Source organism: Schistocerca gregaria, chromosome 3, assembly GCF_023897955.1.
Source record: "Schistocerca gregaria isolate iqSchGreg1 chromosome 3, iqSchGreg1.2, whole genome shotgun sequence".
Taxonomy (NCBI): Eukaryota; Metazoa; Arthropoda; class Insecta; order Orthoptera; family Acrididae; genus Schistocerca; species Schistocerca gregaria.
The window spans coordinates 104,333,980-104,478,158 of record NC_064922.1 but is presented as its reverse complement, the minus strand read 5'-3'; the positions used below and the strand labels follow the sequence as shown (position 1 = coordinate 104,478,158).

Below are 144,179 nucleotides of genomic sequence, written 5' to 3'. Positions count from 1 at the left end.
CAATTATGAGAATTCTCTTGATGCGTTCCTCGAAATCATTTCATACACCCAACATCTTTCTGTCACGCATCTTTGGACGATAGATAGATCGGCTCATAAGGAAAGAATTTTTTTGTCAGCCCCAGTGAAAATGCACACTGTTAACAAGTTTATGAAAGGGAGTAACCGCGTAAGCTTTATGCAGTCGTCAAGGATAGCAGCACTTCCTATTTGGTTTAAAACCGTTTTCGATATTTCGTTGTTGGATGAAGAGGAGGGTTAAAAACAGCACTCTAAAGATTTCTGCTGCAGAACTATTTTCATCTGCTTAAGGCTCAAAATCTAGCTCTTATGGTAAAGATAATAATGACAGTAATTCCAGTGATCCCAATGAAACCCACTCAAAAGAAGTTAGACCAGTTAATGCTTCTACATTCACTACTGGCCATTAAAATTGCTACACCACGATGATGACGTGCTACAGAAGCAAAATTTAACCTAAGGAAGAAGATGCTGTGATATGCAAATGATTAGCTTTTGAGAGCATTCACACAAGGTTGGCGCCGGTGGCGACACCTATCATGTGCTGACATGAGGAAAGTTTGCAACCGATTTCTCATACACAAACAGCAGTTGACCGGCATTGCCTGGTGAAACGTTGTTGTGATGCCGCGTAAGGAAGACAAATGCGCACCATCACGTTTCCGACTGTGATAAAGGTCGGATTGTAGCCTATAGCGATTGCTGTTTATCGTATCGCGACATTGCTGTTCGCGGTGGTCGAGATCCGATGACTGTTAGCGGAATATGGAATCGGTGGGTTCAGGAGGGTAATAAGGAACGCCGTGCTGGATCCCAACGGCCTCGTATCAGTAGCAGTCGAGGTGACAGGCATCTTATCCGCATGGCTGTAACGGATCGTGCAGCCACGTCTCGATCCCTGAGTCAACAAATGGGGACGTTTGCAAGACAACAACCATCTGTACGAACAGTTCGAAGACGTTTGCAGCAGAATGGACTGTCAGCTCGGACACCACGGCTGAAGTTACCCTTGACGCTGCATCACAGACAGGAGCGAGTGCGATCGTGTACTCAACGACGAACCTGGGTGCACGAATGGCAAAACATCATTTTTTCGGATGAATCCAGGTTCTGTTTACAGCACCATTATGGTCGCATCCGTGTTTGGCGACATCGCGGTGAACGCTCATTGGAAGCGTGTATTCGTCATCGCCATACTGGCGTATCACCCTGCTTGATGGTATGGGGTGCCAATGGTTACAGGTCTCGGTCACCTCTTGTTCGCATTGACAGCACTTTGAACAGTGGACGTTACATTTCAGATGTGTTATGACCCGTGGCTGTACCCTTCATTCGATCCCTGCGAAACTCTACATTTCAGCAGGATAATGCACGACCGCATGTTGCAGGTCCTGTACGGCCTTTCTGGATACAGAAAATGTTCGACTGCTGCCCTGGCCAGCACTTTCTCCAGATCTCTTACCAACTGAAAACGTCTGGTCAATGGTTGCCGAGCAAGTGGCTCGTCACAATACGCCAGTGAATCCTCTTGATGAACTGTGGTATCGTGTTGAAGCTGCATGAGCAGCTGTACCTATACACGCCATCCAAGCTCTGTTTGACTCAATGCCCAGCTGTATCAAGACCGTTATTACTGCCAGAGGTGTTTGCTTTGGGTACTGATTTGTCAGGATCTATGAACTCAAATTGTGTCACAGTGTAATCACATGTCAATTCTAGTACAATATCTTTGGCTAATGAATACCCGTTTATCATCTTCATTTCTTCTTGGTGTAGCAATTTTAATGGCCAGTAGCAACGTAAATTAGTTACTAACAAACTTAGGAAATATTTGTCTATGAATACTATATATCTTTAGGATTCTTGAACAATAATGGTAACTCCCAGTGCGTTATATACAGTGAAACTCCCTAATAGCTTTATGGCTTCAGCTAAAATATTCGTCATTTTGGATATGTTCACAGGAAGCTCATGTTGAATTCTTCATTTGAAAGCTGGACAAACTCTAAACATTAAATACGGTTATGGTTAAACGACAAAAATGTGAATTAAAGAGCAACCTAGTTTTCTTAGATTTGTAAAGCGTTAGAAGCCTAATTATTTGTGGGATACTTTATTAAACCGTCTGTGATGGAGATGGTAAAATATGCCCTGGGTGAAAAATCAGCAAAAGATTTAGCTAAGATCCCACTTGCGAATGAGACTTTTGCTCAGCCCATCACAGCTTTAGCAACCATTGTAAATAATAAACTTGCTATTCTTCTGCGTATCATGGTCTCGTGGTGGCGTTCTCGCTTCCTGAGCACGGGGTCGTGGGTTAGATTCCCAGCGGGATCAGGGATTTTCATCCACCTCGTGATGACTGGGTGTTGTTGTGTCGTCTTCATCATCATCATTCATCCCTATTATGGTCGAAGGAAGGCAATGGCAAACCACCTCCACCAGGACCTTGCCTAGGATGGTGGTGTGGGTCTCCCGCATCGTTCCCCTCCACTCTGTCATGAAGTATGGGACTTCATCATCATCATGCAAGTTTTCATTACAAATTAATGAATCTCTCGAGCTCGTAGTATTCAAATAGTTAGAAAACATATTGCTGGAGTATCTTTCCTTATGTAAATCACTTTAAACACCTACTACTCGGGTTCATACATTCAGTCTGTTAATTACACTCCTGGAAATTGAAATAAGAACACCGTGAATTCATTGTCCCAGGAAGGGGAAACTTTATTGACACATTCCTGGGGTCAGATACATCACATGATCACACTGACAGAACCACAGGCACATAGACACAGGCAACAGAGCATGCACAATGTCGGCACTAGTGCAGTGTATATCCACCTTTCGCAGCAATGCAGGCTGCTATTCACCCATGGAGACGGTTGTAGAGATGCTGGATGTAGTCCTGTGGAACGGCTTGCCATGCCATTTCCACCTGGCGCCTCAGTTGGACCAGCGTTCGTGCTGGACGTGCACACTGCGTGAGACGACGCTTCATCCAGTCCCAAACATGCTCAATGGGGGACAGATCCGGAGATCTTGCTGGCCAGGGTAGTTGACCTACACCTTCTAGAGCACGTTGGGTGGCACGGGATTCATGCGGACGTGCATTGTCCTGTTGGAACAGCAAGTTCCCTTGCCGGTCTAGGAATAGTAGAACGATGAGTTCGATGACGGTTTGGGTGTACCGTGCACTATTCAGTGTCCCCTCGACGATCACCAGAGGTGTACGACCAGTGTAGGAGATCGCTCCCCACACCATGATGCCGGGTGTTGGCCCTGTGTGCCTCGGTCGGATGCAGTCCTGATTGTGGCGCTCACCTGCACGGCGCCAAACACGCATACGACCATCATTGGCACCAAGGCAGAAGCGACTCTCATCGCTGAAGACGACACGTCTACATTCGTCCCTCCATTCACGCCTGTCGCGACACCACTGGAGGCGGGCTGCACGATGTTGGGGCGTGAGCGGAAGACGGCCTAACGGTGTGCGGGATCGTAGCCCAGCTTCATGGAGACGGTTGCGAATGGTCCTCGCCGATACCCCAGGAGCAACAGTGTCCCTAATTTGCTGGGAAGTGGCGGTGCGGTCCCCTACGGCACTGCGTAGGATCCTACGGTCTTGGCGTGCATCCGTGCGTCGCTACGGTCCGGTCCCAGGTCGACTGGCACGTGCACCTTCCGCCGACCACTGGCGACAAGATCGATGTACTGTGGAGACCTCACGCCCCACGTGTTGAGCAATTCGGCGGTACTTCCACCCGGCCTCCCGCATGCCCACTATACGCCCTCGCTCAAAGTCCGTCAGCTGCACATACGGTTCACGTGCACGCTGTCGCGGCATGCTACCAGTGTTAAAGACTGCGATGGAGCTCCGTATGCCACGGCAAACTGGCTGACACTGACGGCGGCGGTGCACAAATGCTGCGCAGCTAGCGCCATTCGACGGCCAACACAGCGGTTCCTGGTGTGTCCGCTGTGCCGTGCGTGTGATCATTGCTTGTACAGCCCTCTCGCAGTGTCCGGAGCAAGTATGGTGGGTCTGACACACCGGTGTCAATGTGTTCTTTTTTCCATTTCCAGGAGTGTATTTTTCTTGAAGAGAAAAAAGTACCATGGGACAACTGCATTGATATCTGTATCGATGGAGCAAAGGCAATGAGTGACACAACTAGGGGCTGTACTGTTTATTAAAAATATTTGCCGGGATATGTTCTAGTAGCCAGTGCATGAGCCATAGGCAGACACTTGACCCAGAAAAATTATCAATCAGTCATTAGAATTCTCTTGATGAGATTGTGTAAATCATTTTTTACATAATCGCAGCCATTAAAATCTTGTTTATTCAAAATCTTCTGTGAGGACATGAGAGGTGTACATATACCTGCTCTTTTACATGTTGAGGTGAGATGGTTGTCAGGGGGAAAGATAATAACCAGTATTTTTGAACTTGGGGCTTAGGAGTGTCTTTTCTTTATAGAACAAGTTTTCTGATTGAAACGACGACATATGATGGAAACAGGCTGCTTCAAATTGCCTCTTAAAGCTACAGTTTTACAAATAAACTTAATTTAACTCTTAAGGTCAAACAAGTAAAGGCATTTACTATTCACAAAGTTTCAAGAAAAAACTTGTACACTTTCTTTGGGGTCCATTGCGTTTGGTTCCTTTCTGATGATAAAAGGCGTTTTGGAAGAGTTACATGTTGAATTAGGAGTAACATTCATTAAAGAAGTCATTCACACCTATGAAGTTTAAATGAAGCTTTCAATCAGTATTTTTCAAGTGGACAGCAGATTAAACATAAAAATGAACTTTAGATGAAAAACGCGTTTATCGTTAAGACACCTGTTTCGTCGGTGGAAGAAAAATTCAAATTAATGCTGTTAGCGGAATTCTGCTGCACTTCAAAAGGAGTCGTGAATGCATTTGCCACTCGTAACTACACACAAAATTGGGAAGGAGGGCTCTCAAGTTAAGCGTCGACAAAAAATACCCAAAATGACTTGATCCTGAACCTGTGATAAAAATTCAGCTTTCATCCTTAAAGCCTAATATTAAGTGTTTCTGCGAAAATAAGAGCCACTACCACTCATCTAATTAATATTTGAATTTCAAAATCCGGTTTCATTATATTGAATAAATTCAAGTTCATTTAAGAAGTTTTTTGTTAATTTTGAAATAGCTTTTTGAACGAAATAAGTGTTATTTGAAATAATTGTCGTTTTTACTACAAAGAATCTGTTTACAGAATATTGTACAAAAACATTTTAAGGAGAAAACAGGTTTTTCACAGTAAAAGTGAACAGCAGAAAGGATTCGCCGAATCGAAAAAATGAAGAAACAGGTCTAGACTGTTGTTTAGAGTGTGTCATCTTCATTCCTGTCACGTGCATTCTTTTTAGTTGCGGACAGTACTGGGCTCACTGAAACAGTTTCGTAGGAACATTTTCCGAAAACAGCGAACTACTCTGCCCTGCACGCCATTTTGACGTTTGCTTCATGCCGCCTCCATGTTTTTGCAGTTTTTATGCCAGCAGTGTACTTAATATTTCAATAGCCGTTCGATGGCCGAAGGTGGAGTGAGTTTCGTGCGCCACTGTTACACCTAGATTGAAATAACTTTGTGATTGACGTATCGGCGAGACAGGCGGCACGGGCCAGATGTCAGCCAAACCGCTGTTCTTTCTACGGCTCCACGTGCTCGCTGTGTTTCCTGTTTTGTTATGCGAGACAGGCTACACGGCGTGAAGGGGGTGCTACAGCCGGCAACGCCGCCCCCGTCTCATACATCTGCCAATCACGAAGTTATTTTATTGGAGGTGTTTCTCAGAAGGGATGGGGGAATCGGGCAACCCACCAGCGGGGAGCTGGATGGGCAACGCGCTGCCACGAATCCACTGAGCAGTAAAATGTGGTCCGTGTTAGCTGCCAAGTCACCTCCCCCCTCAATTTTGCTGCCACGCGGGAGAGCGTTTATAAATTATGTGCATACTTTTCTTCCCGCATTTCCACCAGCTGTCCGTCATTTTGGCATAAACTCCCCGAAGTCATGTACTCTACATTTGCAGAATTCCTCTTTCTCGCAGTAATGTCAAATATCTCTCGTTTTTCCTCTTTCTTTTACAAACATAAAAATGGTACAGAGAGAGACAAGTTTAAGTGACTGCGACATTTTTTAACGAGACAAGCACCGGACGTCTCTCTGTGGCCTGTACGCATCTGCTGTCTTTTTCAGGCTTTCACGTTTTTGCTTTATAATAAATTAGTCTTGTGAATATGGACAAGGGTTTAACTTCCTCTGTGAGTTCCAAAGTTTAGTATGGTATCAGAATACGCGAAGTTGTCTGAAAAATATTATAGGTTTGCTCGAAAAAGGAAATTCTATCATTATGAAAATTGTTTCGGAATTACAGGGTTCCTTACACAATGCATATTATATTTTGGGATATTTCCTAATGTACGTCGCTTCTGAGGTAACGCAAAGTATTTGTTTCTTCATGTCTTCGTAATACTAGATGATCACTTCCAACACAGATAAATATATTCTCGCAATGACAAAATTCATCGATCAAACAGGACGCCTCTCATCGGAAGGCAAACAACGAAAATTGCATGTGATAAGTTAATATTCTCCGTAATGAACAAGATATTCACTAATATGATCACCAACATAATGGAAAAGTACATTTAACTTTAATCAGGCAAAAGGTCAAATTGACTTTAGATGTGGATGTAACACAATGGATCATTTGAAAGTCAATAATGAAAGAACAGAAACGGGAAATGATAATCACCAATTTCCCTGGATTTCACATATCTTAGAAAAGCTTATCATACAGCTACAACGAAATGTACACTATGTGATCAAAAGTATTCGAACACCTGGCGGAAAATGACCCCATCGGTAATGCTGGAATTCATTATGGTGTTGGCCCAGCCTTAGACTTGATGACAGCTTCCACTCTCGCAGGCATACGTTCAACCAGGTGCTGCAAGGTTACTTGGGGAATAGCAGCCTATTCTGTTCGGAATACTGGACTGAGGAGAGGTATCGACGTCGGTTGGTGAGGATTGGCACGAAATCAGTGTTCCAAAACATCCCAAAGGTGTTATGTAGGATCCAGCTCAGGACTCTGTGCAGGTCAGTCCATTACAAGGATGTTACTGTCGTGTAACCACTCCTCCACAGGGCGTGCATTACGAACTGGTGGTCGATCGTGTTGAAAGATCCAGTCGCCATCCCCGAATTGCTCTTCAACAGTGGGAAGCAAGAAGGTGCTTAAAACATCAATGTAGGCCTGTGCTGTGATAGTGCCACGCAAAAAGAAAAGGAATGCAAGCCCCCTCCATGAAAAACACTACCACATCATAACACCACCGCCTCCGAATTTTACTGTTGGCACTACACACGCTGCCAGATGACGTTCATAGGGCATTCGCCATACCCACACCCTATCATCGGATCACCATTCTGTGTACCGTGATTCGTCACTCCACATAAGTTTTTCCACTGTTCAATCGTCCAATATTTACGCGACTTTCACCAGGCGGGGCATTTAACGGCGTGATGTGTGGCTTATGAGTAGCCGCTCGACCATGAAATCTAAATATTGTCACCTCCCGCCTAAATATAAAACTTGCAGTGGATCCTGACACAGTTTGGAGTTCATGTGTGATGGTCTGGACAGATGTCTGCGTATTGCACATTACGACCCTCCTCAGCTGTCGGCGATCTCTGTCAGTCAACAGACAATGTCGGCCTGTATGCTTTTGTGTTGCACGTGTCCCTTCACGTTTCCACTTCACTATCACATCGTAAACAGTGGACCTAGGGATGTTTAGGAATGTGGAAATCTGGCGTACAGATATGACACAAGTGACACCCAGTCACCTGACCACGTTCGTGGTGCACGAGTTCCGCGGAGCACCCCATTCTGCTCTCTCACGATGTATAATGACTGCTGAGGTCGCTGATATGGACTACCTGGCAATAGGGGACAGCACAATGCACCTAACATGCAAAATGTATGTTTTTGGGAGTTTCCGAATACTTTTGGTCCCATAGTGCATATTAAGAGCCCTTGAAACAGAAGACAACAGCCGGCCGGAGTGGCCGTGCGGTTCTGGGCGCTACTGTCTGGAACCGCGCTGCTGCTACGGTCGCAGGTTCAAATCCTGCCTCGGGCATCGATGTGTGTGATGTCTTTAGGTTGGTTAGGTTTAATTAGTTCTAAGTGCTAGGCGACCGATGGCCTCAGAAGTTAAGTCGCATAGTGCCCAGAGCCAACCAGAAGACAACAGATCAACGTACAAATCTGATCAAAAATACCTGGACACCGGTGGGCGATACGGAAGGCGGAACCGCCAGTGCAAAGTGGGGCAGGGAGCCGTGTATTGTCAGTATAGAAGAGGTAATAGCTGAATGCGTCAGTCAATAGAGTTCAGTGACTGCTAATGTGCGCTAACCATGAGATGTCAGCTGAGTAACAAATCCACCAAACGCATTTTAACTTTTATGAAGCTGCCCAAGCAACTGTTGGTGAAGTGATAGCGGAATGGCAACGTGAAGGAACACCAAGCAGAACTCACGTTCTGAAGGATAGAGCACGTCGAGCATTGCGGCAGATGGTTTAAGAAATCGCAGGAAACAGTCAGCAGGAATTGTGTGTTCCAACGCGCCACCAAGAGTTCAGCTAGAACAATGACTGCGCATAGGGAGCTAAAAAGTATTTGATACAACGGTCGAGCGACTCCTCGTAAGCGATACATTTTTGTAGTCACTGTATTCGACATATTCTTCTCGTGAGAATCAGCAGTATTCAAGGTAATTCCAATGTATTGTTCCGTCTCAGTTGCACATTTATAATTACGTTACATGTTTCGGTCACTCAGGAGCATCTTCAGATCTAAGTAGTTGCATGAGCAACCTGTCTTGTCTGTTCAGAACCTCATATCAGAGTAGTGACGCAGCTTCTTACATCTGAAGGTGACCCTGAGTGACTGAAACATGTAATCAAATTAAAAATGTGCAGCTGAGACGGAACAATAAATGAAAATTATCTTGGATTCATGTAGTCACCGCAAAGCAACGCTCGGGCTGCCACGAAGAGCGTTACCACTAGCTAGCGGATGACAGGAAACAAATTATTTGGAGTGATGAATCATTTTCTGCCGTGCATCAGTCCGATGGATACGTTTGGGTTTCACTGAAAGTCTGCAGAGCATTATTGTGTGGTGGCAACAGTGATGTCCAAAGAAGTTGATCTTAGGTTATGGGGGTGTGGCCTCGTTATCGTACTTAAGAAAATTTTAAATATGAAAGGATATGAATACATTTGTGCCACGTACTTCGGAGAAACGGTTAGGGAACGATGATTGTTTGTAGCAGCACGACATTGCACATTGCCGTAAAGCAGCATTTGTGAGGCCATGGCTCGTGGACAATAACATTCCTGGATTACAGACCCATATCACTGACCTCAATTTGCAGTAGGATTTTGGAGCATATACTGTACTCGAGCATTATGAATCACCTTGAAGAAAATGACTTATTGGTACATAACCAACACGGATTCAGAAAATATCGTTCTTGTTCCCATATCATCAGTGTAGCAAAGCTGCTTAAATCACTTAATAAGCGCAAGGCCTCCAGTCCAGTTTGTATACCACTCAGGTTTCTTTCAGAGTATGCTGATACAATAACTTCATATTTAGCAATTATATACAACGGCTCGCTCACAGAAAGTTCGGTACCTAATGATTGGAAAATTGCTCAACTCGCACAAATACCCAAAAAGGGAAGTAGGAGCAATCCGCTTAATTAAAGGCCATATCCCTAACGTCGATCTGAATTGTAGAAAAAAAAAAGCGAAATATATACAGTTCCCTTGCCGGTCTAGGAATGGTAGAACGATGGGTTCGATGACGGTTTGGATGTACCGTGCACTATTCAGTGTCCCCTCGACGATCACCAGAGGTGTACGGCTAGTGTAGGAGATCGCTCCCCACACCATGATGCCGGGTGTTGGCCCTGTGTGCCTCGGTCGGATGCAGTCCTGATTGTGGCGCTCACCTGCACGGCGCCAAACACGCATACGACCATCATTGGCACCGAGGCAGAAGCGACTCTCATCGCTGAAGACGACACGTCTCCATTCGTCCCTCCATTCACGCCTGTCGCGACACCACTGGAGGCGGGCTGCACGATGTTGGGGCGTGAGCGGAAGACGGCCTAACGGTGTGCGGGACCGTAGCCCAGCTTCATGGAGACGGTTGCGAATGGTCCTCGCCGATACCCCAGGAGCAACAGTGTCCCTAATTTGCTGGGAAGTGGTGGTGCGGTCCCCTACGGCACTGCGTAGGATCCTACGGTCTTGGCGTGCATCCGTGCGTCGCTGCGGTCCGGTCCCAGGTCGACGGGCACGTGCACCTTCCGCCGACCGCTGGCGACAACATCGATGTACTGTGGAGACCTCACGCCCCACGTGTTGAGCAATTCGGCGGTACGTCCACCCGGCCTCCCGCATGCCCACTATACGCCCTCGCTCAAAGTCCGTCAACTGCACATACGGTTCACGTCCACGCTGTCGCGGCATGCTACCAGTGTTAAAGACTGCGATGGAGCTCCGTATGCCACGGCAAACTGGCTGACACTGACGGCGGCGGTGCACAAATGCTGCGCAGCTAGCGCCATTCGACGGCCAACACCGCGGTTCCTGGTGTGTCCGCTGTGCCGTGCGTGTGATCATTGCTTGTACAGCCCTCTCGCAGTGTCCGGAGCAAGTATGGTGGGTCTGACACACCGGTGTCAATGTGTTCTTTTTTTCCATTTCCAGGAGTGTATATACGAGCGCAACGCAATCCCGTGACTTTTGACACCTCAGTGTAAGTAGAGTGTTTCTAACACTACACATACTTTCACTTATTTCGCAAATACGTTGAAGTAATGTATAAGTAAGAAAACTGAACGATGGTTATTTAGTTATGTCTTTTCAATTTCTTCTATCACGAGGTTTCAACACTGTCACCCTTTAATCTGATTTTTCTCCTGCTGGGCAAACTTCCATAGTGCCAGTTCTCGTGAAACTAGGTACAGCCGGTAGCTTCCGACAACTTTCCGGAAGCCTTGGAGCTGCCGTTAAGCTGGATAAACAGCTTCCCGCTCCCCGGTCCTAATCCGAGATAAGTTGTTTGGAGCCCTCCCTGAGGAGTGACAGCTGCGGGGGGACTTGCGCGTCCTGCTCACCATTGTAGAGACACAGTACCCACCTCCGAATCCATCCTCACACTAGGAGTGAATGCAAATATTGACGTGGTTCTAGCGTTGGCGACTCCTCACGATGGAAACTCCCCAACGCACCCACATCAGATTTAGAGGTGGGGAGGCCCAGTGGATCGCCCGTCAAAAACTGGACACAGATCAAGCATGAAAACAGGAAGAAGATGTACTGAATTGTAGAAAAAAAAAAGCGAAATATATACAGTGAAAGGTCCAAGCTCAAGATGTGCAACATCGAGAAAACCGTTGTAGACACCACGTCGTGGTTATGTGGTCATGGTTTTGGACTGCGAGGGAGGAGATCCGGTTCAAATCCCACTCGTGCCTCATATATTTATTTTTCACAAATTTGACGTGCTCGCTGTATTCAAATTTGTACCTCTGTCGTGGAGTAACGTGCTTTTGCTACACCGAAGAGTATGTGTGTGTGTGTGTGTGTGTGTGTGTGTGTGTGTGTGTGTGTGTGTGTGTGAGTGTGTGTGTGTGAATTCCTAAGGGACCAAACTGCTGAAGTAGTCAAAAATGTTCAAATGTGTGGGAATTCCTAAGGGGACAAACTGCTGAGGTCATTGGTCCCTAGACTTACACACTACTATGAAAAAAATAAGCAAAATATTCAAACTGAGTAGTCCATGCGCAAGATACGCAACATCAAGGAGAGTGTGAGCTTAGGAGCGCCGTGGTCCCGTGGTTAGCGTGAGCAGATGTGGAACGAGAGGGATTTGGTTAAGTCTTCCCTCGAGTGAAAAGTTTAATTTATTTTATTTTATTTATGATTATCACATCCACAAGAAAATCTAAATCGGGCAAGGTAGAAGAATCTTTTTACCCATTCGCCTAGTGTACAAGTTAGGTGGGTCGACAAGATATTCCTGTCATGTGACGCACATGCAATCACCAATGTCGTATAGAATATATCAGACGTATATTCCTGTGGAGGAATCGGTTGACCTATGACCTTGCGATCAAATGTTTTCGGTTCCCATTGGAGAGGCACGTCCTTTCGTCTACTAACCGCACGGTTTTGCGGTGCGGTCGCAAAACACATACACTAAATTTATTACACTGAACAGAGACGTCTATGAACGAATGGGCAGATCATCACTTTGCGAAAATAAAGAAAGTACACTTTTCACTCGAGGGAAGACTTGAACCAAGGTCCTCCCATTCCAAGGCTGCTGACGCTAACCACGGGATCAGGACGCTCCTGAGCTTACACTCTCCTTGATGTTGCCTATCTTGCGCATGGACTACTCAGTTTGTATATTTTGCTTATTTTTTTCATAGTTCCACACAACTTCTTCCTTTTTTCTCGATTGATCTGTGTTGAGTTTTTCAAGGCGTATCCACTGTGCCAACTTACAACTAAATCTGAGGGTGGTGCGATGGGGAGGTTCCCTTGTTAGAATAAGACACACACACACACACACACACACACACACATGCCCCAGGGATGACTAGAAACTCAGGTGGGAGGGGCCGCGCAATCCGTGACATGGCGCCCCCTTAGACCGCGCGCCTGACGGCGCGGCAGAGAAGAGTAAGGACGGGACCTCCAAATGTACATACATCTTGTTTGTTCTACAGGAGTACCACATATTATGACTCTTGAGATCCGATTTGGAAGTTTTGACTCTTGAATTACTTTCTTATAACATAGTTCACACCCGCTTATTTGTCATTTTCATTCCTGTGAGAGGTCTATGTGGAATCTCGCACACTCTCACTATTCATCACATTTACTTGCGACGGTAATATATTCTTGCCACACGCCTCGTACTCTATAACCAATGTAGACTATTACAGTAGCAGAGGCTATAGAAGGGCAACAGCTGCCTGAATGAGCGCACCGAAAGTTTATAAGTTTGTGAATAAAAAAAACGTGGCACGAGGAAGGTTTGAACACGGATCTCCCGCTGTGCACTGCAACACCGTGACCACACAACCACGACTCCGTAGTTTTGCCAGTTTACTCAGTGTTACGCGTCTTGAGCTTGGACGGTTCACTGTTTCTATTTTGCCTATTTTTTCACAATTCACGGCACGTTCTGCTTCTTTTTATGCTTGATCTGTGTTCAACTTTTGACGGGCGATGCGGAGTTTCCCTTTTCAGAAACCGTCACATGCTGTGTGACAGAACAAGTGACCTATGACACTGTAAGTAGGCTGTTTAGGTTTTTTTATTGGTAACGCCACATAGCGTTCTGTATGAAAAATCACTGGCTGTGCTGTGTGCAGTCAGTGGCTGGTTGGCATTATTGTAATACTCGCCATTGTAGTGTTGGGCAGCGGCAGCTGGCTGTTAGCGGCGCGTAGCGTTGCGCAGTTGGAGGTGAGCCGCCAGCAGTGGTGGACGTGGGAAGAGAGATGGCGGAGTTTTGAAATTTGTAAGAATTGGTGTCATGAACTGATATATATATATTATGACTATAAAGGTAAATACATTGTTTGTTCTCTATTAAAATCTTTCATTTGCTAACTGTGCCTATCAGTAGTTAGTGACTTCCGTAGTTTGAATCTTTTATTTAGCTGGCAGTAGTGGCGCTCGCTGTATTGCAGTAGGTTGAGTAACGAAGATTTTTTGTGAGGTAAGTGATTTGTGAAACGTATAGGTTAGTGATAGTCAGGGCTATTCTTTTGTAGGGATTTTTGACAGTCAGATTGCGTTGCGCTAAAAACTATTGTGTGTCAGTTTAAGCACAGTCGTGTATAAATTTTTCTAAGGGGACGTTTCATATGTCGACCCTTAGTCGAGGATACCTCACTGGAATCTTCTGATTTTTTCCTTGTAGTTTGTGTAATTAGTGTAGCTTTTGTTTATTGCTAGCGCGTAATCATAGAGAGAATTTCCTTTGTAGTTGTAGTCTTTCATTGTTGTACAGTAAAATAGTTGTGGCATGCATGTAGTTTTGCACGAAGTATTTCGCAGCTGCGCTTGCAATTAACTAGATATTATTTTCAGTGCTATGTTAATGTGTTCTCTTATTTTTGTTCTTCAAATTGTGTTTTTCTGTGTTGTCGTGTGAAAAATTGTGACAATAATGGCGTGTGAAAAACGTAACACTAATCTCCAAAGTAAACTGAGAAATGACAGTGAAGACGAAAGCAGTGTGTTAGCGTCACCATGTAATGAATTCACTAACGTTCAAAGTAGTAATTTGGTAATAGCGCATAGGGAAACGGAGCGGACTGCAAATAATGGTGTAGGCAGTGAAACAATTAGTGAACAGGGAAGCATTATCGATCGATCGGTCGGCAACAGCTCGCCTCAGGATTCCAAAATGACAGAACACAATCTTGCAAATACTGTAGATTCAGGTTTTGCGTCCTCACCGTTTTCTCAAATAAGTCAAGACACATTTTCTGTTTTTCAAACTGCGAATATTGCCGGTTCAAATGCATTGCCGAATAGCACTAAGGAACATGTTTCAGACACCAGTGCACTGTTATTACAGTTAATGCAGCAAATGGGACAAAGGCTACAAAAGTTAGACACAACGCTTGAACAAAATCAGAAACAAATGGGACAAAATCTTCTAAAGTTAGACACAATGGAACAAAATCTTCAAAAGTTAGACACAATGGAACAAAATCAGAGACAAACACAGCAAAAGTTAGACGCAATGGAGCAAAAGCATCAAAAGTTAGACTCAGTGGAACATACGCTTGAACAAACACGTGAATATTTAACTACTGAATTACATAAAATCGAATCGAAATGTCAAAAAGTCTGTAACGACGTAAAAACACAAATTTATGAGCATTTCCAACCTATTTTTTCGCGGCATGAAAATGCATTACAGAATCACGAAGCAGCCATAAAAGAACTGCAAACAATTGTTCATGAAAATCATGAGACCTTGCAAGCTAAAATTGACTCAGTTGCATCTACCGATTCGGTCACGCAACTTGCAAAAACTCAAGAAAAGTTCAAGGATACAGTAGATACTCTGAAAATTAGTTCAGAAAGACACATGGAGGACATTAGTTCATTATCAGAGAAAGTAGTTGAACTTTCGGATCAGCTAAATAATTTATCTACGAAGGTAGATGATAATCTGAATGACACAAAACCGGTAGTCTTTAATGACACAGAAGAGTTCGAACAAATTAGGAAATTCAAACAAAGTCTGAATCAAATTAGTACGCAACACCAAAGAGAAATCAGGGAAGTACAAGATCAGCTGACACAGGTAATACAAGAATTACGTATTTCAGAGGACACTCGCATTCCAATACGGGAAGAGGGACATAAAAATACGGAACTGCCCCAAAATAACAACACAGGGCACTTTGGAGGTTATGAAAGAAATTGGCAAAGTACACCGAATTTTGAGATGGAACAGCCGAAACGACGTAACAATGACCGATATGCGACCCGCCGACACGATGATTTTGACTATAAGCTGTTCATTACTACACGTAAATTCAAAACATTTAAGAATTCTGGCAACGACATTCATCCACAAGCGTGGCTCCATCAATTCTCTCATTGTTTTCCTCCCAACTGGTCACTAGAGCACAGATTAGAATTTATGTGTGGCTATTTAGAGAATGAACCAGCTGTAAGAATGCGATCGGTCATTCACGACTGTCACAGTGAAGGAGAATTTTATCATGCCTTCCTCTCAGCATATTGGTCTCAAGCTACACAAGACCGAGTAAAACATAGCATCATGATGATGAAACACTTTGAAGGATCTGAATTTTCCAGTCTTGTCAAATATTTTGAAGACATGTTACATAAGAATCAGTATCTTTCAAACCCATACACCCGTCAGAACTCATCCGCATTTGCTTAATCAAATTGCCTGAACATTTACGACACGTTATTTTGGTAGGACGTTGCAAAAAGGACACTGAAGCTTTTCAGCGACTCTTACAAGAACTGGAAATTGACACTGACAATCGCGGAAAGCAAAAACAGAAGCACAACAATTACAGGTCATATCCGTCGCAATTCCGCGATGAAAGAAATAACAACTGGACACGACAAGGCTATTCTCACAACACAAATCGTGACCAAAACAGACACCACCCGTATGACAACCACTGGCAGAGTAATAGTTACAGAGAAAGATAGTATTTCCGTAGTAATGAACATGACAGAGACAATCATAGAAACAGACAATATGGCAACCAGAACTATTATTATCATCATCACGGGAGACAGAATAACTTCAGATGCAAGGGTCCACCGCGCAGTGATAATTCAGGGAGTAATTCTCCACCACATGACCGACAAACAAGAAATTACAGGAACTACCGACATGACGACAGACGATATAATCATAATGACAGACCGGAAATCCATCAGAAATGGCGAGCTTCAAACAGGGTAGGGCCCTCTCGGCAAGGTGAATTTGTAGAAGTTAGGTCTCCTAATCCCAATAACGGCGCGCGCCAACAAAGAGGCAGACAATGACTCGCACCGCAGGCACCCACGTGCGCCAGCTGGCTCAGAGAAAAATAACATAGGCGCTAACTTTGAGAAAAGTTCCAGTATTCTTTACCGACGTATACCGCATGATAATTGCGTGCAAGTTAACTCTGAGCACTAGGAAGAGTAAAGGCTTACACCACATTTCACATGTAAAACCATTTATTGAAAGATAATCTGCTTTTTAACTTTGTGTTTGCCATAAAGCTGTTCACATCACGTCACTAGTATACTTTGTCACACTAAGAATCTGTTAACATGCAACAATGTTTTGAAGTTAACTGTCCAGTCTAGAACTTAGAGAACTTATTTAGACAGTATTTACGAGTGCATTGTTATAGTGAACAGACGTCACAATGTTATTGTGTGTGTACATTCTTGCTTGTTAGTTGCACGATTACGTAACGACTATAAGGCTTACATACTTAGAACATTTACCAGTACTGCTAATGAGATTTTAATCCAACATTTTGGTTTACTTGAAAACACATTCTTTATTTGAAGTTTATTCGGTGAGATTAAAGATGACTTAGCATTTGGTTTCTCTATTATCTACACGATTATATCACGACGCTACTAATATGTGACACGATTTACATTGTTGCTTTTGCGGTGTATCTGTTTTATATCTGCACAGTTTTTCTGTATTATTCTGGAAAGTAAAACATGTTTTAGTAGTAACTTTTGTGGTATAGCTACAATGAGACAGCCTTTATCGTAGCACAACAATACGTTACATGATAGTACTTTCTTGATCACGGTAAGGTACGTAATAACTACAATATCTATACGGAAAGCATTTCACCTTCGTTTATGATGAGGTAAGTACATTGACTTCAGCAGAACTTTGCTTACAGAGGACGATAACTATGACAGTTCCACAGAATTATCTTACAGCAAAACGCACATTTAGCACTACAGGGCATGTATTTGAGTGATTAATTTGGTACTTAAACCATTTATTTATTAATATTGTTGAATTAAAAAGAAAGTTTTTTGTGATACATTTCATTCCGTTGCTGTAATCTGTAACACCTGAGGGTATATTTACATTAATCCTCATGGGGGTACACTCCTACTTTGTGTACCATGTGTGTGGCAAGCACAAGGAGCCCTAGCTAATATGGTATTTGCTTATAAAACTTTACACATCGGCACCATATTTCTCTAACACATAAATTACACAGCTATCTGATCATTTAACTGAGAGAAACAAACATTTATTATACTACATCAGTGACAGATGTTTACGTATTTACACCATTGGATAACTTCACACTTATGAAATTGTATTTTGTCTGTACTTTGTGAAATGTTCTTATTTTTCGGAACCATTGTGATACTATGAGAGCTTTGAATGATGTATTTGGTATGGGATCATGATTTTTAAAGTACGTTTGAAACAGATGACACTTTTGAAATGAGCAGAGAATTTTTTTAGGTTTTGAAATTATTGGAGGAAGCTACGACGATTTTGAGAATTTGACTGGGGTGTTATGATGTTATTATTACGATGACTATGTGTATTATGCTGTTGCGGTATGTTTATGATCAATAAGCTGATGTTATATAAGGAATTTGATTATGCTACATATTTATTATGATGAAATATTGAAGAAGTGTCTATGAATATGATATATGTGTAATTAAGCAAGGAATTATGAGTAGTGGTTAGGGACTCTGGTTTGTGAAAAAGGTTGTTGTAAACCTAGAATTGTACTTTAAGAGTTATGAAATGTATGTAAATGCGTGAATGTATTACAGTGCCGACGAAAATTTTTTGGACACTGTTATATTAATAGGATTTTGTTTCTACAGATGAATAACGCAAATTCTTGACCTGTGAAATTTTTATATGTGACTGTCACTGTAGCGGAAACTGATGTCGTAAATTTTTCAGTTAGAAAGGTAAGTGACCACCTGCACGTAATGCATCGTGGGCACCCAGCTGCGCGGCAGGCGCCTGGAAAAAAAGCCATTAGTGTGTGCCTGTCAGAGGCACAGGTGGAGAAAAAAAAAGAGGCCATTATCCTCGCTATTGACATTCCTTTGTAGAAAGCATCGTAAATACGACACGCTCAAACTTGAAAACATGATTACACTGTAGAGTTCTTAATTTATGATATTTACTGAAATGAAATGATGAGAAATGTTTCATGTCTATTGTCTTGCTAGCTGGAAGATTGTTTACTGCATTATGAAATGCCTTATGGCTAGCGAATGACGTTTCACGCCTTGCTTTGCCTATTTTGTTTAATATCTAGTTTCTTGTTGCAACGCAGCATTGTTTAAATTAAAATTTAATAGATGTACTGATATCACTATTTTCTGTCTACAGACCCAGTAAAGAATCATTTTATGATGTACTTTTTTGGAAAAGTGAGCACAAATAGACATTTCCCTTCACAGGAATTGCAAAAATAATTTTCTTATGTTTTGGTCACTTATCTGCTAGCGTATGTTCTAGTGATGCATCACTCTAGTGTTAAGATGTGACATAGGTATTACACATTTTTACTGTAATGCTTTTCCTGCTTGAGCTTTGTTATGTTTAGGTATAAGTTATAGCATTTGCTGCGGCTGTTTGCCATTCATATTGCTACTGAATGTCACTTTGTATTACTAGGTTAAGCCAATTTTATTACTGGTTTATTTTTCTTGTTTGCTGCGCATTGCCTTATATTAGTTGTAATATTGCTGCCTTTTTTGCCAATTTCCATTTTTTTATCATTGTTGTTTGTGTAAATTGTTTTGTGCTGCTGCATTGTCTCGTCCCTTAGTTAATCATCTGAGCTCAGTAGGTTTAAGTTAGCTTAAGAGGGGGTAGCCTATATAAGAGAATGAGTTGCGATGGATTTGAAGAAATGCACTGAGAGGTTATATGAGAAAAGTACAGAAAGCAGGTATAGATAGGACTTTTTGGAAATAATGAAGAATGAAGGGAGATCTCCTAGAAGTAAAGAAAGTTTTGTTTGCAAAATACTGCAGTAAAACAAACCGTGCCCTTTCCTCTTGTGTTATCCCACTATGCGTTTGTGTACCGTTGTGTATTTGTTTTCTTCCTGTCTCTGTGTACTGTTCACAGAATTTTTTCTCTTATAATACTAAGCTACATTCACTATGATGAGGAATACTGTTATCCTCAAATATAATTTGCATTAATAACATGTTATTTACTTTGTAAAGATGTTTACACATTATTTATTCTGTTTTGTTCTAATGCTCGTGTGTGAAGTTGATGTTTCAAAAGTTATTCTGATCTTTTATGTATGTACTTATGTCGTAATTTTTGTAACACTGATGTATTTGCTATTTCGATTCTTTTATAAAGCCTGTACTACTACAAATGTTATCTGTATTGTTACGTTCTTTAATGATATATTTTGTACCTTTGTTATTGTATTCTTATGTTATAAAATTGTAATTGACACCAGTTCATCAAATTAAGTAACTTGTAAATTACATTTCACTGCACACGTGTCTGTTGGGCATAGTATATGGACAATATGTGAGAAGTAGGGACAGTTAGTGTTTGCACGTGTGTTAATAATTCAGTAAGGGACTGGATAACAGCATTGCTGGTTGTAAGGACATTTCAAAAACAATTTTTGTGAGTGCACAAGTGGTGGTTATTGACTTGCTATATTATCCGCAAGACTCTTCAATGGTGACTGTGCGCCTGCACAGTCAAACAGATGGCTGCTGGCCATCTCTACAAGGACTACAGTGGGTCTACACCTTTGATGACCCCCCAATATCATTATTTCTACAAGGTCTACAGTGGGTCTGCATCTCTGGTGGTCCACCAATACCGTAATCTCTACCATGACTACAAGGGGTCTACTCTGTGTTGACCTACCTACCAATATTCTTCAAAACTTCGACTGACTCTGCTGTGGGTTTGCTCTGTTGTGGCCCATTACCTGTCTGCATGTCAAGAGTCAGCACTGTCTTTCCGTTGGAAGGACAACACTACTTCTTCAAGATGGCATGGAAATCCACTACTTCCGTGTGCATTTTCTTTTATTGCTCAGTCTTTGAGAAAAACGCTACTATTTTACTGTGATGAATGATCAGGACTGTCTATATGGACTGTGAGAAAATTTTAGCTTTTGACCAACATTGTATCGATAAGTGTGTATATTTCATTTCTTTGTTATTGTAATTATGAAAAACTTTTTCAAATCTGTATTGGCCACTGCCCAAAACAATCTGTAAATTTTTTTGTGGGGAGCATGGGGGCTATGTAAGTAGGCTGTTTAGGTTTTTTTATTGGTAACGCCACATAGCGTTCTGTATGAAAAATCACTGGTTGTGCTGTGTGCAGTCAGTAGCTGGTTGGCATTGTTGTAATACTCGCCATTGTAGTGTTGGGCAGCGGCAGCTGGCTGTTAGCGGCGCGTAGCGTTGCGCAGTTGGAGGTGAGCCGCCAGCAGTGGTGGACGTGGGGAGAGAGATGGCGGAGTTTTGAAATTTGTAAGAATTGGTGTCATGAACTGATATATATATTATGACTATAAAGGTAAATACATTGTTTGTTCTCTATTAAAATCTTTCATTTGCTAACTGTGCCTATCAGTAGTTAGTGACTTCCGTAGTTTGAATCTTTTATTTAGCTGGCAGTAGTGGCGCTCGCTGTACTGCAGTAGGTTGAGTAACGAAGATTTTTGTGAAGTAAGTGATTTGTGAAACGTATAGGTTAGTGATAGTCAGGGCTATTCTTTTGTAGGGATTTTTGACAGTCAGATTGCGTTGCGCTAAAAACTATTGTGTGTCAGTTTAAGCACAGTCGTGTATAAATTTTTCTAAGGGGACGTTTCAACACCAGCGCCCTCCATCGGCAGTTGTGGGCAACATCGGACGTGCCAAACACAGAGGTCGTTTCCGCAAATGGACACTTGTGAATTGGCAGTGTTGACTGTACTGACAGTCAAAGATTGGTGGAGAATATTTGGAAGGCCGTTGTGGAAATAGACTACAACCTGGATCTTCCGACAACTTTCCCAAAGCCTTACAGTACAGAGTAAGTGGATTAAGGGCTGGTTAGCGTCACGCTGGTTTCATAAGAAAATACGGAAACTGTTGAGGAAGCAGAGACTGTTGCACTCGAGGTTCGAGAAAGAATGCACAAATGACGATAGACCAAAGTTAGTTGAAATTCGTGCGTAAGTGAAAATATCGCTGCGGGAAGTATCTTAGCTAAAGGCCTTGCCAAGAAACCGAGAAAATTCTGGTCCTTCGTAAATTCGATAAGCAGGTTGAAGGCTTCTATCTAGTCACTCGTTGAACAATGTGCTCTGGCAACAGAAGACAGTAAAAGGAAAATTAAGTTTTAAATTTTACTTTTAAGAAATAATCCACGCAGGGAGATCGTACAAACTGTCGCCCAGTGCCGCGTGGAGGACATATTAACAGAAATTGGCATCCCAGGCGCTGAGAAGCAACGGAAAGAGTTGTAAACAAGTAAGTCCTTAGGTCCGGATGGACTCTCATTTCGGTTTTACACAGAGTACTCTCCGGCAATAGCCCCTTACTTACCCTGCAAACATCGCGAACCTCACTCCCAGCGCAAAGTCTCAACCTACTAGAGAAAAGCGAAGGTGACTCCTGTATATAATATGGGTAAAACAACGCACCCCCAAAATTATGACAAATATCCTTAAGATGGCTTGTTGCAGAATCCTTGAACATATCCTGAGTTCGAATAAAATCAATTGCCTTGAGACGGAAAAGCTTCTGTCACAAACCAGCACAGATTTTAGATAGCATCCATCGTGCGAAACTCAGCTTGTTCCTTTGTTCGTTGTATCACATGATACACTGCGAACTATGGGCGAAGAGCAAGAGGTAGAGTCTATATTCCTAGATTTCAAGAAAGCATTTGACACGGTCCTCCACTGCAGACTGGTAACGAATGTCTGAGCATGCGGAATAGGTTCCCAAAGATGTGACTGGCGCGCTTCTTAAATAATAGAAACTATTACTTTGTTAACTAACTAACAACCTCAGCTGCCAACAGGTCTTGTTGATATACCTTGATGTGGACAGGTGAAAATGTGTGCCCCGACCGGGACTCGAACCCGCGATCTCCTGCTTACATGACAGACGCTCCATCCATCTGATCCACTGAGGATACAGATGAATAGCGCGACTGCAGGGACTTATTCCTTACAGGCTTTCGAGAACAAGTTACTGTCTTTGTATATATTACGTTGTTCTCGACTACCAGTATTCATCAGCGACAAGGGTATTGCCAAGAGTTCCTTGCGGGAAATAGACACTATGTGATCAAAGTATCCGGGCATCTGCCTGAAAATGTCTTACAAGTTCGTGGCGCCCTTCTTCGATAATGCTGGACTTCAGTACGTTGTTGGCCGACCCTTAGCCTTGATGACAGCTTCCACTCTCACAGGCATACATTCAGTCAGGTGCTGCAAGGTTTCTTGGGGAATGGCAGCCCATTCTTCATGGAGTGCTGCACTGAGGACAGGAATCGATGTCGGTGGGTGAGGCCTGGCACAAAGTCGGCGTTCCAAAACATCCCAAAGGTGTTTTATAGGATTCAGGTCAGGACTCTGTGCAGGCTAGTCCATTACTGGAATGTTATTGTCGTGTAACCATTCCGCCACAGGCCGTGCATTACGAATAGGAGCTCGATCGTGTTGAAAGATGCAATCGTCATCCACGAATTGCTCTTCAACAGTGAAAAGCAAGAAGGTGCTTAAAACATCAATGTAGGCCTGTGCTGTGATAGTTACAAGCAAAACAAAAAGGGGTGCAAGCCCCCTCCATCAAAAACACGACCACATCATAACACCACCACCTCCGAATCTTACTGTTGGCACTACACACGCTGGTAGATGACGTTCGCCGTCCGCTGTGGCCGAGCGGTTCTAGGCGCTTCAGTCTGGAACCGCGCTGCTACTACGGTCGCAGGTTCGAATCCCGCCTCGGGCATGGATGTGTGTGATGTCCTTAGGTTAGTTAGGTTTAAGTAATTCTAAGTCTAGGGGACTGATGACCTCAGATGTTAAGTCCCACAGTACTTAGAGTCATTTGAACCATTTGATGACGTTCACCGGGCATTCGCCATACGCACACCCTGTCATCGGATCGCCACCATTGTGTACCGTGGTTCATCACTCCACACAACGTTTTCGCAATGTTCAGTCGCCCAATGTTTACGCTCCTTGCACCAAGCGAGGCGTCGTTTGGCATTTATCGGTGATGTGTGGCTTATGAGCAGCCGCTCGACCATAAAGTCCAAGTTTTCTCTCCTCCCACCTAACTGTGTGGATCCTGATGCAATTTGGAATTCCATTGTGATGGTCTGGATGGATGTCTGCCTGTTATACATTACGACCCTCTTCAACTGTCGGCGGTCTCTGTCAGTCAACAGGCGAGGTCGGCCTGTACGCTTCTGCGCTGTACATGTCCCTTCAAGTTTCCACTTCACTATCACATCGGAGACAGTGGCCCTAGGGATGTTTAGGAGTGTGAAAATCTCGCGTACAGACGTATGACACTAGCAACACCCAATCGCCTGACCACGTTCGAAGTGTGTGAGTTCCGCGGAGTGCCCCACTCTGCTCTCCCACTGACTACTGAGGTCGCTGATATGGAGTACCTGGCAGTAGGTGGCAGCACAACGCACCTAATACGAGAAAAGTACGTTTTTGGGGGTGCCCGGATACTTTTGGTCACATAGTGTATGTAGATGTAGATGTGGATTTAGACCAGAGCGTACAAAGGAGCGAGTTGAAATAAAGTGTTGCTGTTATGGTCTGCAGTCGTTAGACTCGTCGTTCTAGTGCAATGGCATATAGTAAAGTAGACATAGGGCATCCTTGACGTACAGAGCGGCGTATAGGAATTGGTCCTACAAGCCTCCCATTGACTTGTACCATCGAGACCGCGGGAAGTAGTAACCGGCGAATAGCATCGACAAAAAGTAATGGGAACCCCATACGTGTCGCCACCATGAGGAGGAATGGGTGTCGAACACGATCAAAGGCACTCGTGAAATCGACGGATACCAGTGCTGCACGAAGGCGACAAACCGACGCCAGTGCGATGAGGTCACGGCATTCTCCTAGGGCTGTTTGTAAGGTGGGCCCACAACCACGTGCAGTCTGCTCAGGTGAAAGGCCCGTAGGTAAGACGGTGCGTTGCGCGCTGCTAAGAGGCGAGCATAGATTTTATAGTCTGCATTCAGTAGTGTAAGGGGGCGATATGCAGAGACATGAGACCCTCCCTTCGGTTTAGGCACAAGTAAAATGCCAGTGACAAATTCAGGTGGAATTGTGAAGGACGGAGTAAAGAGTTCCTGAATCATTTCCGTCCAGTGAGGAAGCATTAACGTGGTGAACGCCCGGTAAAACTCCACTGGGAGACCATCTGGTTCGGGTGATTTGTTCTTGGCCCCTTTGTTGATCGCATCTACCACCTCTTCTGCAGTGATTGCAGACATCATGGACGTTGACTCCGCTGCGGTGAGGGTCCGATCAGGGGAAGGACGGAGATCATCAGGAATGGGCGTCGCCATCTGTTCATCATCTTAAAATTGGCGATAATGTTCAGCAAAGGCAGACACCACCGCCGCCTGTGTTGTGTGGTGAACACCATCGGAGGTCATGATGTTGGGGACGAAAAGTCGACGTCGACGACTATGGTCGGATGCGGCATGGATTGTGGATGGGGTTTCGTCATGGAGGAGGTCTTGTCGTCGGGAACGCACCACGACACCCTGCAGTCGTGCACGTTGAAGAGAGAGGAGACGAGCTTTAGTACGTTGTCGTTCCCTATGGGTGTCAGGTGATGGAGGGAGCGCATCGAGCTCACGGAGGACGGCGTAGTGAAAATTTGTGGTGTCTCGATGCCATGCTGCTGCTTCCTTGCCACATTGTATGAAGGCCTTTCTGATTGCAGGTTTGGCACATTTGAGCCACCAATGGAACGTGGATGTGTACTGCGGAATGCGTCTTTCGCAAGACGCCCATGTAGTGACAATACTTTGTCGGCAGTGTGGATCATTAAGGAGGGAGGTATTAAGCTTCCAGTAACCTCTGCTGTGCCACACTGACTGAGGTGGCAGAGCCAGGGAGCAAATGACGGCGCAGTGGTCCGAAAATGCAAGGGGCCATCGTTCAGCTTGGGCGACGTCATTGCCAACGTGGGCAGAGACATAAAAGCGGTCCAGTCTGCTCGCAGAATGTGCTGTATAATGGGTAAAACCGGGGGTATTGCCATGAATTTTCTCCCAAACGTCCACTAGATGAAAATCTTCGATTAAGATGAGAAGCGCCAGACATGGCGAATAACCAGGCATTTGGTCCTGCGGATGGAGGACACAGTTGAAATCGCCTCCCATGATAAGGCGATCATAGCGTCCAGAAAACAGGGGCGCCACGTCATGTCCGAAGAAAATGAACCGCTGCCGACGGTTCGTGGAGCCAGACGGAGCGTAGATATTGATGACGCGCGTGTCGAAGATGGTAACAGCCATGCCTCTTCCACAGGGAAAGATTGTCGTGTCCTTGAGTGGAATTCCTTCGCGTATGTAGAAAGCCACTCCACGCCCTGATTGATCACATGTGGACGTGTATGAGTCGTAGCCGTAGACTTGTGGTAGTGTGGCAACGCGTACTTCCTGAAGAAGGGCGACGTCGACATCAGAGGCTCGAAGCATGTCACATAGGAGTTGCAGCTTGGGTGCAGTGCCGGTCCTGTTGATGTTCAGTGTGGCAAACCGGTACGTTTGTTTCAGTGGTGGTGGACGCGCATCTACCATCACCAAGGGAAGTAAGAGAAGGGCACCGACAGGAAGTCCCGTCCCATCAGCTGCAGTGCCTTGCTTTTGATGTTAACAGGCAGCCTTGTCCTGTGGAGGCAACTCATCCGGAGGAGGGGGCGTATCTTCCTCAATCTCGTCGAACCATGCTCCTGTGCCGTGGGTCCGTCCAATGTACATGGGAATTGCGTCGTGGTGAGAGAGATCTTGAGTTGTCGGCGGGGAGACGGCGTCTCAACCGGCGCACCGATCGTTACATTGTGCGTGGCGACCTCCATAGTGGTCCCGTCCTGCGAAACGTCTTGTTCATCGTGAAAGTTGTCCGCCGACCTCTGCATGGAAATGTCGGCTGGTTGGGTGTCGTCTTCGTCGTCGCGAGTGGCGACGCTTTGAGAGCGCGTGGGTGAACGGTAACGGCGTTTGCTCCTACGTGGCGAGCGTTGTTTGCGCACGTGTTCCTCAGTGTCGGACGACGGCAAGGAAGAGCGTCGACCTGGTTGGAAGGCGTCGGTGGGTACAGTGAAATTGTGTCAAACAGGTGTTGTAAAGAAGTACTGTTCTCCTCAGCGTCCGGTGCGGGAGCCTGTTCGGCGGCAAGGTCGTCAGGTGGGACGTCCGCACCGTCCACAGGTGACTGGGACGGTGGGACATGCCGATCGGAAGGACCTGGCAACGTACTGGACGAAACTGTAGACGTGGCAAGAGCCGCTGCGTAAGTGACCGGTAGGGCGGTCATCGTGGGAGTGACGGACGGTTCCGACAACGGGAGCTGCGCGACACGTCGTTGAATGCATTCAGACCGTAGGTGACCTTCTTTCCCGCAACCGGAACAGGTTCGAGGTTGGCCGTCGTACATTATAATGGCACGGCACCCTCCGATACGTAGATAGGAAGGCACGTGTTTCTGCAACTCGATGCGGACCTGTCTAACACCGTTTAAAACGGGATAGATCTGAAATTGTACCCATCGTTCGGCAACATGTTCCAGAACGTTGCCATAGGGCCGGAGCGCCTCGATGACGACGTGTGCAGGTAGTTCGAACGGCAGTTCGAAGATCCTTATCGTCCGTGTGCCGAGACCTGCGTGATCGACGGTAACGGGTCCGCCGTTGCCGTCGGAATGACAGAAGCGCAGTCCACGTTTTGCCTCTTGAAGCACCTGCATCGTTGATCATTTTGACGTAGACGGTACTGCTAGCTATCGACAAGTGGATACCAATTAGATCCGTTGGTGGTATTTTAACTTCATCGCGAATAAATCGTTCTACCTCCAGGGCCTTGGGTCGGGCGAAGTCGGAACAAAAGTTGAAATGTAATGTCTTCTTCCGATAGTTGTGCGCCATGGTGGTCTAGAAGGGAAAACGGCACTTACAGCGGCCGAAGTAAACACAAACACACCGTTCGCGCCTCGCCCGCAGCGCTCTGGCGCGTGGCCGCCTCGCACCACTGCCGGCGGCAGACTGTCCACTGAGCTACCGAAGCACGACTCACGCCCGGTCCTCACAGCATCCTTTCTTTCAGGAGTGTGAGTCCTGCAAGGTTCGCAGGAGAGCTTCTGTAAAGTTTGGAAGGTAGGAGACGAGATACTGGCAGAGCTAAAGCTGTGAGGTCGGGGCATGAGTCGTGCTTCGGTAGCTCAGTGGTAGAGCACTTGCCCGCGAAACGCAAAGGTCCCGATTTCGAGTCTCTGTCGGGCACACAGTTTTAATCTGCCAGGAAGTTTCGACCTAACAGCGTTCAGAAAAGATATATTAAATATATTTTATGGTGGAGTATTATTGCTGTCAAAAATAGTTTAATTGTAGTGAAATTGAAGTAGGTAGCTCCTGCTAAATAGTAGGGGTAGAGGTTGTACTTGAGAATCGGACTAAACTATTAATCGGATCGTTTTACCGACCCCCCCCCCCCCCCCCCCCGACTCGGAAGACATAGCTGCTGAACAGTTCAAAGAAAACTTGAGTCTCATTTCAAACAGGTACCCCACTCATACAATATAGTCGGTGGTGACTTCAATCTACCCTCGATATGCTGGAAAAGCTGGCGGCAGGCATAAAACGTCCTCCGAAATTGTACTGGACGCTTTCTCACAAAATTATTTCTAACAATTAGTTCATGAGGCCACTCGAAGCGTAAAAGGTTGCGAAAGCATATTTGACCTCTTGGCAACAAATAATCCTGGACAAATAGGGAGTATTGCGACGAATACAGGGATTAGCGACCACAAGACAGTTCCTGTTAGACTGAATACCGTAACACGTACAACCAACAAAAAGAAACGGAAAGTAAATGTATTTTAAAAAAAAAAGCTCATAAAATGCGATTAACGCCTTTTTGAGAGACGGTCTCCACTTCTTCCGATCTGATCACATAAGCGTAGAAAAGATGTGGAATGATTTCAAAGAGATAGTATCGACGGAAATTGAGAGATATAAACCACATAAATTAATAAGGGTGATGGTACTGATCCCCCATGGTACACAAAACGGGCCATATCATTGTTGCCAAAGCAACAAAAAAAGCATGCCAAATTTAAAAGAAGGCAAAATCCCGAAGACTGGCGAAGTTTTGCAGAAGTTCGAAATATAGAACGTACTTCAATGCGAGATGCTTTTAATAATTTTCACAACGAAACTCTGTCTCGGAATCTGGCAGAAAACCCAAAGAGATAAAGCACACAAGTGGCAAGAAGGAATCAATACCTTCACTGCGCGACAACAACGGTGAAGTCACTGATGACAGTGCCACTAAAGCAGAGTTATTAAACACGGCTTTCCGAAACTCCTCCACCAAAGAAGACGAAGTATATATTCCTGAATTACAATCAAGAACAACTGTAAAGATGAGAAACATAGAAGCAGATATCCTCGGTGTAGCAAAGCTGCTTAAATCACTTAATAAAGGCAAGGCCTCCAGTCCAGATTGTATACCACTCAGGTTTCTTTCAGAGTATGCAGATAAAATAGCTCCATATTTAGCAATTATATACAACCGCTCGCTCACAGAAAGTTCGGTACCTAAGGATTGGAAAATTGCTCAACTCGCACAAATACCCAAAAAGGGAATTAGGCGTAATCCGCTTAATTACAGGCCCATATCACTAACGTCGATCTGCAGTAGGGTTTTGGAACATATACTGTGTTCGAATATTTTGAATTATCTCGAAGGAAACGATTTATTGACATATAGTCAGCACGGATTCAGAAAACTTCATTCTTGTGAAACACAACTAGCTCTTTATACTCATGAAGTAATGAGCGCTATCGAGAGGGGATGTCAAATTGATTCCATATTTTTAGATTTCCAGAAGGTTTTCGACACCGTTCCTCACAAGCGTCTTCTAACCAGACTGCGTGCCTATAAAATATCGCCTCAGATGTGCGACTGGATTCGTGATTTCTTGTCAGAAAGGTCACAGTTCGTAGTAATAGACGGAAAGTAATCGATTAAAACATAAGTAATATCCGGCGTTCCCCAAGGAAGCGTTACAGGCTCTCTTTTGTTCCTGATCTATATTAACGACTTAGGAGACAATCTGAGTAGCCGTATTAGATTGTTTGCAGATGATGCTGTTATTTACTGTCTTGTAAAGTCATCAGATGACCAAAGCGAATTGCAAAATGATTTAGGTCAGATATCTGTATGGTGTGAAAAGTGTCAATTGACCCTAAATAAAGAAAAGTGTTAAGTTATTCACATGAGTACTAAAAGAAATTCGCAAAATTACGATTACGCGATAAGTCACACAAATCTTAAGGCTGTAAATTCAATTAAATACTTAGAGATTACAATTACAAATAACCTAAATTGGAATGATCACGTAGATAATGTTGTACGTAGAGCAAACCAAAGACTGCGATTCACTGGCAGGGCACTTAGAAGATGCAACAGGTATACTAAAGAGACTGCTTACACTACGCTTTTCCGCCCTATTCTGGAGTATCGCTGCGCGGTGTGGGATCCGCATTAGCTGGGACTGACACATGACATCGAAAAAGTTCTAAGAAGGGTGGTTCGTTTTGTACTATCGCGACACAGGGGAGATAGTGCGAAAGACGTGATACGTGAATTGGAGTGGCAATCATTAAAATAAAGTCGTTTTTCATTTTGACGGGATCTTCTCATGAAATTTCAATCAAGGGAGAAATGATCATCACGATAAAATAAGAGAAATCAGGGCTCGCACAGAAAAATTTAAGTGCTCGTTCTTCCCGCGCGCCGTTCGAGAGTGGAACGGTAGAAAAGGCAACTTGAAGGTGGTTCATTGAACCCTTTGCCAGGCACTTTATTGTGAATAGCAGAGTAATCACATATATATTGATGTACGCTTTCATGGAAATTCAATTTCTCATCTATGTATACTCCAAGACGGCGTGTAAGAGGTGCTCGTTTGATGTTTGTGTCCCCTATTTTAACTGAAGTATTCCTCTGGAATGATCCTTTCAGTAATGTGTTGTTGTTTTGTTTTCGGCTCTCTTTTAGCTGGGCTCTATTGTTTGCTGTGAGTACAAATAATAGGTCATCTGCATAGGGGACAGTTCCATCTTAGTTGTCATCCCCACCTAGAATTTGTAGGAGGTGTTTGATTGTTATGTCCCAGAAGATGGGGCTTCAGATAGATCCTTGAGGACAACCTTTGGAAATTCTTTTAATTACTTTTTAGCTGTCCACCTGCCATTCGACTATTCAAACTGGACTAAGAAACTGTTGTACAGTGACTGTCCTTACTTGTGAAACACTCCGCACCACCGGAGGTTATCGAATGCCCCGACAATGTCAATCATTATTGCCATGGCGTATTTCTGTGCTGCAGCGTTAACTATGTGCAGGGCGTGATTGATTGCATCATCTATGGGTTTACTGGTTCAGAAGCCGAACTGGTGGCCCATACATAAGGCATCGTTCAGTAACGTTGACATGATCTGCGGTGGTAGTTTTTTCAGTATTTCCGAGTGGGTACCATATGGTCCAGGTGTTTTTTTGTTTGAGCTCTGAGATTGCTAGCGCAACCTCTTCCTGCGCAAAAGGACAGGTGACAGTTGCAGTGTTGTACGGTGTGTGAAGGTGGTCTTCTTTTGATATTGTATGATATTGTGTGTGTGTATCGATGACGTCGTCAGAGAGCAGTTTACACAACAAAAACTCCTCTGTATTCCTCCATTCCCTCGCCATCGCGCCGTCATCCTGCCTTAGCGTTCTCAGATCTAGCGGGATTTTTATCTTCAGTGACAGTATTTGGTATGGTTTGCCCCATATATTTTGCTCCGTTATAATAAATCGTTTCCAACATTGTTTACGTGTTTTGTATAGGGTGCGCATGCCTATACGCCTCAAGCAAGTCTTATGTTTGTGTCTATCTGGTATCGCCCTTTTATATAATTTTCGTTAGCGTCTGGCATCTTGTTTGAGTCTCGTGAAATCGTTCGTTCCTGGTATTGGTGAGCGTTTTGCGTTCTTTCCCATCGGTACTGGTGTGTTTTGTGCATGTTCTATTACCTTTGTTAGTGTGTGTGCTCTATAATCGATACCTCCAGTGATGTTTTCTAGATCGTGTTGTTGGATATTTCTGTTAATTTGTTCCAATCTGCTTTGCGGTGAATAAGTTTCTGGTGCGTGTTTTGGTAGCTGTGTTCTAAGTGTGTGTTAGTATGTATGTTACAACACTGTGGTCACTGTTGGTGATGCCATCGTGTATGGTCCAGTTTGTTACATATGACATTGTTGCATTATTTGCTACCATAAAGTCGATATTATTGCTCATACCATCGAATCCTGTGAATGTTGGTACAGGTTCCTCTGTGTTCATTATATGTAACTGTGTTTCTTGTATTAAGTTGATTATAATGCATCTTCTGCCATCTGTTCTGTTCCAGTTCCAGAGGGTGGATGTTGACAAAACAGACGTAATCAAATCGAGAAACCACACCAGTCTCTTCGTATGAACAGTTTTTCCAGTATTAGACAACGACATTTTGATTTTTCATGTAGCACAACGTTCGACGAACTTTTGTGAGGTAAAAAATTCCTTCGCAGAAACGAAAGCACACTGTGGTAAAGCTGTAGCAAGATTAGAGAGAAAAATCCTGAGGCCTCAGGGTTGAAGAAATATGTACCGTCTTGCTTGTCTCTTGTCTTCACTGGTTTTACGCTTCCTATATTTAATTTTATGTCACACAAAAGAGAGGTATTAGCTAATAGGCAATAAAGAGTGCAAATTTTCGTTCTGATTCATCCAGTCACAAATAATTCCACCCAGTATTAACTGTATTTTTTTAAAGGGGGTTAGGATGTCAAACCAGCCGACTGGGAGCAGGAGAGGCACCACAGGGCATTTTAATTTCCACTGTTCTGAATTTAGGGTCGACGGCTTCCATTACAAAATATACGCGTTTGAATTCCACAGAGTGAAATAAAGGGACGTGGGATAAAAGAATGCTGTGTGAAAAGGCGTGGCATTGCACTTTGGCACATGTAAGACCGAATAACATGTCTTACATATGCTTTTTTTTTTAATTTTTGACGTCCTGTCTCAAACGTCCGAGGAGGGGGGCGCCACTGTCAAGATTTTGCCCCGGTTCGGTAATGTCGTAGAACCGGTGCCGTCAACGTAGCAGATGACAGTTCCAATACTGAAATATATTCCTCGTATTCAGATATGGAAGGAGCTGAGAGATTGCCAGACGACTGTTGGTAATACTTTCCGTGGCTTCATTATCTGACTACATGGAGAAATCCGTAACCTGTGACTTTACATCACACATACGTCACGCAGAAAAATTACGTTGTGTTTAAGTTAGTATCGCAACTAAAAATAAGAGTGATGACAATTCCTGTGTTAGCTAAGAACGAGAGCGTGTTATGATTTCCGTCAGTTATCCTAACAAGTATATTGACGGAGTTTTGCCGTATATTATTCGTCTCTTTAGGTTTTAACTGCATCTGATCACATCACCGCAAGCTAGTTGGACCAGCTGGCTGACCATTGTTGACCACGTCAAATGCGCCGGTGAAGCTGGTGCCCCCTATTGTCGCTGAGTCGATGCGAGAATAACACACAGCACAAAACGTATCCTTCTTCTCGTACGTGACTGTGCTCCATGTGAAAGGAAACCCAATGAGATTCTAGCGAATGAGGGGGAATACGTGGTGTAATGTTTACATCATGTGTGCGATGTCTGCTAGAAAAGTATCCGATCTTTGGCCGGGAAAAAAGAAGTGGCTTACTTGGAACGTTTGACACCTAATCACCCTCAAAGTAGTTCCCTGGGGCCTCCACATTAATCTCCTAGCGGTGCCGCCATTGTTGGAGTGGAGTTTAGCACGGCTGTCATTGCTGCCATAATCTTCTGTCATGCCTGAGAGCACATTCCTTTCAAAGGCCTCTTGAGTATGGGGAACAGCCAGAAGTCGCAGGGGGGTGGGGAGGCGAGGAGGGGGGTGGGCTTATAGGGAGAGTAAGGAGCCTGGTGAAGCACAGGAATCTGGTTTTTGGCCAAAAGAGGAATGTGCTGAAGCAATGTCATGATGGAAGTCCAATATCCTGTTGACTGCAAGTCTGGTATTTTGCGCCACACAGCATTATGTAGATGGCGAAAGACATTGCTATAGTAATCTTTGGTGATAGTTTGACTCTGTGGTGTGTACTCACTATGTACCATACTGCGCGAAACAGAGAAAGCATTCTTGATGTTGCTGCGCACTTGGCAGGCCTTCTTTGGTCTTGGTGATGAGGAATGCTTCCACTGCGACAACTGGGTTTTGGTTTACCGGATGTACCCGTACAACCACGACTTGTCGCCAGTGATTATCGTGTTCATGAAGTGGAGGCCACTGTGGAGCCCAGCATGTCTTGTGAGACTTCAACAATAAGTTACTCTTGTTCTGCCATCAGCAGCTTGGCACGAATTTCGCCAACATCCTCTTCAGGGCCAAATCTTTGGTCACAATAGAATGTGTCAAAAAACTGCTGATGTACACCTCTTCTGGAGTTTCTCTGATAGTCGCACAATGGTCCCGCATCACCACAAGCATTCACTTTCGCAATGATCTGGTAATTTTGGTATGTAATGGCTGACTGAAGTGTGGCCCATTCTCTTCCAATGTACAGCCATATTAAAGCCGGTTGCACCACTCCTTAATCTGTGTGATGCCCATAGCATCATCACTGAAAGCCATCTGAATCTTCCAAACGGTTTCTATCTGACTGTCACCCAGTTGCTGGCAAAATTTAATGCAGCAAGACAGCTCCAGTCATTCTGTCATTTCCCTTACAATGAAAAACTGAAGTGAGCACTACACACTACCTCACTCAACTGCTGTTTGCCAGCAAGTGACGTTATCAACACGTGGAAAAAACCATGCACACGCACAAAGGTTCAAGAGCGGGTCATTGATGTGCGCTACATTCAAATCCATCAGGTGGTGACAAAAAAAAATTTGATACTTTTCTAACAGTTCTCATATTCTTATAACGAACACAGTGTATAGAGTCCATATTCACTGTGTGAAAAATTAGTGTAGCTAAACACAGGAAAACATACCACTTCCATGATGAGTCGGAAGAATGACATTTTGTTACAATGCCTACAGGCAGGTGTATATGATTGATACGTAATGCTTCTTTAGCCATACCTTTAGCAATTTATAGTAACAGCAGTCGATTTTTGTAGGTTGTGTGCAAAAAAACCTTTCATAAAACATAGGCATTATTCCATGTATCTGAAGTACTGATAAAACATACAAAACCATTTGATGATGGCACAGTAGTTAAGGAGTGCTTTCCCACATAGTGAGTTCTTGTCCATATTTAGAAACAAGTCACGTTTTATTAGCCATCAAAGCCATGCCCTTGTCAAGAGCTACCCAAGAAAAGTGCAATTAATGGCAGAAAATATAAAAGGTCAACTGTGAATAGATTTGCAATCCTGCTTGTGATTCTCACTGTAGTTAAACTAATGAGTACATGTAGTCAATTCATCTCAAGTTATGATTTTTGTAAGACTGAAATTTTCTGATTCCAGTGTAAAAGAAGACTTACTTACAGTTTTGACATTGAGAATATTTTTACAGTGCACTCAAATCCTTCAGTTTCAAACATGATTCGCCAGTTTAGAAACTTGTGCCTATAACTACTGATGAGGTGCCTTGCATGGTAGGAAAATACAAAGGATTTGTTACCTTCTATGTGAATGATGAATTTTTACTGCCTTTCTTTAAATGTCATTTTATAGCCTATCAGCATGTGCTTTATGGACATACTTTGAAAATGCCACATGTTAAAGAGAATTGTCACAAAAATTGTGAAGTCAGTTGACTCACAATCACTACAGACAAGAAACTTCAGAGTGCTATTAGAAGAATTGGATAGCCACTATGGAGAACTGATGTTCAAGGGCTGAATAAATGTATGGTTCTAAACAGATTCAGGGAACTTCTGCCACCAATAAAATCTTTTGTGTCTGAAAGAGAGAAAGATTACTCAAAACTGTACAGTTTGAGCTGGTTGTTGGATTTTGAATTTGTAACAAACGCGACAGTTAAACTAAATGAGTTAATCAAAGAAATTCAATGAAAAATCAGACTGTCATAATTGTTATGTCTTCTATAAAGTGTTTCAACCAAAAACTTGATCTTTTGGTAGCACACATCCCTCAAATACAGTCAGAACTGTCAGTTCAACAAATGTCATTGGACCAAGAAGCTATAAAAAAGTAAATGGCCAATGTGACAACACTGAAGACAGAGTTTGAAAACCGATTTCCAGGTTTCAAGGCAGTGCAACCTTTTCTAACTTTTGCAGTTCAACATTACCAGAAAGTGAGTGAGACTTTACCTGAAGAGAAATACTTCAGTTTGAAAATTACATTTCCTTAAAGTCAGAATACAATGAAGAGTACTTTGAAATCAGCGAGAGCAAAAAAGTAAAAGTGGCATCATATGTTTTATTGGTTTCTGGATGAAGTTACCTATGTCAGGCAGCTTTTTCAATGACAGCCACAGTGAAATCTAAGTGTAGACATATACTGACTGGTCCTGATCTCAGACTGTGTAAGGATTGGACTGACAAATTACTCACCTAAATGCAATAAATTGCAATGGTGTGCACAGCCCAGTATTCCACTACATGTTTATCAATATATACGAGGGTCAGTCAAAAAGTAATGCCTCCTATTTTTTTTTTCTACGTTTAATTGTCAGGAAATTTAAATGCAATTACATAGGTTGAAAACCACAACATTGAGGATCATTTTGTCATTTTTCAATGTAATCTCCGCCCATCTCTACAGTTTTGGTCCATCTTTGAACAAGGGCATGTATCCCAGCACGGTAAAAATCACAGCTCTGCTTCCTAAGCCATTGACGCACGGATGTTTTGACGGCCTCCTCATCTTCAAAATGAATCCCACGATGAGCTTCTTTTAGTGGCCCGAACAGATGGAAGTCTGATGGTGCCAGGTCAGGGCTGTATGGGGGATGAGGCAAAACTTCCCATCCAATTTTGACAATCTCGTCAGAGGTGTGACGACTGGTGTGTGGTCTTGCATTGTCATGCAAAAGAAGAACATCTGCCATTGATTTTGTTGGGCGAACTCGCTGAAGACGTGCTTTAAGTTTTTTGAGGGTTGTGACGTATTGAACAGAATTTATTGTGCATCCCTGCTCCAAAAAATCAACCAGAATCACACCCTCTGTATCCCAGACAACTGTTGCCATAACTTTCCCTGCCGATCGCACAGTTTTGAATTTTTTCTTCCTCGGCGAGCTTGTGTGACGCCACTCCATTGACTGCCTCTTTGATTCGGGTTCAAAAAAATGCACCCATGTTTCGTACCCGGTCACAATTTTTTTCAGAAACTCATCTCCCTCCAAACGGAAGCGCTGCAAGTGTTGGGAGGCTATTGTTTTCCTTGCCTCTTTATTCTGATCGGTTAACATTCTTGGAACCCACCGTGCACAAACTTTTGAGTACCCCAATTGTTTAATAATCGTGATCACACTGCCTTTACTAAGAGAAATAATGCGACACACTTCATCTGCAGTCACCCGACGGTCACCACGAATGATGTCATCAACTTGCTGAATGTTGTGTGGAGTCATGCACTCACCGGCCTGCCGCTCCGCTTTTCGTCAGTCAACAGTGTTTGCCCTTCAGCTTCCTTACAACGACGAACCCATCGTCTAACAGTGCTGACATCCACTGTCACAACACCATACACCTTCTTCAGTCTTTCATGAATGCGTATGGGCGTTTCACCTTCTGCATTCAAGAATTCAATCACACAACGCTGTCTCAAACGAACATCGATGTCGGCCATCTTACAAACTTCTGCTGTGCTGCCACCTGTTGACACAGAAAGTTACTACTGCAGTGGATTGCAGAAGAAGGTTTGAGGAATGGCGCCAAATTCAAATTTTTCACTTAACTTAATTTTTTTAAGTAGAAAAAAAAATGGGAGGCATTACTTTTTGACCGACCCTCGTATGTTGATAAAGAGCCTATATTTTTTTCCATGTGTGTAATATCTGGAAAACTGAGTAGTTGGCTACATCTTTTCATGGAGAGAACATGACCTTTTAAAAACTCACTATCAGAAAAGCCCTAGGACAGGTTTTTTTTTATTTCTGTGTTTGCAATGCTAAAAAAGTACAAATGTTGTTTTTATGTTGCCTGCTATGTGTGCGTCCTTGAAATGACCTTGTTCATGTTTCTGTACAAACTCACTAGGTGGCAGGACAATCCTTAGTCACATACTGTTTGTGTTCTTGACACATTAGTTATGGTGACACAATGGATTGTAATTGTAAGCAAAGAGTGGACAATAAGTTCTGCGTTAAGCTTCGGAAAACCTCTTGTGATACATGGACAGTGTTAAGTAAGCATAAGCAGGCAAGGCACTTTCATGAAGTAATGTTTACGAGTGGCACAAAAGGTTTATGAAGGCATGGATTCACTGCAAGATGATCCCAGAGATGGTCACTTGTCTACAGCATATACCGATGCAAATGTGGAGCATGGAAGACAGTTTTTGCAAGAAGACTATCATGTAACTGTGCACATGATAGCAAAATAACTTAATTTGAATCATAATGTGTGTCATAAGATTTTATGCGAAGATTTAGGGAAATGGAAATTTGTCCCTCACATGCTAACAAATGAACAGAAAGAGGAAAAATAAAGAATGTCTGCTGAACTAGTGGACAGAGCCAGAAGTGATCCCACATTACTGTGGATGAAAGTTGGTACTACCACTATGACCATCACATAATGCCTCAAAGTGCTGAATGGTGGAGTCCTGGATTACGAGTTTCAAAAAAAGTAAAATGACAACCTTCAATAACAAAGGCAATATTGATCACATTCTTTGATAGTAAAGGATTAGTTTACCATAAATATGTCCCTCCGGGTCAAACAGTGAACCAAACTTTTTACGTCGAAGTCTTGAATTGTTGGCAACTACCAATTCGACATCACTGCCTGGATTCGTGGCATTCTCAGGACTGGTTCTCACTGCATGACAATACAAAGCCGCATTCTGCTTTATCTCATTCTGAGTATCTGGCCGGACATTTCGCTATTGTCATTCCACATCTGCCATATTCACCCAACCCCTTGCCTTGGAATATTTTCTTGTTTCTGTGAGTGAAAAGGCAACTTTAGGAAAGCTTCTTCAAGTTATTGCAGACATCCAACAGCCTGTGACAAATGAGCTTATAAGGATCACAGTTGAAAATTTCCTTGCTTGCCCCCAAGACTTCCAGAAACATTGGCAATTGTTTATAGATATACAGGGACTATGACAGAAGCTAGGATCATTACGCAGTAAGTGAAATTTTCTACTTTTAAAGAAAAACCTGTCCTGCAACTTTTCTGGCAAAGGGAGTATGATGATGTCACACATTAATACAAAGAAAAAGATATAAAACATGAACTAATTCAATAAATGAAACATATACAGCAGCTAGTGACATACCATCATTTAGTACCTTGTTTGGCACGGTCACATGAAGTGTTCAATTGTTATTAAGTTTTAATAATTTTTAAAAGAGTATACATTTGCCCTTACAGCATAACTTCTGTAGTATTTGTTATTTACATGATGTTAGTGTCTCAAAACATACACCTCATTGTCATGGTTACTTTAATAAAGTAATTGGTTTTGCTGTACACTGAAGTTATGAATTAGTGTTTAATTTTTTAATTTCAAGTAGCACCAACCTGCCATATTGTGACCTCTGCGATCTTTAGAGCCAGCTGCTTCATCCATGTTCTGTCCAAGCAGCTAACCTCATTCCCCTAACTTGGGGAAAACCAGCTACTTCCTGCTGCTTGCTGGCTGGTGGCAGCAGGACTACCATGGCTGGCTCAGCTGCTTACTCCTGCCTAAGCCTCTTAGTCATACCAATAATTAAGCACGAAGCTTTCAGTAACTTTGGCATGCCAGCATATACATTATTTCACAACCTCCACAATGCTGGATCTGAATCTCTATCATTTCAGTAACCACCGCTGCCATTTGCCTTGATACCTCTGCTATGACAAAAAACACCCTGCATTCCAAATCTTTATTTATTTTATTTGTCCTCTGCCGCCACACACCGTCAGGTAGCTTGTGGACTATGGATGTAGATGTAGATGTAGACCTTGTTGGTACACAGAATATACATAAGATGTTGGACATCATTTATACAATACTGTTTCTATCTTTTTGGTATCGCTGATCTCTTATGGTTACTCTGCTTATTATTGGTACATTATTTGTGTTTACAATATTATGGTGCCTGTGTTTTTCTGATGATGATGCACTGTGACAACCACAGCCGGTATGAAACACATCACATGAATTTGCAATTGCGAATACTAACTACCATCAGCAGTAGAATGGAATGATTACATTGAAAATTTGTGCTCGACCTGGACTCGAAGCTGGATTTCCCACTTATCACGAGTGGTCACCTTACCAAATGGCTATCCGTGCACGACTCGCGGCCAGACGTATGGTTGACGACATATGGAACTTTGGGTCTGGCCGTGAGTCGTGCACAGATTGCCAAATGATAAGGCGACTGCTCACAATAAGCGGTAAATCCAGGTTCAAGTCCCAGTCCGGCACACATTGTCATTGACATCATTCCACTCTACAGCTGATGGTAGTCATTATTTGCAATTGTGAATTGATGTAATGTGTTATTTGTATTTCTTCAGTGCTTACAATGTCACTATGGCTTCAGTGGATAAGACTGGTACATTATTACTCATACTGCCACATTATTATTTATCAAAACACTCTTTCAGACTGTAGAAGCAGTGATCAATCAGACACACCTTTACTGCAGCTTTGAACCCTACTATGTTGTTTACTGATTGTATGTCACTTGGTAGTTTTCTAAATATCTTTTTTTCAAGGTGTAGAACTCCATTTTGGCAGCGCTTAATTCTAATAGCTCGACAGTATTTGGAGAAGCTCCCTAGCAAATGACTCTATACTTCAGCATTAAATGGACACTTGTATAGTACACACTTTTTAGTCAGTCTTTACTATAGCAGCTTTCAAGGATCCTCGTCACATAGCACGATGTGTTCAATTTTTTGGTGACACTGCCAATATGAATTTCCCACCTGACATTATCCTGGATCCGCAGCCCAAGAAACTTTGTCAGGTCAACTCTATTTACAGTTTTGTTTGACAACTGGATATTTATAGTTTGTGTAATCTTTTTGTTGAAATTATGGAAGTTGATTCCTAAAGTTTTCCCTTAATTTACGATTAACTTAATGTATGTAAACCATTCTGCTATGCTATCCATTGTCTTTGTTATGTTTTCTTGTTGTAGTTTTTCTGATTCTGCAGTAATGAGAAAGCTTGTGTCATCAGCAAACTGGTAAGCATTTTGACACTGTATGTTTATTTGTAGGTCATTTACATATAGTTTCTACCACTATTACCATTCTCATTGTGATCAAGTCCTTCATCCTCATGCCTCCACGTACTAATACCACATCTATCACATTGTAACATTACAGGACATATTGGGACATATTGAAGTATTCGATACTGTAGACTTTTAGGGGATGTCGATACAGATATGCAAAATGTAAAGGGAAACTTTGGTGATGTTTAAATATTGTACTGTGTCAATATTAGGGCATTTTGCACAGAAAGAACAAAAATAGAATTAATGTAAATATATATTAGTGTTAGTAACCTATTTTCATTCAATTTTGTAATTATATTTAATTTTGTAAAAGAACGACTCACTGTTTGCTGTAGTTCTGATTAATTGTATAAATTATCAGTTTTGAGCTAAATTATTTCGTATAATATGGACAAGATACTTTTAAAAACTCACCAGCTAAAGAGAAAGTCTGTAAATGAACGGTTAATGCACACTTCTGGAACTTTCTATGGAGAAATTCTATAATATGATCGCAAAAACACGAAAACTTGTGAAAACTGTTTCATAACCTAATTTCGAAAGACGATTTGTATCAAGAAATATTGCTAAAAAGATTTATTTACGTTTTGAAACACGATTTAAATCATTTTACATATAAATAGTTGTTCTAAATCACTCAAGAAATATCCAGAATCAAATGTCAAGATATTTCTGGAAACATCGATACAAATCTGGTGAAGGTTATCCAGAAGCTGGTAGAAAAATATTATAAAATCTATTTGGAAATTATGCTTGTAAGAATTTATATGTACTGATCCTTTTGCTTACTTTAATCTGTACTAAAATTCTGTAATGTCTAATTTAGTTTTAAGTCGTGAATTGCTATCGTATTGTAAACAAAACATTGTCAAAGACTCTCATTGTTTGGAAAGATATTAATACACCTAGGAGTTGTCAGTTGCCAGCTCGGATATGCAGTGCGGTTAGCTCTGAGAGTCAGTTGTTGAGTCTGTGAAGTCTGTCAGTTCTGTTTGTAAATAAACATCTGTAATGAAGAATCACTTGTTGTCGTCAATATGAACTCAAGACCTTTTGCACGAAGCAGACACCTCCTAATGCAACGTTTTAATTTGGTTGAGGAAGCTGGGATCGCTATAAGTGCAAACAAATTGAAGTGGAACGTTTTAATTTGGTGTTGAGGAGCTGAAATGTTATAATTTGGTGGAGGAGCAGGGATGTTATAATTTGGTGGAGGAGCTGGGATGTTTTAATTTGGTGGAGGAGCTGGGATGTTATAACATCATGAACCATATCACCAACAATCATAATTCTTAATTCTCTGCGGGCTTGGATCGGAATACACAACTCATTACTATTCCTATCATGATCATTTTCATCACTACTGTCACGCTCCAACTTCCATTATAAACTTTGAAAATCTTCTATATCATCTTTCACTCAACCAGCAAGAATAATTTGATGTAAATGGGAAGGAAATTTCATAAGACAAATGCAAATTAATTCAGCACATCTGTAAAGATGGTATACAAATTGACTTTTTAGCAACATATGTTCAAAGAATTGGGCAGAGCTGCTAAACACAGAGTTGGTAAAATCATCAAAAGGAATCCTTTGAACATGAAGTTTCAAAAGGCCAATGATGTTAACAGCATTTGATACCCCACTTATTGCCCACCATGCGACCACAATATTGGCTGCTAATGGCAACAGGGTGCAGGACTAGAGATATCCAATGGTGAGCACAGCATGAGACTACACAGCATAGCAGAACTGCTTAGTTGATGAGCAACTCATAACAGTGGTAAAGTGCTAGTGACGTTGATACAAAGCAGATAAATGACAGAGTAAACAAAGCTAACATTGAGTACTATCTAGAACAACTGTTGCTGAAGTTGACATTTTGCCAGAAAGGAACCCAAGGAATTTTGCAGAGTTGGAAAGAAGTGGCAGATGAAATATTAGCATTTCTGCAAGATTAGTCAGACAGTGGAATATGTGGTATCATATATAGTCGACTATGCGGACAAAGTACATAAGGAGTACAATGATGACGATATGCACTGAACAAATGAAAGTGATACTGAAACAGGTGTGGAGCCATGTAGTTCATCATTCTTGTTGGACAGGTGAAACATAGTAAAGGATTATCATGGTCCAAGGAGCGGATACTAAAACATAATTACATATATGGAAGATCATCCACAGCATAGTAAAAACATAATTATGAACAGATTTTGAATAAGTCTACAGCAATATGACCATGTAGTGCATAATAAAAACTATGAATACTCAAGGAAGGACAAGGTTCACCTGTTACAAAAGCTGGTGTTTGCGTGTTTCAAGGATGCTCAGCACAAGTTACATGATGTGCATGACAGTAACCTACTATGTTAAGCACATCAAATTGCAATGCAACATAGATTGCAGTGATTTCAAGGTAAGCAATGGGTGGTTTCACAACTTCAAACAGTGCTACAGAATTGGAAGATGTAAGATAACGAAGTTTCAAGCTAAGCATCAGCTTGACGATGCACAGCAAACTGAATAATCAGCCCAAAAATTTGTAAATGAGATAAACAAACTTATCCCATCATTCAGCAAGGTATTTGTTTTAAACTCCAACCAACTGGGATTTGAAGAGGAAATGCACATGAAAGGAACCCTGGAAATTAGAGCTACCAAGAACGTTGTATCAACTAACATCAATGCCTGAACACATTTGTATATTTATTATGCCAAGTGTTAAACTGCATGGTTATGGAAAGTTGTTTATTGTGCTGTGAGGAGTTGGAGGTGCTCTGCCCTTGCCAATGATTCTTTCTCATATGCATGATCTTGCAACAGCAGTGGGAAATTCTTGCATCGCAGCTAGCAAGAGTGGGGAAATGGGCATAAGAGCACTATAACCATGGTATGAGCACTGCTTTTGGCCAATAGCTGGTAAAAATAACTTGCTTTTGCTTCATTCCTGCTATGCGTAAAAAAAAAATCACACTCCTTTAGAGCAAACTATACCTCCTGAAACCCTGTGTGGGGTTTTCTAGTCCCCCATCGGGCACCTCCCCAGGTGGATAGGGGAATGCTCTCTAGATATAGAGGGTACCAGGGAAATAAGATATCTGGGGTGGACCAAAGCTAGCATGGGCAGGAGAGGCTCACTCAGCCACAGTGAAGGCAACCCTCCCAGCGGTAGAGTGCCCCAAAATCAAGACTCCTGGTTCTCCAGGTTGAGGGTTGTGTAGAGGGCTACCAAACACACTCATGTAAAAATATGAAACGCTCAGGATACTCAACGCCAGTCTTGGAAACAGGACATGATTTACTGGGACAAAAACTAGCAATGCTACAAGGAATTCTCTTTTGGATCATGGAATTTTAGAAGCTTGTACCACCCTGGAACTGCCCAAATACTAGCAAATGAATTAAGAAAATCTAGAGTGCAACTGGTAGCTCTCCAAGATGTAAGATGGCAGGTAACAGGTTCACTGAAAATAGCAAATAGTACAATAATATATGGAGGCTGTGGTCAGTGCCATGAATTTGGAACCGGTTTCTACATTCATAAATCAATAGATGATTCAATAAGGGAGCTCAAACATGTTAATAACCATATATCATACATAACCATTCAGATGCAGTGGTTAGACAATACATTTCTAAATGCACACACACCCACAGAAGATAAGGTTGACAATATGAAGGAAGAATTCTACAGCCAACTGGAACAAATTTACAACTCATTAAGTAGACACAATGTGAAAATGGTGTTAGGAGATTTTTAATGCCAAAGTAGGAAAGGAAGAAATTTACAAGCCAACCATCAGCAATTTTAGCTTACACGAGGAAAGTTCAGATAATGGGGTTTGACTTGTAAACTTTGGAATGACAAATGGCCTCACGATAAGCAGCACAAAATTTCAACATAAACGCATTCATTTAGGAACGTGGATATCACCAGATGAAAAGGTAGTCAATCAAATAGATTATGTAGCTATTCATAAACGATTCCAAAACAGTGTTAAAGATGACAGAATCTTTAGGGGAGCGGATTGTGACACAGATCACATGTTAATCATATCAAAAATTAAAGTGAAACTCAAAAGGAAAGTAAATAGAAATAGAGAAGAAATTACAAGATATAACATACGAAACCTGGTGAAAGTAAATATAAAAGAAAATTTTACAAAATAAATTGAGAGCAATCCAAAAAAACAAGACAGACCAATGCAGAACCACAGGATGTCAAAAGGAGATGGAGACACCTGAAGGGCTGTATTCAAGAAGCAGCTTCCACAATCATACATAGAAGAATATGACCTAATAAAATTTGGTTTAAAACCAAGTGTCATGAAAAAGTGCTGGAAAGAAGAAATGTGAGGAATGTGTGGATTAAAAAAAGGGACAATATGACGTTAAAGGAAAGATACTATAAACTCCGCCAAGAAACGCAAAGAACCCTAACACAAGAGAAAAGGGAATATTATAACAATATGATCAGAGAAGCAGAATTTCCAAAGGACAAGGCAGATGAATCAAAATATTAAAAAAATCCTTTGGTAAATTCAATAAAAGGGAACAGTTTATAAAGGATCAGTATGGGAAAATATTGACCAACATAAGTGACATACAAAAATGATGGAAAACATACTTTTCTCAACTTCTCAACTGCAATGACCCACACTCTTACTTTAAATTGGAAGAATCTGATACAATTGATACAGTTACTACCCCATCAGTAAATGAAATACAGCAAGCAATAAAAAAATTAAAGAATAACAAAGCTTGTGGTGTCCGCAGCTTGTGGTCGTGCGGTAGTGTTCTCACTTCCCACGCCCGGGTTCCCGGCGGGGTCAGGGATTTTCTCTGCCTCGTGATGACTGGGTGTTGTGTGATGTCCTTAGGTTAGTTAGGTTTAAGTAGTTCTAAGTTCTAGGGGACTGATGACCATAGATGTTAAGTCCCATAGTGCTCAGAACCATTTGAACCAAAGCTTGTGGCAAAGGTCAGATATACGCTGAGTTATTAAAGAATGGAGGCCCACAACTGGAATTATAAATAGAGGGGTTAATTTGGAAGACACCAACCATTCATGCAGATTGGAAAACTGCAATTGTGTGCCCCATATATAAGAAGAATGATCCACTTGTTTGTGATAACTACAGAGGAATTGCCTTACTGGATGTCACCTACAAAATATTATCAAGTGCTTTCAAATAGGCCGATTCCAATAACAGAAGAACTGATTGGGGACTACCAATGCGGTTTCTGCAGAAACAGATCCACATTAGATCACTTATACATCCTAAGACAAGTAACTGAGAAGGCATGGGAATTCATGTAGATGCCCACATATTATTCGTAGATTTTAAAAAGGCTTATGATATCATACACCGACAGACACTCCTAAATATACTGAAGGAATTTAAAATACCATCTAAATTAGTCAAATTAGTTAAAATGTGTATATATGGAACTTTATGCCCCATAAAGACACTGGTAGAAGAAACTGAAGATTTTAAGGTGTACACTGGACTGAGACAAGGGGATGCCATTTCATCGATTTTATTTAGCCTTGTCCTAGAGAAGACCGACAGAGAATTTTCTAAAACCAGTCCACAAAGGATCCAGCTACAGGATGTGAACATTACAAGACTTGCCTATGCAGATGATGTAGCACTAATAAGTAGTTCCAAAACAGAATTAATCAGAATGATGCCAAGTTACTACAAAATTGCTGAGAAAACAAGATTACATGTTAATGCAGAAAAAATGGAATACATGTCCATAAACAAGAAAACCAGAAAAGATACCACCTTTGCTGTAGATGGATTCAATTTCAAGACTGTTGACCACTTCAGGCACCTAGGAAGTCTTTTTAGTAATAACAACAGAACAGATCTAGAAATAGATGCTCGTTTAGCAACAGCAAACAAGACACTTTTTAGTTTCATCAAAATTCTAAAAAAAAGATCACTTAGCAGTAACTTCAAAATCCACTCATATCAATCGACCATTATACCTGTGATGTTATATGAATGTGAAACATTAACATAAAACTGTTAATATTCAAAAGGAAAGTACTAAGGAAAATTTTTGTGCCTGTATATGACGAAAATAACATGGAATGGAGAATAAGAAGAAATGAACAATTAAGAGGGCTGTATAAAGTGTTCAAGAGGAGAAGGTTGAATTGGGCAGGCCATATGGCAAGAACGACAGAGAATAGACTACCTAGAATGGCATTCAGCTGAACAATAGATGGAACGAGAGGAAGAGGGAGACCCAAAATCAGATGGCGGGATAACATTCGGAAGGACACAACTAGGATGAACAGCAACAGCAACTGGACAAACAGTGCATTGGACAAACTGAAGTGGAAGAGGCTCGTAGAGCAGGCATATGGTCGATAAGGCCCTTGACACATGTAAAGTAATACCTCCTGAAAAGTGTGTCACATTGCAATTCATACCACGTGGAATCACCGAACAAATTCAGCCTCTGGATATTTGTTTTTTCCATGCCTGTAAAATATATTATCACACTATCTGCAGCTGTGCCTTAAAGGATAGCCAGTTTCAGGATAGGCTCCATGTTTTGCATTCGGCTGTATGCCATCACAATCCATCACTTCTCATCACCCCTTACACCAGTTTGATCCTGTATACATTCTTTAAAGTGACTACCTAGTTGAATGTCCTGCACGGTTTCTAAGTCCCAAGCAGTTCACTTTCAATCTTGGTGGTGCAAACCTTGTGATCACTGTGGTGTGCCATTTTCCATTCAGAGTTCATGGTGCAAGTTAATGCATTCTTTTGAACATTTCTTGAATGTCGATGATGTCCATTTTGTGAAGTGTAATACATACATCCCATAGAAGGTTGATCTCTGCACTTCCCATACACTCATTTTCTGATGCACATGGTGAGTCATTAGTAGCTAATATTTTTCCTGTCATAATTGTTAACACTACAGTATCAAACGAGCCTTTTGAAAGGCTGAACTTGCAACCTTGTGCTCAAGGGGTTCCTTGTCAGACCTACATGCAGATAGGAACAAGCACCTAAACTCGTTATGAGATTCACAATTTCTAATCAGTCTATGCACGGTAACTGCAGATTCACCTTCCATGTAACCACATACAAATGCAATGTTGTGACTAGGAGGCTAAGCTGGTAGAAGTGAAAAATCAGATGCTCCAAACAAGCACAAGGATGAATACTATTTGTCGTATTTCTAAGTACTTGAAACTTCAAGACAGGTATGAAATGATTATAATCAAAAACAGACATCCCTTCACAACATACATTCTCTGACCGAAATTCCTAAAACTATGATAGGGCATCATCCTCTGAGATACAGGTTATGGGTCATCTTCATGAAGTGAATTTACATTGTCATGACTCCTACTATAGCAGTGATCTTCACCAACACATCACTTAAATTCCCTTCAGTCTTTGATAATCTCTCATTTAATAGCTATCTTAACTCCCTTCCCTAACAATCACTCTGCCTCTCTTTAAATCTTCACAATGGTCTTACTTCTTACACTAACAGGTACTTTACCACTAGAGCCTCTGCTCAGGATTAACCACTAACTGTGCAACAGAGGTTCCCAATTCATGTACTTTTTTCCCTACATTCTGCTATTTCCTTTTCTGAACTAATCTTCAACTCCTCAACATTCTCCTGTTCCTAAATCTGAATAATACGTTCCTGACTAGGATTGCCTTAAGTCTATCTAGTAAATCTGTTTTATTCTTCTAACAACAGAAGATCCATAATGTAATAATGACAATATCGTGAAAAGTATAGACTCTAGTCACCATATAAAGGAGACTGAGTTGATTGCAGACAGGCACCACTATGCATTTGAGCTTTTGGTCAAAAGGATGTCTTCTAAAGTAGAAAACACACACAAATTTGCATCTGATCACTATCTGTGTCTCCAACAGCGGTCATTCGTGTTTGACTTGAGGTTGTGTGCTTTCTACTTTAGAACAAGGCCTTTAAGCTGAAAGATCAAATGTATAGTTGTGTCTGTCTGCAACTTAACATTTCCCGTAGATGGTGAGTAGCAGTCTATCCTTCCCAAATTCTTTTCACATTCCTTCCCGAAATTTTGAAAATCATTCTGTAGTTGTTTCCTTCATTCACTAATAACCTTTTGAAATTTAATTTGATCTTGCTCAGTAGTAGCAAGATTACCTTCAACATCTGAAATCCTCTCATTAAACTGTGTGCAATTCTTCCCTTAACTTGTATGCAGGATATTTAAATTTCTTGTAACGTCTTCACTAACAAATACATAATTTGTTCTAAACTATGGATTTGTCCTTGTAAAGTAGCAACAGTAGCCTCTATTTTCCCAGTTATTTTTCTTGTACTATGTCTATACTATCCCCTGACTTCTCACCAAAATCCTTCACACTATTTTCTATTTTCTCATTAAGTCCTCACATATCAGTCTCAAGTTCTGTTATATTAGATTACTATTTCTCACTAAGTACCTGTACACTAATCCTGCTATCCTCCCTCAGCTATTCAAACTGTACTCTGTTATTAGCTTCTATTTTTTTCAAATTGTGCTCTTCAGTTCTTGACTTTGCTGTCTATTGCTATCTTCCAATCCATTTTCTAATCTCTCACCTAAGGATGCCACCAATTCATTTAGAAAACCTTGGTCAAAAGTAAATGCAGAAACTGAACAGCTATTCCGTTCTTAAATCAGAACATGACAAGCTAGAGAAGCAGAAGAAGGATGTGCTAGCACACAAACATAACCACACATGTGTCTGAACTACCTCAAGTACGACCTCTCTCTCATTCATAACAACAGTGCATGTTTACTGAATTTCAGTCTTAACATTACTGGGTGCAGCACACACTACTTGGTTAGTAGCCTTAATAACAGAACCACTATTAATTGCATTGTCACTCCCCTCAGTAGCAGCAGTGACAAGAACTCTGAATCAGAATATTCCACAACACTTAATTTCTCTCTTCTTTCCTTACTTTTCAAAAATGTGCTGTCCTGGTCTCTCTCTGACTGACTGTAGGTTTCTCCATAATGCATTGATTAGTAGCACCACCAAAATCCAACCAACAGTCTCAAAATAGTCTCACACAACACCAAGTTGACCAAAACACCTCACATGTCCAGAACAACTTAAAAATGAATTATCCACAAAACCTCTTACTAAACATCAATAAAGCACTTACGTAATTATCAAGACAATAAAGACTGGAACTCAAAATCTCTTTTCAGTAACATCTAGAATCAGCAAAAATGGAAATGCCCAAGAAAATATGTATCATAGAAAAATATATAAAAAACAGCCAAAATATCACAATGTAATTTAGAGATCTAAAAATTAAATAATGGAAAATTCAGGGTGAAATGTAACAATATTAGGAAAAGGTAGCTGATGAGTCACAGATAGGCACAACAGAAAGACTGTTTCAAACACTAACTTTTGATTACCCAAATAAAATTACATTTCAAATTACTCCCTAATACTATCAGTGTATGTAGTGAGCTCATCAACTGCAGATACGATCTCCTCAATACATCCAATTGGAAGTTGAAAAAATACACAACAATTCCTAACACTTCTTCAGTCATCAAGATACATGAATGTTGCACCCATAAAAAGCATGGAAATATAGATCCCAGATGACACAGAAAATATGAAACAAATAAAATCAGTATTTCAGAAGAATTCTGACCTTATAAGAGCAAATTAATGTTTCTCCAATACACGACATAAAATTATCATTACTGAGAAAAATCCAAAGAAAATTCATCAGTTCACATCCACAAAACTTGTGTACTAAATGGGGCTTATAGACTACACTTCAGAAGTTAGTGTTATGCCGATTTTGTAGTTATCAAACTGGGTGGGAAAATGAAAATAATGCGAAGAGGCACCTCAAATCAGAGAAACAAGCTGCTTCTCAAGAGAAACCATCATTTCCTAAAAGCTTAAATAGAATCAAAACGAAAAAATAAGCAAAGACTGTCAGATAAAACTGTAAGTTTTTGCAGAAGCAAATATTCCGTTAAAAATGTTCTTATTAAAGAGAATAAAATCTCTCTCTTCTCTTTATTATTATTATTATTATTATTATATTTTTATTGCTGTTGTTATTTTATTTCCTATAACTGTTTTTCTAATTAATTTCATTTTCAGTTATGTGTGTGACAAACTTTAAAATTTATACATTTTTCTAAAAATATTATCCCTGTACACCAAAAATAGATACTTGCTCAAAACAGATGCTTGCACTCTAAATACTATTTTGAAAGTGTATGGATTTTGTAATTAACTTTTTATCTGTGCCTTTGCATATTGTTGTTTTAATTGTAACTCTATAATTATCTTTGTACTAGTGCCTTCACATATTATCCTTATCTGCCCTATTGCTTAATTTTATTTACTGTTAACACTAACTATTTTCCTGCAAAATTCTCTACCTTGTGTGCAATAGTAACACTCTAATTATTACTCTTTCCTTGGTTACATTACTTACTCATCTTCTTGGTTTAAACTGCCAAGAACAAAATTGCACTTGGTGCTGTTTTAGTAATGTCCAATTTAATTGTTAGCTTTTTGCATTAATCTTGTAGTTATTAAACCTATTTTTCTCTGCTGGCATTGGCCTTATAAATCATCTGCTTCTCTCTTTTCACTTTGAACTGCACAGTACATTTGGGAGGACGATGGTTCAATCCCACGTCCGGCCATCCTGATTTATGTTTTCCGTGATTTCCCTAAATCGCTCCAGGCAAATGCCAGGATGGTTCCTTTGACAGGGCACGGGTGACTTCCTTTCCCGTCTTTCCCTAATCCGATGAGACCGATGACCTTGCTGTCTGGTCTCCTCCCCCAAAAACAACACAACCCAACAGCACAGTACACTAACCACTTTTCATCCTTTAATAAAGAGGGTAATTTTTTTCTGAAATTGTCACTATTCTCAGTCATATTCCCTCATAATAAATACTCTCTGCTTCCTACTCCGCTTTGTGTCATTTACTGCACTTAGTACTAGGGAAATGTGACTGATCTTGGAACTCCATGCTTCCTTCAGTGCCCTTACCTGCTTATGGGACCCTCTTCCTCCCTCAATTCCCCCCATATACTGCAAGTCACTAGCTATGCCAGAGTCCAGGGCAACCGCTGTCCCTACTTGCTCATTACAGTGGAAGTGATTTGCAATGGTTGTATGCTACAAATCCTGCATGCAAATGTGCAGCCTTCCACAGCCCACTTGACTGAGTTCAGATGAATATTTCAGGTCAGCTTTAATGTCATACTCCTGTTGGAGACAAAGCTAAAGCCGAGTAACACTTCCATTTCTGTAAGCCTCAATGGCTATGTTCTTCTGAGACTTGACAGGTATATTGGATGAGGTGGCAGCATATATACATGCAAACTTACTCCCCAGTGTCATATTCACATCCAAAAGTGAGGACAATCATCGTGAATACATGTTCATTGAAATTAAGCATCCCAACAGAAAGAATCTTATCTGTGTGATATAAAATCCACTCAAAACTGGATAGCTCTCTAGCTTTGAATGCACACTCCCATGTCTTGAATCTTAGTACGAATACATAATTGTAGCTGAACAAAAATTTTCTACACAACAGTTCTTCAGTTTCAAAATTCAAGCATATACTTTCCTGCTCAAATATTACACTGCTTCTACTTGAGACAATTCATCATACAGCAGACACTCATATCTCCATAGATATTTTCACAATCAAGGCTCCAAACGGAGTAATTCACGTTGATCGAATCTCTGCACCTGGGTATCTGCTCATGATGCAATGTTCATGACTTACTCATTGTGATGTCCAAAGAACAAAACACAAGTAGCCACTTTTAGAGATCTTAAGCACTGGAAGATGTCTGAGTTTAAAGCTGATGCCTGTGGTATCTCTTGGCAGGGAATGACAAGAAGTAACTTTGACATAAATTTTAAAGTGTCTAATTGCACTGAGAGACTCAGTAATTTATATGCTAAACATGCTCTGATAAAAACTATGAGTCATAAGAAAATCTGCACCATGGTTTACCTATCAAATCAAACACCTTATTGAGCATCAGAGATGCATCACACAGGAAATGCAAATGGCACCCCACCTCTTGGATATCATCGGTCCTACACGCAACTATGCAAATGAGTTAGTCAGTCAGTGTGAAATACAAAACTCAGGTACAACCACTCATTAACTGAAGACTTTCAATGACCATCTGTCTTGTGCAAAAATCGACAAGGTCTAGGAATAGGCATACCTCAATCTGCAGATGAACCTCTTAGTTCCACTGAGGATCTAAATGAGTATTTCACCATGCCTACATCTCTACTTGACCTAATGTCACCTGTTCACAACTGTCTGATTGAATGCACATCTGTTTTCATACCTGTTAGTTCCAGCTACCACCATAGCTACTGCATTGATGTCATTTATACGCCAGGAATAAAATCAGTCTTGGAACCTTTTAGAAGAACAGTGTTTAAGGAAATGGAAGATTAGTGTTTAACATCAGACCAACACTGATGTCCTGGGACACAGCATACAAGTTCAAATTGGATTACGCTGAGACAGGAATAAGACATAGCCTTTTCAGATAGGATTTCCTGATATTTCCTATAAGCAGTTTAGTGAAACTACAGAAAACCTTAAACTAGATGACTGGATAGGAGTCTGAACTGCTCTCCCGTGAGCTCAGTGTCTTAACCATTGCACCACCTCTCTCAGCCTCACAAATATGAGATCTAGTAGACAGATGTGAAAAACTCTGGGTCAAGGATCAGGGTAAAATATAAAAGAACCTTCCCTCCAGTAAAAAGAAATGAAGTGATCCTATGGCATTTAATGGCCGGGATATCCCCTTTCGGGGTTCGGCCACCGTATTGCAAGTCATTTTAGTTGACGCCACTTCGGCAACTTGCATATCGGTGATGATCAAAATTATGATGAAGGACACACAACACCCAGTCCCCTGCCGGCAATCAAACCTGGCCCCCTTGCGTGGTAGGTGGTAACACTACCGCTGCGCTACAGAGGCACACTTCCCTCCACTGACAGATTTGTAAGAAAGAATGAAAGGTAGCCCACAATAAGTTTGTTGTCTGCATAACTACATTTTGTGGATTCCAAGAAGCGAGAGGAGGTGCCACTTGCATGATGTGCAATGTATAATTATAAAATTTCTTGTGTATGAATGTGTTGGGCATAATGATCAAGAAGCTTCCACAGTGGTTAAAATACTGGAACTTTATTCAGGAGTTGTGAGTTATGATCCTTGTCCAGCCATCCCATTACAGGTTTTCCATGATTTCCATAATTTGGTTAAGATGAATGCTAGAATGATTTCTTTGGAAATAACATGGCTGAATTTTTCCCTTAACCTTATCTGATTCAAATTTTTGTTAATCTGTAGAGACCTTGTCACCTGTCACCCTGAAGTTCACCAACACATTTTTGAGGAGGGGTCAGTGAGAAATTTGGTGGTGACCACATAGATAGTTGACAAATCAAATGCTACTGAGGCTTTCAGTCAAATTTTGGCCCAATTTGAATTGCCCATTGTGCAAATATAGATGCTAATGTTAAATATTCAGGAAACAGAATGAGATTTTCACTCTGTAGCGGAGTGTGCGCTGATATGAAACTTCCTGGCAGATTAAAACTGTGTGCCCGACCGAGACTCGAACTCGGGACCTTTGCCTTTTGCGGGCAAGTGCTCTACCATCTGAGCTACCGAAGCACGACTGACACCCGGTACTCACAGCTTTGCAGGAGAGCTTCTGTAAAGTTTGGAAGGTAGGAGATGAGATATTGGCAGAAGTAAAGCTGTGAGTACAGGGCGTGAGTTGTGCTTCGGTAGCTCAGATGGTAGAGCACTTGCCTGCGAAAGGCAAGGGTCCCGAGTTCGAGTCTCGGTCGGGCACACAGTTTTAATCTGCCAGGAAGTTTCATTCAGGAAACAGTTTATAATTATATTAAACAAAAATTTACATGCAACTTTTTTAACAGTCTATCTAATTTGCTGTAATGCAGATGTGCCATAGTGGAAGTTGATTTATGTTCAGGCCAAGGATTGTGGAGACAGTAAGTGCAGTCAACAATTTTTAAGTGGAGAACCATTCTGAAGCAAGTTATTCACACAGGAGGTATATGGCAGATTTACAGTGAACACCAGGTGCTGTTTCTTTGTATCTGCTGCTACAATCTCTTCTCTCTTGTTTTAGGAAATGTGCTTATATTTCACAAATAAGGACTTGAACAGAAAGAATTATCTTTCTGAAATGGTTTATAAGAAAAGTCTACAGAAACAGCCAACAGGGAGCAAAACGTGGTAAAGGTACTAATTCTAAGAGAAGTACACCAAAGAGTTCACAAATATGTAGTTGGTTAATCCTCTGTTGCACTGTGTATATTTAAATATACATATTTTCAGAACTCATGTAACGTAACTGTGCTACTGACGTGCAGTGTATACGCAGGTATACATCTGTGTTTTTTGCTTATCATGTCAGAGGACAGCATCTGCTTACGGTAGTTGAGTAAAAGTTCGCAGAACTGTTGGTATGTCTAGAAGGCTGTGGGCCTCCAGGCATGCGATTGTTGGAATTTATTTATTCATGAGTGATGTGTCTTTTGAGCTTTTCTTTCACCATGTTTCTATTGGAAGAATCTACAAAAGCTATAAACGTATTGTTTCTTTCGAAATAATTGTTTCTTTGCTTTTTATACAAACTTTTGTGCGTGTGTATTTGAATGAACAGTGTGCAATAAAGGAAAATGTGGACAATATGTGAAGGGAACATGGATACCAGTTTATTTTACAGAAAAAGACAAGGGGGAAGCTATATTCCTCCATAAAGCAGTGACAAGGACTGTTTTGACAGTGATCTGCATAAAACCTACATTCCTGAACGGCTTACAGGTGAGTTAGAAATTCACTAGCAATTTTCATTAAAAAATCATGTAAACAGTTACTTCAATATGAGAACTTGATTGGATTTTCGCTAGAGTGGCAACATTTACTGCTCTAATATATAACTCTTTACTGTTCTTTTCATGTGTGTTCTTTTTCTCGTGACAATATATCATTGTTGATGTCTCAAATGTGTTCCATGCTTTTTATCTAAAAAATTGTGTCTGTGACTTAGGCCAGCATTGTAGCCTGGTCAGCTTTATATAGTTTCCCAGCACCACCCCTTGTCCAGTTTCTGATGACAAGTAATTCACACTCTACTTTTCAGGCTCACAATCATGTGACAGTAGAAGCAGTAAAGAAAACTGATGAGCCAGATGAAGTGGGAGTGCCTTGTCTTTCAATCACAGAGCAGACAGTTGAACCTGAAGTTGGTGATAATCTTCCTCAGGCAGAATCTCCATCTCGTTGTAATGTGCCGAAATTGAACCTTCTTTGGAAGAGTAATACTGTAAAATCTGTATTTCCTTCTCCTGTTTGGACTGGAGAAATTCCACCATCTACAGAAGTATTTTCACCACTAAAGTACTTCAAAAAGATTTTTGACTCAAGTATCATTGACTACATATGTCATCAAACCAATCTGTATTCGAAGCAGTGTGATGTGGCCAACACCTTCAGTGTTACCGTAGACTGAAATTGAACAATTTATTGGTATTGCATCCTACATGTCATTGATTGCTATACCTGGGAACAGAAGATACTGGAACAAGAAATGTGGTGTGAAACAAGTGTCTGATGTAATGATGCTACGCAGATGGGAACAAATAAAGAGATATTTAGATTTTGCTGACAATACTCAGCAATATTCTGCACCTGACAGACTGTTCAAGGTTAGAACGGTAAGCGAGATGCTGCGAAAAAATTTATCAAAAATACCAATTGAAGAACACCTTGCAGTGGACGAACAAATTGTGCCGTTCAAAGGTCACAATAGCTTGAAACAGTATAATCCAAGAAACCAAAGAAGTGGAGCTACAAAACATATTGCGTAGCAGGTGCCAGTGGTATTATTTAAGATTTTGAAGTCTATTCTGGACCCGTCAATCAACCCAGTCATCTCCCTAATGTTAACACCAATGGAAATGTAGTGCTTAGATTGGCTGAAAGAATACCAAAGTACAAAAATCATAAACTGTTCTATGATAACTAGTTCTGCAGTCCAGAGCTTCAAGTTGAGTTGGTAAAATGTGGTATTCACAGTCCGGGAACAGTCAGTTGAATAGAGTGAGAAACAATAAGATGCCATCTGATGCTGAAATGAAAAAGCAGGGAAGAAGCACATATGTCGAATCCACTGCATCAGTTTCTGGATATGACCTGATTCTTGTGAAATGGCAAGACAACATGTGTGTCAGCCTTCTGGGCACCTTTTCAGGTACATAACCAGAAAGCCAGGTTGCAAGATATGACAAAAAAAACAAAGCAACATATCCAAATACAATGCCCAAAGACTGTGAAGGAGTACAACAAGATTATGGGAGGTGTTGACACTATTGACTCCTTATTACAGCTCTACAGAATGAAAATCAGGTCAAAGAAATATTACATGAGACTGTTCTTCCATTTACTGGACATGAGTTGTGTTGTTGCTTGGCTACTTTACAAGAGAGCCTGTCATGAAAGTAGTATTGAAGAGAAAACCCAGATGGCTTTGTTTGATTTCAAGCTTGATATTGCTGAATCCTTATGCTGGTCAGGAAAACCATCCAAGAGACAATCGCTGGATAGCTCACCAGGCAGTGGCACCAAAAAGAGAAGGTAGACAAATACAGCAAATGCTGACTACTGTGAAAAATCTGCCAGATGTAAATATAACAAATGTCAAAAAATAACAAAAGTAATGCGTACCAAATGTGACACCTATTTGTGTTTTGTACCAGATAGAAATTGTTTCTACAATTTTCACAATGTATACATTCTGGAAATATGTAATTGCAAGGTAGTGAACTGATGTATACCCAACTTTTATAATGTTTTTTATTTTCATTTTTTAAATAAATAAAATTTCCTTTAAAGTCTTAATTTGTTCATGTACCATAAATTTTGAACACTGTTCTCCAAAAATTTTGTACCTTATACGAACTAATATGTACGTACTCATTACATCCGTATTTGAGCAGTGTATATTTGAACATACAAAGTGATATTTTCCAAAATATATATACTAGAAAGTTTATTATCACCTAGTTTTCATTCATGGGCACTATGAAGTGTAATTCCAAAGTTGTTACTGGAAAATTCTTAGTTTTACTGTTCTTGTGCAATTGTAGTAACACGATTCAACTTTCCGTCACACTTCACCTAGTGTAGACCGGGAACTGTCTGCTAGGAATGCCTGATGTAAACTCACTAGGCTTGGCCTGTGCTGCCTGAGTTGTTGTTGTTCCGCCGGCAGAGGGTGCGGCCGATTTCTCGCATGCCCTCTCGTGAATGTGACTTTACTTGCAGCAACTACTGTCCGTGACGCGCCATGCCAATGTGTGCCTCCCGCGGTCTTTCTGGTGGCTACTGCACTCCTCCTCCTTCAGGGGGTGAAGCCTCTGTGATCCACTGCATCAGAAGGTGGAGCGTCGTGCAGTAGCAATGACCTCCATGTCCATTGGTAGGCTGGAGTCGGGGGGATCTGCTAACCCTAGAGCCGGAACCTTCGAATACGGTTGGAAGTGACCCACATGAAGAGGCCCCCGTCGTCCCACCACCAGAGCCTGGGACAGAACGGGCAACAAGCCGTCGAACTCCAGATCCCGGTCCACCTCGGGAGGGGGCAAGACCCAGTGGTGGGGATGATGGGGAAGGGACGACCACAGGTGAACCAGCCTCCTGAGAAACTGGGCCTGCGAGGGGGGCTGGCTCTTGCCGAGGCATCTCTAACAATGGCGATGCTGGTGCTGGAGCTACTGGAGGCCGACAAGGCTGAGCACCATCGCAGTGTGGCGGAGTCACAGGGGAAAGGCGCGGTAGTGTCCCCTGAGAAAACAAAACGGGTGCCGGCAATGGGGAAGCCGGAGCTCAAGGGGCCGGAGGGTGGGTGCCCAAACGTGGACGTAGCTCATTTTGGTGATGACATACCTCCCGGTCCCCCACCTACAAGGTATAGAGCCAGCGGCCCTTGCGGCGCAGGACCACCACTGGTATCCAACGTGGATTGCGACCAAACCCACGTGCCCAGACCGACACACCCAGTGGAAAGCCGGGTACCCCATTTTGCGAAGACTGTCAAGGACCAGGCCGGAGGAGGTGCAGCAGAGTCCTACGTTGGAGGTGCAGCAGAGTCCTAGGTTGGCGCCCTTAGAGGAGCTCTGCGGGGCTGCGTTCTCCCATCGGTGTGGTCCAGTATGCCGTTAGGAAAAACTTCAACGCCTCCTCCACAGGAAATTGGTGCACATACTTTTTGATCTGCATCTTAAATGTGCGCACCATGCACTCGGCTTCCCCATTCGAAAGTGGATGAAAGGGGGGAGAGCAAATGTGCCGAATACCGAAGCGCCTACAAAAATCCTGGAAGGTCTGCGAAATAAACTGAGGTCCATTGTCCAATACCGGGGTGACTGGCAGACCTTCCACAGAAAAGATTTTTGCTAGTGCCTGAATTGCAACTTCTGAAGTGATTGAGGAACAGTGAACTACATACGGGAATCGGGAATAAGCATCAATGACAATGAGCTAAAAGCCATTGAGAAACGGGCCTGCAAAATCTATGTGAACACGTTCCCATGCCTGGGTTGCAGGCGGCCATGAAGCGAATGCTGACCTGGGAGATGCCTGTTGGCTCGCACACTGAGAACCAAGTGCTCAATTTCTCTGTCAATACTGCGCCAGTACACATGTCTGCGAGCCAAGGTTTTAGTACGGGAAACACCCCAGTGCCCCTCATGTAATAACGTGAGGACCTCCTTTCTCAAGCTTGCAGGAACAACCACATGAGGAACTGTACCATCGGTAGACAGAAGAACGCCTTCCAAGACTGAGAGGTGGTCTCGTACAACAAAATAATTACGAGAGGGTCAGAGGACCGACCTGGAGGTTGGGACGACCACCCCTGCTGAACGAGGCGAACTACTTGCCAGAGAACCGGGTCAGCTGCCGTTTCCCTGGCGACTCTAGAAATAGTGATTGGGAAGCCATCAACCGCTTGGCGGGATGCCACATCCAAATGAAAACACATAATCTCCTCACGATTGAACTTAGGATCCGGGCCCACCAGAAGACGGGAAAGAGCATCTGCATTGGCATGCTGTCCGGTAGGGCGAAAATGAATGTCATAATGGTACTTAGAGAGGAACAAGGCCCAGCGCTGTAGTCTGTGGGCCGCCCTATCCAGAATCTGAGAGGTGGGGCCAAATAATGATATTAAGGCTTATGGTCAGTGATTAACTGAAACTTTGTGCCATACAAGAAAGGGTGAAACTTGGTAACAGGGTAGGCAATGGCTAAAGCCTCGTTTTCCATCTGGGAGTAATGGGCCTGTGTGGGACAGAGTTTTAGACGCAAATGCCAGTGGCTGCTCGGAGCCATCCGCATTGCGATGGGCCAGGACCACCCCCACCCCAAACTGCAAAGCACCTGTAGCCAGGACCAACGGCTTATTGGCGTCAAAAGTAGCCAAACAAGGACATAAGGAGGCCCTTCAACGAGGTGAACGCTCGCTCGCATGCAGGCAACCAATCAAAAGGCAGTACAGGGGGTGGGCTATGGTGTAAGACCTGGAAATGAACTGGTGGTAAGAGGCAACCTTGCCTAAAAAAGCTTGTAACTCCTTCAGCGAAGCAGGATGCGGAAGGTCGACAATACCTTGGATCAAACTTCCTAGCTGCTGGACGCCATGCCGAGAGATAGTGTAGCCCACATACTCAATGGAAGGTTGGAAGAAGTTCGACTTACACAGGTTGCAATGCAGGCCCATGGACCTGAATTTGAGAAAGAGGGTTCGAAGGTTGTGCAAGTGTTCCTTCGTGCTGCAGCCTGTGACAATTATGTCGTCCAGGTAATTAATACAAGGAGGGATTGTTGACTTGACGTGCTCAAGATAACGCTGAAATATCGCCGGGGCACTGCATATTCCAAAGGCCAACCGGGGTGTTGACGACCGCCAGCCATTTGGAGTCCTCATCAAGTGGTATCTGATGATAAGACTCCGAAAGATCGATTTTCGAAGAATATTGGCCTCCCACCACGGTGGAGAACAATTCATCAGAACGAGGCAATGGATAGGTGTCCACCACCAATTGAGAATTAATGGTGGCCTTGAAATCGCCACAAAGACGTAATTTTCCCAAGGTTTTCTGGACAATAATGAGGGGTGTAGCCCACTCACTAGAAGAAATGGGAAGAACTACCCTGAGGGCTGTCAGCTGGTCTAGCTCTGCTCTTACCTGAGGGCAGAGAGCCAAGGGGATCTGCCTCGCGCATAGAAAACGGGGGCGAGCCGAAGCCTTCAATGTCAAGTGAGGTTCAAAGTCTGAAACACTCCCCAAGTCCTCCTCAAAGATATCCTTAAAGTCAGAGATCAAAGATTCCAATGATTGATAGGGAACGTCTTTGGAGACCAGCTGTATGGTGTCTGCAATAGAAAAACCGAAAGCTTGAAAGGCATCCAACCCAAAAAGGTTAGCGGAGCTCGCATCACTGACAACAATAAAAGTAAGAGGCCAAGTGACTGATTTGTAAGTCACATCAGTAGTGAATTGACCCAGTAGGGGAATGAACTGTTTACCATAACCGTGTAGACGCCGGTAAACTGGCGCCAATGGGGCCGACCCAAGGTCGGAGTAAGTTTGTGCATTTAACAAGGAGACTGCTGCACCCATATCTACTTGCAGTTGTAATCGGCGCGACTGAACCGACACCTCAATAAAGAGTTTGTGTGCTGATGCATCGTGAGCCTGGCCCGATGAAACTTCCTGAATGTCAATGTCCATGTCCTCTGTACCTGCTTCCTTCGATTCTTTTGAGGCTGAGTGGCAAACTTTAGCAATGTGTCCTTTTTTATTGCATTTGTGACAAACGGCCCAACACTGGGGGCACTCTGACCGATCGTGATGTATGTAGCACGACACACAGGACGGTAACAGGGGCCGGCGGCCGGAACTCTGTTTACGTTCTGTGCGGGAGCGGCACGTCGTACACCCCGGACGCAGTGGACACGGCCGCACCGCCCTGAACTGCCGCGACGTCGCACCACGCTTCTAGCTGTTGACCTGCGACGTGAGAGACTTCATGCGTTTGAGCAATGGACAGGACTTCCTCAAGGGAAGGGTTTTCTAACTGCAGGGCACGTTGCTGGACCTCCCTATCAGGGGCCGAATGAACAATGACGTCGCACACGAAATGAACAATGACGTCGCGCACCATAATGTGGGCATATGACTCTCGCAACTGCCCCGTGACAAAATGACACTTGTGACAAAGACCATGCAGGGTAGCGGCCCACGCCCGCTAAGACTGATGGGGCTGTTTCTTGCATAGGTAGAACTCGACCCTAGCCGCCACAACATGCGTGCAGCGGCGATAATATGAAGACAGCAATGAACACAATGCATCAAAAGACAAGGACGAGGGTTCTGCAACAGCACTAGCTGCCACAAAACTTTATACAGTGAGGGAGATATCCAAGACAAGAAAAGAGCATGACATACATGCATCGGCAACATGAAACACCTGGAAATGCTGCTGAAGGCCATCCTCCGCCGTCTCGTCATACGGGGGAAAGGGAGAAGGGAACGGCGCCAGAGCAGACTGCGCGGAGAGCAATGCCGGAAGCCCTTGTTTCATGGTTGCAATGAGCTCCGTCTGCTGCTCAACCAAAACCCGCACTAAATCCTCCATGCCGTGGATAAGCTGCGAAACCAGAACAACGGCGCAACACGCGAAAGAACGACCCTGCTCGTCGCCAATTGTGTAGTAACACGATTCACGTTTCTGTCACACTTCACCTAGTGTAGACCGGGAACTGTCAGCTAGGCATGCCTGATGTAAACTCACTGGGCATGGCCTGTGCTGCCTGAGTTGTTTCGCCGGCGAGGGCGCACCCAAATTCTTGCGTGCCCTCTGGTGAACAGGACTTTACTTGCAGCAACTACTGTCCGTGACGCGCCATGCCGATGTGCGCCTCCTGCGATCTTTCTGGTGGCTACTGCATTAATAAAGGGTTAAGGAAAGTTTTGATAAAAATTATGTCTTCCACAAATTTACCAAATCAAGAGGATGAATGGGAGTAAAATGACAAAGAGAGAAAAAAATAGTAAATACTGCAAAGCTGCTGATTAACAAGTGCTGGGCTTCTCTACTTTTTTTCCCTATTTTCTGCATGGTCTCAGAAGGGAACAGTTGCAAGACCCCCTTCAAGTGTTTGTTTACTCATTTTCTTTTCCAAACCAGGTGCATGTATGTTAAACGCCACTCTACTTCCCTTAAGTTAAATGGCTAACAAAATTAGACAACAGATACTGCATAATGCAAGAAATAAGGTAGCCCTGTGACATTCAACCCAAGGTTGGGAATCTTGGCAAATAAATAATCTCTTTCTACAAAAATTATGCATCTGACCAAAATACTTGTGCAAAATTCAGTTGGTGACTCTCAAACCACTAAGAATCATGTACTTACATTTTGAACAAACAAAAAAAGCACACTGAACATGTTTCAGCAACACTGCTGACTGAGTGGTGAACATAAACAAGAGTTTTTTTGTGTTTTTAATGCAAGGGAAAAGGAATGGAGTGACTTAACAGGTTTCCTACTTCTCATTCAAGAATGAATACGCGTTTTCTAACCAGCAATGAATGTGCATTATAAAATTAAAGTTGGCATGTAAGTCTAAAGATAATTGAATCAAAAGCAGAGCTGAGTAAGGAGTCGACATCGAGAATCCCTACACTGCCAGAGCTGAGCGATACTTTACCATATCGAGCATGTGTGCTGTGTCATCATGGTTCTGACTGCTGGTGTGATGGCAAAGCTCATGTCTTGAGACACAGGTCTGTTTGTACAGACATGTTTGGTCTTTGGTGCCCTGCACTAAAATAAGTCCTGAGAACTCTCTCTTCAAATTAATGTTAATGAGGACGTCAACCACAATTGTAGGTAAATGAACAGGGAAGCTACTTGGTGGTGTGCAATAACTTGAGGATTTGAATCAGATGGAGAGTGTGCTTGGATAGCCAAGGTGATTGTGGAAGCAAAAACTGAAACAGTTGACAACTTGGAGTTTCTGGAGGCACAATGTATCATGTTCTGAAAATCCACTTGAGGAGCTTTGCTAACTAATGGTCCCAACAAAGACACAACTTAACAGACCCCATTGTGGAAGCGGAGACTTCCAAACACACAATGTTTTTCTTGCACACTACAAGTAGAGCAGACAAGTTTCTGCAATACATTGCCACTTATGAAAATAAATGAATAGCAGAAATGAAAGAGCCAGTGTGGAGTAATGAAAAAACAGAAAAGAGAAGCTTTTGCCTTCATTGGACACTGCTTGTTTGTCAGCAGACAAAATACTGGAAACAATTTTCTGGATCTTTATAGATATTTGTTAATGCTACCTACAACTGCAGACTTATGTAAATAGTCTGGCCAGACTGTTGATTCAAAAGTGAAGAGCCCCTGTTGCATCTGCATACAAGCACTAGCTCCATATTGCAGTGAAGACATGGTAGAGATTGATGTAAGTGCACTGGACTGTCTGCAAACCTACAGTCCTTATTTTGCATCATTTAATTTCCTATTACGGGATGCCTAGAAAGACACCCATTCTAAATCAAATAGCAGATGGAGCAGCTTTTTGGTAACCGTTTATGTTCATTTTACAATAATTTCGACAGCTCGCCAAATGAAAAACTTCCCATATACTGGAAAAAGTGTAGAAAATTACAGAAACTGTTGAAAAGTAGAGGAGATTTTTTTCATTTTGTTTTGTGACATCATATTCCAATTACGGGAATTGAACAAAGATCAGTACACATTTGATACATTTCAGACAGCTCATTTGCTCAGCATTAAACACAGTGACAATAGTGTTTCAGGGATCTTGCGAATTATAGAACGGTCTGTAAGAAGAAGCCAAGCTATCACAGGACAAAGGGAGGAATTGTCAGCGGGCAGGACCGGCCAGCATACCAGTAGTTTTGTTTTTGATGTTGACTGGGCTTCATGAAAGACTGGAGTGGAACAAAAATCAGCTGGAGTATAGTCAAAGATGAGCACAACAAACATGGCAGACTTTACAACTTGTAGGATAAATGGCTATAGCCAATAATTCATAAATTAAGTAGTAAGTAATAGGAATGTCTTATCATAAATCTAAATACAGAAAGGTGATCACAACTGTAATGCGGATGTAATGCCACTTGAATGATGATAATTATACAACACAAATCACAGAAGTTGTGTCAGCACAATTATAAGAAAATTATCAGATAACTCTTCCAAAATTAATAATTAGTAAACACAATGAGAGATAATTATAGTCAAGGTGTCAGACAACACCTACGGAACTCAGCTATAGCCACTGATTGTCTCGCATCGCTATATAATACATAGCCTAAATTACAGCAATTTTAATTACAGCCAATTCTGCAAATATGCGACACATTAAATTCTCCAAAAGTATACTCCTCATGAATGCAGTATGTTGTATCTATAACTGTGGCCTATTTTTTCACATGTCATACATATAGTTCTTAGTTTGATATCTTACTTAATTTACTAAATATTCATTTGGCCATAAATAAAGATGCAAGTCATTCATAACTGGTGTAACCTACGCATTTTCTGAAATTACCATTGAAAAGAGCATATTGAATGGCCCATGTTAACTTGTATTCATGTAGTTAAATATGTTTTCCTTGTAATAAGTGTTAAGAGTATGTGCACAGGATGTCCAATTCCATTGTTCATAAATGAACTAGTAGGCTTCAGTTATTCTCTGAGGCTGGAAAGTGACTGCCGAAGACAGGAGCTACTCTCATCATGTATTTATAGCATATAAATCACTACAGTGGACCATTTTGTGAAAGTTATTGAAGCTTTTGTAGTTTGGTTTGGTTATGTGGGATAAAAGATCACAAGCAAATGCACTAAGGACACACTCTTCTGAGACGGCGATATAGTAATGTGTATTTGTGTGTGTGATTTGTGGTATTCAAGTGACTAGTACCAAAGCAGTCACTCGATACTTTAACTTTTGTGGTGCTTACAGAATCGCTAGGAGTGTGAACTTAGACTCTGGCAGTCAGTTGGAACTCTTTACATTATACGAGTGTCAGACTGCGCAGCTTGGAGATTTTGATTTAATGAGTTACTAACTGTATGTATTTGTTAACAGTTTATGAATAGTTAGTGGACAATGAGACTTTATATTACAGGCATTTACAATAAATAGTTGATGGAGGGAATCTGCCAGCACTTGAATCACATATACACAAACTTTAATGTGAATTATCGGACTGGTAGGTGTGACTGATGACTAAGCAGCTGCACAAGTTTGGTAGATACACAACTGAAACAATGTGGACTGTTACAATAATCTTCTCAGCAAATATAAGAAAATCTGCAACAACCAGCAGCTGTCAATTGATGAGGACATACCTAGTATCCGAATCAACTGACTCCACTTCAGAAATCTCCCACTCAGAACACATAGCACCTGGCGGACAATAACTTCAATCTGCATGAAACTTGGGAGGTGAGAATGGTATAAAAATACACCACCAGAGCTCCAGAGTTTTCTCCATGCCAACAGCAAACCATGGGAACTTGATCTGCCTCACAGGACCTGGAGTACATTTAACAGGATCAAGAACCATGGGAGATGCAGTGACCTACCATACAGATGGGGAAAGATTATCACTTGAGAGAGCACCAGTGGGTTTCCGAGACACGCTGTCACACACATGGTGGAAGAACGCCCTCAAAACTCATACAATGGAAACCCTTGGATTTCTTGGGTCTTTCTTGGGCAGATGTGACAAATAATATAAATAATACATCTGTAAATTTTTTAATTACATACATATTGTGTTATATTGTATTTGTATTTCTCAAGTAATATATACTTGCCATGCGATTATACTAATGAATTTATTTGATGCTATGTTTGCTTTCTTTTTGTGAGGCTACCATTCCACTTCTTGTTTTTTTCACTGATGAATAAATAATCAGTTCATCAAAACTTAAATATCACTCTTGTCTACCATTATAAATCAGTTTTGCTTACATTTAATTTGCAAACTTCCCACATTTAGAATTTCAACTGTAAAATCACTAGTGTAACCTATTTATATTCAGCTAGCACAGCTGTGGGGCACAATGAGGTGGTGTGTGATCCACACCTATGACAGATAACAAGCCAGCAGTAGTAAGGATTATACATTTGCCCAATCTCCACAAGCTGGTAATCAGTCCCTTTTGTTGGTTGAGAAGTTTAAGTAGAATGAATTGAACATTCTTGTATTTTGTGTCAGAATGATATAGATCACACATCAATACTTCCATTACTCAATTTAGTAGCTGGAAGGTCATGTTTGTCCTCGCCCCCACTATCTAAACACATTTTGGGCACAATATTCAGCAGGTTGAGAAGTGTCAATAATCAACAAATAGAGCAGTTCATATGCAGGGGGACAGCCAAATATGTCAATCTACTTTACATCGCCACTGCACCTTTAAAAAAAAAACACTTCCATTTCACTATCAGGCACATGTGGGGAAAGATGGGAACTAAATGTATAGAAATGCAATCTGAAGACATGATGAGAAAAGAGAGGATTCAGTTTCATATCAGTTGACCAGGTTGTTACAACACCTTTTATAAGATGAGATCAACAGTATAAAAGAGTTACAGCAATAAAATCTCAATGTGAGTTAAAGTCATTTATGGCAGCAACTAATGGACCAAATTTTGAAACAGAAATGTATATTTATTATTGACCTAGACACATTTGTTTGCATATTACTTCTTGCCACTAACACACGTTGCAACTATCCAAAGGGCTATCACAAGGATTGCTGTTCATGATGTAATTAACACATTAAAAAAAAAAGAAAATTTTATGTGCCGCATAACTGTACTCTTACTCAAACATATGTGGTCAATCAGAGCCAAAATATTATTTTAATTTACTTTTTTAAAAATAATTTTCCAGATAGAAATTTTACTAATTTCAGGTGAGAGACCAGTAATACATTCCTTGAAACATACAAATTCTGCCTGCAGTATCTACACTATTACAATTTACAAATATAGTCTAGTATCAAGACAGCACATACACAAACTAATTACATTTTAAATGAGTAATCAACACGTGTCCCCTTACACACACACACACACACACACACACACACACACACACACACACACACCAGTACCATGAAAGATGAAAATATTGAGCAACAGGAAATCATCATACGGTAATTATAGGCCGGTATCAACACGACATTTACTTTACATATATGTACAAATTTACTATTATACATTAAATTAATGTTTACTTTTCTTATGCTTTTTTGATTTATGTTTCTTATGTTTTGAAGCTTTTTTATGTTCCTTCCTATGTTTCTCTTTGCGTGAAGTTTTATTTTTCTTCTCAACCCAAATGAAAGATGACAGTTCATCTGTCAGATTAGACTCTGATATTAGCTTTGTATTTTTAGTTATATGGGGAACAGGTGTACTTGGTAGAGAGGGTCCATACATTGCACTTTCCATGGTTGCACTGTCATCATCTACTGGTGCCTGTGCAGGTTTGCTACCTCCGGTGGTTGTTTTTGCTCCTGATATTGCGTCAGCACTAACAGTGTCTTCAGAGGATCGTACTGGGTCAGAATCTGTTCTGTTTAGTCCAATATTAAAATCAGAAGATTTTCCCTGCATTCTTTCCTTAATTTGAGTATTAATTGCATCAAGGTCTAGATTGGAAAAAATTCCTCGAGGTGGTGATGTATTCCTCAAAATATTGAGTGCACTTGCTGGTGTCTGCTTCAATGGTTCTGTTGCTGCAAAAGATGACCTTCCAAATAATGAAGTACCAGGTATTTCTTCAGCTGCTCTTGTGGTGCCTGGCTCCAATTTAATGTGTTGAGTAATTGCAGACTGACTAGGTGACTTATCTGTATTAGTATGTTCATCTTCAGATGCTGATTCATCTTCACTACTGCTAAGGAACACAGCTTTGTACAGGTCCATTTTTGAGGGTGGATCAGCAAAGTCCATCACCTAAACAGCAAAGAAGAGAGTGAAGTATCTAAAAGTTTGAGTGAGGCAATATCTATTATTAACAATACTTTAAGCACCACTTTCAAGTAAGTCTATGCCCAAGACAATTTTGGGATGACTAATCAGAATTAATAAATTAGCTTCAACTTATCTAGTAACTTAATCAGAACTACTTCTCAATTTTGTCAGATGTCAAACAACTGATGGAAATGCAACTACAAGCATTAAATGATTTGTTTCAAAAATTTTCATGTTCTTCTGACTCTCGATACTCTCCCTTCCCCCATCCCTCATCTCATAACAAATATATGGTTTTATGATTATGAACAATGGACAATACGTGTGCAGAACTGCAAACTCTTTACACAGAGGGCTAACCATACATTCACTTTCTTTGTTTATGTAATTAGCTGATAATGTCTTTTACAGTGCACTATCTAAGCAGAACAATGAATGAATGCTGAAGAAAATGTAACACACAAACATTGACAGTGGTCTTTATGGTCTAACAAGATACCTACATTAAACAAATTCAATGTGTATGGGTACTTTATTTTACTAGAAAAACTTAAACTGTATGAAACAGATTTGAATAAATCGGTAAGGACAATAGGACAAACAATTAACTATTTCAAAGTGTTACAAATCACTGCATCATCATTAGAAAAACAAATGGAGTGACAATGCATTAATAGAAAAATGAATGGTGAGTATTATTACAGAAATGGTTGTTCCACAGCAAAAACTCCCTGGGTCATAAGACACTGCTGAAAAAGGTAAAGCTGTCATCAATCTGAAGACTGATTTGAACAACACAGTTGTTTTTTTCTAGGTGAAGGTGGTATGTCCTTACCTTCCTCCAACATCTGAACTGACTGATTCAACCAGTTATAGGCGGACCTATAATTTAAGACAGTATCTGACTACAGTGCAACTCTGCATCTTTCACACTAAGAAACATTGTCAAACGTAAAACAAGTGATAATTTACATATAGAAATAGTGTGATTGACTGCAGAGTGAACCAAAGATGTTTGGATATATAGCCTTACACTTCACTACTGAGCCACCAAACCACCCTATGGAAAGGTAAATGTCACTACAGAAGAGAGGTAAGAGCAAGTGAGCAAAGGACATCATACAAACATGAGACAGAATGTAGAAGGAATAAAGAAACTAACTGAAATAAAGACAAAAAAGTGTCACATTCTTAATTGTTCTCCATTTGCAGCTATAGAACAGAAACAGTCAGAATGTATTTAAAAGCCAATACGCTTTGAAGTGTCCAGCCAGGCTGATGACTCCATTTATTCACCGGACATCTGAAACATACTGTCTGTCAATCAGGGCAGGAAAATTTTAGATGTTATATGTGGTGTCCTACACTAGTGACACCACGTTAGCCACTCTACATCCAGAAGTTGGCAGCAGCACATGTGACAGCCCTGACAATTCGCAGCTGGTTCGTAGACACACCCTCTGTTGCACATGTGGGTACTGCCACCACTGACCTTGCTTAAGAAGATGCCACACTGACATCAGCCATACGATCATGGAATTCACTTGGAGCCTTTGCATCATTACTAAATTGCCTCCCTGTTACTGCAATTGTATATGACAAATGTGCCTGTGTTACAGACTAGTGTGGAATACTTTTTGGATTTGCAGAATAAAGTTAAGTAAACAATGTTACATACATATTACATGTGCTTATAATTATTTCTCTCTCTGTCTCAGAACCCACCTATTTCTCAGTATCCACAACCAGACCAAACCAAGAAGTGGTGCCAAGACTGTACTCACAAGTATTTCAACCTTTGGTCTGCACTTGCCCATGTTTTTTTCCCTCTCTCTTTTCTGTGTGTCTAATCAATTTTTTTCAGTGACCATGCACACTTTTCATTGTAATTTTTCTCTCTTCATTGTAGCCAGACCTCCATGAGAATTGTGTGGTTGTTCAGTTTCAGTCACAGTACAAGCGGAAAATGATGGAAATCATGACACAGCATAACTGGCCATAGCTCCTGCAGCACAGTCACAGCCAGCAATACCTGTTTCCGTACCACCATTCCATGCTTTTAGCTAACGCATGAGGAACAGTTAAAGTATTGGGCACAGCCTGACAGACACATCATGGCACATTTCACTGAAGGTAGGGACAAGCAACCGTATTTCATTGCAACAGTTGGTGTTCCTCTGTCCTGGCTTGCCTGCTAACTTTTCCCCACCCTGAATGTGTTCCTTATGAAGAATTAACTGCTGTGGAAGGCAAGTAGTTTCATGAACATATTAATGTGGCAACTGCACATTACAAATTCTTTTGTTTACAGAGGCAACCTAATCAGACACATGAGCAGTGAGTAGCAGACTTACAATGCCTTACATGCCATTCCTTAAGTGTGAGTGTAGAAGTTATGACAGTTAGGCCATGATCAGGAACACCATTGCTCAAAATGTGTCAAATCCTCACATACACAAACAGATTCTTAAATATCATTATCCTAGTTTGCAACAGCTTTTGGAATTAGTGGAGCATCAGGATTTGTATTACAGTGCAGCGGTTGACATTGATTCCACTCCTATTTGTCATGAAGACTAGTAGAAAACAGCTTGTGCCAGTAGATCATGCAAAGTCTCAGCCAGAGAAGCAATGTAAACAGATTCAGTGTGCTAAGCAGCTCTGTTAAATCTCGTCCTCTGTGTTTCACAATGCACAAGCACCAGGTATGCCAGTGTCATGACACTAAGTGTTATTGGTGGGCTGAGTGTGCGATCACATTCAAGTTGTCTGTTTGCAAAAATGCAAGTCCAACACACACTTTGCATGTTCTCCTAAGTCATAACCAATGAATGTCAAAGCAATTTTTTCAAAGCCAAGTAGTAACTCTAGAGTAACGAGGTGCAAATCAAGTGCCACAATGAAGAAGTCACACATTTCTTCTACTCAGGGTCATGCAAATAAAATGTTTGACATTCTACAGACTGCCAATTCACAAAATATACATGCAGTTGGATACTGGTGCATCAGTGACTTTGCTGAACTGAAGGCCTTACGAACTGTCAGGCAAGCACAAACTTCATAAGCCACAGGCAACTCTTTCTGATTATAGTGGATATGACATTCTTGTATTAGGTATTTGCAACCAACCTGTCACTTTTTGTAATGTTAGCAAGACAGTAACTTTCACGGCTTTGTGCTCAGGTGACAGTGGAAACAATTTCTGTATCAATTCTTTAGATTTGTTAGGTTTGTGCATTCAACAAAATGTTCTCTTTGTGAAATATTTTGTGTCTACAGAAAGGGTAGATAAACTGTGTGACGAATTTAGCGACTTTTTCAAGATCGCCTAGGGAAAGCTACTAATTTTGAGGGATATATTACCATGAACGACAATGCATAACCACAGTTTTGCCGAGCATGACTCATCCCTCAAGCTATCTGGGATTAGATGGCACAAGAACTCTTTATCTAGGCAGGAAAATGGTGTGATTTCCCCTGCAGCAGGCAGTCAGTAGGCATCACCTTTCATGATAATTAAGGAAACTTCAGTGCCACAAGTGCAGATTTCAAGGCAACAGTACATCCACAGACAGTGACAGCTTTCCTTTTCCAAGGCCTGAGGAACTCATGGACAATCTTGGTGCATGTCACTTCTTTTCTAAGACTTATCTTCACAATGCTTATTTGTGACTTCCCTTGGATGAACAGTTGCAACAGGTTTTTGTGATCAGCGCCCTCATGGGTTCAGCATTATTTGACACAGCTGACTGCTACAGTTCATTCTTGTTAAAATTATTTGGATGACACAGTTGTTTCAGGTTGTAGTCCCGATGAAAATCTTTTGAAACTCGGGAAATTGTTTCAAGTGTTCTCAGATGCTGGGCTAAAGTGTAGTAAAGGCAAGTGACTCTTCTTCCAGAATGAGACTGAATGGTTAGAACATGTAATCAACAGGAAGGGTACCCATCGAATGTCAGTGAACTCTAAGCTGTGTAGGTAAATTTACTTGTTACATTCAGCTCATTCCAAACACTGCACAGATTGAAACACCTCTGCATCATCTTTGATGAAAGAATGTTCTGTTTGAGTGGACCAAAGAGTGACAAGTTGCATTTGAGGAACTGAAAGATGTTTTCGTGATTGATTCTTGTCTGGTGCACTGTTCTCTCACACAAGAATGGATTGTTTGACAGGCCAACTGCCTTTGCACTGAAACACCTTACAAAACCACAGTGCAACTATTCACAGATTGAAAAGGAAGCTCTTGCAACAATGTATATGATGACCAAATTCTACTGATACTTATATGGCAGAAAATTTTACTTGGAGATGGGTCACAAGCCTCTCACCTCGTTGTTCAGCACTTCCAAACCAGTCCCTCCATGCACGGCACAAAAACTGCAGTGCTGGTCTCAGCTCTTCTCAAATTATCAGTAAGAAATTGTTCATAGGTCAACTGCTACACATTCACACACAGACACACTCTCTCACATCCCAGACGGTGCTCATTCAGATTTGACACTTCTGAAGTGTCATGTTTCCACACTGATGATCAGGACGATAAAACTCTTGATGGTTTTCCCATCAACCACTGACAGATTGCTCACACAATGGGTGCAGACTCCAATCTCAAGATTTTGTTGCAGTACCTCCACATCAGTTGGCCACATTGAATTAAGCATACTAGGGATTTAATAATATGCCTTTATTTTGCTTCATGGCACAACTTATGTCCAGCAGGGTGTTATCACACACAGACAATAACCAATTCTGAGTGGTGTGCCCCATGTGCTTCAGAAGGGCATTCTTCACCTTCTCCATAAGCAGTTCACCCGACGCCAATGCACATCGGTTGGCATGGACACTCAAACTGAGCAACTGACTTCATAATGTCCAGTGTGTGTGGAACACCAGGCTGCTCCATCACAGAAACGTTTTGATTGGGTCACGCCCAGTGCCCAATGGCAGTGTCTGCATATTGACTTTGTGGGTCTCTACAGAAATTCTCATTGGTTTATTGTGGTAGAAGCTTTCAGCAAGTTTCCGTTTGTAGTGCCAATGCAATCCACCACAACAGCTACTACTATCATGACTCTGATGTCGATTTTATGCACTGAAGGTTTACCAGAAGTGCTGGTTTTGGATAATGGACCCAGTCCACACCAACAGAATCCACCACTTCAACTACTACCAACACAACTTTGATGTCAATTTTTTGCATTGAAAGTTTACCAGAAGTCCTCTTCAACAGAATTTCAGCAGTTTTATGACATGAACGCCACTGAGCATTTGACGAGAGCACCATTCCACCCTCAATCTAATGTTGAAGTGGGATGTTTCATCCAAACATTCAAACAACGGATAAAAAGTTGTGTGCTTCCCATACTAAGGGTGCTTCCCATATGTGGGAGCAAGTGTTAGTGATCTTCCTCTCATCATACTGTTCCTAGCCACGCAACGAGTCAACAGCGGAACTTTAGCATGGGTGTCGGGATAGTACACTACTGCAGTTACTGCATCCTATGCAGTGGTCAGTCCATCCTCCACAGTGCTCTAAGTTTAATGTTAATGATGTCATCTTTTTCAGAGTTTTCAGAAGAGACAGGCATTGGGAGCAAGGCATTATCAAGAAAGTCCTGGGCCATTCTTTATATTTATTACAGCGTCCTGCTGGGCTGCAGAAGCACCGTCAGAATCAGCTTCACTTGTGTGGGCTGCTTGATAGTGCTGTTGGTTTTCAATTGCAGTTTTGGAGCCCAGGACGACCATGCAGCTTCAGCCACCTTCACCTCTCTCATGTCCTGCACTGCTGACACCAGACAGGGAGCCAACGGCTACTGATGCTGTGATGTCACCATCATCACAATGCCTGAATCCCCATTCACAAGAGATGGGCCCCTTTACCCTGCAACCTTCCAGTGGCTCAAAGTGTACCCATTGGTCACTGTTGCACCGTCATCAATAGAAAAAAATGCTGTGTCCCTAGGTGTAGTTGTGCACCCTATGGCTCGTTTCACAGCTGAAGTTTCCAGCCATTTGCAAGACAGATGTTGGGGTGTGGACAGGAGCTTGTCATCGGCTCGAGTTTTGGCTTCTGTCTTCTCAGTGGCACTTGCTGTCATTTGCAGCAGTACCAATACAGTTTTTGCGGGGGAGAGGTATCATAAACTATCAACACCACACCAGGCATTCTACATCATGAGTTTAGCAGTAACACATGTGACTGTCCTGTTACTCTACAGCCGGCTCATACACCCACTCTCGGCTGCATACACACGTAGCACCACAAGTGAGCTGACTTAAAAGGAAGCTGCACCGATGACGGCCAGTCTAACTGTGGAGCTCGCCTACAGCCTTTGCAGCATTACTAACTTATGCATTTGTTTATGATGAATATACCTGTGTAACGGACTGGTGTGGCATACAATTTGGACTTTCAGAAGAACATTAAGTAAACAAAGTTACACATTACATCTGCTTATAATTAGTTTGCTCTCTGTCTCTGTGCACACTGATTCCTCGGTAACCACCCCTGGACCAACCCAACGTATGTTTCTACTTTGCTTTCTCTTGCCCATTTTTCTATTCTTTTATCTCTCAGCTAGTTTTATTTCTTTTTTGTTCCTTTTATGACCCCTAATAATAGTCTTTTTATTTCATTGTCAGTAATCACTGAAGAATATGTTGGAGACTACTTTTACCAATTCTATTTCTTACTGTTTCCACCACATCTTTTGTTTTTTGCATCCAGCTCTTTCACACTCCCTACACTCAACATCTATAGCAACCTACTCTTACCACCTACTATAGTGCCCTTTCCTTCTTGGTTTTTCGGTAACCATGACATCAAACAATGCTGCACAGAGCTAAAGATGTTGGTCTCACATCTGAGGACACTAGGATTCAAATCCCTACCCAACCACCCAAATTTAGGATTTCTGTGGTTTTCTGAGATTGCTTAAGTCAAATGATGGGACAGTTTCTTTGGGAAATAAAAGCATAACAAGTTTCCTTCCCTAATTGAAGCTTGCTTTGCACCTCTAAAGAAACCATAATCAAATCACATTTTCTTCCTTAACTTTCTCTATCACTGTTGTTCTTCCCTCTTCATTATATTTTTTTCCATTTTCACTTATCCTTCTGGCACTACCCTTATACCTTTGATATCTTGTTATTCTGCCTTTATCTCCTGTTAATGTGGTCATTCCCTGTCCTATTACATGAGATATCTTTTTTGAAAACCTCTGTTAATCTGTTCCCCCACCTATTTATAATGTATTACATTCAACCCCATCAACATTGTTCAAATCTCAAGTAGCTGTTTTTGCTTCACTCTCTTTCTACATCTTTCATGGCCAGTTTATTTTAATTCTAAAATACTTAAGATTCCATTTGTACTTTTAGATATTTCTGTGAGCCAGCCATGTATTTTGGCAACAATCAGTATGGCTTTCTTTCTATAATTTGATACTTGTACATTTAAAGCTTCACTATTTTTTCTACACACAAGGTCTTTCAAAACTGCTTCTCACTTCAGTTGCACTCACAGTTGGTCCTTAGTGTCCAGAGACAACAGTGTGTGTGTGTGTGTGTGTGTGTGTGTGTGTGTGTGTGTGTGTGTGTGTGTGTGTGTGTGTGTGTGCGTGCGTGCATGCATCTGTAAACAATATCTGCAACTCAATGCCTCTACTATGTGGTGAACAGCAATTTGTCCTTTTCATATTGTTGTTAATTAAAAAAACTGATAGATCGGTCATTAAATAACAAAGATGCAAAACCAATTTCCTGCCAATTTTGTCTCTTTTATATTTCTTGTTTAGTTTGCCCTTCCCATACGTCTTGACTTGCAACTGACCCACCATCTTTAGCCTCTCCATTTTCAAACTTCATTTGTTACTTGGATTTCGTTACTAGTTTTCCCATTTCATCTTGTGTTGTTATGTCATTCTGGATATGTGTTTCTGAGTGACTTTAACCATTCAATCAGTGTTACATTTTACTTTCTATATTCGTGCCATCACATCTGCTACATGAAGAGATTTGTGGTTCCAAAAGTCTTGTGACTGTCTGTGTGTGTTTCCTACTCATAAACTAAAGATTTATGGTTTACCCCTGGATAAGCAGCTAAGAGTAAGGTTAATGAATTGTTTAAAGGGAGTATAATTTGTTTGTGAACATCTTACAAATGTGAAGAGCAGTTTTTATAAGTTTTTTGAAATTTGGGTCAGCGAACAGCACAAGTTGTGTACTTGAAAGACAAAATAAGCAAGATGTAGGTTTAATGACTCGATGATGAAAGGCACACAATGGGAACATTCGAGTGAAGGAATAGAAACTAGCTATCATACTGCTTGAGAATAGAATGCATGATGGATATTGGAGAGAGCATCAGAAAATAAAAGGAGATTTCCCATGTGAAAACTGATTGTGGTGCCAATGTTGGAGTTTACTGGCAACAATTACACAGTACTCTATCAAAACATACAGTCACAAGTGGCATAACATGGTTTATATATTAACATATTCACTTCCAACAGTCAAATAGCAATTATTGTTCATAGCTTACCCGATCATCATTTGTCTGTTCTGTCAGATCCTTATCTGCAACTGTTGATGATGTTGTAGGTTGTGTTTGAGGAACAGTTTCTTTTTTCTGAACAGGGGACACTGCCGAAGTTTTGGCGGTTTCAGCTTCATCAGTTACTTGAGCCTCAGTCAGTTTGATATTATGATTTGCTGCGTCTAGGAAATCAAATACTGAGAATTTGCTCACTCCTTTCTTTCTCACTAGAGATGCAGATGGTTGGCTAATACTGTAAAAGAGAAATGAATTAAAAAATACTGGAAAAACTATCATATTTATTCAGTTACAAGTACATCACAGCCTGCATACACAAGAGCTCAGCAACAAATATGGGCACTTAATAAGTTGGATGCATGTCTCCATGACACTTTTGCCCTTACTAAATGAACCAATGATGAATCAGGCTGCTCTTCATCTTGGGATCTTCTCTTTTTTTCTCTATCAACCTTACATGGTGAGAGTCCCAGTATGAGCAGTAATATGCAGATATACGTTGATCAAGAGTTCTGTAAGCTACCTCCTCGATAGGTGCATGGCACTTGTTACAGATTCTTCCAATGAATCTCAGTATGACATATTTCTTTCCTATAATTAGTATTGATTTTTAGTTCCAGTTTTATAGTTCAATGTGCATACACTCAGATATTTAGTGGATGTGGCTGTTTCCAGTGACTGTGTAACAATCATGTACATAAACAGTGACATATCTTTCCCTATTTATGCACAATGTGATAGACACTGCCAATGCCTCCACCAAGTGTTGATACTTCGCAAATTTTTGTGCATTTCACAACAATTTTATAGGACTGTAACTTCTGTTCAAACAACAGAATCCTTTTTTCCCCCAAAGGGAAGTCTTTCCGCTCCCGGGATTGGAATGACTCCTTACCCTCTCCCTTAAAACCCACATCCTTTCGTCTTTCCCTCTCCTTCCCTCTTTCCTGAATAAGCATCCATCGGTTGCGAAATCTAGTAATTCTGTGTGTGTGTTTGTGTGTTTTGTTCATTGTGCCTGTCTGCCGGCGCTTTCCCGCTTGGTAAGTCTTGGAATCTTTGTTTATATATATATATATATATATATATATATATATATATATATATATATAAAACAAAGATTCTAAGACTTACCAAGCGGGAAAGTGCCGGCAGACAGGCACATGAACAAAACACACAAACACACACACATGGTGTATGTGCGGATGGATATGTGTGTGTGTGTGTGTGTGTGTGTGCGCGCGAGTGTACACCTGTCCTTTTTTTCCCTAAGGGAAGTCTTTCCGCTCCCGGGATTGGAATGACTCCTTACCCTCTCCCTTAAAACCCACATCCTTTCATTTTTCCCTCTCCTTCCTTCCTTCCTGACGAAGCAACTGCCAGTTGCGAAAGCAGACAGGCACATGAACAAAACACACAAACACACACACAGAATTACGAGCTTTCGCAACTGGCAGTTGCTTCGTCAGGAAGGAAGGAAGGAGAGGGAAAAATGAAAGGATGTGGGTTTTAAGGGAGAGGGTAAGGAGTCATTCCAATCCCGGGAGCGGAAAGACTTCCCTTAGGGGAAAAAAAGGACAGGTGTACACTCGCACACACACACACACACACACATATCCATCCGCACTCTTTGCCTTTAAATATGTCTGCTTGTGTCTGTGTATGTGCGGATGGATGTGTGTGTGTGTGTGTGTGTGTGTGTGTGTGTGTGTGTGTGTGTGTGTGTGTGTGTGCGCGGGTGTACACCTGTCCTTTTTTTCCCCTAAGGGAAGTCTTTCCGCTCCCGGGTTGGAATGACTCCTTACCCTCTCCCTTAAAACCCACATCCTTTCATTTTTCCCTCTCCTTCCTTCCTTCCTGACGAAGCAACTGCCAGTTGCGAAAGCTCGTAATTCTGTGTATGTGTTTGTGTGTTTTGTTTTGTTCATGTGCCTGTCTGCCGGCGCTTTCCCGCTTGGTAAGTCTTGGAATCTTTGTTTTTAATATATTTTTCCCATGTGGAAGTTTCTTTCTGTTTTATATATATATATATATATATATATATATATATATTAAAAACAAAGATGTATGTGTATGTAGGTGTATGTGCGGATGGATATGTGTGTGTGTGTGTGTGCGAGTGTACACCTGTCCTTTTTTTCCCCTAAGGGAAGTCTTTCCGCTCCCGGGATTGGAATGACTCCTTACCCTCTCCCTTAAAACCCACATCCTTTCATTTTTCCCTCTCCTTCCCTCTTTCCTGACGAAGCAACTGCCAGTTGCGAAAGCTCGTAATTCTGTGTGTGTGTTTGTGTGTTTTGTTCATGTGCCTGTCTGCCGGCGCTTTCCCGCTTGGTAAGTCTTGGAATCTTTGTTTTTAATATATTTTTCCCATGTGGAAGTTTCTTTCTGTTTTATAAAACAAAGATTCCAAGACTTACCAAGCGGGAAAACGCCGGCAGACAGGCACAAGAACAAAACACACAAACACACACACAGAATTACTGGCTTTCACAACCGATGGTTGCTGCTTCAGGAAGGAGAGGGAAAGACGAAAGGATGCCTGTCCGCCGGCGTTTTCCCACTTGGTATATATAGTGAACAATAATGGTTCTACAACACTTCCCTGGAGTGGTTCCGTATCAGTTCTCTCCAAGGCACCATAAATTATGTGGCAGAAGGTCGGGAATGAGTTTATTCCATTCACAGATAATGTGATGGAACAGTAACTGACAATATTTTCCTAATTTTATCATCAATATCATTACAGCAGACATTTATGAGAAGAAATAATTTTTTTAAGTTCATTACACAAATACACTCTCAGAATCTTATAAATACACACAATACACATTTCTTGCCAGAACCTCTTCTCACTGTAGATTGGTGGGCATTTAAGGGACATTCTCATGCGAACAAAACAAGGCTGTTGATAACATAGCGCTCCCCTCAGAATTTTTTCTATACTTTCTTTCAACCCAAGAAATACAGAAATCGCATCCAAGACAAAATTTCCATACTTCAAACTGCAGAAAGTGTGTAATATCGAAGTTCTAGTTCCATTTAAACTTTAAGTAACAATGGCAATTAAAGTAGTAGGATTCATATATTATTGTGCCTTGCGGCCAGCCTAGAACTAATATGACACCAATGCAACATCAAATGTTACAATAATATTATTCGTTTTAATGGAATGGAGTTTTTGATACACCACTGCTGTGAAACTCTTGCTTCAGTGAGGGCTAAAACTGATTCTGAAAAGAGTATAACGCAGTCAAGAGGAAGAGATATGCCACGATAAGGGACTCTGACTCGCCAAAATGTTGCCATCCTTAAGCTAACTAGTAACCCCATACAATGCACACAGTTCAATTATTTGAGTTTCTGTTCATTCGAACTGGCTATGGTGCAAGCTTAGTGGTGATACCAAAGCCAATGATTTGAAATCGTGGGTGAATTTTGCTGACGGATGACTTTTCATTTAGGTGGTTCAGTGAAGAAATAAAATGTTGATTGGTAGTCCTATCCAAAAGCACACTCAATGCATGTGTATTCCATCCAAACATCACATTATTGGCTTCAGTGATGTAATGTTTTTTGAGACCATAGTTTTGTGGGAAGGCAGTCAAATTGACATCTGTGCACTACACAATGATATCACAGAACTTTCTTGCTGAAGAACTACATCTTTATGAAACTGATATTCAGAAATAAAATGGTTTCAGTAACATGGGGTGGGCAGCAACAACTCCATGTCACCTAATAATCTGAACCACAGCAAAGGATCTCCACAGGAGGGGACTTTCGGTGGCCTGCAGATTCTCCTTATATCACAAGGGAAACTCCCAGTTGCACTCCACTCAGATTTAGTGGGAAGATGTCCCAATGGATAACTCATCAAAAACTGAACAAAGACCAAGCATGAAAACAGGAATAAGGTGTAATTAACTGTGAAAAAAGAAGTGAAATAGAAACCACGAATGGTCCAAGGTCAAGATTTGCAACATCAAGCGAGTTTAAATACTTAAGGTGTTGTGGTTCTGTGGTCATGGTGTTGCACTGCGAAGGAGGAGATCCATGTTCAAATCTCCCTCGCACCCCATATCCCCCCCCCCCTTCCTCCTCCAAATTATGAACTGTCTGTCCAGTCATTGACATGTCTGTTCACTGTATTCAAATTTGTGTCTGTGTCGTGTGTCACAGCGAGTTGTAAGGAAGGGACCTAAAGACATAACAATCTCCTATGTGTTCTACACAGGTAACACATGACATGACTCTTTTGTTTTAAGGTTGGAATAACCTCCTCTGCTTACATTGGTTGACTTACTAAGTACAACTTTCTGCATTCTTTTCAATGGATATGGCATTATGCACTGGTTATCTATACCATCAGTCCCAGAAGACCTCAGTTTATCCAGAAGAATATTATGATTCTAAAATGTGCCGTAAACAGGTCACAGTAAATACCAACTGGTGCTATCTTGTTATTCAATGCTTGTAAAATCTGGTGAGTAAATGTGTAAACAGAATTCTCAGTTGAGCTACTCTTGTGAAATACAAACTGTAATTTGCTGAAGATATTACAGTTGCTAAGGTGGGATACTATTCTAGAAAACATGTCCTTCTCAAAAATTTTGGAGAATGATGTCAGTAATGGAATGGGTAAGAAGTTATTGACATCTCTCCTATCACCTCTCTTACAGAGGGGTTTAACTATGGCACATTTCAGTCTCTCTGGAAAAATACCATGAGTCATTACACATGTCAGAAAAGATGATGATTATTATATGGGAACAGACATTTAGTATTGTATTAGAAACACCATCAACTCCACATGAGCTTTTACTTTTGACAGAATATATAATTTTCTTAATTTCAGAAGAAGAAGTTGGTGAGACATCCATATGATTGAATTTTATGTAAGTTGCTTGTGGATGATGCTGTTGTATACAGAGAAGTAACAAGATCACTAATTGCAGCATATCAAAGGTACTGGGAGGAGTTTGTGTCCAGTGTTATTTATAGTATAATGACCACATAAAACTAATTGCTGGAAAGACAGAAGCTACACTGAGATTCACAAGTGGCTCCTAAAGAAATGACATGCACACACAAAAAAAGGAAGCGTACATAGGCCTATTTCACTCAGTAAGAACTTTGAAATCTCCCTTTTCTCGTGTATGCATTTTATTTCTTTAGGAGCCACTTGTGAATCTCAGTCTGGCTTCTGAAATTCTTACTACGTAAAATTAATAGAGGCAACATATCGTATCCAAATAGGAGAAGTGAGTTTCATTGTGTGTTCATTTGGTGAGCATGACAGCATCAAAATTCCAGTGGCAGACAATGTAACAGAGGAACTGTGAATTATGAAAAGATTTACTGTTCACAGTAGAAGAATGTGTGCCCCAAGGAAAGTCATATAACATGTTCCATTCTCCCACCAACACCTCACTGCATAATTATGGTGATAAAACCAGAGAAATTTGAAGCTAATACAGAATTTTACCACAGGAATAAGAAATCTTTGTCACACACAGTACAGATAATCTGAGATAGAGATGTAGATGATTCTTTAAAAATTGTCCTGAATAGTAAAAAATATCTTTGTATAAGTTATGCTCCCTGTTCTATTAAGGAATGTTGCACACTCGTTAAAACAGTGGATCTGTATTTGTAAATATATGATTCCAAACCCCCATTCAGCAAATCTGATTTATGTTCTATGGATTCCCCAAACCATTTCATGTATATGTCGATTGAGCACAATGTAGGAAGACAGAGGGGTGTGTGTGTGTGTGTGTGTGTGTGTGTGTGTGTGTGTGTGCGGATATGTGCATGTTCATTTTGTTCCTACAAGCTTGAACAAGGAAATTCATTCCGAAAGCTAGCAAAGCTCTGTTGTTTGTGTACCTATTGACAACGCAGCGTTTCTGCCTTTTGGTGAGTCATCTCCTTTATTCCTCAATAATTCATAATTCTAAACCAGAACTTACCATACTTTATTAATTCATCTACTAATCTTTCAAAAACATAAGTAGGAAGCAAACTAACATAGCTAAATAACACAATCAGTGCAACACACTATTTACCCAGCCTGTGGCTCAGGAACATTGAAGCGCTTGCAGAGCAAACTCGTTGGTTTCCAGACACAGCGCTCTCTGGTGAGCTTGCCAAACATCTTTGCCTTCGCTGCAGATACACATGCTGGGATTTCTTCTTGCAAAACATCAGCACCAGGAACAGAGGCTGGGACAAATCGGTCATTCATGGCTGCCTCCAGTTTGGCCACACGCTCAAATTCTGCCACTTCTTGCTCCCGCTGCCACTCTGTCATATCCAATGGCTGGCATTTTGCAAAATCAGCTGAAAATAAATCATAGTCTATATCTTTTGAAATGATCAAGAATGTTAAATCGGTGGAATTCAACAAAGATGTTCAAAGCTATGTTCAATTGCTTTTCTTGTTTAGTTTTGGACTAACTCACCACTCAAATAACATCACTATGTACCATTACTCTGTACAGGATGTACACAGGGTGGATTAGAAGACGGAAGGGTTCATCATCTTCATATTGAAGATGCCATACCATTATTCTATTGGAATGAACTAAAAAAATTACAAGAAACCTAAATGGGGCAGAACAGAAAGTATGGTTCATCCAGGTTTAAATCCAATGTCCTACCTGTAGTTTCATTTAAATGATTAATTATTCATCACACTTTCAAAGTCAAGTCTTCATACTTACATACAGGCATGTGTCCACCAGCAACTAACTTCTGCAAGCATTTGCTAAGGCATCTACATTACAGCAAATGTTTACTCCTGAAAGTCCCTTCACCACATGTTAATTTCAGGAACTTGTTGCATGTACTTGAAGTTAAGTTAGTATTAAGAAAACAGTCTTAAGCACATTGACGGTTTTCTTAATACTAAGTTAATTTATATTAATCGCTGTCACTCCACAACCATGTTGTCCAAACTTCTACTTGAATAAGTGTTTCCATTACAGCAGAATCACGAGGCGGCCAAGTGGAAGTTTATCGTGTCATGGTTAAAAACAGAGTAGCCGCTACCATTACTGCATTATTATTATTATTATTATTATTATTATTATTATTATTATTATTGAAGAAAAATAGTTACTAAAATCCAGATTAGGAAAAAACAAAATGTTTGGTTGAAGTAATGGATATAGAGGGTATGGAGGCATACATATTTAAGTTATCAAGAATCACTACTGAATGAAATAAAATCGGGGGGCTTCACTCAGACTGAAGAGTTTCTGAGAATGTTGTACGTTAGTTTCGAATCTCTCTCATCTATTGTTCAATAAAAGATTCAAAAACAGGATACAAAAATGCAGCAAGCTTTACCACCAAGAGATGGCCTTTTCATTACTCTTTGATTTTTGCAAACAGTATTTATTACTAATATAATATATTTATGTTTAGTCTGACCTTAAACAATCCAGTAAAATTTAAAGACATCTCTATTGCCATTCTACTTCCTCACCTGGTGAAACTTGGTTGTGGTGGGCGATTATGTTTGTTTCGTGATTCTAATGCACTGACATTTTCATACTGATAGTCAACACAAAAATTTCTGTGAGTTTGAGAAAAACTTCCAGCAAATGGTAAGTTCTTGCAGCAAGATGCAAGAAACTGTTTCCACTAACTTGCGGAAGCTACTTCTGTGAGTTGATAAATCACACGGACGTTGACTTGCTAGGAGTTTTTCCACATCAAACAATTTGCAGAAGTAGATTCTGCAAGCAATGTGCAGAAGTTTATTACCTAGTGGACATGCACTTAAGCAGTAAAAAATTATGGTGAAAGAAAAATTCACCATAAAGAATCAACCAAAAAGAAACAACCTTTTTATATATTAGTGCAAATTACTAACAAATAGCACCCTAAAAATAAATACGGGAAATAAGAAATGTGATTGGTCTTACACTAGTAATGACAATGAAATTGCAATGAAATGAATACCCCTAGTTGCATACAGGCGTTGATATTAATCAACGGGGACAGTTGAAAATGTGTGCCCCGACTGGAACTCGAACCCAGGATCTCCTGCTTACATGGCAGACATTCTATCCATCTGAGTCACCAAGGACAGAGAGGATAGTGCAACTGCAGGGACTTAGCTCTGGCAAGACTCCTGTGAGACCCACATTCTCAACTTATTGTCCCGCACTATATTAATAGTGCCCCTGCCTATTATACTCATTACTCGCGGCTTTTTGCCAATTCCTGTAAGAGTTCGGACACTGTTTGTGTATCTGCACAGAAGAAAATAGTCAAATGGCTGGTGAGCCTTAACTATATATGAAGATGGTAACTGTTCTTTTGGACATGTCCTGTATGCAGCTAGGGGCATTCATTTCATTGTAATTTCACTCTAACGAGCTGCATGGTCACCGATGTTATTTGTTCTTTCGGACATGTCAGAAAGAACAGATACCATCTTATATAAAAGTAGTATTTGTGATGCTAACATTTAAATTCTGAAAAAGTGACACACAAACGTTGAAACTCTGTTCTGAGGTAATGAGAATATGATATCCATATAGACAAGATATGTTTTTGAGTATTTTCATGTGCTTGAAAACATGTATTTCTTACAATTTTTGTAAGTTATGAGTGTTGTGGATAACTTGTTTTGTAGTAAACCAGCATTTGTGACTTAGTCACTGTAAATAACGAACATATTGTGCCACATTGGTTTTCTCTTTAACATAGATGTATATTGTCTGCATTATCATAAATTAATGCTATTGTCAAATTTGTTAGTGAACTTAATCTTAATCTTCAGACCTATGAATTAAAGGAGAATAAGCACACTTAGCTTAGAGTTATTTGTTTACTGCCCTGTAAAATATTGCAGCAGCACAATGCACCTCCACTCTGTATGTTGTCCTCCGTCACGGGATAATTTAATTGCTGTTCATAAGGAGCTAGAAATTACTCTAACTACTGTCAGCCAATTGAAAGTTGCCGCGAATGGTGTGTTGGAAGGGCAGCCAAGAGTCATGTACCAGAGATACAAGTTACCTCAAGTATTATACTCTTCACTGGCTAATGTCTTTCCTGCAGTAAGTACAGGATCTATCACTACTTGTCATTTGACTGTAAAGGCGTTAGTGATAGGTTTAGGCATCCTGTACAGAGGAGACAGGAACCAAACCAGGGATATCTCAGAATGGTACACCCATCCCCCAATCAACAATTCTGAGGCACTGTCTTCCACCAAGCCAGTGAGATTTACTTCACCTATTGGGAAACATGCTGCATACCGTGTCAAGAGCAGTGGTCTATTTATCGTAAGCACTTCAAACATGCAGCAAATAATGTTGCACCTCAGGGAAATGGCATCAAGGGATGGGAAGGAACATGAACACTCAGTCCTTTTTTAACATGTTAAAGAGGCTAGGCAGACACAGAGGGATCAGCGTGCAACCAGCAGCAGATATGGCGGTTATTGGGACAAATGATGCCTGTTGACTGCGCTCTGAGATCGTATTTGGATCATTCCAGTAACTGGCAAAGAAGGTTGAGAATACCAGCCTTGCTCATGGTGTTTCAATGAAGTTCACAATTTGTAGCACTGTCAACAGAACAAACCATTGGACTGTTATTGTGAGTCACTCCATGGCTATCACACCCATTATAATAAGTTGTTTTCTAAACTTAATAAAGTTTGTTGTGTCGGTCATCGTTCTCTTGTGGAATAAGAATACACTAGCTGTGAGTAGGACCATCTCTTCATGTGTTTTTCATTGGGCAGTTGCTTTTTGTATTTTTTTTTTCTTTTTTTTTCAGGGAGTCTCTGACTCAAACACTGATGCAACAACAGAAGGCCCTCATAATGGTCATACAACCCATGCAACAGGCTTTTCCGCCATTGTTTTCCACAAATTCACCTCTGGTTCCACTTCCTCCTCAGTTCCCACCATTCGATGAGCTGATGTACAAACAGTACCTATGGCAACATTTTCATTATTTCCACATCACGGATGCTACGGTATTTTGTGCACTGTTTTTGTCAGGGATTTCTCTCACCTTGTATTAGGTGCTGCACCAAAGGCCCTGCTGCAGGAATGTTCCTCACTGGTCTGTGTTGCAGTCTGAAGAAGTTCAAATTTTTCCAACCATCTCTTGGGTACAGAATGAGAATTTTCACTCTGCAGTGGAGTGTGCGCGGATATAAAACTTGCTGGCAGATTAAAACTATGTGCTGGAACGAGACTCGAACTCAGGACCTTTGCCTTTCACAGGCAAGTGCTCTACCATCTGAGCTACCCAAGCACAACTCACGACCCGTCCTCACAGCTTCAATTCTGTCAGTACCTGGTCTTCTACCTCCCAAATTTCACAGAAGCTCTTCTGCAAACCTTGCAGAACTAGCACTCCTGGAAGAAAGAATATTGCGAAGACATGGCTTAGCAACAGCCTGTGGGATGTTTCCAGAATGAAATTTTTACTCTGCAGTGGAGTGTGCACTGATATGAAACTTCCTGGCAGATTAAAACTGGAAACATCCCCCAGGCTGTGGCAAAGCCATGTCCCCGCAATATTCTTTCTTCCAGGAGTGCTAGTTCTGCAAGGTTTGCAGTAGAGCTTCTGTGAAGTTTGGAAGGTAGGAGACAAGGTACTGGCATAATTGGAGCTGTCAGGATTGGTCGTGAGTCGTGCTTGGGTAGATCAGATGGTAGAGCACTTGCCTGCGAAAGGCAAAGGTCCTGAGTTAGAGTCTCGGTCCGGCACACGGTTTTAATTTGCCAGGAAGTTTCATCTCTTGGGTATCTTGGCCACATCATCTCAAGGCAGTATGCCCGACCCATGGAGAGTTTTCTCAGGGTTATTACAGACCTGCCTGCATCCCTTGTCATTGCATCAACTGCAGGCTTTTTTTTTTTTTTAAGGTAAAATTGCCTATTACCATTGGTTCACTATTGGGATATCCACTATCACGCACCTACTGCATCTCCTTCTACGTAAAAGTGCTCCCTATGTTTGGCTACCAGAATGCAACCAGGGCTCCACCACACAGAAGATATGCCTGTGGTCAGAACCGTGTCTAGCTATCTTTGATCCCAACAAAAAAAATCACGTTTTTTTTGTATGGCACTAAATTCAAACTAATTTCAGACCACCATTTTGTTATTTAGTGCATCTGCCCAAGTCACCAATAAGGCAGCTCACAAGTTGCTGGGTGGGCCTTGTTGCTCTCCAAACACAGCTACGACATACATTTTCACCCCACATCGAGCCTAAGGATGTCTTATGCCTCTTGCCCATTGGCCCAGACCCTGAGTTCAATCAGGAGGAACTTGTGTGTCTTCATCTGGATGTCTGCTACCGCCAAACAGTAGACAGTTTTCTGACCACTAGTGTTCGAATTGCCAAGGCAACAGTGGCCAACCCCATCCTCAGGCAAGTAGTCTGCCTTGTACAACAGAGTTGGACTTCTTGAACTCCACACTGCTCATTTGATCTGCATCGCAACTGCTTTGTCTTCTGCCATCATCTCCCATGCTTAGATGGTGTCCTCCTCATCTCCATGGACAATGCAGCTCTCCGAGTGGTCATTCCCAGGAGTTTGCAGTGGGAGGTTTTACAGATGTTAAATGAGAGGCACTAACGTGTTCCCTGCACCAAAGCCTTGGTTCACAGTCATGTTTATTGGCCCAGCACTGACTGAGAACTGGAACACAGCTGCTGCATATCTCCACTGTGCTAGTCAACAGGCAGCTCTCAGGTCATTGTTCTCTCTGTGGCCCGTAGTGAACAGATATGGCTGATTGTCACTGGCATGTTTCCCATGGTCTGGTCCCCCCCCCCCAGCCACTACTGATATCCCATTCAAACTATTTCCAAGATTTTATCTGTGGAAGGTCTTCCAGCCATGCTCATTTCTGACAATCGACACCAGTTCCTGTCTCAGGTGTTTCATGATTTCTGTGTGTGGTCAAGCATTTGCAATGTTTGCTTCTCTCCCTTTCACCCACAAGCTAACAAAGAGGCTAGGCATGTGGTTCATACCTTCAAGATCCAGATGAAAAAATGCCTACAAGACTCCACTGACTTCACTGCCAAAGAGGCATTAAATTTTTTTCTGACGGCCTACTGGGTGACTCCTATTTGTTCCCATAGCCCTACACAGCTTATCCACGGGCACCAGCCAAGGACGCTGCTCCGTCTCCCCCATCCTATATCTCGCCCACCGTCGCTCTCCAGCATATCAGGTTTTAGACTGAGGATGGTAGTGTTGGTATTTGGTTTTAGTTGGTGCCCCTGCTAGCTACCAGCAATGATCGTATGCCGGAACAGCCACTGCATACACCGTGCGGACAGGGAAGAGTGAGGTCAAGTGCCATCAAAATCAGCTCTGTATCCAGGTGAGCAGCGCCCACTTCCCCCCCTCCTATCTCAGCCGCAATACCCCCTTTTTAGTACCCTGGTCACTGAGTACCGCATACCCACAAGGGTTCCAGCCTCCTCTTTCGTCTGCAGCAGTACCTCCACCCAAAGAGCCTATGTCTCCTGCAACAGCTCCAGTGGTGCGCCAGCCAAAGTGCATACTCCTCGTTGGTTGAATGTCACAAGAGCAGCCTCCACCTGTGGCAGTGTCACCTCCACCTTCCACACCACTGCTGGACATTGCCATGAATCCCAACTTGTAGTGGCCATTGTCAGTCCTGTCATCTTGTGTTCTGACAGAGGAGTGTTGGAGTTCTCCTCACACTGGCCACTTTCGCCCATATCCCCAGATCTCCGCTAACTGGGGATTGATTGTGCCTCTCACATTCAGGGCCTCCATGGATGTGGATATCATCTCAACATTGTGGCAGCCAGTGGTATCAGCAACCACCCAAGGGGGTGGTTGATTAGTGGGAGGGGACAAAACATTGAGGTCGTAAGTCCCATTGGATCAGGGAAGGATGGGGAAAGTAGTCAGCTGTGCCATTTCAAGAGAACCATCCCGACATTTGCCTGAAGTGATTTAGAAAAACCTAAGAAAATTTAAATGAGTATGGCCGGATGTGGGTTTGAACTGTTCTCCCTCCCAAATGAGAATCAGTGTGCGAACCATTGCAACACTTCGCTCAGTCCCCCAAGGGACGAGAGGTGTACTGACCAACATACATCCATACTGTAGATCCTGGTGCGCAACCATAGGGAACACCGCACAAGTCAGCAGATGCAGCTAAAAGTTCGACAACTATCAGAGGCTGCCACTTGTGGATGTGGGCGCAGCCTCTCATCAGTGCACTCTATCGTTTGGCCAACAGCTTCTTGAGATGGGCCTGGCCAGCCCTGACACAGTTACATGTTCACCTCTGCATATGTGTTACCAGACTGTTATTGTGAGCCATCCTGTGGCTAATGTACCCATTATAATAAGTTGTTTTCTAGACTTTATCAAGTTTGTTATGTCAAGCCATCATGTGATGTTCTCTTGTGGGATTAGAACAGTTAATAGATAAAGAGATGCTGAATGAAAATATGTTTAAATGTCAGGAGAGCAGTGTATGAAGCCTCCAATGAGAGCCACAGCTGGATATTATCATGAGATCTCTTACAGAATCTGAAAAATTCTGCTCATATATAAATGCTGTTAGTGGCATCAAGTTAGTGTCTAGGTACTCATGGATGAGGCAGGAACTGAAATCGAGAGTAACAAAGCAAAAGCAGACATACTGAATTCTGTTTTCAAAATTTCGAAAACCCGAGAGTAATTCTCCAACTTAATTCTTGTATCACTGCAAAGATGAGTAGTGGCACTGATAAACAACTGAAGTCACTAAATTTGAACAAAGCTCCAGGACCTAATGGAATCCCTATTAGATTTTATACTGAGTTAGCCCCCATTTTAACCACAATACCTCAAACAAAAAACGGTGCCCAGTGGTTGGAAGAAAGCACAGGTCATATCCCTCTAAAGTAATGAAGCAGAACTGCTTCACATAACTACCATGTACTATCATGGACATCAGTTTGTTGCAAAATCTTAGAACATATTCTGAGTGCAAATGTAAAAGATATTTCAAAAAGAATGACCACCTGCATGCGAGCCAGTATGGATTCTGGAAACATCAATCATTTGAAATGCAACTCATATTTTTCTCACAAGAGATACTGAAACCCATGGACCAAGGCAGGAAAACAAATACAGCGTTTCTTGACTTCCAAGAAGCATTTGACGCAGTACCACAAATATGTTTCTTACCAAAAGTATAATCATTTGGTACAGCAATTGAGGTTTGTGACAAGATTGATGATTTCTTTGTGGAAAGTGCACAGCACATTATCTTGGATTGAGAGTCAATGACAGATGTAGAAGTAATTTAGGTGTGCCCCATGGAAGTGTGTTGGGACCCTTGCTGTTCATGTTGTATATCAATGGCCTTGTAGACACCATTAGTAGTAACCTTGAGACTTTTAGCAGATAATGCAGTTACCTATAATGAAGTACTGCCTGAAGTAAGCTGTCCAAATATTCAGTCAGATCTCGATAAGGTTTCAAAGTAATGCAAAGATTGGCAACTCACTCTGCGTTCAGAAGAGTAAAACTGTGCACTTCTTAAAATTAAAAAATGCCAACTCATACAAATACCTGGCTGTATTAATTTGTATGGATACAAAATGAAACAATCACACTGTCTCATAGTTAAAACACGTGGCAGACTGTAGTTCAGTGGTAGCATACTAGGGAAATGCAATTAGTTTCCAATGGAGATTGCTAACAAAACACTCCTGGGACCGATCTTAGAATATGGCAGAAGTGTGTGGGACCTATACCAAACAGGACTAACAATGGATATTAGACATATACAGAGAAGAGCAGCACAAATGGTCACAGGTTTGTTTTACCCATAGAAGAGCGTAATGAAGATGTTGAAAGAACTGAACTAACAGACTTTTAAAGACAGATGCAGACTACCTCGTGAAAGCCTATTTAGAAAATTTCAAGAATCAGCTCTCAGTGATGAATCTAGAAATATACTACCGTGCCCTACACATCGCTCCTGCAGGGATTGCGAAGACAATATTACACCAATTACAGCGTGCATAGAGGTATTTAAGCAATTATTCTTTCCACTCTCCATGTTGTTGTTGTTGTTGTTGTTGTTGTTGTTGTGGTCTTCAGTCCTGAGACTAGTTTGATGCAGCTCTCCATGCTACCCTATCCTGTGCAAGCTTCTTCATCTTCCAGTACTTACGGCAACCTACATCCTTCTGAATCTGCTTAGTGTATTCATCTCTTGGTCTCCCTCTACAATTTTTACCCTCCACGCTGCGCTCCAATGCTAAATTTGTGATCCCTTGATGCCTCAGAACATGTCCTACTAACCGGTCCCTTCTTTTTGTCAAGTTGTGCCACGAACTCCTCTTCTCCCCAATTCTATTCAATACTTCATCATTAGTTATGTGATCTACCCATCTAATCTTCAGCATTCTTCTGTAACACCAAATTTCGAAAGCTTCCATTCTCTTCTTGTCCAAACTATTTATTGTCCATGTTTCACTTCCATACATGGCTACACTCCATACAAATACTTTCAGAAACGACTTCCTGACACTTAAATCTATACTCAATGTTAACAAATTTCTCTTCTTCAGAAACGCTTTCCTTGCCATTGCCAGTCTACATTTTATACCTTCTCTACTTCGACCATCATCAGTTACTTTGCTCCCCAAATAGCAAAACTCCTTTACTACTTTATGTGTCTCATTTCCTAATCTAATTCCCTCAGCATCACCCGACTTAATTTGACTACATTCCATTATCCTCATTTTGCTTTTGTTGATGTTCATCTTATATCCTCCTTTCAAGACACTGTGCATTCCGTTCAACTGCTCTTCCAAGTCCTTTGCTGTCTCTGATAGAATTACAATGTCATCGGCAACCTCAAAGTTTTTATTTCTTCTCCATGGATTTTAATACCAATTCTGAATTTTTCTTTTGTTTCTTTTACTGCTTGCTCAATATACAGATTGAATAACATCGGAGAGAGACTACAACCCTGTCTCACTCCCTTCCCAACCACTGCTTCCCTTTCATGCCCCTTGACTCTTATAACTGCCATCTGGTTTCTTTACAAAAATACAGTAAGGAAAACGTCGCCATTTTAAGTATTTAAAACAACACTCATTCTCGCCGCTGGCGGTAAAATTCCATCTGCTGTACGGTGCTGCCATCTCTGAGACGTATTGACAATGAACGTGGCCTCATTTTAAAACAATGGGCATGTTTCTATCTCTTTCCAGTCCGGAGAAAAAAAATCGGAGGCCTTAGAACTTGAATGCACCTCATATATTACATCTGTTGCTGTTCACATTAGTTGTTGGGCAAAAAGCAGCCAACAACAAATGTAAATCACACCAAATGAATATAGATGTGAACAGGTACCTGAAGATGGATCTGCTGGTCGAAATCAGTAACTGTATCATTAACATTGGCTGGTTCTATTTTCTTCTATGCGAGGATCAACTTGTAAAAACTTTCTTACTGGCACTTACAACTGGTCAGTTAGAACTTACTTTATTTTCTAATCTGTCTCATTATTTTTTGCAGTGCATGGTAAGCAGTATAATTCTGTGGCATCAGAATACCATCTCAGTCTTTTTTATATGCATCAGTTTTGTGCAAACAGACAATGACTATTCTTTGTGTCAAAGGATAATTCAATTAAGAGAACTAATAAATTATGAAACAAAGTTACTGGCCTTGTACCTACCTTCAGAAAACGAAACGAATTTCTCTGCCAACAGACACGTATCAAAGTAAAACCAGTACACTTTTTACCTTTCAGAACCAAGAGCCCCTTCCTTGTGCAAGGTTAAAAGGAAGGGCAGGTTACTCATATCGCAGGATGAGCCCTAACTACAGGTGGGTCCCTCTCAACTCTCATCTAGAAATCTACACATTCAAGTATGGAGGCCACACAAATATAGTGAGTACAAACCTTTCCTTCCAGCTTTAACCAGGGCAGTATACTGCTCATATCGGCTCTGTTTATCTGGACGTCCTGCAAATGGACAGAACTTTGTTGCAACTGAGTTTTGAGAGAGTTTCTCAGTAATTTTTGCAGCTTCTTTGGCCAACATTTTATTCTCATCCATTTCACTTTCTTCTGAAGCTGTCAAATGCATGCAAGTATTGTCATTTAAAATTTGTGCCCTGTCGTTAGATGACAATGCGTGTCTTTGCAGACCCATTTTTCTAAAGTTGTTCTCTTGACTTTCGTCAGGTGCAGATTCGAAACGTGTCTTGCGAACTGTATGGAATGGCTGAAAGTTTGTTGGTAACTCTGGAGGAGGGAAAAATTTCCTTGAAGAAACTGAATGTGTGGCACAGACAAATCCATCCAGAGTGTCTTCCTTATTATTATCCCTTCGAACTGAGTCTTTCTTCTTTTGGAGCTTTTGTGAGTCATTGCCTCCCAAACTAAAGTCATACTGAGACATATCCTCCAGTGCATATATGTCTTCATCCTCCTCTTCTAATGCTCCAACACCAAATGCCTGTAAAAATATCAAGCAAATTAGTGAAATATCTAACCTTTAATTAGATAAGCACAGAAACATCAACTTGTTAAGAGAGCCATTTGAAAACTGGTAAAGCAGTGGTTTAATACTCTTAGTTCTCAGCAGCATCTGCCAGCGAGGGTGCACTTATGCAAGTACATTTCTAACTGCTTCACCCTATCAGGAAATGATGTCCAGCTGAAACAGTGAATGGTACAATGGCAGGTTCAATGGTGACAGTTTGTGTTTACCAAATGAATTTTTAAGTCTAAAGGCAGGGAGAGAATGGCCAAAATTTTAGGAAATTAAAAATACAGTATCAATATGAATGTGTGGGTTTGTACAGCCCTTCTCTCTGTTAACTTTTTTTAAAAATCTGCCTAGCTTACTCTTGTCATCAGTTTAATAATGCCATGTACCCAAATACTGCTTAATTCTTGGAAAAGTTTGTCAGTCTTGAATAATAGAAGAAGACAGTCCTCACAATTTAAACTGACCAAGCAGTATTCATTTCCTGTTACATATTTTCACCAGTCATTGTGCAGTGCCTTAACTGCAGTTTCACTCTAGCAATACAGACCTGGATGAAATCAGAATTCAAAATCATAAATGAGATTATGTTAGTAATACTATTTCAGTCACTGTGAATTGGCTGTTTGAGATAAATACCACAATTATATCATGTTCTACAACATATTATGAACACTGTGCAAAGACTTTTGTGCATACAAACAAAAACAATAACTTTTTACTAGGAAATGTATCCATTTATTTCTGATATAGTTGTCAATATGATACTGAAAACAATCTTAATGATACTTCGGTGCAAATAGGCACAAGAATGGAGTAAAAAATTATTTTAATTATTTGTTGTAGCCTCATGAACAAGAATCAAAATAATACACAAATATTTTATTCTTACACATACTAAGAAAAAAAGTTAACGACCTAAAATCTGACAAACTTTTCCCATTTCAAAAACTGGGAACTGAATTATTAAGAAATAGTGCTGCTTCTTGGCACTTCAGTTACCCATTTTAACTGGAAGAACCTGAAAGACTTTGGGCACTCAATCTATTTTTCTTAGGTCACTGCCGGTCTTGTGTGATCAAACAACACTATGTGCAGTTCCACAGTAGTATGCATAGTGAATGTTGTGCTTCACTTTGCTGTGACCTGTTTGGTATTAAAATTATTTACAAAGCTGTTTTTGTTGCATTAAGCTGTTTGTGTAACTTTTATTTTCAAAGTTTTACTTTCACTTTCATTGATGGTCAGTAGGAGTCACAAATCACATGTGGCTAACTGCAAAAAGGAAAGTGATATCTACTCCATCTGCAATGCTCATCTTCCCACAGCACTGGGTGATATAACACAGTTGTTGAAATATTGAACATTAGTCGGTCCAAATCACTGTCCAGGCATGCAAATTAATGTTCTCTGTAGTTTTCTAAATTGCTTAAGGGATACGCCATGACGGTTCTGAAAAGCAAATGGCCAATTCCCATTCCCACCATTGTTGAACTCCAGTCCATGTTTGATATATGATGACCTCTTCATTGGTAGTACGTTAAATCCTAATTGTCTTTCCTCACATGACAGAGAACGTGTGTGTTGGAGCCTATTTCCTTCACTCCTAATACATCTTCGCCATTGTGGTGACAAGTGACTAGTGTATGCTGGGACATCAGCACAACATGTTTGTTTTAATTTTGTGTTGTTTTATTTGTGACATGCTCATGTACCCAGCCATGTTTCATTTGATGCAACATTACTAAGTGACTTTCAGTATTATACCAAGTGCATATTACTAATAATGTTAAGGTCCCAATGATGAGAGCGTAGATCTGCCGAAACTGGTCATGCTAATACAAAGAATTGCAAGCACTGGTTCCTGGTTGTGTGGAAGTTGAATGCCAACTGGAATCAACGGATCTCAATGGCTAATAGAGGGCAGTGTCACTGCAGCACTGCACTCGCCTTGTGAGTGTGGCACTATCTTGCTATGTGGATACACTGGCCAATAGTGTTCATAATGGCCAGCATAAATACCACTGCTCAGTCAATCATGTTCTTTGTCTGACAGCATTCGTTACTATCTCCACCGTACTACACACTACTTTGCTTGATATTGACTTTCCTCTCTGGTATCAATTTAGATTGTGGCTCGTACTTGACCTGTTGACAGCGTTGTCGCAAACGTTTGTCACAACTCCACTGTAGCCTAGATTGCTATTGCCTAGCTCTTGTTATGTCCGGTCCACCGTTCATCTGCCCTGTTGCTCGACTTCAGGATGGGTTTAAGTCCTGATTGCAGGTGGTCTACCCACCGTGTGGTGTCTTTGTTCCTTGCCTGTTCTCTGATGTGTGCACCGATATCCAGCAACTCATAGATGTAGCACTAGCAAGTGCAACGTTGGCTAACGTGACTCTTCAAGAATAATACAACTTTCAGACCACCCCCAAAGTGATGCAATATCTAATGTATATCTTTTCACAATTGTTCAAGACAAAGTGTACAAATAGTGCATTAAAAATATTTACCTTACCTGACCAGATATTGACACCTTCTTATTTTTTTCATTCATTATAAGTGAAGATGGCTGGAAAAGGTTGATATGGCTAGACAAAACTGATCTTCTGTCTAAACCAGAGTATCCAATGCCAAAGCAGTTGTCTTTGGGTTTGCACAAAAAAGGTTCGTAGTCATCTGGGGCAAATGTAATGTTCTCGTCTTCTTCATCTGAAGATTCACTACTATTTCCACTTGAATTATAACCATCAGTCGATTCTGGAGGAGCACAACCGTAAACCTTCTTTGTCATTTTCAAATGTTGTTTTCTACTTTGCTTCTTCTCCTTCTTAGTAAGACGAGGACCAACACCTTGGCCTGGCTTCCATCCCATACGTTTCAGAAGCTTAATGCCAATTGTGTCCCTGCATGAAGAAATAATATTTGTGTAAAACAAATTTCTAAAAGTACTAAATTTGTACTAACGATTCCCTTGTAAAGATGTAAGTACTCTAACAATTACCATAGAACACACAAAAATAAAAAAATAAATAAAAATAAAGATGGAAGAATGCAGGAAAAAGAGGAAAAAATTAATATAAAGTGAGAGATAGTGTTCCATACTACTTAAACCTTTTATCACAAAATGGTGGTTTCATTTCTTTAGATGTTCCGATTTCCACAAGCATATTAAATGAAATCAATAATAAATCAAAGGAAATTACTAAAGATATAGTTATCCTGCATGTTGCACAGCTGATGTGAAACAAGATGTGTTTTGAAAATTGCGTTCCTACACATAAGAATATAAAATGTGTGAGTGAGGTGAGGTTCAGGTTAAGACAATGGTGCTTCACATTACTTAGAAATATTATTAACATGCTAAACAACACTTTGCATTGGTCAGCTCTGAGCAGATAGACATTTTGCTTTTGCAACTTTTTGACAGCATTTACAAGTTAATTTTATGCACCTAAATTGAATGCAAGGAGGAGTTACACACTGTCTGTTTCAGGAAGGGCAGCAGCATAAGAAATAGTAGTACCTCTAGGACATATACTGTGACAATTTGGAAGTCTGCACACTTTCAAATGCTGTCTTCCAGATAAAATTTAAATTCCTGTGTAAGAAACAGGTAGTATTTTTTACATTATGCGAGGTGAGTAATCAGTGGGATATCCATCTCACTGAATAATTCAGTTTTATTTCGTGAATATTTTTTGAATTTTCCATGTTCTGCAGACTGCTACAAATATGGAACCTCAATTAACATAAAATCTCTGGCAAAAAACTAATAAAGCTTTCTGTGCTTTATAAGATGCCTAATAGTAATACTGCCACACAATTTCTCTCCCAAGCACCTCATAGCCAAATAAGTGCTTGTATGATTTTTACTTTGCACGTTCTTACTCTCATAAGACAAGAGAAATTGCCTAGTTCTGTATTCTACCATAAAATTATCCAGGATCATTATCCACTAGAAGATACAACAGGATGGGAAACATTTTCACTATTTTCAGTACAAGAGTCGGGTTCCTCAAAAGTTTTTATTTCAATACTTCAATAATCTACATATAATTAATTTACAACCAAACATCAGGCAAAGTGAGAATCCTGAACTCATTGAGTATTCTTTTTTCCTCTATATATTCTTGTACATTTTATCCACTCAGTCTCTTCTATAGAAATATGCTTTCAAACTACCATTCTCCCTCAAAGTGTGTGTCCACACATACACATCAAGTCATTGATTCTCTCTCTCTCTCTCTCTCTCTCTCTCTCTCTCTCTCTCTCTCTCTCTCTCTCTCTCTCTTTCTATCCCCCCACCCCTGCTTCATTGTTACTAGACTGGGCAGTCAAACTTGATGAGTAATAGATATCCAAAAACTGAGCAGCTGTCACCACTAACTTCGCTATTGTTTCTTCTGTATAATAATTGGTGATCTGTCACACTATAATTTACCTTAAATACAAGATCTTTCGTACAAAGTTTAATTTTCCCTTATGTCACTTAAAAATGCTGCTGCAAACACTGCTAAACCCAGTATGTGTGTCTCACTTTCCTGTATGTTTTGTTATAATTCATTACCTTTCACACAGAATGATTTTGCAGTGGTCAACTGCTTCAATCAATGCTTTTGCCATTCATTTGTCATGACTAAAGGTGAATGCATTCATCTTTATCACACAGTAGTTTGGCTGTGTATTATTTTCTCACCTTGGAGTGATTCCTGAATAATGATGTTAGTTTATGGATGGCACACCCTTTTCTGTCACCACAGCTGCACCTTCGTCTAGGTGGAATGGCAGATGAGAAGGAAGTTACATAGGGGGATGTGTGTGTGGTGGGGGAGGTGGGGGGGGGGGGGGGGGGGTCGATGAGGGACAGCATGCACCATTATCCACTGTCTTTATTTCCAATCAGTCACATGGCCACTTCCAGAATTGTTAATGGATCTGTGCCATGTCTTCAGTAGTCTCACAGATAAGTTTTACATTTTACTCATTTGATGCACACAGCTGCAGGTAAGTTGTCATTTATGTAAATTATTATAGTGTCTTCTTACAGTAACATACATGTGAACGAAAAGTTAGTAACAGGAAATTTTCTTCTAGAAACAGCAGAGTTCCTTAACTGCTCTTCTTCATTTTTCTTGTTGCCAGTGTCAAATTAAGAGAAAGAGAGAGAGATAGATAGAGAGAGAGATTCGGAAAATCATTGAAAACACACAGCTAATTTTCCTGAATGAAGTAAAGAAACTGCATAAAACATAAAATTCAAGTGCCATATTACAAAGAGTATCGACCTCTTTCAGAACAACTATTACAAGTAGTCAACTTATGCAGTGATAACATCTCTGGACAGTAATTTAAATGAGACCAAGTACTCGCTGCAATCATAACTTTGCGAATTTCTACCTCTGAACAAGCTTTCTCATAAGTGAGACTTCCATAAAAGCCTGATGTCCATGCTTGTTATGGCCAGGTTAACTAGTTATACAGAGAACTGCTGCAATCATCAAAAGGTTGCCCATCATAAAGTCAGAGGATTTAAACAGATTGCTGACAGCTGCCATGTGACTTATAGCACTCCTATTGCCTCAGTGAAAGGATTGGTCTGGCATGGTGTGTGATCATACTCACATACTGCCTTGTACTTCCTGACTGACTGACACATGTAAACAAAATGGGCAAGAAGTGAGATCTTCTATTCATTTGCTGCATCACATTAACAAAATGGGTAGAATAAGATTCACAACAAGTCCGATTTTGATTCGAGAATATATTCCCGTACATGTCATATCACATCTGGTGCTCTCCCCCTCCCTTTTTTTCCTCCCTCTCTCATGCGTTAGTTGCTGGTTCTTCAGGTCTTGGGAAATAGATTTACAGCTTGTGAGATGGAAATGAATTGTTTTCATTACTAATTACAATACACATGTGTAATAATTCTGCAGTGCTGTAAATCAAACCAGAAGAGGAAAAACCCATGCAAAAATCAACAACTGGCAAACACAAACAGAAAGGAAGGAATACACTACAGAAAGCTACTCACAGTGAAAGAAATGGTTAATATAGTGACCTAGAGCAAAACAGGCTAGAGAAAGTCAATCATATAGCCTTAGCCAACGCAGTCAATTATGTATGAGAAGGAAGTATCTTATAAAACTTATGATGTATACAGGGTGTTACAAAAAGATACGGCCAAACTTTCAGGAAACATTCCTCACACACAAAGAAAGAAAATATGTTATGTGGACATGTGTCCGGAAAAGCTTACTTTCCATATTAGAGCTCATTTTATTACTTCTCTTCAAATCACATTAGTCATGGAATGGAAACACACAGCAACAGAACGTACCAGCGTGACTTCAAACACTTTGTTACAGGAAACGTTCTAAATGTCGTCCGTTAGCGAGGATACATGCATCCACCCTCCGTTGCATCCCTGATGCACTGATGCAGCCCTGGAGAATGGCGTATTGTATCACAGCCGTCCACAGTACGAGTACAAAGAGTCTCTATTGGTACCGGAGTTGTGTAGGCAAGAGCTTTCAAATGCCCCCATAAGGGGAGTTGAAGTCAGGAGAGCGTGGAGGCCATGGAATTGGTCCGCCTCTACCAATCCATCGGTCACCGAATCTGTTGTTGAGAAGCGTACAAACACTTCGACTGAAAGTGCAATAGCTCCATCGTGCATGAGCCACATGTTGCGTCGTACTTGTAAAGGCACGTGTTCTAGCAGCACAGATAGAGTATCCCGTATGAAATCATGATAACGTGCACCATTGAGCATAGGTGGAAGAACATGGGGCCCAATCAAGACATCACCAACAATGCCTGCCCAAACGTTCACAGAAAATCTGTGTTGTTGACGTGATTGCACAATTGCGTGCGGATTCTTGTCAGCCCACACATGTTGATTGTGAAAATTTACAATTTGATCACGTTGGAATGAAGCCTCATCCGTAAAGAGAACATTTGCACTGAAATGAGGATTGACACACTGTTGGATGAACCATTCACAGAAGTGTACCCTTGGAGGCCAATCAGCTGCTGATAGTGCCTGCACATGCTGTACATGGTACGGAAACAACTAGTTCTCCAGTAGCACTCTCCATACAGTGACATGGTCAACGTTACCTTGTACAGCAGCAACTTCTCTGACGCTGACATTAGGGTTATCGTCAACTGCATGAAGAATTGCCTTGTCCATTGCAGGTGTCCTCATCGTTCTAAGTCTTCCCCAGTCGCGAGTCATAGGCTGGAATATTCCGTGCTCCCTAAGAGGCCGGTCAATTGCTTCGAACGTCTTCCTGTCGGGACACCTTCATTCTGGAAAACTGTCTCGATACAAATGTATCGCGCCACAGCTATTGCCCCATGCTAATCCATACATCAAATGGGCATCTGCCAACTCCGCATTTGTAAACATTGCACTGATTGCAAAACCACGTTCGTGATGAATACCAACCTGTTGATGCTACGTACTGATGTGCTCGATGCTAGTACTGTAGAGCAATGAGTCACATGTCAACGAAACACCGAAGTCAACATTACCTTCCTTCAATTGGGTCAATTGGCAGTGGATCGAGGAAGTACAGTACATACTGATGAAACTAAAATGAGCTCTAATATGGAAATTAAGCGTTTCCGGACACATGTCCGAATAACATCTTTTTTTTATTTGTGTGTGAGGAATGGTTCCTGAAAGTTTGGCCTTACCTTTTTGTAACACCCTGTATGTGTTACAGTTTATGAGACAGGAAACAGATAATTAAGTTATTTATTTATCCAATGAACGTCTTACAATGATATAGGAATTGTCATGGTAATACAATGAAAATCACTAGCTCGAAATACACACACATCGAATATATAATGATGCTTTATGAAGATAGGATAACGAGTCTCATAAATTTCTGTTAGAATGGAATGCACAATAAGTTGCAAATGATGCATACCAAGTTTCTTGTTAAGTTACTCTGTTACACATCTCTTTTCCAACTTACACACAGCAACTACAGTTCTTAGATTTGTCAACAGTTCCAATAGTGATTACCATCTGTGAACGTATTTGCAATACCTCAGCATTTGATTTCTGTGATTTCTCACAGGGATCGAATGTCCCATAGTACGCGAAACATTTTATATTTATTATTTCACTTCAAAACACAATTCTCATCTGCAATTAACACAATAACTTCTGCTTCTGGACATTGTCAAATAAAATAGCAAAATAATGATCTGCAAATGGTTCAAAAGAACATTTGCACTTAAAAATTAAATACCCATCCACTATATTACTATTACTACTACTACTACTACTACTACTACTGCTGCTGCTGCTACTACTACTACTGTTATTTTATTTGAGTCAACTGAAAATTGCAGTACCATCCATCTCCTTTGACTCATATTGTGTGGTATCATAGTGGATCGAGTTTGCAGGTAGCATGTTGCAGTGTTTGGTAGTGATCTCTTGTATTGGATGTTTATATTTTGAAGTTATTTTGGTAGGTACATTAGTGAGTCATTTGACATTTGTGACTTGATATTATTGGAAGAGTTTGTGCCAGTTTGCTAGTGAGTTACCTTGAATTTGCTTATTGTGGTTGATGGATTCATGTTTGTGTTCGGAATTATTAGTTCCGTGGGTTTCTTATAGTCTGAGATATAAAAAAAAAATTATGAGTATGTGATTTATTGCTGCAGTGGATGAAGATATGTTGTATACTATTAAGTTCTTATAGTTACTTGGACTGATCACAGAGGCTTCAGCCGGTGAGAATTTTTTGTTTTGATTTTACCATGATTGTTTATGTTCACAATTGTGTGTGTAAACTTAAATTGGTGACGATGTATGTTTTCATGAATTTTGTGGTTTTTCTAGCCAATCTTTGGTAATTGTGTTGGATTATGGTTGCTAGGTAACATGGATATTGCTTTATCATCATTGGTTAGGTTACAATTTTTATATTAGTTAGGTGCATGAGTTTTGTTTTGTTGTACTGTGACTTCATTTTAGATATATATGGTAAGTGAATGTTTGGATAACAGGTTTGACAATTTGAGTGTGTTGGTCTTTGGTACTGCAGACATCCTTTCAGCTGCCATATAGGTTAACTGAAATTTGTAGTATCAGGTTTTGGAGGTTCTTGTATGTTTGTTATGCTGAGGGCTTCAGATGAGCAATCTAGGTCAAATGAAATTTGCAATCACAGTCCTTGATTTGTGTGAAGGTTGCTTGGTAATGAGTGCTACAATGAACCATACAGTTCAAGTGAAATTTGCAGTACTATGTTTTCACACTGTGTGTGGGTTATTGCTATTGTTGTCTCTGTTTCAGTTATATAGATCAAGTGAAATTTACGATTCCCATTGTATAGTTTTTGCATTTTTTGGTTGTCCTATATGTTGAGAAATCCATGTGCTTCATTTTTGGGTTAAGATTTGATTTGGAATGATGTCATTATTCTTATTGTCGTATACTTAGTCTACCCCTGTTCAAAATCACCTACTTCCCATGGTTGTCCCATCAGTTTCATTCTCTTGCTGGAGTTGAATGTTTCTCATGTTATTTATGTTTGTTCAGGGGTGTAATGACTGAAGTCATGCTTGCCACAATGTATACACTGATCATGTCACGAGTCAAAGCTGACAGGAACAATATTACAATAGTCCTACAAAATACATAAATATTACTCTGCAGGATGCAGAGTTCAACAACTGTGCAAACTGTTAGTTCTCAGTTTTTATCCAACAAAATACTATATAATGACATATGAACATTTACCTTGCTGGCTGTAGGAGCTGCTTTAAAACTGGTTCTCCTGGAATGGGTCCAGTTGCTGGGACCACCCTCTCTCTTTTTCTCGCATTGAGGTGATCAGCATAGTCACTTGTTGAACGGAGAACCTTTGGAGCTATGCCAAATTCACCTACATCCTGTAAAACATCATCTATATTTAAAATAAGTGATATACAACCAGATATTTGTCAACTATCTAAGGTTGCAGAGACAATCAAATTCATTACTTGCATATTTGTGGCATACAATGCCAACATTCATCATAGAACAGGAAAGTTGATGAATCTGAACTGAAAATGGGGACATATGATGTATGTATGTTCAACTTAACACACACGTAAAAACATATAGACATTAGACTAACTTCTGAATATGTGGTGTGATTCAAAATTCTATTATAAATTTCAAATGGTCGCTAAGGCCAATGAATGGATAATACAGGTAATACAATACCATGTCTCAAAGAAAGTATTTCCAGATCTGTGAAACTGTCAGTACAGAGGAGTATCCACTTACTGCCTACAATGAAACCCACTGCCATGAGCAGTATCTTCAGCCTCACTGTTATTACCCCTTACAGACTTATACTTTTGGGGGAACCCTATCTGCTTTGATGTGGGCCATTGTGTCTTAGCCCATGCAGAATAGCACCTCACTAATGGAACTAATAGAAGGGAAGAGCATCCCTTTATCAAACATCATACTGATAAGATACTTACAAAGAATGCAACATCTTTTAACTCGCACCCTGAAGTGAGAGTGAGGTACCATAATCCCTAGCCCACAACCTTCACTTTCTGCTATCCATTCAATCTCTGTAATATAATACAAGTACAGCAGTCATCTAAGCAAAGATGGTTTGAACACCATAATGACTTCCTGGGCAGAGTCTTATTTGAGGTTGTATGTTCTTATCTTTCTTCAACATGAGACTTGTTCCATCAAACATTGGCAAAATGTGTGATTTGAACTACAGTACAATTTGGCATTTCTTGTGAACATATATCTTTACTATGTACGAAAGTCATTTTTATGTTAGTGAAATAAACTCAAAAAACTGTGTTTTACCACAGTCAGTATCGATAATCACATGTATGCATGAAGGGATCCTTTGTAAAATATAGATTAAGCACACTGCCAGGATCATTCATTTCTGTCACATCACTGGTGCAACACACCTACATAGTACAAGAAAAGATAATATGTGAGATGGCACAACTGACTTGTAAGTTTTGTGCAGCAATCTGTACTGGTATATGAACAGTAGCTATTAGGCAAAATGGACAATTACAAACTATTTGCAGAGATAACATCAAATGTGTTACTGATGGATCTGCTGTGGGACAGAGGGGCCTTAAAGTTACTTCATTAATCAGATCATTTGGATGCACTTCCAACCAAAAATTATTCCAAATTCCACAGATGTATTACAGTACTTCAACTAGCATATCATTCTCATCATGTACATGGTCTTAATTCATGTAAGTTTATTACCTCTTTATTTCCTTGATCTTTCTGCAGTCTTTTTACCTTCTCTTCTCCATTTGTATTTTGTGTTATAAAGCTCTCTCTGCCCTTCTACCAAAATGTTCAAATGTGTGTGAATTTCTAAGGGACCAAGCTGTTGAGGTCATTGGTCCTTAGACTTACACACCTCTTAAACTAACTGATGCTAAGAACAACATGCACACCCAAGCCCAAGAGAGGACTTGAACCTCCGGCGGGAGGAGCTGCGCAGTTTGTGACATGGTGCTTCGAATGGCGTGGGACCGCTCCGTGTGGCCCTTGTACCCCTAACTTTGTGTACAGTGATGTCCACAAGGAAGTGTATAGGATGCAAGATAATGAGAAAAAAACTGCAATTATCATTACTAAGTTCTGCAAATGAATAATTTATTTTGTATAAACAGTTTCAGAGAAATTTTAAAGTTCTCGATAAGTTCAGCTCTCTGAGACTGCAGACATGTGTGCAAGTTGCATTTGCGTGAGTGTGAGTGCGTGCGTGTGTGTGTGTGTGTGTGTGTGTGTGTGTGTGTGTGTGTGTGTGTGTGTGTGTGTATGTCTACTGCTGACAAATTGTTATAATGAACTATAAGTGTACCTCACATCATAGCATTGTACAATGGGTAAGCTCAATTTGAAAAATTGTAAAATAAAAACAAATTGAAATTACATTAAAAATTGCAACATAATGTTTCTCTCACTAATCTTCTGTTATCTGTAGGCATACTTAGTTTCAGCTCTCTGAGACTGCAGACATGTGTGCAAGTTGCATTTGCGTGAGTGTGAGTGTGTGTGTGTGTGTGTGTGTGTGTGTGTGTGTGTGTGTGTGTGTGTGTGTGTGTGTGTCTACTGCTGACAAATGCCTTAATGGCTAAAAGCTATGAGTGTGTGAATCTTTTTATTGTGCCTATCGCGATTCAGCATCTCCGCTATATTGGTGAGTAGCAACTTTCCTTCTCTGGTATCAGTTCTAAAATAAGAAGACCCACAGAGTCTCAGTTTATAGAATATGTCAAGGCCTATAAGAAAATATATAGATAGGTAAATGCAAAGGCAAAGCTGCTTAGAAGTGATTACATAATAAGAATGTCAGGTAACAAATCAAAATCTGTATGGGATACTGTAAAAAGTGAAACAGGGAAGATACATGAGCAGCAGGAAATTACTCTTACAAATGCTTATGATCAATAGTGGAAAAAATGGCCTGCCAAACTACATAAATGATTGGTTTATAAATGCTTCCCAAAAACTTAGCTTAAATTTCAGTAATAAGGTTAAACTTAAGTTTTACACAGAAGTATACAGCATGAGGTTAGATCCATCTAATGAGCATGAAGTTGTAAAGGTGATTAAAAGTCTCAAATGCAAAATGTCAGCTGGTGTAGACGGTGCAACAGTGTCACTTATAATCAATACTCCTTCACAAATTGCAAAGTCCTTGTCTCACGTTAATATATCACGCACTGAGGGTGTCTTCCCTGAAAGGTTAAAAATATCGAAAGTGATACCTTTATTCAAGTGTGGAAAAATGATGATGATATTTGGTTTGTGGGATGCTCAACTACATGAGCACCCGTACAAATTCCCAATCTTTGCAATGTCCACTCTTGCCACTTTTATCAAATGATGAAACCAACACAAACGCCCAGCCCCCAGGCGAAGAAAATCCCTGATCCATCCAGGAATTGAATCCAGGATCCCGTGATCCAGAGGCAACAACGCTAGCCACTAGGCCATGAGCTGCAGACTAAGTGTGGAAAAAGGCAAAAAAGCTGAGAATTACCATTACACTCCTCTTGGCACTTTCCAAAGTAACGGAGAGATTAGTGAAACAATGAATTGCCAAATACATATACAAGCACAGCAGACTGGATAATAAGCAGCATGACTTTCAAACTGGAAGAAGAACAGGACAGCAATAAATGATTACACTGATGAAATAGTTAGTAACTTGGCTAACAATGAGACTGTTAGACCTTTATAAAGCTTTTGATGCAATTACTCATGAAATGCTTTTAGGTGAGTTGCATGCTGTGGAGATAACAGCTGTAGAAAACAAATGGATTCAATTATATTTCATAAAGATATTACAGGTTGTGGAGCTCAAGTCAGCTCATGCTAATCATAAAATCACATTAGTATCTGATGCAAAGAAAATCAAAACAGATTTACTCCAGGGTAGTGTGTTAGGCCCCCTTCAGTACCTAAACTATAAATGATATACAAACCTCAGATGCTGCCCCCAAGATCATGTTGTTTGCAGATGACACTAGTGTAATAGTGAGTGATGTTAAGGAATCTCTATCCACTACAACTGATAAAGTCCTTACATTAATGGTTCATTACCAATAGGCTCCCCTAAATGTGAAAAAAAAACTAACTTTATATACAATTTGGGAAGAAGAGTCAAAACAAATATTTCCATCTGGTACTGGGTAGAGATGAGTTAGAAGGGGTATGTTGCACAAAACTTTAAGAAATGCATGTTGAGCATGACTTAAACTGGAAAGACCATGTATCTAATGCCTCTCAGAAATTCAGTTCTGCATATTTTGCTCTGAGCATTATTTCTAAAGTTTGCTCCCAGATGTTGACAGAAAGGCTTATTTTGGTTACTTCCAGTCCCTTGTAGCTTATGGAACAGTTTTATGGGGTAAAATTATTAATCACATATGTGAATTTTTTACATTACCGTAAAGAGCTATTCAAAACTTGCCGCACAACTTGGCTAGAGCTCACTGCAAGCCCCCTATTTACAAAGTAGTGTTTCTTACTGTTCTCTTCGCATAAATATATTAGGGCAACAATATATTAGTGCCAACACTGCTGTAACATGAAGATGTACATCCCAGGGCATGCACACTCTCTGTATCTGATAGCAGAAGGTCAGCTGAAATGGTGCAGTGAGTGGCAACCGTTGTGTTTCAGTCAGTTGCAGTGGGTACCGTGTGACAGGGTGAGAGGCCAGTTCAAGTGCCCTAACAGAATGTTTCAGAAACACAAACAACATGCATGGATCAAGACAAGTGGCATGTCATTGGAGTGCACAACATTTTCAGGGATTATGTGAGGCTTGATGAGATGCAGCATTGCCACACTGTACAGTTGCTAGATGGGTGAAAATGTTTTGGGATGGCAGGGATTTCATTCAAGATCAGCCCTGTTCGGGACATCCACCCATGGTCAACACGACAGTTAAGCTCCTTGTCTCTTCCTTTACGTGAATTGCCAATGAAACGCATACAATCATCCTTCATGAAAATGCACAATGCCATATGGTAAATCCTGTGCAGGAGCTCCTGTGTATGTGAGGCTGGGAGATACTGGAACATCCACTGTATTCACCTGATGTGAGTCAGTGCAGTTATGACCTACACGCCAAAATGAAGGAATCTCTTCATGGCATATGCTGCATCACAAGAGACAACATCATCCATGTCAAAGAACAGTCATTGACACAGATAGACGCACTGACAAGTGTACGACACCTTCCATTGTGGGGGAGGAGGTGCTCAAGATGTGGGGTGATTATACTAAAGGCATGTAATATGGTAAACATTTGTCAATAAAAGACTGGTATGAATTATAAATGTGCTCCCACCACTTTTTATAGAACCTATGTACAAATGTATGTTGATTACAAAAGCTAGACTTGGTGCCCTGCTAACCAACTCCAACTACCACAACTATAATACTCGCAAATGTGGCTCCCTCCCCATGGAACTAGTTAGACCAACCTGCACTCAAAGATATGTGAGCCACTTTTGTGTCTTTTTATAATGCACTCCCAATATACATACAGAGACTGGAGAAGAAAATGGTGTTTAGATCAGAGTTAAAATCATTTCTTGTGAGAAGTCTTCCTGCAATGTAAATGAATATGTTACCTCATATGATTACTAGGCCTTCAGTCATTGCTGGGTTCTTTTGATTCTATTAACTGGTGTACCATCAGTGCTGTACTGAGCAAGGTAGTGTAGTGATTAGCACACTGGACTCACATTCGGAAGGATGACAATTCAAACCCATGCCTGACTATCCTGATTTAGGTTTCCCATGATATCCCTAAACCGCATCAGGAAAATGCCAGGATGACTACTTTGAAAGAGCAAAGCTGACTTCCTTCCCTAAGGCAATGGGACCGATGACCTCACTGTTTGGGCCACTCCCTCAAATAAACCAACCAATCAGTGCTGTGTTTGTCAAGGTGAAGAATGTTTCTGCTGTTGGTCTTCTGTTTTCTCTGCTTCAGATGTGGTGCAACACACTTCTGCTGAGGAAGGATCTGGTGGTAACTTAATTGCAATTGTTGTAGTGTAGGCAGGTTTTTGTGTGCTCATGCTTCATACCTTTTGGCAATGGTATAAAACATTTACTTTTTTGTGGGTGTTATTAAAAGTTTCATGTGTTACCTACATCATTGACTATCTTGTTGTGCATTTTGCACATTTATGCAGTGTTTTTTAATTTGTTTATGTGTTTTTACTTTCGAAATTTCTTTTCATTTATTTACTTATAATGCATATTGCACTCACAATGTAGATAATGTGTTTTGTTATTTCCCTTCCAGTAGGATATCAAACGGGCCGACTTGGAGCAGAAGAGGCATCACAGGACATTTTAATTTCCACTGTCTATACTTTTACAAATAAATTCATAAGACTTTGACAGCATGACCAGGAAGGATTCAGGATTCATGCTCATATCAGTGGAAGCTCAAAAACATAACAAAACACATTTTTTAAATGTGAAATTTCATCATTTTTTCATTTGCTACTGGCTGCATTTGTTGCTATAGGTACACTTTTCTTCATAAGTAAGAGAGACTGTTCGATGAATTTTGCACAGCATACAAACCATAGTTACAGGTGTTTGAAACTCCAGAAGTTATTTAATTTGTGGAAAAATGAACGAACAGTAACATTTTAAACTTCACGTTTATAAAAAAACTCAAGTTTTATAGTTAATTATCTCAATTTTTTCCACAGTTTTTTAATAGATTTGGAAAATTCTAGAGTTTCATACACCTGTAACTACTGTTTGTATGCTATTAAAAATTCATCAAAGAATCTCTCTTACTTAGGAAGAAAAGTGTACCTATAGCAACAAATGCAGCCAGTAATAATTTTTAAAAAAAAAGATGAAATTTCACATGTAAAAAAAAAGGTATTTTGCTACGTTTTTGAACTTCCACTGCGATGAGTGTGGGTCCTCAATCCTTCCTGGTGATGGTGACAAAGTTTTATGAATTTATTTGCAAAAGTATAGACAGCAGAAATTAAAATGTCCTCTGGTGATTCTCCTGCTCGAAGTCGGCCCGTTTGACGTCCTACCCCCCTTAATGTACTGGACTCACACTCAGGAGGACCAGGGTTTATTCCGTATTTCCCTGTCCAGTCAACTCGATTTGGGTTTTCCTTGTCGTAAAGGTGAATGCCGGGACGGTTCCTTTCATTAGGCCATGGCCGATTTCCCGATCTATCCTCACCTTTTCCATCCTATCTTGTAAAACTTTCATATGTTTATATTACTTCTGCTTCTTTCTGACAGGTCCAATACAACTGTAACAGGTGATCTATGGATGAATACATAATAAATATGCAGATACTTATGCTGTATTATCATTACTCTTTTTATTCTTTTTTTTATTATCGAATTTGGTAGGTCAGGATTATACTATTCTGATTTTGTTCCTTTCAATAAGTTTAACTGAATAAAAAGTAAAAGAGTTAAATATGTTATGTGTTAGTTTAAAGACTGTAAAACTCCAAAAGAACATGTCTGAAACCAGTCATGAAAAAATATATGCTAATTTGAAAAAATTGTGACTGGCCATCATTCTCTCATGTCGCTATTATGATACCTGAAGTGTGTGAATCAATATTTACCTCATTAATTACAGGCAGCTTAATGTTAGTAGCTCGTTACAAATTTGCATCTTTACTGCTGGTATATTATTACTTCAAAGTCATTGCCTATGCCCTGCTTCCTTCCTGATGTAGGACATGGAGCAATCTTTTCTTCAGCTCAGTGCCCCTTCCTCTTTCTTTGGAATTTTTAGAAACTTCAAAAACTAAGGATTTAACCAAGGGTTTCAATTTGTTTGAATGGCAGCTTGCACCAGTAACTCTCCTTTTGATCCTCACTACGTAGCTGCACATCTTCAGTTAAAATACTTGTAAAGTATGTAGGGAGTCAAAGAGCTTTTGAGTCTTTCTAAGCAGTACATAATGTAAATTATTGTGTCAACTAGTTCCCTTAACCTTTTAATTCATCTTTTAGAGTAATGGTTTCTTACAGTAGTGCCCCGTCAACAATTCTTTTAATTCATATTTTTAATAACACACGTTGACAGTTCAAACAACTGAACCACTGGTGCTTATCTCCTTTAAAAAAAAAATTGAATCAGCTACAACTAACTAATTCTGTACTCAAAATGAAGTAACTCTGAAATTCTGTGACCACAATCAACCACACTTGTACATCAAATTCTGACAAAATTGGTGGAGGGACAGGACATATATTTTCTTATGGAATGCAATAATTTGCGTTGATAAGGAAGACTGTTCATAAAATACCTTCCAGCAGTATTATAAGAAAACAGGGTTGTTCTAAATGATGGACTCACTTTCAAAAATTTGTATGTATTTAAGTACAAATCCAAACTGAACAAGCTTTATACTAACTAAATGAGAAAACTACAAAGTTTTCGGTGGGCAGTGATGGTTTCAAAGCAGCTGGTAGAGTTCAAGTGGCAATAGGGCCGTTATTCTGCTTCACTGTCAGTTGTGAGTGAGATGGAGACTGTGGGTCACAAGGTTTACTGTGTTCTCGAATTTGCAAAAAGTGAGTCGCAAGTTGCAGCGCAGCACGCATTTCATACCAAATTTGGTATTCTACCATCAACTCGCAAAAGCATTAGCCATTGGTTTAAGCAATTTAAAGAGACTGGGAGTATATACAAAGAAAAAAGCACAGCCGATCACATGTGTTAGAGGATGATGTTCGAAGTATTCAAGAAAGTTTTGTGCACAGTCAAAGTAAGTCCACCAATCGAGCCAGTCGAGAACTTGGAATATCCTGACCATCTTATGGACAGTTCTGAGACGGCATTTGCTGTACAAGCCCTACCAATTATAACTTGCACAGGCTCAAATTTTTAAACGCTAATTAATTACAAATTATTAAATTTAGAACAAAAATCTGAAACTTCCTCTTTTCATTGATATAAAGCTTGTTCATTTTGGGTTTGTACTCTAATAAATACGAAGTTTTGAAAATGGGTCCATCATTTAAAATTTTATAATCATGTATTTTTACATTGATGGGTGAATTGCTTTAGAAATCAGTTCTACAGCACTCATTTTTCTGTTTTCAAGGGAGTTCAAAATTTCATCTCTGATAAAGGGAGCACCAGTAGTCTTCCTTACATTTTTCTGTGTCGTAGTTTACAATATTTGAAATTTATTTATGTATTTACTCCAACAACAAATCTCAGCCCACTGATAAACATGGTAAAATTTAAAGTCTATATTTACCTCATCATCCATAAAGTCTTCTGGTTTCTGAATCTTTCTCTCTGCCTTGTCTGATCGAGAGGACTTGAAGGTTGATGGTGCCCATCCTTCCAATGAGCCAACAGTATTAAAGAAACCAGCAGAAAAACCTCCAGTAAAAGCTCCATGAAACCTCTGTTTGCTATTCCTAGCAACAATTTCTTCCAGCCTGAATGGCTTTTTCTTGGGAACAGCATCTAAAATTAGAGTAATGAACAAGGTTACAATAGTATTCGTGGTATGAGGAAGGACCTATGACAACTGATGTGACAATCAATATTCCCATTGGACAGCTGGGAAGAATAGCCTGCTAGACAGTCAATAACACTAGAGCTTTTATTACGTACAAATTTAAAATAATTGGTTTGGCAATATATACACAAACAGTATTTTCTGCAACAATCAGAATTTATGTTTCTATATATGAAATGACATTCGTCCAACAAGAGACTTCGATAACTACTTGTAAATAAATCATCTAGAACGCGTAGTCATATCTGAATCTCAGTCTTCATAATGTGCTGTTTGTTTCACTATGTACTCCTTCTGATATCTTTGATTTACCAGAGGAAAGTTGACGTGACAGCATATAAAACATTTGGTTTCTTTTAAACCACATCGTAACAGTGATCATAATACAAGCACTATCAAAAGGATAACTACAGTTTGCAACGAACCTTCATCTAAAGGGTCTAGAGGAGTTCCATATTCAACGTAGTCCTCATCTGAATCAGACATTATCCAAAAATCCAGAAATTCACATTACTTCACTAGTAATCTGTTTGTCAACAAATCAAGCACGCACAACATGCTTTATCACCATCTCTGGATACGCTGTCGCAGAAACTCCGTAAGTAACTTCGCAGAACCTAAAAGCAGTTCTTGTTTTGTAACAAGGTTGTGAGCTCTTGAGATGACACTGTCACTGCTTTTCACTTATTTTAATTTTAATGTTTCTTATAAGTTAAGTATGCTGACAGTTTCCTTTTTTTTTCCTTAGTACGCTAACACGCTTGATGCTCTTCACTAGGAACTTGAGTTTTAAAATTTCTTATTTACATCTTCTGTTTCATTGTTAAAATTATGAAATTTTAGAAATACGTTGAAAATATACTATTTACATTGAGAGAATCGCACAAAATAATGTAAGTTGACCCGCAGAAAATGTAAGGGAGAAATGGATACAGCGAGATGGGAACTAAAATGAGGGAGACAATGAGAGACAAATCAAGGAATATCGGCGATAAAAGTTCTCATGGCATTACCGATGCAGTTTGACGACAATCAATACAGTGATAATTACTTCAGCAGTCTTAAACCAGTGTGCAACACTTAGGGAAAAATAGTTCTGGACAGTGCGTCACAGAATAATCTGTGATTCTCCCGATTCAGTACCCAATGTTTCATTGTTATGTCCTATATCTGGTTTAATCAAAGTCGTGGACAATGTAGATAATCAGATGTGACGTTTTTGTATAAAGAATATAAGGGCACCAATGGAAAAGATACATAAGGTGGCATTAGAAGATCGTAATTGAAAACTGATGCTGTAAACCACAGCATACGGTCTTCAATTTATCTTCGACTTTAGTTCAAAATGACAATCATGTATAAACTCAAATACAAACAAATGCCGCTGGGTCCTTTCATAAACGCGTTCCCTTGCAACTGACAGTAGTACGCAAATGCAAAGGTGTCGTCGCCATGCAACTTAATAGACGTTAACCAGTAGCATTGTTTTTGTTAATATACGACAAATTGGCGATTATGTCCCGAAATAAGCCGAAAATGCATAGCAATTTTTAATCCTAATGACAATATTAGTTCTTTGTTTTGAATGTTATTCCTACAAGCAACTGTGGAATGATTCTGTGCTTCTTATTTACAAATGATCGTGTTAAACCATTATCTATCGAATGTTTGATAGTAGTTTTCCACAGAAAACATCGTTTGCAAAGACCCAGGAGCGCACGGGAATATTATGAAACAGTTTTAGTGTTATCTTTACATACGCCTTACTACTTAAACTTTAGACAATTTATTTGTCACTATTACCCTATACGCTTTTCCATTACAGAACTTCATGTTCTCATTTCCTGAGAAAAGTATGAAACTATACTCCTCATAAAACAAGTTGCTTAAGAATTTAAATCTGTTTCCGCTACATGAGACTTTGTCACAGCACGTATTAGGAAACAAGTAACAGATAACTCAGACTAAGAATTCATAATGTTATTCTGACATTCTTATACAATAACAGACGACTATACGAACTTCTGTACCAGAGATATGGGAAGCCAGGCTGTAAACATAGTTTTAAACATAAGAAGTATAACAGTATCCATAGAAACGAAATAAAACTTTTTATAACCTCTATATATTTAAAAGGGAATAAAATCTTAGTATATTTTTAATTATTTTGGAAATATATTGTAATTTTTGCAAGTGTTATTATCTTCTTATCTCCCAATTCCATGCGTTTTAGTATCCAAGAAAAATGTCTGAAGTAGATGATCTTTTGAAAGAACTCAATTACGAGTTTAATAAGCGAGAATTTACCATCAAATGCTACATCAACAATTTAACGTCTCCTGTAGGTAAGCATATCAAAACAGAATATCTTTCATACTCATTGTAGTGCCGATAGTGACGACATCGATATAGAAGAGCGCCACCATTCAACTCCATATGACATACTATAATAGAACTGCAGTTGTACGCCATGTGGCTGGCCTGTGATCTAAGCATAATTTTGGCAAAAACTGGTCTATAATTTTAAACCTAAATCCTGATTATCTACACAAGGGTGAGTAGTCCATATGACATTTCCCTCTCTAAGTGTCTCATATATGGGTGTAGTTTTGCTTTGATTTGTGATTTGATGTTTCAATTAGTCGTAAGTGACTATTTTATATCATTTGTTGTTATTTGCAACATAGATCAGTTCGATACCATATTACGTTTCATTTTGAGGTTTATATTGGCCCTGTGTAATTTTTGTCAGTCATTTGTTGTCTTGTCTTCTAGTATCTATAGTTGATATATATTACAAGACCACATATGAGAACTTTATCATTTTGTATCTTTACATTTAAGGTTAATTGTAGAAGATTTTATTTTATTATTCCATATTATAAGGCGCCAAACAAAAGGGAACAGTGAAGAAACTGCGATACTATAGCCGTGTTATCAAATGCACATATGCAACAAAACTGATGCGACTTGGTCGCCATTCGAGTGGCGGCACCGAAATTATGTGTGGAAACATCCAAATTCCTGTGCTGCCACTCGAGTCATGCCTGTTTTAGCCATGACAGATAGATAACAGTCGCTTTAACTTCGGGACACCACTTTCCTTCCGCAACCCACGATTTGCATCAGAAGCAAGACAAACACTTAGCATTAGGGACAGCTCAGCTGAAACGAGAATAACCAATAGCAATAGAGGGTAGCAAGATGAATGCAACATTGGCACTCTTTGAAATACTGCAATTCATGACATAAGTTCATGACTTGTAGAAAATAAATTAATACTTAATCACAGTAGGACTCCATTTTTACATTTTCTAACACATAATTTAACAAAACCCAACGTTTTAATTTCACCAAACAGGCATATGATTAGTGAAACTGAACGGTTCAGATTTAATGGTGGTCAGATAGGTAGTAAACTGTCATGGAAAGCCAAATTCAGGATCTTGTTAAAAGACTTAATGCTGCCATTTTTACTACTGGAATGGTATTTGAAGTGAGTGAGTGTTGAACACGAAAAGTAGCCTACTTTGCTTATTTTCATTTGCTTTTGACGTATGGTATTGTATTTTGAGGTAACTCTTCCCATTCTCAAAGGATATTTTTGGGTCAGTGGTGGGGTTTTTGTGCATAATTGGTGTAAGTTTTCGAACCTCTTGTCGACCCCTGTTCATTAATCTGGGAATTCTGACATTGGCCTCTCAATATATATATATATATATATATATATATATATATATATATATATATATATATATATATATATATATATGTATGTATGTATATAATTTACTGACGTGTGTTGTAAATAATATAAGCTTATTCCCAAGAATTAGCAACTTTCCCTCAGTTAGTACTAGGCAGAAATCCAATCTGCATTTGGATTGCACTTCCTTTACTCTTGTGCAGAAAGCTGTGCAGTAAACTACTGCATCCATTTTCAATAAACTACCACAAGAATTCAAAAATCTTAGAAGTAATCCACACACTATCAAATTGAAGCTGAAGACTTTCCTCATGGGTCACTCCTTCTATTCTATCGAAGAGTTCCTTGAAAAATTAAGCTGATTCCTGTGTTACATTGGTGATTGGGTTTACAGAAACTTATGGCTTGTCTTCTTTGGATTCATAAACATTTTATTTTATCTGTTATTACTTTCATGTTTTAATTTCGTGCACTGACACGTTCCATACCCTTGGAAATTTTCTCCTCAATTTGATCATACGGAACTATACATGTAAAATAAAAAAGTAAAATAAAGAGCCAATAGGAGTGCTTCGTTTCAGATGAGCTCATATGCAGCCTGGCAGAAACATTTTTATTTTTGTGTTCTATGGGTGCTATGGCATATGGAACAAATGCAAAATGTTTATGTGTAAAACACTGTGAGGACAATTTGTCATAAAATTATTCATGGCATAATGTATTTTTTTCACTGCAGTTATTCACTCCCAAAGGCGAGTGAAATAAAACTTGCACCAGAGTTTCAATCTGTGAGTGCTCATGTTGATGGCTTCTGCATCTGAATATTCATAGTCTTATTGTAAAGATCCACCAAAAACTTGAACATGTAACACGTCAGCCTCAATTGCAAATAGAAACCAATCTTTACCCAAATTTCAGCTAAAACAATTTGGCCTTTTTTACAAGCCAGTGACACTAAACTATTGTATGCCAAAGTTTCGCCATGTCAAGTATAAAACTGTAGCACGGTAGTACCTATTCATAAATCTACATCACTTGGGCTGAAAATGATTAAGCTAAAATAATATTTTTGGTTTGAATATTGACTATTAGTTTCGATGATTTCCTCACTGACTTTTATGTTTATAACATGTAGGTTCTTGAAGGACAGTGGAAGGGAAATCTTGTGGATGCAAGCACTGCAACGATATATAACACACCAGTCAAATGCAGCACAATATGTACAAACTGTTTCCTCAAAACTCAATTTGTTCGAAATTCATTGTCATGTGTTCACACAAGAGTCTTATATTTTTCATTGTTTCTGTTCTACATGCAGAATGGAAGCGGGACTAAATTTTTTTGAGTAACTATAGTGTTTCAATGGATAATGCTATTTATTTGATAGAAATTGATGTTCAACCCATTTTCCTTTGCGGATGGGAGCTGGTGTCACAGCAGTTGTCTATGCACTCTATATTTCACTTAAACGTTTACGTTTGAGATAGTTCAGTGAATGCAGGTTGCGTCTAGTGAAAAATTACAAATTGAAAATTTTCAAATTGAAAATTTTCAACATGTGTGCATATGTGATTATTCTGCTCTGTGCTAACTGTTATATTGGAAGAGTCTTCTTTATTTTGGGAACTAACACTCTGGAAAGCAATAATAATTTATGCACATAAAACCTTTGACATTTAATGCTAATTTTATGCATTTGTTTGCTTCTTAGTGTTGCCAAGAGACATCCCCCCCCCCCCCCCCAATCAATCTAAATAGACCAACAGAAAATTGTACAGCGTGAGTGATGTAAATATGCAAAGGAGGAACGACATCAAGCTTCTTCAGCAGTCATCAGTTTTGCCTCAAATAGTGAAATAGTTATCTGAATCATGTGATAAAGACCTTCCAGAAGATGGACTACATACATGAGGAGTACTACAGTATATCCAATGTAAATGAAGAGTTGTCACATCAGTTTGCAAAGACAATAGTTTCTGCTGTTCTTAAAAAATGTGACTCAGCTTAGAGGCCTCTGAATTGATGCTTGACCTTTATTCAACAAGAGAATATGATTATGTCAGTGTTATATATGATACATTTATGCAATATGTATGTCCACTGAATTCCACTAATTTAATGACTGGTGAAGTTATGGGTAAATGCTTAAATAAGATTTTGTTTGTGCAGTATTCTCTTGAGACATCAGTGGTCGCTTGATGATCACTTGATGTTAAGTCTAGTATGGCCCTTGAAGTGAGAATTCTGAGATCCTTACTCACAGAAACAAAAATAAATGCAAATACAATAATCTATTTGTCATTGAAGGACAGTGAACTAGAATTGTGATAAATCATTCTGCTTAACAAACATTTATATATTGACCCTTGCATAGAAGATAACAGAAACCAGTCCCTTTTTACAATGCTATTTATTTATTGAAATATCGCAATTGCCAGTTTTGAATGGACAGGTTTTTAATTTCTTAGTGTGTGTGTGTGGTGCTTTACGTTATGTGCATACATATACATCCAAAAAAAGTGCATCATACAATTTTCGCAACTGCAAGATCGTAAGCAGTCTCCACTGGAACATAATGTCGCGGATTTTTCATCAGTACCACCATTGCAAGGAAGTTTTAGCAGTTGGGAAAACTAAAGGCGAAAGGTAATGTAAAAAGTGAACTAGCTGTCTGAAGATAAACCTCTCGGTTCAAAACTGGTAATGGCGATATTTAAATAAGTAAATAGCACTGTAAAATGTGGCTTATTGCTGTTATCTTCTGTGTGAGAGTCAACCTGTATTCTGTACACAGTCATGAGCTCAAAATGTCGGTTTTTGACAAAATAGCATTACGTTTATTTTGTTTGTCAATGTGAATTAAACATTTAATTTTAGAATGCACTGGAATATTGTTTTGTTACAAATAAAATTATGATTTAAATCTATAACCCATTTGTTGTTAAAATTCATTTTTATGGGAATCATAGCTCAAACTTTGTGCATTAGTTATTATAATAGTAAGTTAAAATCATGGCTGAAATATAGGAGGGTTGGAGCTTAAACAGTGGCAACTATTTATTCACCACCAATACAAAAGAGTTACATGTTTGCACCTGTTAATGTCCTTCAGAGTAGTCAGCAGCGTTGTGTAGAACCAATTGCCATCGATGTGGAAGGCGCAGTATACCGTTAACAGAGCCTGTTCAACATTGCTTAACTTCAGTGATCTGACAGGAACTGATACCACCATTGTGGCAAGGTTACTGGGCGATATTCACTGAAGTGGACATAAAATGCGAAGTTTGATCATCTTAGTCCCTGGGCAGATGTTACTATTAGTGCCAATTGTTCACTTTACCAAATGATGATAGTTAAAATGGTCAGCTCTTTTGCTGTGATGTAGTCAATGCTTAATAATAAAATTTTCTGTAAGCAAGTTAGTTCTCAACCGTATGATTATGAGTAGTCCTCTACAAAAGTCGTATCTAAGTTCATACTCAAATGTGACTGCCTGTCAGTGGCTTTCAAGTAGTGAGAATAAGTTTCACAAAGGTTTTAAGGGAGAAACCCTTGTTTTGGTCTTAACAAGATGGTTTACTGCACTGCCCCCTGGCTTCAGTCAATGCCTGTTATAAGCTTGTGTAGTGGCATCTCCCTTTATTCTAATCTCCTTGTTGCATCTACTATGTTCAGTCACAGAATAATATGAGAAAAAATTACTGAAAAGAAAATGAATCAAATGTCATAAAAGAAGATCTGCAGTTGTAATGCATACCACCACATACAACACGACCTTAAGGATAAATTGTATGAAGTACTAGTGTCACAAAATATACTTTAGATACGTATCTCAAGCAGTTCCATAAGCAGTTATGTACATGCGCAAGTATCAGCAGTAAATCGAGATGGTTATCACAAGAACACTAACTATTTATCAGAAATAAAACGAATAGAAGGACACAAAAAATGTCGACAGGTATAGTGGAAGCTGTAATAAATAGCATAAATAAAAAATATCATAATACCATTGAAGCTAGCATGGTAAAACGCACTTTTGCTATGTAGCTTAAGTGGAGACTGTAGTTCACAGTTACAAATATACATACATACTGTACTAGAAGTAAATCTAAATGATTGCTGATATCACTAGAACTTTCACCATTTATTGGAAAGAAACAGAATAACCAAATTCTCTACAGCCCTACTCAGCACCATGACACAAAGTGCGAGTTTGTAAAAAAGAACATAATATTTATCACAAGGGAAAGAAAGACTGACAAATCGACGAAATATTGTAATTCCTGCTGAAACAAAGATACATATCATCTTTCTCATACACAACAGAGATTAAAAATGTATTTTCTCTCAAATTCAAAGACAATATGACACCAAATCACGAATAAAATAAAAACAAATTTCAATTCAAAATGTCCATTAATAAGTTATGTCACAGCAACCATTACCACTAAGTCACAAGTGAAAGTCACTGGACAGTTTCACAAGTTTCTCTTTATGCAAAGAAGAAACTGCATGACATAAAAATGAATTTTGCTGCTAAGTAAATGTTTTGACAGTGAATAAATTTCGAAGAAGATACTTTATTTGTTGAAAAACAAACGATTTTTCACATTGTAAACAGCATATATTTGACTAATTAACGATCTTATTCTGGTGCATACAATGCCAGGACTAAGCAAATTTTTTCTGGGTGCTGAGAATGGTATTCTTATATATTTTCATGATTCGCACACTGGACTCGGACTCAGCAGGACCATGGTTCAAACCCATGGCGAGCCATCCCGATTTAGGTTTCTGTGATTTCCCTAAATCGCTTCTGGCAAATGCTGGGATGGTTCCTATGAAAGGGCATGGCTGACTTCCTTCCCTATCCTTCCCTGTTCCAGCTTCCTCCCCCCCCCTCCCCAAATCAACCAAGAAATGTTCATGATTAAATTAAACTATGGAGTGTGGGGTCCCAGTAAAATATAAAACTTTTTGTTGTAGTGTCTACACCACTAGACATTCCTTATTGTATAAGTTCACCAGTTTTACCAGCATGTTGTTGTCATCTGCAGGTCATATAGTCATTACCACAGAAAACTGTCACTTCGATAAATCCCAATTTTTCAACTGACATCTGATCGCCTTATATATGAAGAAATTATAGCTACCTAGACATTACAATAAATAGTTTTATTCTTGTATGTGTTTCTTACTTGGACTCCAGTCAGACTGCACCAGTATCTATGCAGTTTCACCTGATACTGATAACATAATCAATCGTCGAAATTTTGTGTGCAAAAATGCAATAGTGAACTCGAATGGATACATTTCATGGTGATGTTTATCAATCATGCCGAGTGAATCCCAACAATTACGTTCATATTGTAGCTAAACAAGCTGTTCCTCAAAGAAAATGTAGATTTTTACTGGAGATGTTCATGGAAAAGATGTTCATGAAAACCACGAAAATTAACGTTATTTTGGAAAGCAATTGGTTGTATAAAAACAAAAATCTCGCCGCCCCCCCCTTTCTCTGTCCGTATGTATGTTTGTATGTGTATGTGTGTCTTCGATTTTGATGAAACTTCCCACAGCATAAGGACATATTTCAACGTCACAAAACGTTTGTGCATTTGTATGCCACAAAGAGCAGTTCCTTGGTAATACATTTAGTGTTGTACCCTTTCCTATGGTGTATTTACTTTCACTAGCTGAATTTACTAAAGCTTTGTTGCTACAGCGCAGGCCTGGATCCAGTAAAATGTGAATAAACTACGAAATATTACCATGATGTAATGTAGTCAAGTCTTGAGGATATACTTGACCCTTCTTTCTGTTTTTTTAATCTTATTTTGTTCGTATTTGTTCGTTGCATCTGCTCGGGGCGGACGTCGTAATACATCCTTTTAAGATCTTTGTTGATCGATTAACTCAGTTTTTTTTTTATTACAGAGGGCAGCTAACCCTCTGACCGAACACGCTGAGCTACTGTGCTGGCAAATCAACTGAGCTACGCAAGCACGACTCACGCCCCGTCCTCACAGCTTTACTTCTTTTCAGTCTTATCTTTAAAGCCAGATATAGTGATTCAGTTTTTCTCCATTGCTTTCACATGTCTTCTTCTATCACTTTTAATGACGAGTAACATTGAGGCAGCAGATATAGATACACTAAAAAGCGATCTTCTAATCAGTAGCAGTATACGCTTAAGTGCCAAAGAAACTGGTATAGGCATGTGTATTCAAATACAGAGATATGTAAACAGGCAGAACACTGCGCTGTGGTCGGCAACGCCAATACAAGACAACGAGTGTCTGGCTCAGTTGTTAGATCAGTTACTGTTGCTGCAATGCCAGGTTATCAAGATTAAAGTGAGTTTGAACGTGGTTTTATAGTCGGCGCATGAGCGATGGGACAGCATCTCCGTGGTAGCGATAACGTTGAGATTTTCTTGTGCGACCATTTCATGAGAGTACTGTGAATATCAGGAATACAGTATAACACAAACCTCTTACATCTCTATAGCCATAAAAAGGATCCTGCAAGAACGGTACCAACGACGATTGACGAGAATTATTCAGCGTTACAGAAGTGCAAACCTTTCGCAAATTGCTGCAGATTTCAATGCTGGGCCATCAACAAGTGTCAGCATGCAAACGATTCAACGAAACATCATCGATATGGGTATTTGGAGCTGAAAGCATACCCTGTACTCTTGATGCCTGCACGACACAAAGCTTTATGTTTCGCCTGGGCCCATCAACACCGACATTGGACTGTTAATGACTGGAAATATGTTCCCTGGTCGAACGAGTCTCGTTTCGAACTGTATAGAGTGGGCGGACGAGTATGGGCATGGAGACAACCTGTTGAATCCATGGCCCTGCAGATCAGCAGGGGACTGATCAAGCTACTGTAGGCTCTGTAATGGTGTGGGGCATGTGCAGTTGGAGTGATTGGGACCCTTTATACGTCTAGCTACGACTCTGACAAGTGACATATGTAAGCATCCTGTCTGATCGCCTGCATCCAGTCATGTCCATTATGAATTCTGACGGACTTAGACAATTCCAGCAGGAAAATGCAACACCCCACACGTCCAGCGTTACTACAGTGTGGCTCTTCTGAGTCTGAACACATTCGATGGCCACCAAGCTTCCCACACATAGACATTATTGAGCATATTTGGGATGCCTTGCAAAGTGCTGTTCAGAAGAGATCTCTACTCTCTCATACTCTTACGGATGTATGGCAGCCCTGCAGTATTCATGGCATCAGTTCCCTCCAGCACTACTTCAGACATTAGTTGAGTCCATGCCACGTGGTATTGAGGTATTTTTGTGTGCTCATGGGGGGCCTACATGATATTAGGCAGGTATACCAGTTTCCATGGCTCTTCAGTTACTGTCAGGACAAAAGAATATAAAGGTTTCTGTAAATCACGAAACTAAACGGATTAGTTTAAACTGCAGCTAGCGTAGGTGTAATATGAGAAAGGACAAACTTCATTGTCACAAAACAGTTGTGCATTAATACACCACAAGAAGTGGTTCTTTAGTAATATGAGCAAAACTATTCAGCTTGCTAGCTGCATGGATTCAAAATAAAAAAGATTTAGGTATAAACTAATCCAATTGAGAACAGGGGCATAAACGACAGGAGATAACATAGAGAACACTATCACAGCCTAGACACTACAAAATATATGCATAATACATTCACTTTTGTTATTGTTGTAAAGTTTTGTGACACAACTTCAGAATTAACGTTAGAAATCATTATAATTCACTAAAAGCATTAAAAAAAATATAGAAATACTTTTTTGAAATATTTGAAACCTGAAATGTGTGGCAGTTAGAGCCAGATTTCAATTTTTAAAATTGTATCTGTTCTATTTTTATGTAAAAGTTGTCAAAATGTGGATAATGTATTTTTCCAGCAAATTCATAACTTTCGATTAAACTTAAAAATTGTATAAAAATATTTTATTTTTTAGAAGTTCAGCTTAAGATTTATTTTGTTCATTTCATCATTTACTTTCCGTAGCATAGACAATTCTTTCACTATATGCTTATGTTATGGAAATTAATATCCCATATGCAACTATTTCAGAAATTTTCACACCATTACTACCAGCACAGTTTAAAGCATACTCTATTTGTCACTTGATATTTTCCATTTTGTAAAATGTTCAGACACTTGAACAGAGTCAAGATTTTTTATTTTTTTTTGGAATTAATCCTTGAGCAGACATACTGTGTTTTATAACATGAGGGGTACACATTGTATTTCATACAAATGTAAAGTATATTAACAAGATTAATATGTATGAGCAAAATCACATTTTAAACTTAGTTTAATTAAACAACAATGAAATAAACATACATTATATGAACTACATCACTATTTATTTAAGCAATAGTTTAATTAAACAGTAATTTAATTAAACAATAATGCAGTATAAAGGTGTTACAACACTGTAACAACCGACTCTAAACATTAAAAATTGCAGTTACATTAGCTAGCAACGACCCACTTCTTTGATACTAATTACCTTATAGATTACTGCTTCATTGTGGGATTATTCTGGTAGATTGGAATCTGGGTCACTTTCTTGCATGGATAGTAAGTTTTTTCACCTATCTCGAAGTTTGTTTTCTATTACTGCACTTTGTTTGGACGTCTAACAAAACAACTTACGACTGTGGTAACTGACGCAATAATGAAGGAATACATGTAGGTTCACAACTGTAAAACAACAATAGAATGGAAGAAGACAACATTATTTGTGGTTGGCGCACTTTATACATAGGCATACCTGCTCGACAGTTAATCTGACTTTGCCATAAAGGTCATCTGTATTCAAAGCCATATTTTTTCAGCTTTAAATCATCAATAAGTTAAAAAAATTATTTTATGCTGAATTATTTAACTTACTTAAAATTTCACTAAAGTTAAAAATGTTCTTCTAGGTAAGTAATAGATGAAGGAGGAGGTAACTTAGACCATCAGTAATCTTCTAAGATGTTTGCTCCAGTGTAAAGTGGGACTGAGAGTTCTCCAAGTCTAGGTTTTCAGTGTGCCAGTGAAAAAAACTGACAGAGGTTTGGCGTTTTAAAAAGGACAAGTAGGGTAGTGCTGATCAAACGACTGTCCTGTCAAGAAAAAAAGGTTGGCAACCCCAGGTATCATTATTTTTGTGATGGTATAATATGTTCTAGAATTCTGCTACAAATAGTAGTGTATGCCATCAATAAGTTGTATTACTTTTTCTTGTAAATGCATGTGATCTTTGTTCTCATACTTTAATTGGAAATATCTGTCTCCTAAAGGTAGCTGGCTAAGTTCTAGATAGTAGTGGACATTATTTGTAGTCCTATATGGGTGCTGATAGTTATATCATCGATCTCACAATGGAGTGGTATGTAAATGGTGGCACCATTCACTGATTTTTCTCATTAAATGAACATTTGAAGACAAAATTTAGGTTTTTCTCTCTCATTTTGCTGTTCTCAGCCTGGAACTACATTGCTGTATGAACATAATTTCACAGTGACTGCCTTAACATAAGATTGAGTCTCTCAGGGGTTTCGAAGGAGTCTTCTATGAAAAAATTTGAGCAACAATTAACTGTAAAAATTCATACAGTACAAGTGTGGTAGGCTAATGAGTTTTGATACCTATTATCGTTTGAACTTTTCTTATCTTCATTGAATAGTAAATAGTGTTTTAATGCAGCTTTGTCACATTGTTTGTACAACAAAGGCAATCTCTCTCTTCTTCAACTGTTCCCTTTGCTACAATTTTTCATCATTCATGAATCATTTTTCTTACAGCAATTCTCCACATTTGCCTTGCCTCAGTTGAGAAGCTCTATCTTCTGTATTTGCACTATTTATAATAATATTTAGCATTAATATTGACAGGGATCTGTTTTAAAATAATTCTTGTGTCCACACAGCAAAATAATGACTGATACATGAGTTGCATTTGGAGAGCACAGTATAAATTGGTTTTCAAAATAAGTACATGGCACATTCCTAAGTACACTTTCAGAAATCTTTTTTATAAGAATTACATACTGTCAAGTATTAAAGTTTAAGAAATTATAGAAAATTTTTATGGTATTTAATTTTGATTGTAATAACATAAAGCAGGGAGAAAATATGTCTTCGCTACATGATAGCTTGGTTTTACTTCCTATTTTTCTATAATGTTTTGAGATTAAAACATAATTTCCTTGAAAATTTTACTTAACTGCGAAATGTATATATAATTAATTTGAGCATCACTATAACATAGGTCTGTGTGATTTATTAGCAATAGTAATAGTAAGGGATTAAGTTAAAATCAGCCAACTATTTTCATATCAGTGTTCCGCATAGGAATATGCTGTTATATCAGCAAATATGATGTCTGATTGCTGCTATTTGTAACAGACTGTAAACCAGTACTTGATTATAATACTGTGACAACAAGATATGACTCTTCTTTCAAGACACGTTGTTGCACACAAAAAGCTTCTTAACCTTCTGACTACAAACAGTGTATTGTCAATACCACACCTCGAGTTTCAAAAAGCAAGAGTGTACTTAATTCATTAGACCATGAACCACAGACTGTTGCTATATTCTGCGATCTGTGAAGGGCACTAGAGTGTGTAAACCAAAACATCCCTTTTAGTAATTGGAATATTATGATTTAACAAGAAATGCTACAAAATACTTCAAATCTCATGTCTCTGGCAAGGGAAAAATGGTGTGAATACGAAAGAATCTTGTGTTAAGTTATTAGTCATTATCAAACTGGAAACTATTTACATATAGTGCCTCACAAGGCAACGGTTTTGTATATATTAATGAACTTTCAGCAGCAACATTACCAAAGCCCATGTTTGTTTGATTTTCAAATCGTAGAAACATTAAAATAAATATCAAATCAATTTAGTTTTTGAAAGTCAAATAATGAAATTTTCATGGACATTAATAAATGGCTCCTATCTATTTATTTGTCACTAAACATCGTTGTAGTATTAAAAGGGCAAACTATATGCAGTTCATAAATTGTAAGAAGTCCACTGCCCCTCAGTTTATGTCTAAAAGATGATGACAGGCAACATAGGAGATTGGCAGTGCTATGTTTTTGGGACCATAACTTTATAATAAATTCAATTGGGAGGAGCATACTACAGAGTTACTAAATCACATAAGTAAATCTTCATTTGCAATGAAGATATTGTCAGAAATATGTGATATAAAAACTTCTCTTACTTTCATTTCATAAAATCATAAGTGAGGATTTTTGTTTTGTGATGGGGAGGGGGGATGGCTCATCAAGGCAAGCTAAAGTTTCCAAGTGCAAAAGAATGAAGTATATTATTTCTGCTGTCGACTCAAGGATGTCCTTCAGACCTGTTCAAGAAGAATGTACTAACTACTGTTTCCCAATATTTTTTTCTTTAACGATATCTATCATAGATAATTCACTTCTTTTCTAAACCAACAACTCAAATCACTGAATACTACTATAAATGAGAATAATCTTCATAAAGTGTTAAAGTAATGCACTTTGGTCCAGAGATGTCTCCAATATTCAGGAACAGGGATATATAACAACTTGCCAGTGGATACAAAAAGTTTAACTGCTAACAAAGAGCAGTTTAAGAGAAAACTGTATGATTATTTGTGGTTAATTTCTTCTACCTCATTGCTGAATTTTTTAGTTGAATGTATTGATGTTCATGTATTATCAATAGTCTCAAATAATTTGAGTGTTCTGGAAAATCTGGCTTCTTCAGATCTTCAGTGCATTAATGTGATCAATGTAACTAATTGCTGTAATTTAATTTTTCTCTTGATGATGTGTGGAAACATCAATGTAAGAACTATCAAATGCACTTCAATGTACTGTACATTTGCATGTTTTGTGGTATTACATCTTAAATAAAATAGGCTCTTAAAATATTTCGACATTTCTACATTTCTGAGGACAACTTCTTTTAGGCTCTGTGAAAGGGACTTCTTTCTTTTTTTATCAATATGTATTATTTATTCCTTTTTTATGACATGTTCTACATCCTAAAGGACTTCTTCAGTGTGGATCTATGGTAAAATCTAATCTTTAATTTCATTTTATTTTTGTCTGAAAGACAGATCGCTGGCGTCTGCATGGCTAAAGAAACTGGCCAAGAGCAATTCATCTCTTAAAGAAATGAGCCTGCGAAATGATCTAGCCCGTCAGCTTGCAAAAATTGTGCAAGTTGAGAAACGCCTTATTCCACCTTTCACGATGTTTCCTCCAGTGGGACCACTACAGCCATGTTTATGTCCATCAACTACTGTAAGTATATGAGAATCTGGACAACATATGAGATCAGAAGTAATGTTCATTATTCTCCTGTACTAAGCTGTATTTTCATCAGTTCAGTATTTGTATTTATCATTGTCATTATTATGATGGTCATTCAATAATTAAACAGAAAAATTGGTCTGGAGTAAAAACTGTTGGTAGGGCAAGTTTACTACTTTCGTGGCTTTAAGTTGGCATCCCTGGGACGAGCCCTGCTCAGCTGATGTATCAACATTGTTTTGTTTATAACCTCAAAAATACATTTCAAGATGGTAAGTCCACTTAAAACATGCACATTAGTTGAACAACATTCTGTTATTCGTTTTTTACTTGTTGAAGGCGAGAAACCAGTGAATGTATACAGTAAGGTGACTAATGTTTATGGTGAGGGTTGTGTGTATCGTGCAAATTTTTAAAAGTGAGTAGAGCAGTTCAAAAATGGTCGTGACTCACTGACTGATGAACACCATTCTGGCTGACCAATTGCAGTTTCAAATCCCTCTCTTGAAAGTCGAATTATTCGAATTATTCGTGCAGACTGCTGTGTGACTGTGGAAATGATAGTTGATAAGGTTCAAGTTAGTACTGGTGCAGATCATAACATTATCTATAACAAGCTGAAGTACCGCAAAACATGGACAAGATGGGTCCCAAACTAGTTGATGCAGCTACACAAGGAAACAAGGTTGAGAGTGAGAGCTAAAGGAACGTTATGAAAGACAAGGTGAGCATTTCCTCAACAAAATTCTAACCTGTGATGAAACTTGGATTATTATGACCCAGAATCACAAAAACAAAGCATGGAGTGGAAGCACACCAACTCACCTTTCAAGAAAAAATTCAAAACCCAGGCATCAGCAAGAAAAGTCATGTTGATGGTGTTTCGGGATGCTGAAGGTCCAGTTTTTTGTGCAGCATACAATAAACAGCCATTACTACTCGTATTTGCTTTTAAACAAGGTAATACCAGCCATGAGAGAGAGATGTTGTGGATCTCAGTGGACAGGTGAGATTTTCCAGCAAGACAATGCACGTCCGCATATTGCTCATCTAAGCTGTGAAACCATGGACAAAATGGGCTGGGAATATTGCCTCATTCTCGTAGTGATTTCCACTTGCTTGGTGCACTGAAGGAGGCTTTATGTGGTTAGACGTTCCAGGGCAATGACGGAAAAAAGTTTGTGGAAAATTGGTTCAAACGTCAAAATAAAGAGTTCTTTGCAGTCAGAATAAAAAAAGCTTGTAGCCCATTGGAACAAGTGTGTGAATATTTAGAGGGATTATATTGAAAAGCAGAAAAGTGTTTTTAAAAATAAAGACATTTTTATCCAGACCAACTTGTCTCTTTAATTATTGAACGACCCTCATGCAAGGTTTTCATCATGATCACCAATACCAAAATTGTGTATCAAGAGAAAACCATTGGATTGCAAATGAATCCTTGTGGCTAAAGGGTACAGACAAGACATGTAAATTATTTTCTTTAATTGAGTCAATAGCACATTCCATTTTTAGATGAGGCTACTTTGAGAATAATTGAAAATTGACTCATGTTTTGATGAGTTACTAATGCAACTACATATATAGTCAAATGTCATCATTGTTTCCAATTACACATTCTGGAAGTGCAGACTCTGATGAGAGCAGCATCCTCTGTCTTTTTACACATAATTAGGGGAATTAGGTAGGCCACAAGAGTATTGCAACGTAACATTACTCTTCTGAAGATCTGGAATGTACACATGAGCATATAATATTTCTGTAGAAAATTTAGTTTCTTCCCTACAATATCTTCAACACACATTTGTACAGTTACTGCTTCATACAGAGACCAGTGATGATGATGATGGCTGTCAGGATCATGATGTGCAATTGGAAAATGAAGCAATAATTTCAGTGCTTATAAAATTCCTTTGTATTAATGGTAGAAACTGGATCACATTGCTGCTCATATTAGATGTCATGGAAAAAATGTGCCAGAGATGTTCTGGTGTGCTGTGACATACTACACCAAGAGACTAGGATATTGATGTTCGTTGCTCCTGCAAACCTCGAACACTCAACCTTCCCATAATCAGTTAAGATTTTGCAGCACCACTGTCCCATGAATGCCTGTCAACATAACTGATATAAACGTCTGGCTGCTATACGGAAGATTTTGGCTTTAGCCCCCTACTGCCAAACACTGTCCATGTTAGGACTGGAGCATCTTATGGACAAAAGAGTAATTATTAGAAAGAATGATTGCAGCTGCAGTTTCATAAGCAAGTATTGTGGAATGTGACACTATAGCCTATGCATGTGTCAACCAGGTACTATCCTAAAATGATCTCTAATGCAGATCATGTAACAATGGTCAGTCAGAACGCTAAAGCCCAATATATATTGCAGTGCTAATTATTTTAACGATATAAAATGAATTATTACTGCCGTATATACAATATATCCAGCACGATATCACTGTCATGTTCATATACCAATAATAAGGATAATTCTAAACTTCAACCATTCCACTTCTCACAGCATGACAATACATTATTTCTCAACTTATAACAGTTTGTGGGTGTACATGTACCATGCAGGCAATAGTATAATACGAACACACACTTGCAGTTGGTAAACACTTTAATACTCTGAATCTTCACAATTATACAGTATGAATACAACAGGGCTAGTCAGAACAAACTGAGGTCCAAAGACGTTAGCTTGCAGAGACCAGACTATCGATTGTGCAGAGGTAGATGGTCGCGACAGAATCTCCCCACCCAGGCAGTGTGAAGCAGAGCAGAGGACAAGCAGAACAGGCAGTATCTTCAACACACTTTTGTTCATGTGTCTGTTGGTTGGCAGCACTGGTTGACCAGTAATGCCATGGCAGGACCCAAAGGTAGGCATTAGTGGACCATTCTTCAATGACAGGAGGAGCTCGATGGTGACAAGAAAGACAAAATAGTCTAGGAGCCAGAGGAGCGTGGAGAAGATGGCCCACATGGGACATGGGAATGTTGAGGTCGCATGTGGGTGGGGGAGTGTGCATGAGGAGGAAAGAGATGGTCAGAAGTACATTGGTATCAATAGATGTGGAAATATTGTCCATATCAGCAAGGATTTGGAATGGAGGGATGAGGATAATATGTAGAAGGAGTTGAGGAAAGGGCGAAAAGTGTGCTGTGCAGGAGACATCAATGTGGAAAGTCACCATGCCGAAGGTAAGCACATCACTCAAAATACTCGTTTGAGATTTTGCATATGGAAGATCTGCAGAACCCTTGATACAGGGGAGTGAGGAAGTGGTAGCACCAGGGGGAGACAATTCACATGGAATACAAACATCAGATGATCTACTGTGGTTATCAATGGAAGGGGGCTGCAAGTCAAGGTACTGGGGGGATGTGGCAACACTTGAGGAGGGATCAACCTGTGCTTGTATGAGGGGGAGGGGTCCTTGTTGAGAGTCCACACTCGCTTGACACATGGAGAGAAATGTCTGTTATCTTGACTGACCTGCTAAGCACTCAGTGTGGTCCTGAGTAGGGGACTGCAAGGCTGTATGGACAGAACCATCACAAAGCATGACAAATTCACATTTGCTGAAGTCTTTGTAACAAATTCTATTGATGAGGAACTGGGGAGGCGAGGAGGAATATGTGACTGAGCAATGTGACAGCAGACACACTCAACAAGTGTAAGGAACACTGATGGAGCAAGAAGAACGAAATCATTGACAAAGTCGGCTTCCTCCCATCTGTTGTCGCAGTCCATAATGGAGATTGTATCTGAATCCTTCAGAGAGGGGCAGCAGAGTGGTGAGGTCGAGACAGATGTAGCGAAACCTACTTTAGGTAACTCAAAGTGTCTCATTGAAGACTGGGCGTGGCAGCTAACTTAACTGTATTGATAGGGTAGGCATGTGTGAGTCCTAGAGTAGCAGTCACTCTAAATTCCAGGCCAAACAACACGCTCAGCTGCCAGGCACATGATAGTCCTGAAACTAGAGTATGACAGCTCATGTAAGACTTAGAAAACTTTAAAGAGGAGGGGTGCAACGACCACAGTATGGAGTGTTCTGGTGGACATGTCATACAAAATTGATGATGCAGAAACAGGCAGTTGGCACAGTTGAGTGTTCAGAGAGAAAGAGGTGTCACATAATAAGCCTAACATTCAGGGTTCTATATGTGCAGTGAACCATTTTGTTCAGCTCAAGGGGGGTGGACACAGTGTTCAAAGGCAACATGCAGTCTACAACATTGTCAGCACCTTTAATATAGCAGACGGCAATAGTACATTACAGATAAGGTCCATGTGCTGGAAGCTATGAGGGGGGAGGCCATCAGTGAGCAGTGAGTTACCAATGAAAACAGTGACATCACACCCCTTTATGTGCTCACAGATGTAAAGTGTAGCCTCATAGATTTCTAGCAGTTCTCTATCAAAGGCTGACTACTTACATTGCAAAGGTGAAAGTTTTTTGGAGAAGAAGTGCAGAGATTGTGAGGTGTTCATGATGTATTGTTGTAGAACAGCCCCAATAAAAGAATCTGTTGCATCTATGGTGATGAAAATACGAATGTCGGCAATCGGATGTGCGAGGGTCACCACATTAGAGAGAGAAGTTCTAAGTTCATTGAATGAGCGAGTCATGTCATCAGAGAATAACTGCTCCTTTCGTGTGGTGGAGGTGCTTTTATCCATGAGAGAATCTGACAAAGGAGCCTGAAGTGCAGCAGCACGGGAGATGTGGAGCCAAAAGAAGTTCATCCTGCCAAGGAAATGGCGTAGGTCCCAATAAATCATAGGAAGAGGCAGGTCTTTAACGAATGGAGCCTGCTCTGATGTTGGACAGACTCTGTCAGAGGTGACAGTATGGCCGAGGAAGGTAATGTTACAGCATCAGAATTATGGCTTGTCTTAATTCATTTCAACGCCATTGTCCAAAATAACTTTGAACATTTGGGTTAAATATTGTTCTTGCTCCTTGGTAGAGGTGGGGAAAATGAGGATGTCATTGAGATAAGCTAAGAAAGCTGATTATGTACTCGTAATCAACAAAGAGTCAATGAACCGTTGACATATTTGGACTGCATTCTTCAGGCCGTAGGACATAAAGCAATACTCAAATAGGCCAAATGGTGTGGTAATGTCAGTCTTGGGAATATCATCTTTATGTATAGGAATTTGATGGTAAACCTTTAGACAGGCAATGACGCTGAAGAATTGCGTGATGTGGATCTGTTGTGCAAAGTCTTGAGTACAGGTAATTCAATAGCTGTCCATCACAGTACATACATTGAGATTGCAATAGTCTTCAGAAAGTCTAAAAGTACATTTTCTTAGGAGATGAGCAATTGCTATCAGACAGGCATATGAAACTAGCATCTAAGACTTCTTGAACTGCGAACGTTTCATGATGTAGTTGTTTGGTGGTTAGCTTTGTACCAGATGGGAGGACCTTCAATCATAATCAGCCTGTAGTGGGCACTTTTAGTAATCATGTCAACCAGTGGCTCATAGGCTGTGGAAGGGGGAGTGTCACACTCAACATTAATGGAATGAGGTTCACTGACTTACTGTGTCCTTGGTGAGGTCAGTGAAGGAGCAGCAAGTGAGTCTGCAGCATCCCCAAACGAGGGTGGCAGTGAAGTGGTGAGGTCATCAACTGTGCAGCGAGTACATGCCAGACTTGTAGATGCATCGTCGATCAGCTGGTAGTGAACGACTTTGATGACATGTAGCATATGTATGTCGTGGTATTAAGTCATGAATTCAGCGAAATGACTGACTAAAAAAGCAGTTAGGGAAGAGCACTCAGAGGATGTTCATACAAGGGGTTTGCAATATACCACAGGAGGGGTGGGAGAGGGGGGTTAAGGAGCATGATTTGTACATACCTGATACATGATGAAGGAAGGTGACAGCGTGAATGTCCAGCAAGAGTTCAAAATGGAGAAGGAATTCTACCCTGAGGACTGGTTCGTCCACATCAGCGACATAAAAGATTCACGAAAATTGAAGCATGGGCGTAAGGAGAAGCTGAAGTATGGTGGCACTGCAGACAATGATATTGGAGCTTTTGGCTACCTGTAGAACCATCGACGAGGGTACAAGGCTTGAAGGATCAAGGGCGTGAAGAACGACTCTTGAAGCTTTACTGGTATCACCAGGAATAATGTGTCAATTGCACGGTCGAGCAAGTAGAGTCTGCCAGTGGTAGAAGATACAGGAAGTGATGACTGATGATGGAGGTGGCACCGTCTTGCGACTGTGTGGCACGGAGTGCCTAAACTAACCTGCACTTGTTATCTGGGAGCTGTGTGCAAGGAAGACATCAGTTCCTTGCGGCATCCCCACTGTAGTGGCTACCAGTAGAAGACTGCTCGACGGCAGGAGGAGCAGGGAAGGGGGCCAGAGCCAGTAGCGCCACTAGCTGCTATCTGCATGGCAGCTCCGGTGTTGCTGACGTCACACATGACCTGACGTGTCTCCTGCACGAGAGGGGAGGCAGAAGGTGGCGATTGGGTCACTCTTGCGATCTTTATCCGTACACAGGTGTCGATGACGAATTATATGGTATGCCCTGTCGGCAAGGCAGAGGATCAGAGACATGTGATATCAATTGGAGTTGCAAGTTTTGTGGTAGTTTTATCAACTACACTGACCACAGGGTGAACACACTGTCGACGAGAGCATGTAGACGACGCCAGAGATGAGATGGCAACTTGTGAATAATGTGACGTCTTCTGGAGAGCGTGATAAACACTTGATAATGATGTTTTTGGCACCAGTGTATTATGGCATAGCGGGTAACGATAGGAGCAGGTCACTGGTAACCTCTGAATATTCACTAAATTGTGTGACATGGCACACAAACCTGATGATGTCATCACTGACGATCCATGTGTATCAAGGATATTACCCACAAGGGCTATCCGTGTAGAGCTGTGGTGATTTAGAATGTGGTAATTTCGATAAACGTTTGACCCTGTCGTTGTGCAGTACGAGAGGCGCCACTGTCTTCTTCTGATGTCTCATTGAGGGGACTGGGGGTGGGCTGTCCACACGAGACACACTGCACAGTGGGCATGCAAGGGGATGATGCAGGCACAAAAATGACGGCCTCGACGTGTGGTGAAACCGGCGTGCGAGCCACAGTGATTCCAGTTTCTAGAGGTATTCGCGCATCCATTGGAAAATGGAGTCATACAGACGTGAAGTTTGGATCATAGTCTTGCGTAATAGTCTGTAGGAGGATATGCTCCTGTTTGATGTGTCCATGTGATAATGCTAACGTAGGCATGTAACTGAAGTGGAAGATGATTTTGGTGGTATAAAGTGCAGCATAGTGGTCGCACCAGGGTTGTATTAATTGTGTGAGGTTAGAGTCTTGTAAAGACGAATTGACGAGGCGGTTGCAGTTGAACTGTACCACTTAACTGATGCACGGTGAGTAATGTCCAGTGTGAAAGACATTGATAAAGTGCAACCTGTCCATCGTCGAACCAAGAATGCAATACCTTCATGTTGAAGACAGCTTTATCTTATAGCTGACTCTAGTGAGAACTGCTGGTAGAATCTTTCATCAGTGTGCCTTCCATCTGCCACTGACTGTTGTCTGTTTTCTGCCTTTTGACTATCTCATATCTTTGAATAATTTTGGTAGCAGTGATGAATTATTATCTGCAGTTTCATTTAATTCTCCACACAGCACTTCATTAAACATTGACAGACTACTATGTCTGTTCCTTTCTCCTGTGAGCTGTGCAGCTGGTCCCGAAGGAGATTCGAGTCCTCCTTCGGGCATGGGTGTGTGTGTTTGTCCTTAGGATAATTTAGGTTAAGTAGGGTGTAAGCTTAGGGAGTGATGACCTTAGCAGTTAAGTCCCATAAGATTTCACAATCATTTGAACATTTTTTTTCTCCTGTGAGGATAAGACAGAAAGGGACCAAATTCACACAGAAAGTGGGTCATTCATTCTACCAGGATCATGTATGTGACGGTTTGTCTGTTTTATACATTTAGTGCGAAATTATATGTTCTTCTGCCTTTAACATCTTTCACATTCTATACATTCTGTTACTTTAGTCAGTATATTAATGCCTTTTTTCCACATTCAGGTGTATAGCATTGATGGCGATTATTACCAGAATGACTTCTGAAATACTGTTATGCATATCCTTGGAAACTACAGCAGAGATTTTATTTGCATCCTGAACATGATCATTCACATTTTTAAAACTTGCAACTTATATACGCAAGTGTTTGTTCCAAAACTTGGAAATGGCAGGAAATGTTTCCATGTCATATATTCAAACAGATTTTAATAATAACGCAAAATTATTTATGTTTATAATCAAAATTTTGATGCTTTCTCACATCTTCTGATGAGATGGTCATTAACATTTTGTTTCTGATCCAGCATCAAGGTATCACCACAGTTCCTTCTTAATGACTGCTTCGCCCTTCACACGCTGTAGGAGTTCCCTGTTCTGGATAGCCTCCCTTCCAGCAACATACACAAAGCCTTGTGAGCTGCTACTCTGAGCTTGACTTGAAACACCATTTACATGTTATATCTAGGACCAGATTACTGTTCTCTTGTAAATTGATTCTTGAATTCCCTGACATTGCAGTAACAGTTCATCTTTGCTAAGTGTGATTCCTTTTGTCAGCATTATTTCTACTTAACTTTCTGGCAGTAAACCCATAGCGATAACATCTGAAGCGTGTCCAAATATGGAATCCTGGTGACAAAGCTTCAGGACAGTTTCTGTTGACTGGTTTCAGGAATCCGTTAACTATTGTTTACACTTTGTAGTATACCAAGAAGCTACAATACTGTCTTTTAGCCACATAAAAAGAGCACACATCCATAGGTTTGCATATACTAGTGCAAATTCAATGTCATCAGATCTACTGTATTTCCAGTTACATTGTTTACTCCATGTAGTATGTTATTTGTAGAGTTTTGCATTGATATTTTTTTTCGGTAACTGTACTGATTTAGATTTTGTTCAGCAAGTCCGTGCATTCTGTGATGCAAGAGCATTATAGAATTTCTCGAAGATTGTGCAGCACCATAAACAGACACGTGACTTTTGCTGCATAGAGCTTTTTGTACCTTTGCATCAGCTTACAGCTTTTACTTTTTCCATACTCTCAGTATGCGACTTTCCAATACATATTCATTTGATAGCTTTGTCAGATAGTAGGTGATTTCTTCCTCTGTACCCTGTAAAAACTCTACTTTTAACTAACTTGGAAGTTTTTCCTTTTTCAACTGTGTGATGAGCATTCTAAATTCCTCTTTAGCAAGAGACGTTATCCTTTTCATATAGGTACCTCATCTCATTCATTAATGTTTTATGTTTTTCTGTTTCTGCTACAATGTTCCGAAGACTGATTTCTTAATATCAAATGTGCTTTATCCTTTGATTTCGATATCCATTTTAGGAGAATCGTCTGTCACTTCTCTGAGAATAAGATTGTTTAACCACTCATAATACAATCAGTTACTGTTACTTATGGTTTTTCTTGGTGCGCATCTGATGGTTGATGTTAAACTTTCAACTCCAAGCCATGTTTGAGTGTGTAGATGATAGCAATAATGATGGTAATAACGCATTTGTGCCCATTGAAAACGACCATCTGATAACAGGTAAAAACAACTTAAACAGAATTAACTAAAACGACATTTAGGTGTCTTCAGTTTAGATATTTATTCTCTTGCACTGCAATAAGCTTGTTCATTTATTTTATGAACAGCAATATAACATCGATTTGTCTTAAGTACATCCTGTTGTAATGTCTCCTTTTTTTTGCAGCCAGTAGCATGCCCTGCTGCCATTCCTACACAGAAAAGGTCGAAACCTTTGCTACATAAAATTTCGAGAGATGGTGGTGCATTTCTGTGTGGTCAGCCAATCCCACCCTGTGGAGTCTTTTGCTACGTCGCTGTTGTTGGTGATGAGGATAATGCAGACACAGATTAATCCGTCTTTCCAGGCGATTATCAATATGCAGTGTACGATAACTAGCAACCTTCTGAGTCATGTCTGTGCTGATATATTGTAACAATTTTGAAAATCACGTCTGTAATATTGTTATTTTTATTTTCTTTGTAATAAATTCAGTAACTACCTCTTCAGAAAATATGTACATTTCATTAGCATATATGCATATATTTTCACGTGTAGATCATTGTGAGTAGACTAGTCTTTACACGAGTCAGCAGTGAATGCGATAGAAGTATTGTGGTAGCATATCTGAAAACCTCTATCAGTAATTCTACGAGGGTCACTCCAAAAGAAATGCACACTATTTTTTTTTTAAATCCATCTTTTATTCTACATGTTTGAAGTTTTACAGTGTGTAGATACATCCTTTAGGAACAATATTTCCACATAATTTCAATTCCTCTCAACTGCCTTACGCCATCTTGGAACCAGTCCCTGTTTACCCGCACGGTAAAATACTGGACCAACCTGTTGGAGCCACTGTTTGGCAGTGTGCACAATGTAGTCATCGTCTTCAAACCTTGTTCCACGAAGAGAGTCTTTCAGTTTCCCAAAGGGATGATAGTCACATGGAGCCAGGTCAGGACTGTAAGGCAGGTGTTTGAGTGTTGTCCGTCTGAGTTTTTTGATCACTTCCATGGGTTTTTGACTGACATGCGACCGTGCATTGTCGTGCAACAGCAAAACATCCTGCTTTTGTCGATGTGGTCGAACACGACTCAGTCGAGCTTGAAGTTTCTTCAGTGCCGTCACATATGCATCAGAATTTGTGGTGGTTCCACTTGGCATAATGTCTACAAGCAAGAGTCCTTCAAATCGAAAAACACCGTAGCCATAACTTTTCCAGCAGAAGGTGTGGTTTTCAATTTTTTTTCTTGGGTAAATTTACATGATGCCACTCCACTCACTGCTTCTTCGTCTCTGGTGAAAAATGATGGAGCCATGTTTCATCACCTGTCACAATTCATCCAAGAAGTTCATCTCCACCATTCTCGTACTGTTCCAAAAGTTTGCTGCATACCATTTTTCCTGTTTCTTTGTGTGTCACTGTCAACATCCTGGGAACCCACCTGGCACAAACCTTTTTTAACGCAAACACTTCCTTCCCCTATCCAAATATAGCATGACAATTCGTTCACTGTGATGCATCTGTCAGCAGTCACCAATTCGTTAACTCTCTGCACGTTGTCTGGAGTGTGTGCAGTATAAGGCCTGCCGCTGCGAGGACAATCCTCAATATTGCCGTGCCTGCTTTAATCAAGTAACCTGCTTGCCCACCATCTAACTGTACTGTAATCGATAGCAACATCTCCATACACCTTTTTCAACCTCTTGTGGATGTCTTCATTGATCCATTATGGATCGTGGGACGACGGCCGGTATCAACTTCTTGATGCAATAATTTACCCACAGTGGTATGTATTGTAGAAATTTATTTTATTTTAATAACTTCTATGTGCTACCAGTTTCGGCCAGTTATATGGCTCCTTCCGTGTATAGCGATTTTACGACTATGACGAGTAGGGCCTGAAGATAGCATGAATGTAATGCCGAAACTGGTAGCACATAGAAGTTCATAAAATAAAATAAATTTCTACAATACATACGGCTGTGGGTAAATTATTGCATCAAGAAAATTTTGTGAATGTTTCCCACTGTCTCGTTTTCACAGCACAGGAATTCTATGACAGCTCACTGCTTCTGACAAACGTCAAGTGTAGCAGCCATCTCAAAGAAATGTTGTGAGAGCGCCACTCACGGGAACAGGTTGAACTTAATTTGAAAACAAGTAGGAAGGATATATCTGCACACTGTAAAACTTTCACACATGCAGAATGAAAACTGTATTTTTACAAAAATAGTGTGTATTTCTTTTGGAGTGGCCCTTGTACATATGACTGAAACAATGGTGAAAAGCGATGTCAGATCAAAGTTGAATTAATGTAGTCTGACATAGCCCAAAATTTGTTTGTACATTCAATTCACTGGGAAAATTTTAAAATTCACAAAGTATTTAACGGATTGAGAGATACCACTTACAAACATCACTATACTTAGCATAATTCCCACATTGTCATGAGTACATAATTTGTATTTGGGCCATTGAATGAGGAATAAAACATTCTTAATAGAGACCAGAAGCTCCTGTCTCTGTTCTGCAAAACACTGCACTCACACATCTTGTAATACAAAGGTTATTTGAAAAGTTCTCGAAATCACCACGAGACGTCAGCGCTAGCCTATCGAGGTCTTCACGTGATATTCATTCTACTGTTGCCTGTAAACACGTGACACGCCATTGCTCTTGGAAGAGAGCTGTGGCGGTGAGGTGGCTCTGTTGTTGTTCCCGCGTAGTGATTTGCAAAGATGGAAAAATTCGAGATTCGGGACACTGGGAGACTCTGCTTCTTCATATTCAACTGTTGCCAAGTGGACAAATGAATTTAAATTTGGTCACTAGAGCTTACATGATGATCTGAGTAGTGGTCGGCAAAGACGTGTCACTACTCCAGAAATCATTGCAAAAGTGCACTAAATGCTCTTGGAGGATCGCCGATTGAAAATTCATGAAATCGCTCATGCTTTCCAGATGTCATCTGAAGGGGTATATCACATTTTAACTAAAGAATTAGAAACGAAAAAATTATCTGCAAGATGGGTGCCATGACTCTTGATGCTGGATCAAAAACACACATGCCATGGCCATGGAAAAATTACACAAACTATGGTATGAATTGTTGCCACACCCACCTTATTAACCTGATATGGCTCTGTCAGACTTCCATCTCTTCCCAAAACTGAAAATTTTTCACGGTGGACGAAGATTCACTTCCAACGAAGAACTGATAGTAGAGTTGACAACTAGTTTGCAGACCTGGAGGAAACTCATTTTCAAGGTACTTGAACATCGTTGAGCCAGATTCATTAATCTGCAGCAAGCCAGTGTGGCCAAGCAGTTCTAGGCGCTTCAGTCTAGAACCGTGTGACTGCTACAGTCTCAGGTTCGAATCCTGCCTCTGACATGGATGTGTGTGATGTCCTTAGGTTAGTTAGGTTCAAGTAGTTCTAAGTTCTAGGGGACTGATGACCTCAGATGTTAAGTCCCATAGTGCTCAGAGCCATTTGCATTGATCTACAAGGAGACTACATTGAAAAATAGAAAAAGTTTCAGTGATGTAAGAATGTTCCAAGAACTTTTCAAACCACCCTCGTAT

At 40.3% G+C, this 144,179-nt stretch overlaps 2 protein-coding genes across 3 annotated transcripts; one reads left to right on the top strand and one right to left on the bottom strand.

The window, feature by feature from the left end:
- Nucleotides 1–68,558: 68,558 nt before the first annotated feature.
- LOC126354083 (G patch domain-containing protein 1 homolog) lies at nt 68,559–116,064 on the bottom strand. Its single transcript, XM_050003463.1, has 8 exons — nt 115,337–116,064; nt 114,642–114,856; nt 105,586–105,737; nt 98,326–98,713; nt 95,215–95,773; nt 84,328–84,601; nt 78,245–78,491; nt 68,559–69,678 (listed from the first exon to the last, which is right to left on the bottom strand). Exons 1-8 carry the CDS (start codon nt 115,395–115,397, stop codon nt 68,944–68,946), a joined length of 2,631 nt encoding a protein of 876 aa, XP_049859420.1. The 5' UTR covers nt 115,398–116,064; the 3' UTR covers nt 68,559–68,943.
- An 882-nt stretch (nt 116,065–116,946) lies between these two features.
- On the top strand, nt 116,947–141,100 carry LOC126354087 (uncharacterized). 2 transcript variants are annotated; one of them, XM_050003470.1, is made up of 3 exons: nt 116,947–117,256; nt 130,751–130,941; nt 140,773–141,100. In XM_050003470.1, the coding sequence occupies exons 1-3, from the start codon at nt 117,157–117,159 to the stop codon at nt 140,938–140,940; spliced, it is 459 nt and encodes a 152-aa protein (XP_049859427.1). In that variant the 5' UTR covers nt 116,947–117,156; the 3' UTR covers nt 140,941–141,100. The 2 variants fall into 2 exon arrangements, with proteins under 2 accessions (XP_049859427.1, XP_049859429.1); XM_050003472.1 differs by having other exon boundaries at nt 116,993–117,256; nt 130,755–130,941.
- The last annotated feature ends 3,079 nt before the right edge of the window (nt 141,101–144,179 follow it).

Coding starts and splice junctions, on each gene's coding strand:
- LOC126354083 (XM_050003463.1), bottom strand. CDS start 115,397: ATGTCTGATTCAGATGAGGACTACGTTGAATATGGAACTCCTCTAGAC. Junction 105,738..114,641: donor AAGACTTTATGGATGATGAG/GTAAATATAGAC, acceptor GATGTTTTACAG/GATGTAGGTGAATTTGGCAT. Junction 84,602..95,214: donor GGTTAAAGCTGGAAGGAAAG/GTTTGTACTCAC, acceptor ATTTATTTTCAG/CTGATTTTGCAAAATGCCAG.
- LOC126354087 (XM_050003470.1), top strand. CDS start 117,157: ATGTCTGAAGTAGATGATCTTTTGAAAGAACTCAATTACGAGTTTAAT. Junction 117,257..130,750: donor CAATTTAACGTCTCCTGTAG/GTAAGCATATCA, acceptor TTTGTCTGAAAG/ACAGATCGCTGGCGTCTGCA. Junction 130,942..140,772: donor GTTTATGTCCATCAACTACT/GTAAGTATATGA, acceptor TTTTTTTTGCAG/CCAGTAGCATGCCCTGCTGC.